The 122,911-nt window shown below is 41.6% G+C and overlaps 1 protein-coding gene, 1 long non-coding RNA gene and 1 pseudogene across 3 annotated transcripts in view; all 3 read right to left on the reverse strand.

Annotated features, from left to right (window-relative positions):
* The window catches only part of LOC310877478, a 1,227-nt gene extending 909 nt beyond the window's left edge, over nucleotides 1-318 (reverse strand). Inside the window, exon 1 of the long non-coding RNA XR_014570818.1 lies at nucleotides 255-318. This is a non-coding gene — a long non-coding RNA (uncharacterized lncRNA). The remainder of the gene's footprint in view (nucleotides 1-254) is intronic.
* An 18,808-nt stretch (nucleotides 319-19,126) lies between these two features.
* LOC310878474 (ras-related protein O-RAL-like) lies at nucleotides 19,127-33,581 on the reverse strand (the record flags this gene model as incomplete). The annotated part of the gene is made up of 7 exons (XM_083792802.1): nucleotides 33,475-33,581; nucleotides 29,697-29,845; nucleotides 28,346-28,463; nucleotides 24,188-24,328; nucleotides 23,912-23,943; nucleotides 21,883-22,009; nucleotides 19,127-19,231 (listed from the first exon to the last, which is right to left on the reverse strand). The coding sequence occupies exons 2-7, from the start codon at nucleotides 29,843-29,845 to the stop codon at nucleotides 19,127-19,129; spliced, it is 672 nt and encodes a 223-aa protein (XP_083648928.1). The 5' UTR covers nucleotides 33,475-33,581.
* A 21,596-nt stretch (nucleotides 33,582-55,177) lies between these two features.
* LOC310878475 (calpain-1 catalytic subunit-like) lies at nucleotides 55,178-108,444 on the reverse strand (annotated as a pseudogene). Its single transcript, XR_014571100.1, has 22 exons — nucleotides 108,316-108,444; nucleotides 106,902-107,151; nucleotides 106,692-106,761; nucleotides 105,722-105,840; nucleotides 91,265-91,398; nucleotides 89,751-89,925; nucleotides 89,053-89,127; nucleotides 88,220-88,305; nucleotides 83,576-83,650; nucleotides 81,636-81,798; nucleotides 80,468-80,633; nucleotides 78,618-78,666; nucleotides 76,887-77,095; nucleotides 74,391-74,445; nucleotides 69,342-69,413; nucleotides 67,529-67,586; nucleotides 66,931-66,992; nucleotides 66,249-66,317; nucleotides 65,618-65,696; nucleotides 64,183-64,299; nucleotides 60,518-60,570; nucleotides 55,178-55,253 (listed from the first exon to the last, which is right to left on the reverse strand). The product of XR_014571100.1 is annotated as a calpain-1 catalytic subunit-like (transcript).
* Nucleotides 108,445-122,911: the final 14,467 nt, after the last annotated feature.

Genomic DNA, 122,911 nt, shown 5'->3' on the forward strand with positions numbered 1-122,911 from the left:
TCATGAAATATTGACTTAATATCCTCCACTATAGACAGGAAAGGGGGAAAGAGATGGGGAGTGACACGCGGCAAAGGCCGTCGGGAGTCGAACCCGCAGCACGCCATCCGGCTGGCTTGGCAGCCTAGGTGCCCAGACAGTTGAGCTAACCATCCGGGCCACACTTAAATATTTAATTGCAATTTATTTAAGCGACAATAATCGTCCAGTAAAAAGAAACCTCATAATCATGAAAGGCCTAGAGTGGTTCTTACTGTGCGGTTCCTCACCGGGCAGGCCCAGGTCTGAAGTCCTCCGGCATCTACACAGATCTCCGTCCTAAGAAAGAAAGAAATAAAGACCAAATTAGCTTTTGTTGAGCTGCATATTCAGAACCACTTAAACGCTCTATAGATTTGATAAAACAGACCTTTAAAGAGAGCATTTGGTATATGCTCCGATTTCACTCTACACAAATTGATTTGCCAAAAATAGCAGATCTACAAGCTCACAACACGTTGCAACGCAGTGTGAGCTTGTAGATCTGCTAATTTGGCTGAACGTTCCCCCCAGAATAGAGATGCTGGGGTTGAAGTGGTTAACAAAAGTGTCATTAAGACTTTGATTAGCTTGGAGAGCTGACAGACATTCAACCACAGTGCCACTAGGAGGCATCATACTGCCATGCTATACTTCATACCATAACAGTACAACAGATATCCATCCCAACAAGAAATATTCCTACTCACAGCAGAAGTCCTCCGGGAGGGAAGCTTTGAAACGGATCTCTGTCCTTCCACGACGTCTACCACGACCCATCCACCCTAAGGAAGAAAGAACGAAAGATTAATTAAAGTGACCAAGAGCCAGATATACGTACATTGCGTCCTTTCACATCATACACAAAATGTATAGAGAACATTTAAAACAGAAGCCGACCATAACACTCACAGTAATAGAAAAGTCTAAGTGGTTTCTTACTTTGAGCCGCCTTCAGAGCCCCCCATGCAGATTCGTCCATGGACAGTGAGAGCCGCAGATATCCACCTGTAGGGGCTCCGGTTGAGCCTCTCAGCATCTGGAAGGAAGACATGGTGGTTATAGTCTATGAATGGCTGAAGAGCTTTGCACATCACTCACTTGTTGCTGCTGCCAATAGGAATTTGTGATGTCTGTGTGGCGACAATTGCGTTTTTTTTTATAATACATACAATTTATATAGCACTTTTCAAGGTACCCAAAGTTGCTTCACAAAACAGAAGTAAAAACTAATTTATTTGAAAATAAACTAGATTAAAAACTAGACATTTTTGGCATGTTTGTGAAGCTTTTCGGTTCCACACCAGTAACTGCTGTTCAACAGCTACATCCACGACCTCCCTGCAACAACATCAATGTAGTATGGCTATGCAGACGACCAGAGTACTGTTCCCCAGTCTGGAGCCGTAGCTCTCATGTCAAGAAGCTGGATGCTGCCCTCAACACAGGATGGGCCACCCCAAACAAACTGCCTGCTCTCGCTGGGATCACTCCAACAGAGGTCAGACGAGAAGCAGCCACGCTGGCCCTCACCGGGAAGGCACAGCTGAGTGAATCCCAGCCATCTCCTCCACAAGGTCATCAGAGACACCACAGCACACGTGCCTCAAGTCACGGTGCCCTTTGCCACAACACACACACACACACACACACACCAAGTCACGGCACCCTTTGCCACAGCACACGTGCCTCAAGTCACGGTGCCCCTTTGCCAACACAGGCCCAAGAACTGCTCCACACAACACCAGCTGACACCTCCAAGGCATCCTGGGTGAAGGCAAGACAGAGGGACCAGTGGAATACATTGAGGACCCCAAATATGTTCTTTGCCAGCACCTCCCCTGCAAGGAGTGGACAACCCTCAAAGCAGAAGTGGGACATCTCGGACAGTGCCCACTGTGAATGCGAGGATCCACTACAGACTGTGGAACACGTAATGACCATTTGCCCCAAATACCGGCCACCGAATGGTGATCGTGGCTTAGGTGACCTAGACAATGACACACTGTACTGGCTTGTTCTATGGACATACGGCAGAAGATGTTTATGAAACGTATTTTTTGTAATTTCTTCATTTCTTCGGCACGTTTGTCAAACCTTTGTGGCATTTAATTTATGGAACTTGTGGATGTTTTTTTATTTATTGGTGAAGTTTTAGTGGCACTTTGAAATGTATTGACACATTTGATATATTTTTTTGTTAGGGATGTCCGATATTATCGGCCGATAAAGGCATTAAAAATTAATAACCCTAACCCTTAATTTTACTTTATTTTATTTTTTTACATTAAAAACATCTACAAGCTCACAATACAATAAGACACATGTGAGCTTGTAGATCTGCTATTTTCAAATGATTTTTATACATTTGAAAACTTGAGATGAGAGATTAGATCATTTTAGATGAGACATTTTGCATGAGTAATTATTAATAATTACTTTTGGTATTTTAAGTACATTTTTATACCAAAACCTTTGTACTCGAGTACATGTTGAATTTACTTGTAACGGAGTATTTCTATATTGCAGTATTTATAGCCTACTTTTATTTAAGTAAAACATTTGAGTTATGTTTCCACCACTGGAAAAAGCCTATATATATATATATATATATACATATATATATATATATATATCTGTTGATATCGGCAATTAGGAGTTTGACACGGACTGTCGGACATCCCTTGATTTGTGTGATTTTGTGCAGCTTTTAGTGAGTTTGTGGCATTTTGTTTACTTTAGTTTTTTTGTTTTGTGAAGGACCAAAGAGTACACCCAGTATGTATCACAAGGCTATTTCCACCAGTCAGGTGTACTTATATCTACATCTCATAAGCGGCCATGTACTAAACACTACAGATATCACAATTTGACTTTGGCAGCAGCAAGAAACGACTGATATGCAAAGCTCTTCAGCCATGCTTCTCTCTATACAAACACTCATAATGTCCACATGGACATCTTAGCAGCCAGGATGGGGTGGTCGGCCTGGAGGCCACTCAGAACCCTGGTGACCTTCACATGGACATCTTAGCAGCCAGGATGGGGTGGTCGGCCTGGAGGCCACTCAGACATGGGGACACAGGAGACCAGGGCATCTATGGTCATCTCCATCCACATCTAGAAAGAAAGACATCAGAAGCTGACCATATCACTCACAGTAATAGAAACATAAGACAAATATTCCTTAAGACATCTAAAACTAAAATGTAAAAATAAACCTTCTGTAACATAACACCTTCAATATATTATTTCTTTCATAAATAGAGAATATTTTACTCCATAGGAACTGTTCCCGTTGCAGGTTGATGATGTCCATGTGTGGTCCAGCGCCATGGAATGCATAAAAAAGTATTTAAAATATTGCTTTGATGCTTATATTAATCTTAGGAAGTATTAAGCTGTTTTTTATTAGCAGACGTATGCATTCCATAGGGATAGACCATATGGACATGACATAATCAACTTGCAACAGGAGCAGTGAAAGTGAAAGATTATTTATTTATGAAAGAAATAAAATAGTTTCCATTTTAAGATTTGTTATAGAGGGTTAAGTATAATGTCTTAAGGCATAGGCCTATTTGTCTTTAACCAGGGATCCTTTAAAGAATATTTAAAAGTGCAATATCAAAATGTAACCCTATGCACAATAGTCTGTAGAGTCAATAGCTTATCCGCTTCTAGAAAGCAATTTAAAATACAAATTACAAGTAATGTCGAGTACTTTTGGAAGTCACTGAACAGCCATGCCTACCACCTGTTTCGAATTGTCACAATGCAGGAGGCAGCAGCACTACCCATTAATTAAAAACAAGCGCTTCCAGTAGCTCAACGTCACTTACAACACGTCTGCGGTGTATTTTTATGAAACAAATTTGCTTTGCAGATTGAGAGTAGGCTATAATTCAAGCTTGCCCTACAGCTGCAACGTTGGGGAGTTTAGTATTGTTTAATACAAGCAGATTGTAAATTCAATGTGGATCAATGGGCTGTCAATGGACGGCATGCATTACAACTCTAGATTCATCCCATTGCACTGGTGATGCCAATTAGTCATTTGACTCAGCTGTGTGGCGTCAGTGTGTCAACACAACTGAAAGGTTACTTTTTCCAACACATTTGGTTTAAATACCTTACATTTCACAGCAACCTTCTACATACAAACCAAACGAAATGATTAAATTCACACAACTCAAGAGGCTCACTCCTAAATGTTCCACAGTTCCTACCTTTCTCTCAAAACAAAAAAACAACTTAAAACAGTTCCTCTGTCAAACCACAACGCAATAAATCCACCATTTATGAAAGCCCTTCTAAAATGATAAATCCTTTACCAGTAGCAGGTACGGTTAGCACAGGGTTTAAATGGCTACAGCCAGGGGGTCCGCCGCTGGTCCGTCAGGGATGGTTTTGGGTTTTGGCTGTTATGTTTTGTAATGTTAACCTGCCGACGTGAGTGGAAAAGGATTCATTCAACATGGTCGGTCCTCCTCCTGGCCGTGATAAGACGCCGACACAAATGCTTTCAATCATTCAATCAAAATGACGCGGGGCAGGTCACGTGCGGAGAACGACGCGATGTGATTGGCTGACGAGATGAGAGATGAGATTCAATTTATTGTCAATGTACAGTACAAGTACAGCACAGCGAAAAGTATTTTCGCATCTCACCAATAGTGCAAACATGTCAGCAAGGAGGATACATTAATTACAGTAGTAATGAACTGAGCAGTAGTCATTTAAATAAGTAATAAATAAGATAAGAGAGGAAGAAGAAAAACATGATCTGTCCATATTGCACGTAGCCCTTATTGCACGTGGCCCAGTGCTAAACTAAGGTCCAGAGACCATATTCCACAAGTCCAGTGGCCATATCGCATGAGTCGCACATAGTGTTACAGACTAGGATGAGTCTGGGTTGGAGGGGGGGCTGGCACTGGGGGAGGGAAAGGAGTGGATGAGGAGTTTAGGTAGATGACAGTGGAGGGGAAGAAGCTGTTCCTAAGTCTGCTGGACTTGGAACCAAGGCTCCTAAAACAGGATGGATGAATGGAGTGACATACTATTCAAGTAGGGGCGGGGCCGTGGGCTGGGTTGTACCTGTGTGTACGTGTGTGCGTGACTGCGTGTGCGGCCTAGACTACTATTTAAATAGTTTTGAGGGGAAATAAATGTTATTTGTCCCAAAGTGACTGCTAGAGATTGCTATTGTTTTCATAAAGCATTATATTCATTATCACCCTTGCAAAGTTCTGAGTTCTGTTCTTATTCAACGGCCTTTGTCCCTCAAAGGAAAATAGGGTCTCTGACGCCCTCAAGTGGACAAAATCAGTAACAGCTCTATAACCATTTCCCCTGATGCCTTTTGTAGAGTTGATGAGGAAAGTTATATTTGAAAATAGGGTTAAAATAACTATAGGCCTACAATATAACAGACCACATAATGTACCGTGAAAAAACTTAAATGGATAATAATTAACCCATGAATTATAGTTACATTATTTCATTCCTGAAGGTTAATTCATAGATTGAACCCATTGTAATTTAGGCTGCTTGTTGACACCAACAGAGAAAGAAGCATGTTATTCTTTTCTAATGAACACCAGACTCTAGCTATCAAAAAAAGAGAATACAGAAGAAACATTTAATTCTTTAAAACTATGGATGGAGCTGAAAATATTCACCATTTCAGCAACGCCAAGGAGCACTTTCTTGTTTACAGGTGGAGAGGAACTTTGATAAGTCTGTCAGGGACACCTATGGGTGTAGTGGTGAAATATTACACGTCACCACCAACCAGTTCATTCATTGAGCTGACTGACTACAAGTTAAAAAAAGCATTACACTAATCTACTGACAATTAGTGGACAATAAAACACTGGATAAAACAAAGATACACAATAAAACATCAGCACTCGACTGTAGTAATAAACACAGATCAAATAATTTAAGGGCACTATGAGTGTCGCAGGATTCCCACACATTTTTACCAATGCATTTCCAAAACATTTACAGGAATATGTAACAATAATTCAGTGCAATGATTGATTGATTGCTTTATTTTGTCATTCTTCCCAACTGTAGCAGCAGAAAAAAACGAAATCACGTTTCTCCTAGTTAAAAAGACACTAGGAGAAACGTAATTTCGTTTTTGATAGTCTCTTAGTCCTATGTGCAACAATGACAGAGGGCAGTTTAGCAACAATAACCCTATCTAACCCTAACCCTAAACCAAAGACAGGCAGTGTAGCAACAATAAAGCACAGAATATAAAACGGTATAATTCTATTCCAAATGTTGTGCCTAATCTTTGCTACACCACCACCTATCCTAGGACATAGGATCATAGATTCTACATTTGTATAATAATAATATAACATAATATTTGTTAACCATAAACATGTTTGGTTCACAAGCTGTAACAATGATACATTTCAGTTATAATGTGTGGTGTGTGGTGTGTTTCAATCTGGACGTCTTCCTGAGCTGTAGCAGACTTTAAGTCCACCAAAGTGCTAATGTTTAAGGTTAGCACTGAACGAGTACGACAATTATGGCCTAAAGTTTGGCTGAATGAGTGTGACGAGGCTCACTGCATCGTCACACTCATATGTGGTGAAATATGTGCTGCATGCTCCTATATAAAATGATTCAAATCATGCTCTGTGCTCAGGAAAATAAATAAAATAACCATGGTGGACTTAGACCCGTTTTGGACATTCAGCTGTCGCCGTTTTTCTGCTAGCCTGGAGAAAACCTGACTATCAATTCATGCTGGGCTGAGCTCTCATCTCTGGTTTGTTTGGCTCCACTCACTGCAATCATGTTCCACTCCATTACACCTTGAACAGGAGAGAGCAGAATATTAGTTAAGAACAGATAGAACATAGTAGATACTGAAATCACATATCATATTGGTCTGAAATAATGTTTTTTTCCTAATGGAAATAACTGGGTCGTATTATAACGCACCAAACAAGAAACAATAGAGATACAGCTGATAAGGAGAAAGTGGAGCTGGATTGGTCACACACTAAGAAAAAACAACACAGCAATAACTAAACAGGCACTAACGTGGAACCCACAAGGAAAACGGAGCAGAGGGAGACCCAAAAACACCTGGAGAAGGAGCACGGAGCTAGATGTAAAGCAGAAGGGACTGACGTGGAAACAGCTGGAGAGGATGGCGCAAGACAGACGAGGGTGGAAACGACTCATCAATGGCCTATGTTCCGAAAGGAATTCAAAGGCCTAAGTATTATAATCAGGGACTAGACTATTTGACATTCAATGTTCTTTTTCCACAAATGAGTCTTGAAAAATGGGGGTCGTCTTAATCAGATGTACCTTCGACGCCAGCCTCTGTAGTTTAATAACACTGTACCTTTGACAGGCAACCTCTGTAGTTTAATAACACTGTACCTTCGACAGGCAGCCTCTGTAGTTTAACCCATTTTGTGCGGGAACCCCTTTTGGTGTTAGCATTACGTTATGCTTTAGCTATTGAAAAATAGCAGATCTACAAGCTCATAGCGCGCCACCGAGTGGCGCGCTACGAGCTTGTAGGTCTGCTATTTTAGAAAAATCAAAGAACGACTGACATAGAAACATAGCTTTTTCAGAAAACTGTCATTTTCAAACAGACATTTTTAGAATCTGATCTCAGGTCAGAATGGGTTAATAACACTGTACCTTCGACAGGCAGCCTCTGTAGTTTAATAACAATGTACCTTCGACAGGCAGCCTCTGTAGTTTAATAACAATGTACCTTCGACAGGCAGCCTCTGTAGTTTATTAACACTGTACCTTCGACAGGCAGCCCCTGTAGTTTAATAACACTGTACCTTCGACAGGCAGCCTCTGTAGTTTAATAACACTGTACCTTCGACAGGCAGCCTCTGTAGTTTAATAACACTGTACCTTCGACAGGCAGCCTCTGTAGTTTAATAACACTGTACCTTCGACAGGCAGCCTCTGTAGTTTAATAACACTGTACCTTCCACAGGCAGCCTCTGTAGACACTTTTAAAGCACAGCTCAAGACTCACTTCTACACTACACTGCTTTTAGTTGAACTTTTAAATTATTTGTTGTTATTCATGTCCTCAGTGTATTGCATTACTGCCATCATTTTCATGTCATGAAATATATAGGTGCTATACAAATAAAGTTTTATTACTAATATTATAGTAGTAGTAGTAATTAATAACTTTATTAATCCAACGTTTCGGCAAACATGATGCCTTCTTCATACCCTGAAGAAGGCATCCTGCTTGCAGAAACGTTGGATTAATCCAAAGTTTATAGCATCGTGACTACGAGCTGTGCGGCCTCTTTCCTTTCTTAATCAAAGATTACAGGATAATACCACTACACTGCAGCTGTTTGGTCTGTGAGTATCGTTCATTATGCCTCCTCTTAGTAAAAGGCTCATAGGATGCATAATGAACTATACTCACAGACCAAACAGCGGCAGTGTAGTGGCATTATCATATAATCTGCCATGACAACTCAGAGTTAAATGAATGTACCTTCTATGCGCCACACCTCTGGTTTCAGAACATCGATGGCCTCCAGCAGCTGCTTCTCTGCACCACACCTCTGGTTTCAGAACATCGATGGCCTCCAGCAGCATCTGAAGAAGCACGGTGCACATACCGTTGTTAAACCCATGGAGACCTGAGAGCACATTAGACCAAAATAATGTCCTGAAAATCAATCCTGACACTTTTCTGAAGAAAGAAAACGACCCCCATCTGAAAATATTGTCCACCAGAGGCAAATATTTGAGTTAAAAATGTTTGCTGTGAAAGAATATATATTCAAAGATTTGTAACCATAGTTTCATGTTCGGGTCAATGACTTATTCCCCCTCATACAAATACTTAGGTTTTGTTTTTCATGAATCTATGAGTTTCTCTGAGGGAAGGAATGTATTGGCTGACTCAACAGGTAGAGCATTAGGTGCCATATTAAGTAAAATTAAATTTGCCCTGATTTAGGTTTTGATACATTTACCAAGCTTTATGACACCATGGTTTCTTCCATTTAGTTTTATGCAGCAGGTGTGAGGGGCTTTGAGGAGGCTACCGAATGTAAAATCATTCAGAGTAGAGCTTTGAGGTGTTTTCTCGGGGTGCATAAGTATACCACTAAGTATTATTAATTAATAATAAGTATTAAGTATACCACTAAGTTGGCCATTGAAGGTGACACAGGTTGGGAAAGCTGCCTGACCATGCAGAGATGTGAAATGATCAGATTATGGAATCGCCTTATCCAACTGCCAGGAAAGGAGCATTACGAAAATTATATTTAATTGGAATAAAATATGTAATCATCCGTGGATAAGAGAGGTCTCCTCAATTTTCTCACTTTCTGATTTAAACATATACGTTTTAAATAACCTTCATTGTAACATTAATACAGTCAAATATAAACTGTCTAAGTTACATCAGCAGAAATGGAGGGTGGACATTGTGAAAAAAGCTAAATTAAGAAGTTATATTCAATTCAAAGAGGACTACATGACTGAACCTTAGGGCCGATTCATACTCTTATTTTAGAGCCGAATAAAAGTCGGTTCGGCGCTGTAGAGCCTACAATGTGACGTCATTTGAGGTTCGGGGGGGGGGACAGAGGTCCCTCTGTGCCCAGTTAAGATGTGGTGCTTTACCTCTGGCAGTTGAGGTTGGCAGATATACTGGCATTCCTGAGGAGCAGCGACTGTGTGCTCTTTGTGACCTGGGAGTTGTAGAGGATGAGTTTCATGTTGTATTCTATTGTCCACTATACCATGATTTAAGAAACTCTTTATTTGAAAGAATTCAGGATAAGTACCCAGATTTGTCTGAATGTTTTATGTTAAATTGGTTGTTCAGTAATGAAGTTTTTGTTTTAAGAAAATTCGTAGAGAAGGCATGGTCAGTTACGTTGGAGAACGATGTATCCATGAGTAACTGTCTATTTGTGTATATGTATCATTATGTATGTACAAATTTGTGAGTGTCTTGTAAGCCGAAATGACCAAAAGCACACTCAAAACCCACCTTTTCAAACAGGCTTTCCCTACATAACCCCCCCCCCCCACACACACACACACACACACACACACATAGTTTTTAACCTTTTAAACCTTTTAAATAGTTTTCTAATAAATAAGTCTGTACTTATTTCTGTAAAGCGACTTTGGGTACCCAGAAAAGCGCTATATAAATCGTATATATTATTATTATTATTATTAAGCCCGTGCGGGCTGGGCATCTTATGATGTAGGACACTTTAATAAAAACTCTATCTTCTATATATATCTATATGCAGTCTCTCTGCATTCCATGTATGTGACTGGCCAGGGGGAGGTAGTTTAGAGACCAGGATTACTGCATGTTTTTGGGGAGAACATGTCAGGGTATCTACCCTAGGGGACACGGGGAGAACATGTGAGGGTACCTACTACCTACCCTAGGGGACACGGGGAGAACATGTGAGGGTACCTACCCTAGGGGACACGGGGAGAACATGTGAGGGTACCTACCCTAGGGGACACGGGGAGAACATGTGAGGGTACCTACCCTAGGGGACACGGGGAGAACATGTGAGGATACCTACCCTAGGGGACACGGGGAGAACATGTGAGGGTACCTACCCTAGGGGACACGGGGAGAACATGTGAGGGTACCTACCCAGTAAACACTCCCCCTGCTAGACATTTTCATATTTACGGAATGTGCCATTTTTAAAGTTTTCAAAATGTATAAACAATAAACATCTCCTGTGTGTGTGTGTGTGTGTGTGTGTGTGTGTGTGTGTGTGTGTGTGCGTGTGTGTGTGTGTGTTGCGTGCGTGCGTGCATCTTACCTGTAGTGAGCAGGGCACTCTGATCCATCAGGTTCCTGACTTCCTGGGGCTCTTCAGGGGCCATGATGAAGACTGTATGTTCTCCCCGTGGCCCTTTCTGAAACCAGTCGCTTGACTTGAAGTGCTCTCGGGAGGTTCCCTCGTCAGGAAGTGCCCCTCCAGCTGAATCAAGTTCCCTTGATTAGGGTCCTGGGTATAAAAAACAGTTTGGAAATACACTCGCCCTCCTTGTGCAGAAACAGGAAACAGACACCATTCGTTGCCATGGTTACCATCATGCAATTGTGTTACCTGTTATTTTGTTTGTACAGTTATATTGCATTGCATCGTGTACGTTTGTGTGACATGTGGATTTCATTAATATGGAAAAAGGAAATACAGCGTGACTGTCAAAAATGACATGTCATATACATCCATGGTGTTTATAAATCATTGTTAAAAGTTGTTTTGTTTGTATGGTTTCATTTATAGCTTTTCACGGTGGGGTAAATAAAGAGCCCTTGTGAACATCAGTTAGAGCGTTGTCTATTCTGCATCAGATGAAGATTGTTTAGGAGGAGTTTATTTATCATTTATTTGTGGTGGTACTTACATTTGTAGGTGGCGGTTTCCATGCGGACAGAGAGCAGGGCTGCACAAGGCAATCGAGTCTAGATCGGCACAGACTCGCTCTTGAGGGCTTTATAAGCCACTTCCACTCAAGGCTGCTTGGTTTCGGACGACACTTAATATGGCGCAGCCTCGCGTGAACGCGCATATCGAGGGCAAGTGTGTAGGGCGATTGGCGAGGAGCTGGTTTCATCCAGGTCTATCAGCTTCACGTCCACCTGCATGCTAACAGACACACACAGACCAAACAGATCAGCTGTTATAGTAGTAGACCACAGCTGACTTTTAGCCTCTTTTTGGGAGAAATGACAGCTAATCAAGTCACTTTGTGTTGGCTTACGGCTCTGCTGGCAGGTAAATGAATCCCCTGGCAGCTAAATAAAACACTAAGGGTTGCCCACCTTCCCCTGGCAGCTAAATAAAACACTAAGGGTCGCCCACCTGCCTCTTGCAGCTAAATAAAACACTAAGGGTTGCCCACCTGCCCCTGGCAGCTAAATAAAACACTAAGGGTCGCCCACCTGCCCCTGGCAGCTAAATAAAACACTAAGGGTTGCCCACCTGCCCCTGGCAGCTAAATAAAACACTAAGGGTTGCCCACCTGCCCCTGGCAGCTAAATAAAACACTAAGGGTTGCCCACCTGCCCCTGGCAGGTAAATAAAACACTAAGGGTTGCCCACCTGCCCCTGGCAGCTAAATAAAACACTAAGGGTTGCCCACCTGTCCCCTGGCAGCTAAATAAAACACTAAGGGTTGCCCCCCTGTCCCTGGCAGCTAAATAAAACACTAAGGGTTGCCCACCTGCCCCTGGCACGTAAATACATAAGTGTAGTGTAGTGTAGTGTAGTGTAGTGTAGTGTAGTGTAGTGTAGTGTAGTGTAGTGTAGTGTACAGTACAGTACAGTGTACGTACCAGACAGTGAGTATAAGTACTCTCAGAGTAGTGGTACATCAGAGACAGAACCAGACAGAGGATCAGTCCAGTCAGAGCCAACAGAACCGTCCCTACGGCCAGGTGGGGAAACGGGACCCTGATGAGAGGACGGTCCCTCTCCAGCCCGATGTACCCCGCGTGTACCATCCTGGAGTACACACATATACACATGTATTTATACACATACAGTATATGTGTACAGTATAAATACTTCACTAAGATACCCATGTACCTGTCCAAATACTTCACTAAGATACCCATGTACCTGTCTAAATACTTCACTAAAATACCCATGTACCTGTCTAGATACTTCACTAAGATACCCATGTACCTGTCTAGATACTTCACTAAGATACCCATGTACCTGTCTAAATACTTCACTAAGATACCCATGTACCTGTCTAAATACTTCACTAAGATACCCATGTACCTGTCTAAATACTTCACTAAAATACCCATGTACCTGTCTAAATACTTCACTAAGATACCCATGTACCTGTCCAAATACTTCACTAAGATACCCATGTACCTGTCTAAATACTTCACTAAGATACCCATGTACCTGTCTAAATACTTCACTAAGATACCCATGTACCTGTCTAAATACTTCACTAAGATACCCATGTACCTGTCTAAATACTTCACTAAGATATACCCATGTACCTGTCTACATACTTCACTAAGATACCCATGTACCTGTCTAAATACTTCACTAAGATACCCATGTACCTGTCTAAATACTTCACTAAGATCAATAATATGTCAGTTTGTCACATTCAATAGATCCTGACATCCTGTGATCTTTTCAGATGAAACAACAATTTAATTGAACATGGTGGACCCTCTTGTAAACAAGTGTAATACTTAATGGTGTCGTCCAGTCATATAGTAACGGTCTTTGTATTGAGTTGTGCTTGAAATGTACTGTAATTCTGCAAACTGTTAACAAATACTTGTTAATAAGTGCTCTTACCTTCAACCTTCACAACTGCAGCTCCATGTGAGCCAATCACATGGACTTTAATATGACTTCATGTCATTAATACTCATCACTTTATTAATATGTATATCCTCTGTTGACTCCAGCTGTAAGATGAGCTACTGTAGCTATAATCAGCTAAACAGAACTGATGATGTCACTTATTATGAATACTAATGCTCTATTCAGACTGTCGGCTTCACACGTGGACTGTTTACATCAATTAAGGATCAATTCTACGTCATTGATTAATTACTCCATCTATAAAAGTAAATAAAACACATTAACGGTTCATCCGGCTGCCTCGAGCTGTTTAGGCTGAGCTGCCGACGTCATCAACCCTGAAGACCAACATCGCCGACCCAGAGTAATCTAGTGAGAGAGATGACGTCAGTAGCGTTGACCCCCCCCCCCCCCCCCCCCCCCCATTGTAATAAAGGAATGCGGAAGTGCTCATTCTATCTCAATGGGATAGTTCCAACGTGTGGAACTACAGCCCATAGAGATCAAAGCGTGTCGCCACTCTCTAACTATTCCACTCATGGCAAACGAGACAATCAGAAGCAGGCTTGAAGCGGCGTTGCCAAAAGTCTGCTTGTGTTTTTCTCTAAATTATATGTTTAAATGTTTTATTCTCTTTTTATTTACTGACAATCATCATGTTATCAAATTTGTATACATAAAACACATCAATCAAGTTTATATAAATATTAAAACACATCAGGTAACCAAGTTTATATAAATGAAATAACAACTAGTTTAATTCACAAAATAGTAGTTAAATGAGATAAACAACTATAGTTTAATTCACATAAAGAGCTAGTTTAATTCACATCCATTCATTATTAATAGTTATAAATGAAATAACGACTAGTTTAATTCACATCCATTCATTATTAGTAGGTTAATAACTAGTTTAATTCACATCCATTCATTATTAATAGTTATACATTAAATAACGACTAGTGTAATTCACATCCATTCATTATTAATAGTTATAAATTAAATAACGACTAGTTTAATTTACATCCATTCATTAGTAGTAGTTAAATAACTAGTTTAATTCACATCCATTCATTATTAGTAGTTAAATAACTAGTTTAATTCACATCCATTCATTTAAAGTTTCTTTCCATTTGAGCACCGTCGTATGACAGAAAATAGCAGATCTACAAGCCCACAACACGTCGTGGTTGCAACGCGCTGTGAGCTGGTAGATCTTGCTAATTTCATTACATTTGTGCTTCGTCGCAGGACGGTGTCGAGCGCCGAAAATAGCAGATCTACAAGACCACAACACGTCGTGGATGCAACGCGCTGTGGGTTTGTAGAACTGTTGAGCTGAGCTGAGCTTTGAGCTGCACTGTGATGCAGAATGCAGTGAAAAGTGGGTATTAACGCCATCTGGTGGTGGAATTATACTGACCGAGCTACAATTATACTTCTCCGTCCAACAGTGTTTCACCACCCTCCATTTGGTAGCGCAGATACAGCAGAATGTAGTCTCTGATGCCACCTGGTGGTGACAATCGACAACTGCAGGACTCCGTCGAATGAGCAAATTTTGAATTTCCTGTTGGAGAGCTAGCAAATTTAAGACATCCGGTTGCCTTCAGAATAAAATAATTAATAATAATTCGACAGTGCTGTGACGGGCCTAGCTAGCCAGCTAGCCGCTAGCCGCTAGCTGAGCAGCTAGCTAGTAGCTGTGTGTCTTCACTTCCGGTTTTACAAAATAAAAGCTACTGCGACGTGTCAAGTTAATTCTTCAAGTGTTTCCGCTTTCCTTTCAAAATACAACCGACCCACCGGAAACAGCCGCTCGGCTGTTAATAAAACTAAATAATAATAATAATAAAATGTATTTATTTATTTGTTTGTAGCACCTTTCATGAAATGAAATGAAATGCAGCTCAAAGTTGGAGAAAAAAGAAAAGAAAAGCAGGAATAAAACATTAAAATAATAGCAGTAAATAATACAGTGAGGACATTAATTACAATAAGTTAGCTTTAGCTATCGATAGCTTTATGCTATCTTCATGGGTATTAATACGTGTTTAAGTGTTTTATTGTTGTTCTAAAAAATAGAAGATTATTTAACACAAACTGTCGATTCAAATAAAGAAAGTTTTACAACAAATAAAGTGTCTTTTTTACGTCATGAAGACACACAGCTACTAGCTAGCTGCTCAGCTAGCGGCTAGCGGCTAGCTGGCTAGCTAGGCCCGTCACAGCACTGTCGAATTATTATTAATTATTTTATTCTGAAGGCAACCGGATGTCTTAAATTTGCTAGCTCTCCAACAGGAAATTCAAAATTTGCTCATTCGACGGAGTCCTGCAGTTGTCGGCTGTCACCACCAGGTGGCATCAGAGACTACATTCTGCTGTATCTATTCTGTGCTACCAAATGGAGGGAGTCGAAAACAGCCGATGTGTATTTCATCCGTACGACGGTGACGCGCGTCGAAAACAGCCGATGTTTAGGGTTCGTACTTCGGCTGTTTTCGACGACTGCGCAGCCGCAGTGCCGAGTCACAGAAGACTAGCTAGCCAGCTAGCCGCTAGCTCAGCAGCTAGCTAGTAGCTGTGTCTCTTCATGACGTAAAAAAGACACTTTATTTGTTGTAAAACTTTCTTTATTTGAATCGACAGTTTATGTTAAATAATCTTCTATTTTTTTAGAACAACAATAAAACACTTAAACACGTATTAATATCCATGAAGATAGATAAATTGACTAAACACAGACTTGACGGACTGACTGTAAAACACTGTTGTACGGAAGAAGTATAATGCTACCTCTGTCAGTAAAATTCCACCACCAGATGGCGTTAATACCCACTTTTCCATGCATTCTGCAACACACGCAGCTCAAAGCACTGGTTCCATATTTACGGCTCTAGCAGTGATTCTCAACCCGTTTCATTTCAAGGACCCCCGGTTTTACATGCGTTAGTCTACGGACCCCCATTTAATGGCATTTATATCTCTGAGACCCCCATTTACATTGTAATATCAATGTTCATTTAACTCTGAGAGTGTACAAATGGAACCAAATGGACCTGTCTGATTGATTGTTTGTTTATTAATTCATTGACTGATTGATGTTTGTAGAATTTACAGTACATTTTAAGCACAAACTCAATACAAAGACTGTCAACTGTGAGTGGACGACCCAATTAAGCATTACACTTGACATATTGCAGAATTACAGTAGCCTACATTTCAAGCACAACTCAAAACAAAACTGTTAACTGTGGACGACACCATAAAGCAGTGGTTCCCAAACCTTTTCATGTCAAGGACCCCCAAATAAACACCAGTAGAATTCATAGTTTTATAATTATTATCGTTATAAACTTCATAGTTAGGCAGCCTAACTATGAAGTTAGCATGCGCACTGTGCGTTAATAAAACTAAACAATAATAATAAAATGTATTTATTTATTTGTAGCACCTTTCATGAAATGAAATAAAATGCAGCTCAAAGTTGGAGAAAAAAAGAAAAGAAAAGCAGGAATAAAACATTAAAATAATAGCAGTAAATAATACAGTGAGGACATTAATAATAATAAGTTAGCCGGAAGCTATATAATTAGTATCGTTATAAACACCAGCAGCTAGAATGCATAGTTGTGTATTCTGCATGTGTCCGTGGTCACCACAAGGCGGCAAATATTTTGCGTGTATGTTCTAAATGTTAGTCATTGTTGTGGCGAAGCAACGTGTGTGTGTGTGTGTGTGTGTGTGTGTGTGTGCGTGCGTGCGTCCAAATGGACCCATATTGTATTGATCAAAGTTTGCTCGTTATCTCTTATAGAGGGTATGCACATGCATAAAGTGAATGGCAAATAGAGTGGAAAATTGAGTGACAAAGTTAATTTAAGGTTGTTTAAAGTCATTTAATGCAGTCAAATAGGACTTTTCTGTTTGGATGTATGGGCTGTCAAGGCCAGAAAGTAGTTTTTTGCCACTCAGTGGGGCAGTGGGCATTCCTGCATAACTTAAAGTTATGATGATGTCACGTGACGTGCATACCCTCTATTATCTTATTGGTCCTTGAGCTTTATCACATTCTACACATTTTATCTAGATTTACATACATAGCATCCATCTAGATGTAGATCTGTTATCTCTCTTATTAGTCCGGAAGCATTATATCACATATCTAGATGTCTCACCATACATTATCTGTTATCTCTCTTATTAGTTTCTATCTATATATAATATTAAACACATGCAAAATAACTGACTAACTAAAAATAACAAATGAACGAAAACAAATAACTATAAACCAACTAATTTAAAATATTATTCATTATTTATTTATATATTTAATATTATTTCACTATTTATTGAACTGTATACGGCAACATAGAAAGGTGAAATAGTTTGACTCAACACAGTGATTAGCATAATATGCATTGTATATCATAATATATGGTATACATTATATAATTATAATATATGTGACCAGATTTGACTGAGAGCCTGCTGCCATCGCGCAAACTCCAGCTTTTCACCAATGGAGAAAAGCTTATTTAAAAAAAACAAAGAGTTAATAGCACAGGCAGACTCGTCACATAGTAGAGCATGTCTGAAATAAGTGTCAGAGCTGAAATAGACATGTAAATATGAAATAAATGCTTAAACATGTAGCTAGGTGTAATGCTAGAGACCACAGAAGACATGTAAATATGAAATAAATGCTTAAACATGTAGCTAGGTGTAATGTTAGAGTCCACAGAAGTGAACCTTTCAAGCTTGTTTTCTCAACTTGCTGCCAGACATTACTCTATAAGCCATATCTCCAAAACTGGTAGGCCAAACTGAACAACCAATATGTCAATTTGAAGCTGGGAGTCCCTGCTTTCACATGACATGACAAAACGAAAAAAGAAAAAAAGTCCAATGGCAGTCCCTCAGTCAAATTTAGTCACATCTTAGGAATCACATGTGACATGTTTCCATTTCCTTATTATAAACCACCTGTTTATACAACATAGGGCTGGGCAATTAAAGAACCAAAATGATACAGATATTTAGAAGCAATAACCAACTTAATCTAGTAGGTTAATCAAATAACCGAGAAGCTGTTTTCTTTTTTTCTCTCCACAACAAATTGAGTCGTTGTACAAGGGTGGCTATTTTAGATTTTAGATTAAATCAAAGACTTTGTTCAGCTGTGTTGCAACCATAATATTTACAGTATAGAGCAGCGTCGCAGACCCGCCTCCCTCAAGAGAACCGGAAAATAAATAAAGTATTTATTTAAAGACATTTACGCCGCCGACAAAGCCAACTCTTGTCGTGACAAATCATGACAACAAACACAATTTTTCGGGCTGAACAAATAATTAGAAAGAAGTTGAAAACAGCAGGTTACAACACTTTTTTTGTTGTTTTTCAAGAGTTGGCTTCGTACGACGCTGATAAAAGGTCTTTAAATAAATACGTTTTGAAATGTCTATGAGGGAAAAATGCATTGGGAACTATTTCCTGGGCCTGGCGTCGTCATGAAAGGGGGGCGGGACTGCGACGCTCTATAGGCCCTGTAAAACAAAGAGTATAAAATAATCCTTCGTCTAATGTTTGAAATAAATTGTGATATATATTGATTTGACCGTATCGCCTGGCCCTGCGACACGCTTCCCTTTTTGCTTTGGCACATTGTATTAAGCTTCTCTGAGTGCGTCGGGGGTTCTTCTTCCTGCCACAAGAGGGGGTTAGAGGACACAGCACCTCTTCGGCTTCTTGCCACTAGAGCCGTTCTTCTCTTTGCTCTCCAACAGTTTCTTTTTACGAACGTCACGCATGAGATCAAAGAACACCTGGGAGAGAGGGAGAGAGAGAGAGAGAGAGAGAGAGAGAGAGAGAGAGACAGAGACAGAGACAGAGACAGAGACAGAGACAGAGAGAGAGACACACACACAGAGAGAGAGACAGAGACAGAGAGAGAGAGACTGAGCGATCATAGTCTGGCAATAGAGAAGGGCAGACACAGACAGACAGGCTGCCCAGAGAGGAGAGGCTGTGCTGTCACTGTGATGACGGAGCTATAGAGACAGAGTTACACTTCTTAACACAATGTAAAAACTACACACTGTGATGACGGAGCTATAGAGACAGAGTTACACTTCTTAACACAATGTAAAAACTACACACTGTGATGACGGAGCTATAGAGACAGAGTTACACTTCTTAACACAATGTAAAAACTACACACTGTGATGACGGAGCTATAGAGACAGAGTTACACTTCTTAACACAATGTAAAAACTACACACTGTGATGACGGAGCTATAGAGACAGAGTTACACTTCTTAACACAATGTAAAAACTACACACTGTGATGACGGAGCTATAGAGACAGAGTTACACTTCTTAACACAATGTAAAAACTACACAAATATTAGAGAGGAGTTCTTCCCAAAATTTGAAAGAAATTTCCCAGAATTCCGAAGTATGACAGAAAGGGAAAGATTTACCAGTCCTTCTGGGGGAACAGAAAGAATGTGCCGTTTGGCTGCAAAATATGTCAATTCCTGTCACAAGAAAAGGGACAACCAGTAGGACACACATACATGTTTTATTTTCTGCACCACCTGCTTTATTTTATATTATTTCTATTTATTTTTTCATATCATTGATATTATGTTATGTTGTTGTTTGTCATATCTGATTGTGCTTTGGCAACACTTGTAAAACGTCATGCCAATAAAGCCTGTTGAATTGAATTGAGAGAGAGAGAGAAAGGAGGGAGAGAGATACTTTTAGTAACCCTTTATGTCACCATTACAGCCCATTTGAAGCAGACGCTTCATCAGATCGTCATGTATTTCACACAACAGTCTTTTTTTTAAATCGTCTGTCATTATATCGTTGTGGCTTTAATTTCACACTAAACGATTGGTCGCCGACTAGGCATCAAACACACGAGTTCACCAAGACGCCATCTGGACCCCATACATATAGACTACAAAGGAGAACGGCCATAGCCGTCATCACAAACGTGATGAGGTCAGCACATTTTGGTCAAGTGGATATGGCCTAATTTAGCCCAAGGAGTGTATTTGTGTAAAACTAATGCTTGGAATGGATTTAGAATCATGAAAACCCCCTAGTTCCATATGTCACATGCTACTTAAAGAATTTGTACTTTTTTGCCTTATATAGGATGTTACATATTATGCTAATAACTCAAATTCCCACGGGAGTTGAATTTCAATCTTTTAGTAGACTCCTTTAGAAACACATTAGCATGTGCATCCCATACATTCCCTGGGGCTGGAGCACACATGGACTGGACATAATGTCATATGACATCCTCAACTTGCGACAGGAGCCGTTTCTATTGAGTGAAAGATAAACAGTGTACACTACCCAACTTTATTTTATGAAAGAAATACAAATATTTATGTCCAAATACATTCTTAAAAAATAGCCAATTTAACCCATTTTGGGCGAGAACCCCTTTTGGTGTTAGCATCATGTTATGCTTTAGCTATTGAAAAATAGCAGATCTACAAGCTCATCTACGAGACCTACGAGCTTGTAGGTCTGCTATTTTTGAAAAATCGAAGAAACACTGACATAGAAACATAGCTTTTTCAAAAAACTGTCAGGACGTAGAAAACATTTTTTTAATCAGGTCAAAATGGGTCAATGTTTAGGTGCCCACTCTTCCTGCACCCTTTTGCAATGTGAAATGCCACTGAATCTGTAGGCCTAATCCTTTTCCATTTTGATTCTGTCTCGTCATATTATGGGCCATGTGAAAAGTAATGATGCCACATCTCTTTTCAACTTGTGACAGCTGATGCTTGTACTGTGAAGACAAAAGTTTCTGAACGTCTCATCCTCCATTTTTACGCGTGCTGAAAATAGCCGATCTACCAGCTCACAGCGCGTTGCGGAGGCGAAACGTTGTGAGCTTGCAGATCAGCTATTTTTTAGCACGCTGATGCAACAGGTCGTACAGCGAAACGTAAGACAGGCTTCCCTTTTGTTTTTAGCCGAGGCGACGTACACAGTCAACACAGTCAGACACACATGGCTATTGGCTCCTCGATGCAAAATACGACTTCACGATAATAAGGGACAGTAGGTCCCTTATTATGATGATGATGTTCTGCAGCAGCACCCGCTCGCCGCTTAGCTCTGGTCCATAGCCCTAATCCAAAAATCGCGATTTCGATTCAAATTCGATTAATCGTGCAGCCCTAGTGGGAACCCCTTTTGGTGTTTTAACTCATCTTTATGTTATACTTTAGCTATTGAAAAATAGCAGATCTACAAGCTCATAGCGCGCCTCCGAGTGGCGCTCTACGAGCTTGTAGGTCTGCTATTTTTTGAAAAATCGTGAAAATGCGGCACAAATCTTTGAATATATATTCTTTCAGAAGACTTATTTTTAGATTTTTTGACGTCAGGCCTAAATGGGTTAAAGGTCGCTGTACCTAGATTTAGAGTTTAGGGTTACCTTGCCCACGTTGGCGCGCGTCTTGGCCGACGTCTCCACGTACTGGACGCCCCATTCGGCGGCTCTGCTCGTCAGGAGCAGGAGAGGAATTCCCTCCTCCTCCCCCTTCACACGCAGGATCTGCTCCCTGAGACGCGCGCACACACACACACACACACACAGGGGAGATAAAAAAGTGTCCATTAAGGTCGCTAGTAGAGAAGTAGCAAATGTGCTTTTCAAGCACCTGCCAAAAACTATGTTGGCAATAAATAAATAATGAATTTAAATCAGCCATTTATCTTCCCAGCAAACAGTAGCCCAGTATCTAAGAAAGAAAGAAAGAAAGAAAGAAAGAAAGAAAGCGAGCGGGGACGATAATCTATTTTGGTATCAAGTTAGGCATGGAGAGGGTCGCTGGTCGGGGCATAACAGTCACAGAGACTCGTAAACTGTCTGTAAAAGACATACGTTGTAACAAAGGGCATCTCTTTTGTGTACCACAAGTAGATACAATACAAACTATTACAATGTAGGAGAGGAGAAGTGATGAGACGAGAGCAGAGAAGAGAAGAGGGGAAGGGCAGGGAGCTGAGAGGAGAGCAGAGAACACATGAAACACAAGCAACCCACCCCCTCCTCCCTCAGGCAGTCAGTCCAACCCTGGGAGACGCGCACACGCACGCACGCACACGCACACGCACACGCACACAAGAGGAATTATACCACAGGTAGTTTCGAGGAAGCAATCTGATTGGTTGAAACAGCATTCTAGCCGTGGTTCAAACCAGCACCATTCCACACCTAATCAAAACAAGCAATACATGGAATCTCCTGGCGATGCGATTCACCCCTCTTCCTGATACGATGCGATTTGATGGCGATTCAATTCTGGACATTGCGATACGATACGATATCGTATTGCTATTGAAAAATAGCAGATCTACAAGCTACGAGCTTGTAGGTCTGCTATTTTTGAAAAATCAAAGAACGACTGACATAGAAACATAGCTTTTTCAGAAAACTGTCAGGATGTAGACGACATTTATAGAATCTGATCTCAGGTCAAAATGGGTTAATGCAAGTGGATGGAGGAGAAACCCGGTGCCGTCTCTATTCATATATACTCGACACAGACAAAACATGCCCGCTAACAGGCTGTGATGTTTGGTGATTCGCTAACAGGCTGTAGGCCAATTCATTCGCTGTGAAGACCTTCATCAGTTACGCCTATGAAGAACAAACTCATTGTACCCATTTAGTACAATGAGACGTAGGAAAAACAAAAGTTAGCTCTGAAAGAATATATATTCAAACATTAGTGCCGCATTTTTAAGAATTTTCAAAAATAGCAGACCTACAAGCTCGTAGCGTGCCACTCGGTGGCGCGCACCTTGGCTGGCATTGATTGCTTTACAAACACATGCCGTGCGGGAGTGTAAGCACCGCCCGGCTCATATGACTGTGAATGTGTGGCTCCAGGCAGCCCCGTAAAGACATCAAGCGCTATTCTCCCGTCACATAGCCTACTTGCCGAGCACAACAAGGAAGTGATGTGGCTCGCTCTGGTGGCGCAAAGCGTAGCTACTTTTGTGAATTCAATAGTTTTATTAGGTTAATAATAACCATCCCTGCATCCTGGGACTCATTTCTAAAAGACCATCCCTGCATCCTGGGACTCATTTCTAAAAGACCAACCCTGCATCCTGGGACCCATTTCTAAAAGACCATCCCTGCATCCTGGGAGTCATTTCTAAAAGACCATCCCTGCATCCTGGGACTCATTTCTAAAAGACCATCCCTGCATCCTGGGACTCATTTCTAAAAGACCATCCCTGCATCCTGGGACTCGGTGCGCAAATACAGATAATTCTGGGGGTCCTTGACATGAAAATGTTTGAGAACGACTGTCACAGAAACACAGGATTTTCAGAAAACCGTCAGGATTTAGAAGACATTTAGTAGAAATCCTCAGGTCTAAAGTGTGTTGTTGATCCATGATGGAACTCACCTCACCATGATCACCTCACCTCACCATGATGTAACTCACCTCATCGTACATGAACTGCAGGGTGAGTGCAGACTTCCCCACACCTCACCTCACCATGATGTAACTCACCTCATGGTACATGAACTGCAGGGTGAGTGCAGACTTCCCCACACCTCACCTCACCATGATGTAACTCACCTCAACGTACATGAACTGCAGGGTGAGTGCAGACTTCCACACACCTCACCTCACCATGATGTAACTCACCTCATCGTACATGAACTGCAGGGTGAGTGCAGACTTCCCCACACCTCACCTCACCATGATGTAACTCACCTCATCGTACATGAACTGCAGGGTGAGTGCAGACTTCCCCACACCTCCGCTGCCCACCATGATCACCTTGTGGAGAACCAGAGAGCTCTGGTTCTTGTTCTTCCCGGAGGCCATGTTGTTTCTGCTGCTCTGAGAAAATACCTTTAAAAAGTAACACATCAACAGAACAGTAAGTTCTGACACAGTTTCACAGTTTCCATGAATTAACAGAAAAATAACAAGAATCTGCAAAAGGTGCGTTTGATTTTAGCCTACCTTACTATAAGGGCTTTAAGCAACTAGTGGACTATTCAACTAGTGGACTAGTATATCCACTGTAAATCCACTACCTTGTTGGTACTAAATAAGAAAAAAATGCAAATATATTTTTTGTAGGCCTCAAGATCAGGTAGATTATAGTTATAGTCACCAATCTACACAGTTTTTAAATGTACAAATATATATATTTTTACATAATAGGTAGTTAAACAACTAGTCAACTAGCAAACTAAACAACTTGTCAACTAGTAAAAATTACTAGAAGTGAATGCCCTACCTTACAGCCCCCCCCCCCCCCTTCTGCTCTGTGAAAGACAAAGCAAAGAGAGAAATAGCCTGACTCTCATACATGATCCTCCAAAAATATATAATACAAATACAAATACAAAAAGGAAAAAACTGCCTTGTTGACTTTCTTTTTTTTGCTAGAGTTTTACTTTAAAAAGTAACAAATCAACAGAACAGTATATTCTATTAGTGGACAGGCGGTTCTGAGCAGGAGACAGTTTCCATGAATTAACAGAAAAATAACAAGAATCTGCACAAGGTGCGTTTGATTTTAGCCTACCTTACAGCCCTCCCTCGGTATCTCCTCTGTGTACTGTCAGCCCCTCGGCCTCGGCCCAGCAGGTCTCTCCTCTCCTCTCCTCTCCTCTCCTCTCCTCTCCTCTCCTCTCCTCTCCTCTCCTCTCCTCGGACGACAAGAGCCTTTGGAATCTAGGAGGAGGAAGACGCACAAACACACGCCACGGAAATGAGGATTAGTGTGGCTGACATTTTGATGGATGTAATAATAATATAATATCCAACTTTAGTGTAATGGCAACTGTAACCTCATCCAGCCACGGATTGTGATACCTGATCTAACTAGAGAACAGATGACAGTGAAGTGTCAATTTAAGCCCATTTTAATAATCAGGGCTGCACATAAGCCAGTGCGCCAGTGCGCATGCGTCGTCAAAATTAAAAATGCGCTGTCAATCAAGCGCCGGGAAGCGCTTCTGCGTACCAACAGCTGGGGCCGACCAGAATGATTATTATGGCCAGAATACTAGTAAATTCTGTGGCGAGAGCATTTCCCACCGACTGCCACTCAAAGTGGTATGACGCTTGTTGCTAGCGCCGTAGCCCTGTTTCAAACTGTTTCAAACTGTTTTCAGTCAGCCCACGTGATGTATTGTACCACCCATATTAATTTTGGGGCGTGTCATTGGACCTTTAACATTAACATTGTGGGAGAGAGCAAGGCAGTGAGAGAGAGAGAGAGAGAGAGAGAGAGAGAGAGAGAGAGGGCCAAGAGTGGCGGGGGGTTGACTGACGCCTGACGTTCAGTTGGAGCGTGGAGGCCCCCCTGAGGGTGTAGCACAGCGTTACTTAATTAGCAGGTCGTTAACTCACCTGTAGCACAGCGTTAATTAGCAGGTCGTTAACTCACCTGTAGCACAGCGTTAATTAGCAGCAGGTCGTTAACTCACCTGTAGCACAGCGTTAATTAGCAGGTCGTTAACTCACCTGTAGCACAGCGTTAATTAGCAGCAGGTCGTTAACTCACCTGTAGCACAGCGTTAATTAGCAGCAGGTCGTTAACTCACCTGTAGCACAGCGTTAATTAGCAGCAGGTCGTTAACTCACCTGTAGCACAGCGTTAATTAGCAGCAGGTCGTTAACTCACCTGTAGCACAGCGTTAATTAGCAGCAGGTCGTTAACTCACCTGTAGCACAGCGCTAATTAGCAGCAGGTCGTCGGTAGGCTTCCACCTGCCCAGGTCTTTAGTGACCTGTAACGGCTGTTTGCTCTTCTTCATTCTCTTGCTGATTGGGGGCGGAGTCACCACCATGGCTAGGGGCGGGGTCAGACCCGTGCTAGATTTGGTCACCTGACAGGAAGAGCATGATGAAGGTGGATATTAATTAACCCATTTTGGGCAGGAACCCCTTTTGATATTAGCATTATGTTATGCTTTAGCTATTGAAAAATAGCAGATCTACAAGCTCAAGCTTGTAGGTCTGCTATTTTTGAAAAATCGAAGAACGACTGACATAGAAACATAGCTTTTTCAGAAAACTGTCAGGATGTAGAAGACATTTTTAGAATCTGATCTCAGGCCTAAAGGGTTAAAAGGCATAGAACTCAACTTTGCCCTGCGTGTACAAAAACAAAACAAAAGCATAAATAGTTTTAGATTCACTGAGTTCTGTGATTAGTTTGACCTACTCCAAGGTAGGCGGGGCATGCCAAGACGTATAAGTTGACCCGAGGCTTCTTATTGGTCTGTGGTGCAGGTTAGGGTTAGACATCGTATCAATGCGCACCGCACAGCTACTGCTGTTGTCCTGAGACGTCCCCTTATCATTCACTAAACTCACCACACACACACACAGCTACTGCTGTTGTCCTGAGACGTCCCCTTATCGTTCACTAAACTCACCCCACACACACAGCTACTGCTGTTGTCCTGAGACGTCCCCTTATCGTTCACTAAACTCACCACACACACACAGCTACTGCTGTTGTCCTGAGACGTCCCCTTATCGTTCACTAAACTCACCACACACACACAGCTACTGCTGTTGTCCTGAGACGTCCCCTTATCATTCACTAAACTCACCCCACACACACACAGCTACTGCTGTTGTCCTGCAACGTCCCCTTATCATTCACTAAACTCACCCCACACACACACAGCTACTGCTGTTGTCCTGAGACGTCCCCTTATCGTTCACTAAACTCACCCCACACACACAGCTACTGCTGTTGTCCTGAGACGTCCCCTTATCGTTCACTAAACTCACCCCACACAGCTACTGCTGTTGTCCTGAGACGTCCCCTTATCATTCACTAAACTCACCCCACACACACACACAGCTACTGCTGTTGTCCTGTGACGTCCCCTTATCGTTCACTAAACTCCCCCCACACACACAGCTACTGCTGTTGTCCTGAGACGTCCCCTTATCGTTCACTAAACTCACCACACACACACACAGCTACTGCTGTTGTCCTGAGACGTCCCCTTATCATTCACTAAACTCACCCCACACACACACAGCTACTGCTGTTGTCCTGCAACGTCCCCTTATCATTCACTAAACTCACCCCACACACACACAGCTACTGCTGTTGTCCTGCAACGTCCCCTTATCGTTCACTAAACTCACCCCACACACACAGCTACTGCTGTTGTCCTGTGACGTCCCCTTATCATTCACTAAACTCACCCCACACACACAGCTACTGCTGTTGTCCTGTGACGTCCCCTTATCGTTCACTAAACTCACCCCACACACACACAGCTACTGCTGTTGTCCTGCAACGTCCCCTTATCGTTCACTAAACTCCCCCCACACACACAGCTACTGCTGTTGTCCTGTGACGTCCCCTTATCGTTCACTAAACTCCCCCCACACACACAGCTACTGCTGTTGTCCTGTGACGTCCCCTTATCATTCACTAAACTCACCCCACACACGCAGCTACTGCTGTTGTCCTGAGACGTCCCCTTATCGTTCACTAAACTCACCCCACACACACACAGCTACTGCTGTTGTCCTGCGACGTCCCCTTATCATTCACTAAACTCACCCCACACACACACAGCTACTGCTGTTGTCCTGCGACGTCCCCTTATCATTCACTAAACTCACCCCACACACACAGCTACTGCTGTTGTCCTGAGACGTCCCCTTATCGTTCACTAAACTCACCCCACACACACAGCTACTGCTGTTGTCCTGAGACGTCCCCTTATCGTTCACTAAACTCACCCCACACACACAGCTACTGCTGTTGTCCTGAGACGTCCCCTTATCATTCACTAAACTCACCCCACACACACACACACACAGCTACTGCTGTTGTCCTTGGCTCTAACCTCCCCTGAGCAGCCGATTGGCTCGTACCTTTTGTTTGGACGAGAGGTCACCGCCCCCAGAGCAACGGATTGGCTGATCGATGACGGGCGGTCCTTTCACTCTGCTGGAGGACTTGACCAGGCTGCTCTCCACTAGGCTGATTGACCTGGGGAACAATGACAGCTGTCAATCATCACTACTGTACAACTAGGTTGATTGACCTGGGGAAAAATGACAGCTGTCAATCACCACTACTGTACAACTAGGCTGATTGACCTGGGGAACAATGACAGCTGTCAATCACCACTACTGTACAACTAGGTTGATTGACCTGGGGAACAATGACAGCTGTCAATCATCACTACTGTACAACTAGGTTGATTGACCTGGGGAACAATGACAGCTGTCAATCACCACTACTGTACAACTAGGTTGATGGACCTGGGGAACAATGACAGCTGTCAATCACCACTACTGTACAACTAGGTTGATTGACCTGGGGAACAATGACAGCTGTCAATCACCACTACTGTACAACTAGGTTGATGGACCTGGGGAACAATGACAGCTGTCAATCATCACTACTGTACAACTAGGTTGATGGACCTGGGGAACAATGACAGCTGTCAATCACCACTACTGTACAACTAGGTTCCATAACACCTCAACAGTGCCACAGGCTGATCACCTCCATGCCACGCCCCCATTGATGAAATGATTTGTTCAAAAGTAGCCCAGACCACATATTAACTGCATACATTAACCCATTTAGGCCTGACCTCGAAATTTAAAGAAATTATTCTAAATCCTCCAGTTTTCTGAAATAAATATTTTCACGATTTTTCAAAAATACCAGACCTACAAGGTCGGTGGCGCGCTATGAGCTTGTAGATCTGCTATTTTTCATAGCTAAAGCATAACATAATGTTTAAAACACCAAAAGACCAAAGACCAAAAATCATCATAGATTAAAATAAAAAAATGTTTTAAATACTAATTGAGAATATAAGAAAGTTTCATTTTTTTTTAATTATATTATTATGGAAGAAAATTAACTTTTACACAATATTCTAATTCATTGAGATGGACCTGTAGGTACGAGATGATAAGTGTTGTTATTGTTTATTGTCATAGGAAATAATCGCAGAGATCTAAATTTATCTGGATGGTCCTCCCGTCAAACACTAGGATGTGGAGCATAACTTTAACCGTCTATAGAGGGTATGCACTGCAGGCGACATCATCATCCTACCCAGAAGTAATGCGGGAACTGAGTGGCAAAAAACGACTTTCTTGTATATACATATATTCTTTCACTGTGAACGTTTTTAACTCAAATCTTTGCTTCTGGGGGGTCCCTGGAACAACAGGTCTCAGTGAGTTAATAATGAACTCCAACCTGGAGGAACTCCTGCGTTTGGGAACGACAACTCCTCCTCCTCCTCCGCAGAACGCCTGTCCCGACGTCCTCTTCACCTCCTTTATCACCAGCGAATCCTCATCCTCCGAGCGGCTCTGAGCCCCGCCCACCGATGCACCTGCCTGCATCTAGACAATGTGATAGGCAGAGAGAAATGTCAGTCATATCGGCCCCGCCCACCTGCCTGCATCTAGACAATGTGATAGGCAGAGAGAAATGTCAGTCATATCGGCCCCGTGTCCCCTAGGGTAGGTACCCTCACAAAAAACATGCAGTAATCATGGTCACTAAACTGCCTCCCCCTGGCCAGCCGGGGCGCCTGATGGAGGGGAAAGGAACTGGTTGGAATAACGTGTTCCTTCCACGCGCTACGTCCAACCAGGGAAACTTCCCCCTGTCAGGTGTAAAGGAGCAACTTGGACACTCGGCATGAAGGAAGCATGAGTTCAAGTCCGTTGCTCTCCCCTTGTCCCCCATATATGGGGACTAGGTTGGTCTCCCCTTGTCCCCCATATATGGGGACTAGGTTGGTCTCCCCTTGTCCCCCATATATGGGGACTAGGTTGGTGGAGGGTGTGTAGAGCCCAGGATCACATTAGATGATTTGCACAGGGGTGAAAAATGGGTTACAAAATCGTGGGATAAAAATTATATAAAAAAGAAAAGCCATATATATAATATAATATTGGTATCGGAATGGTCTCAAAATTATACAGATTATTGAATCGGTTTTCACCAGCCAAAAATAAATACATTTCATTTGTGTACTCCTCTCATTCAGTTGTGAAAACAGACAAGAGAATAGGCTATTTATTGATTGATTGATTGAATACTTTATCAACAGGCTTTGAACCAATAAGCCCCTATAGGGCCTATAGGCTTCTTTCCATGGTGGTCCTCTGTATAATATCAGAATGGGTCAGAATCGGTATGGGCAAGTATGACCCTGCAGTCTGCAGATGATCGGAGATCGGATATCGGTCATAATTTCATAATCGTGACCCCTAATAGAAAAAGCACTGACGAAGGTCTGAGGACCGAAACGTTTGCTTTTTAATTGCACCATGAGCACAGAGCACCATGAGCACAGAGCATGATAAAATAAAAGAAAATATATTTTTCTAAGTCTCAGTCTAAGGAGTTTTACTTCCTTTTCTATACGGCGAGCGAGTCTTTTCCTGTCAAAGTTTCCCTTATGTTTTTGAGACCACCGCTACCGTAGTTAAGTTTGAAGGGAAAAAAAAAAAAAAGGACGAAGAAAGGCGCAACAGTTTTCTCAGTGCTTCCCTAATAGAAATAGAAATGCCATGAAATGGGGGTCCGTAGACTAATTCATGTCAAACTGGGGGTCCTTGAAATTAAACGGGTTGAGAATCACTGCTAGAGCCGTAAAAATATTCTCTTATGGGGGTCCCTGGCATATCTTTTCAAATGGGGGTCCTTGACATGACAAGTTTGGGGACGACTTTTTTGCAGAAGCTAACCCCACCACCCCACCCCCACACACACACACACACACACACACACACACACACACACACACACACACACACACACACACACACACACACACACACACACACACACACACACACACACACACACACACACACACACACACACACACACACACACACACACACACACACACACACACACACACACACACACACACACACACACACACACACACACACACACACCACAGCACAGGTAAAAGTAGAAAATAATAATAATTGGTACAAAGTTAGATGTGTGTGATGTCACAGTTCTCTGTGTTGAATTGACAGTCACGTCATTATCATGTAAACCAGTGGTCCTTCAGGGGGTTCCAGGTGGTCCCCAGCTAAATGATGGAGAGTTGGTAACCAAATGGACCTCGAGTTAAATTATTGTTAAAGGTATATTCAGTGATTTCACTTAATTCAAATATCACTTATTTTTTTGTTTTGTTGTGATAATCCTCCCTACTATAGAGTGTGCTGGCCATATAAGGAGTTCCTCCCTGTCCCCAGTTAACCCCTGGGGGTCAAAAAACCTTAGGTTTCGTTTTTGACTCTCTATCCTGATTGGACGAAAGGCTGGGTCCCACAGCCAAAAACGAAACCTAAGGTTTTTTGAGTGAAATCACTGAATATACCTTTAAACATCTGCATTACTTACTTTACAAGAAGTCAATTAGAGAATGTAGAAGAATTGTTATTTTTATTTTGATCTCTCCTAATGGTACCAACACCATGTTATCTCTCCTAATGGTACCAACATCATGTTATCTCTCCTAATGGTACCAACACCATGTTATCTCTCCTAATGGTACCAACACCATGTTATCTCTCCTAATGGTACCAACACCATGTTATCTCTCCTAATGGTACCAACACCATGTTATCTCTCCTAGTGGTACCAACACCATGTTATCTCTCCTAGTGGTACCAACACCATGTTATCTCTCCTAGTGGTACCAACACCATGTTATCTCTCCTAGTGGTACCAACACCATGTTATCTCTCCTAATGGTACCAACACCATGTTATCTCTCCTAATGGTACCAACACCATGTTATCTCTCCTAATGGTACCAACACCATGTTATCTCTCCTAATGGTACCAACATCATGTTATCTCTCCTAATGGTACCAACACCATGTTATCTCTCCTAATGGTACCAACATCATGTTATCTCTCCTAATGGTACCAACACCATGTTATCTCTCCTAAATGGTACCAACATCATGTTATCTCTCCTAATGGTACCAACACCATGTTATCTCTCCTAATGGTACCTACTACCAACACCATGTTATCTCTCCTAATGGTACCAACATCATGTTATCTCTCCTAATGGTACCAACATCATGTTATCTCTCCTAATGATACCAACATCATGTTATCTCTCCTAATGGTACCTACTACCAACACCATGTTATCTCTCCTAATGGTACCAACATCATGTTATCTCTCCTAATGGTACCAACACCATGTTATCTCTCCTAATGGTACCAACATCATGTTATCTCTCCTAATGGTACCAACACCATGTTATCTCTCCTAATGGTACCAACATCATGTTATCTCTCCTAATGGTACCAACACCATGTTATCTCTCCTAATGGTACCTACTACCAACACCATGTTATCTCTCCTAATGGTACCAACACCATGTTATCTCCTAATGGTACCAACACCATGTTATCTCTCCTAATGGTACCAACATCAATATAATTGTGGACAAAATCTAATCCAACGATAACAAAATATTCTTTAGTTTTGGGTCTGAGAGGCTAAATGTCATCAGATGGTGGTCCGTGGCTCAAATGCCAAAGAGTAAATAAATGGACCAGTGATATAAACAAAATCCGTTTAAACTAAAAGCCTTTGCTTACGTCATAATGTTTATGTTTATTTATTTGATATGGACATAACAATCACATTGCTCATTGCACAACTTGTAGATGCATCGTTTACAGTGCATACGATGCATCTACAAGTAATAACAACAACACGGCCTTAATGCTAATGTTAGGCCATCTAGCGACACATTCTGGCATCAACAACACTTGAAACAACATGAACAATAAGACGTTAATGGTAGAATAATAATAGAATGTTTACCATACATACTGTAATATGAATTATAGTGTTGTTGAAACTCCACTACAGAGGTGTGTTTGCTGCTAGCTGGTTATCCTGTTAGCTGGTTAGCATGATGCTAACATCATTCCAGTGGGAGAATGTTTTAGTTTTAGGTAAAAACTCACCTTTTAGTTCGTCTCCTGTTTATTCCGTTCTGTTATATCCTGTTTATATCCTTCGCTATGAAATGGTATGAATTAAATAGCGCTGCTAATCATATAATATATACAAACAGGCGTCGTTAGTTCGTTTGCTTAGCAACATACATACTGTGTGTACAAACAGCTAGCAACAAATATCTGTCTGAGAGTGGAGCCTGCCTGGCAAATGACATGGGGGGTCCTTTTTGTGGGCTTGGCCGAAAGTGGGCGTTACCAAAAGGTGGGCGTGGCCATGGCCGCCAGAAGTCTGTCAGATTTTGACAGCTTCAAATTAGTGTTAAACATAATATAACCCAATTGACTCCAGTCCTCTCTGTTTAATATATCTATAATGAAACTATATAAACTATGCATATACCATGAAGTGCTATGACTACTAGCTCTGGTCCATAGCTCTAATGCGTTTCATTTAGAGCTATGTTACTCTAAACTTCCCCGCTCGCATGAATGCAGACCAGCCTCTACTCTTTGGCGTAAATAAAAAGAACGTTTTTGCTACACATAAAAACAAAGGCGAGTTGTGTCATTAGAAAGCCTACTTTGGTAATTGGTTCTAGTTCTAGTGAACAGAAATAATAAATAAATAGACTTGGTAACCTAACTGTAGGGAGTGCAAACACATTAAAGAACCTGGGGGTTATCATCTATGAAAAGGCAACACAATGAGCAGAAAATAAAAATGAACCATGTAAATACAACAAATTGAGCAGAGCACTGCAGGGAGTTGAACCCCATTCCGGTAAACCAGAAGTACCACAACCAGTGCCTTGGTTTTTGTTTTGTTTTACGAGGTCCATTCGTTGAAATGTAAATTTTGCATTGCAACGGTAAAGTAATTTCACAATTGACATTGTAGGCAATAATTAATAACGGTATGGCACCAGGCCAAAGCCATGGGGATAGAGTATGTTTTGCACTCTGAGTGAGTGTGTGTGTGTGTGTCCGTCAGTTTGTTAACAGCTAATCTCCAGCACCATTAACCCGGTCGATGCCAAATTTTGCACACACACTCCCTGGATGCCAACGATGAACCTCTGTCCCAAATTTTCCAGAACGGCCTGTATAGCACCACACATTTTTGTATGCCCTCCGAGACTATGGACTATAGCCTTTCGCTTTTCCGCGATTTAACCTTTTTTCAAATCGTGAACAATGATGAAGAATCGCGCACTATAGCATGCCACTTAATGACCTTGGGGTCATCAAGGTCATTGATATTGATCAATAACCTTGAGCAGTATAAATGACCTTCAATAAGACTAGTAAATGACCTTGACCAGTATAAATGACCTTGACAAGTACAAATGACCTTGACCAGTATAAATGACCGTGACCAGTATATGACTGACCAGTATAAATTACCTTCATGAGACTAGTAAATGACCTTGACCAGTATAAATGACCTTCATAAGACTAGTAAATGATCTTCACCAGTATGAATTACCTTGACCAGTATGCGGTCCGTGACCATGGACTATAGCCTTTCGCTTTTCCTTGATTTTCACCTTTTTTTAAAATCCTCAACAATGATGAAGAATCGCACACAATAGCGCGCCGCTCAATGACCTGAGACCATGGACCAATGAACCATGTAAATATAACACATTGAGCAGGGCACTGCAGGGAGTTGAACCCCGTTCCGGTAAACCAGAAGTCCGACACCAGTGCTTTAGTTTTTGTGTTGTTGTTCATTTACAGGTCCAGGTGTGCATACGCATGTGCGCCTGTGCGTGTGTAGGTGCATTTGTGCATGTCTGTGCACGCTTCAATGACCACTGTTGGACCCCATGGGGATCAAGGACCTCAGGGAGCCACCCATAATTCACAACGGTCACAGCGAACTCTGTTGCATCACAACTGGTGGCCAACAGTCGTAACCAACACCGCCACCGACCCACAGGAGAATACCATCGCACAGTGGTATCAGACCAACCACAATCAGCCAGCCCTCAAACCAAACCCTTCGACCTAGAAGAACTCGAAACTGCAATGGGAAAGTTGAAACCCGGAAAAGCAGCAGGGATTGATGACATACTGGCAGAAATTATACAGCACCTGGAACCTAACGCAAAGACCTGGCTCGTAGGGATGCTGAATACATGCATGGCACAGAAAACCATCCCTTCTGTCTGGAGAACGGCCAAAGTGGTTGCAATCCCTAAACCTGGCAAAGACCCATCATCCCCAAAGAGCTACCGACCCATTTCCCTCCTCTGCATCACCTACAAGAGAGGCTGCTACTCCAACGCCTCATGCCACTCATAGACACCAAGCTGACTAAAGACCAAGCTGGTTTCCGTCCCGGCCGCTCCTGTGCTGGACAGAGCTCAACCTCACCCAACACATTGAGGATGGGTTTGAGGGAAAACAAATAACTGGAGCAGCAACTGGAGGGCGAAGCAAGCACGCAGGCAGATTGTGCCTGCCTGCGTGCGTGCCTGCCTGCGTGCGTGCCTGCCTTCCTCATGTGGAAGCTGCGTAGTTGAGTTTGTGTGTGTCTTTCTTTTTCTGTCTTTCTTTCTTAGGACGAAGATCAAGGTAGACGCCGTTGGAAGGCTCAACACAAGCCGATGCCCCTAGAGATCCATCCCAAAGCTTCCCTCAGGGAGCCCAGCAAGCCAGCTAGCCAGCAAGCCCGCCCAGTCAGCCAACGCAGCCAGCCAGCTCCGCCAGTCAGCCAGTGTAGAAAGTCAGGCTGCCAAGCCAGCGCACATCAGCCCTTGCAGTCAACCATTGCAGCCATACCAGCCTTGCTCAGTCAGCTCAGCCAGGCCTCTCTCGAGGCCTGGCTGGCCCGGTCTGCCCCGCCCTGCCTTGCAGCAACAGAACCAGCCTTGCTGGCAAGCCAGCCAGCTCAGAATACGAGCTCAGCAAGCCAGCGCAGCTGGCAAGCACGCAGTTAGTCTAAACCAGTTTCAGACCGGCAGGCCAAGGCAGACAGACAGGAAGACCGAGGCGCCTAGGCAGGCAGACAGGCCAGGAAGGCAACGAAGTGCAGGCAGGGGGACTATCCGGCCTAAGGCTGCGCTGCAAGGGTTGGAGCCTGGCTTGCTCCTGCTGGTCTGGGCTGAGTGGCTGTGGCTGCACAGTAAGGCTGCAGTAACCTAGTCTGGGCTTGTTGCTGCACTGGCTTGCTCAGCTCGCATTCTGAGCGGGCTGGCTTGCCAGAAAGGCTGGTTCTGTTGCTGCAAGGCAGGGCAGGGCAGACCGGGCAAGGCAGACAGAGAGCCAGGCTCTCTGTCAACTGACAACTGTTGGCCACCAGTTGTGACCAAGACCGCCACCGACCCACAGGAGAATACCATCGCACAGTGGTATCAGACTAACCACAATCAGCCAGCCCTCAAACCAAACCCTTCGACCTAGAATAACTTGAAACTGCAATGGGAAAGTTGAAACCCGGAAAAGCAGCAGGGATTGATGACCTACTGGCAGAAATGTTACAGCACCTGGGACCCAACGCAAAGACCTGGCTTGTGGGGATGCTGAACACATGCATAGCACAGAAAACCATCCCTTCTGTCTGGGAAAAGGCCAAAGTGGTTGCAATCCTTAAACCTGGCAAAGACCCATTATCCACAAAGAGCTACCGACCCATTTCCCTCTGCATCACCTACAAGGCTATATGAGAAGCTGCTACTCCAACGCCTCGTTGCCACTCAGATACCAAGCTGACTAAAGACCAAGCTGGTTTCCGTCCCAGCCGCTCCTGTGCTGGACAGAGCTCAACCTCACCCAACACATTGAGGATGGGTTTGAGGGGAAACAAATAACTGGAGCAGCATTCAGAGATCTCTCTGCTGCCTACGACACTGTCCAACACCGCACAATGGTCAGGAAAAGCCTGCTCAACAACAGGCGCTTCTATGTTCAGTTAAATGACCAGAGGAGTAAATGGAAAGCCGAAAAGAACGGCCTCCCACAAGGTAGCGCGCTCGCCCCCCTCCTTTTCAATATCTAAACAAACGACCAGCCACTACCCAATGCCTAATGCCAGCGTTTCATCTACGCCGACGACCTCTGCATTACGACCCAACAAGCAGACTTCCAGAAGATTGAGTCTGTCCTTGAAAGTGCCCTCCAAGAAATGTCAAGCTACTACAATACAACCACCTGAAACCCAACCCATAGAGAACACCTCACACACACATAATTTCCTTTCGTGGCTGTTTACATTCGAGGGTCGCTGGTACTCTCGAACGGAACAGTTTAACGTCATGCCCAGGACGAAAAGATATAGAGAACACCAACATGACAAATAACAGCAGGAAGGCATGGGCCACAATCCACCGTCTTGGCAAAAACCACACCACCCATAATTCACAACGGTCACAGCAAACTCTGTTGCATCACAACTGGTGTAGGTATTGGATGGAGCCCGCACACCACAGGTATAAGAAAGACGTTCTTTATTGAAATACTGACAACGTTTCGATCTATTTGATCTTCATCAGGTCATGTGTACACAAAACATACACTTTTATACTAAGGGAGTGCCCCCATTAAACAATCAAAATACCACATTTTGGTGCCCCTCCCATCACTGCAGGTGTGACACGTCAACCCTGAGTGAGTAGGTGGGGACTCAGACATATTGATGTAAATATAGTCTGTTCAGAAATTTTAGTGCCTCTCATAGAGCTTGTAGGTGATGCAGGAGGGAAATGGGTCGGTAGCTCTTCGGGGATAATGGGTCTTTGCCAGGTTTAGGGATTGCAACCACTTCGGCCTTTTTCCAAACAGAAGGGATGGTTTTCTGTGCTATGCATGTGTTCAGCATCCCCACAAGCCAGGTCCTTGCGTTAGGTCCCAGGTGCTGTATCATTTCTGCCAGTATGCCATCAATCCCTGCTGCTTTTCCGGGTTTCAACTTTCCCATTGCAGTTTCACGTTCTTTTAAGTCGAAGGGTTTGGTTTGAGGGCTGGCTGATTGTGGTTGGTCTGATACCACTGTGCGATGGTATTCTATGTGAGTCGGTGGCGGTGTTGGTTACAACTGTTGGCCACCAGTTGTGACCAAGACCGCCACCAACCCACAGGAGAATACCATCGCACAGTGGTATCAGTCCAACCACAATCAGCCAGCCTTCAAACCAAACCCTTCGACCTAGAAGAACGTGAAACTGCAATGGGAAAGTTGAAACCCGGAAAAGCAGCAGGGATTGATGACCTACTAGCAGAAATGATACAGCACCTGGGACCTAACGGAAAGACCTGGCTTGTGGGGATGCTGAACACATGCATAGCACAGAAAACCATCCCTTCTGTCTGGGAAAAGGCCAAAGTGGTTGCAATCCCTAAACCTGGCAAAGACCCATTATCCCCAAAGAGCTACCGACCCATTTCCCTCCTCTGCATCACCTACAAGCCTATCCCGTCACACCAAATTGGTCGACACAGCCCTAAATGACACCTGTGGCATCATCATAGGATGCATCAAGACAACACCTGACCCTGTCCCAACACCTGTTTACATTCGAGGGTCGCCGGTCCTCTCGAACGGAACAGTTTAACGTCATGCCCAGGACGAAAAGATATAGAGAACACCAACATGACAAATAACAGCAGGAAGGCATGGGCCACAATCCACCGTCTTGGCAAAGACCACACCACCCATAATTCACAACGGTCACAGCAAACTCTATTGCATCACAACTGGTGTAGTTATTGGATGGAGCCTGCACACCACCAAAAAAAAGAAAAACAACATACTATAGTATGCCCTCCGTGACCATGGACTTTAGCCTTTCGCTTTTCTGCAATTTAACCTTTTTTCAAATCCTCAACAATGATGAAGAATCGCGCACTATAGCGTGCCACTTAATGACCTTGACCAATATCAATGACCTTGAGCAGTATAAATTACCTTCAATAAGACTAGTAAATGACCTTGACCAGTATAAATGACCTTGACAAGTACAAATGACCTTGACCAATATAAATGACCTTCACCAGTAGAAATGACCGTGACCAGTATATGACTGTGACCAGTATAAATTACCTTCATGAGACTAGTAATTGACCTTGACCAGTATAAATGACCTTTAGAAGACTAGTAAATGATCTTCACCAGTATAAATGACCTTTAGAAGACTAGTAAATGATCTTCACCAGTATAAATGACCTTGACCAGTATGCGGTCCGTGACCATGGACTATAGCCTTTTGCTTTTCCTTGATTTTCACCTTTAAAAAATCCTCAACAATGATGAAGAATCGCACATACTATAGCGCGCCGCTCAATGACCTGAGACCATGGACCAATGAATGAAATACAACACATTGAGCAGGGCACTGCAGGGAGTTGAACCCCGTTCCGGTAAACCAGAAGTCCGACACCAGTGCCTTAGTTTTTGTGTTGTTGTTCATTTAAAGGTCCAGGTGTGCATACGCATGTGCCCCTGTGTGTGTAGGTGCATGTGTGCATGTGTGTGCACGCTTCAATGACCACTGTTGGACCCAATGGCGATCAAGGACCTCAGGGAGCCACCCATAATTCACAACGGTCACAGCGAACTCTGTTGCATCACAACTGGTGGCCAACAGTCGTAACCAACACCGCCACGACCCACAGGAGAATACCATCGCACAGTGGTATCAGACCAACCACAATCAGCCAGCCCTCAAACCAAACCCTTCGACCTAGAAGAACTCAAAACTGCAATGGGAAAGTTGAAACCCGGAAAAGCAGCAGGGATTGATGACATACTGGCAGAAATTATACAGCACCTGGAACCTAACGCAAAGACCTGGCTCGTGGGGATGCTGAACACATGCATGGCACAGAAAACCATCCCTTCTGTCTGGAGAAAAGCCAAAGTGGTTGCAATCCCCAAACCTGGCAAAGACCCATCATCCTCAAAGAGCTACCGACCCATTTCCCTCCTCTGCATCACCTACAAGAGAGGCTGCTACTCCAACGCCTCATACCACTCATAGACACCAAGCTGACTAAAGACCAAGCTGGTTTCCGTCCCGTCCTGTGCTGGACAGAGCTCAACCTCACCCAACACATTGAGGATGGGTTTGAGGGAAAACAAATAACTGGAGCAGCAACTGGAGGGCGAAGCAAGCACGCAGGCAGCTTGTGCCTGCCTGCGTGCCTGCCTGCCTTCCTCATGTGGAAGCTGCATAGTTGAGTTTGTGTGTGTGTTTCTTTTTCTGTCTTTCTTTCTTAGGACGAAGATCAAGGTAGACGCCGTTGGAAGGCTCAACACAAGCCGATGCCCCTAGAGATCCATCCCAAAGCTTCCCTCAGGGAGTCCAGCAAGCCAGCTAGCCAGCAAGCCCGCCCAGTCAGCCAACGCAGCCAGCCAGCTCCGCCAGTCAGCCAGTGTAGAAAGTCAGGCTGCCAAGCCAGCGCACATCAGCCCTTGCAGTCAACCATTGTAGCCATACCAGCCTTGCTCAGTCAGCTCAGCCAGGCCTCTCTCGAGGCCTGGCTCTCTGTCTGCCTGGCCCGGTCTGCCCCGCCCTGCCTTGCAGCAACAGAACCAGCCTTGCTGGCAAGCCAGCCAGCTCAGAATACGAGCTCAGCAAGCCAGCGCAGCTGGCAAGCACGCAGTTAGTCTAAACCAGTTTCAGACTGGCAGGCCAAGGCAGACAGACAGGAAGACCGAGGCGCCTAGGCAGGCAGACAGGCCAGGAAGGCAACAAAGTGCAGGCAGGGGGACTGTCCGGCCTAAGGCTGCGCTGCAAGGGTTGGAGCCTGGCCAGCTCCTGCTGGTCTAGACTGAGTGGCTGTGGCTGCACAGTAAGGCTGCGGTAACCTAGTCTGGGCTTGCTGCTGCACTGGCTTGCTCAGCTCGCATTCTGAGCTGGCTGGCTTTCCAGAAAGGCTGGTTCTGTTGCTGCAAGGCAGGGCAGGGCAGACCGGGCCAGGCAGACAGAGAGCCAGGCCTCAAGAGAGGCCTGGCTGAGCTGACTGAGCAAGGCTGGTATGGCTGCAATGGCTGACTGCAAGGGCTGATATGCTCTGGCTTGGCAGCCTGACTTTCTACACTGGCTGACTGGCGGAGCTGACTGGCTGCGTTGGCTGACTGGGCAGGCTTGCTGGCTAGCTGGCTTGCTGTGCTCCCTGAGGGAAGCTTTGGGATGGATCTCTAGGGGCATCGGCTAGTGTTGAGCCTTCCTATGGCGTCTACCTTGATCTCCATCCTAAGAAAGAAAGACAGAAAAAGAAAGACACACAAACCCAACTATGCAGCTTCCACCTGAGGAACCGAGACGCGAGAAAAGAACTGAGCGTCACTTGGGATGGTCACAAACTCTCCAACCATACCCACCCCATGTATCTTGGAGTTACACTGGACAGGACACTCTTCTTCAAAATAACAACTGGAGAACACAAAAGCCACGGTCAACACCCACAATAACATCCTGTGAAAACTAGTGAACTCCCAAGTGGGGCGCAGACCCACAAACAATCCGTGCAACTGCCATGGCCCTGTCTTTCTCTACAGCAGAGTATGCCTGCTCAAGCTGGAGCCGATCACGTCACACCAAATTGGTCGACACAGCCCTAAATGACACCTGTCGCATCATCACGGGATGGGTCAAGACAACACCTGTCCCGTCCGTGCCTTTATGCGCTAGCCGGCACCTCCCCCCGCACATCAGACGACTGTGTAACGCTCAAGATGAATGGAAAACACAGGAGATAGACAGTGAAGTCTGGAATGAAATGATAGAGAACACCTCACACACACAGTTTCCTTTCGTGGCCGTTTACATTTGAGGGTCGCCGGTCCTCTCGAACGGAACAGTTTAACGTCATGCCCAGGACGAAAAGATATAGAGAACACCATAATGACAAATAACAGCAGGAAGGCATGGGCCACAATCCACCGTCTTGGCAAAGACCACACCACCCATAATTCACAACGGTCACAGCAAACTCTGTTGCATCACAACTGGTGTAGGTATTGGATGGAGCCCGCACACCACAGGTATAAGAAAGACGTGATGCAGAGGACGGAAATGGGTCGGTAGCTCTTCGGGGATAATGGGTCTTTGCCAGGTTTAGGGATTGCAACTACTCCAGCCTTTTTCCAAACAGAAGGGATGTTTTTCTGTGCTATGCATGTGTTCAGCATCCCCACAAGCCAGGTCCTTGCGATAGGTCCCAGGTGCTGTATCATTTCTGCCAGTATGCCATCAATCCCTGCTGCTTTTCCGGGTTTCAACTTTCCCATTGCAGTTTCACGTTCTTCTAAGTCGAAGGGTTTGGTTTGAGGGCTGGCTGATTGTGGTTGGTCTGATACCACTGTGCGATGGTATTCTATGTGGGTCGGTGGCGGTGTTGGTTACAACTGTTGGCCACCAGTTGTGACCAAGACCGCCACCGACCCACAGGAGAATACCATCGCACAGTGGTATCAGACCAACCACAATCAGCCAGCCCTCAAACCAAACCCTTCGACCTAGAAGAACTTGAAACTGCAATGGGAAAGTTGAAACCCGGAAAAGCAGCAGGGATTGATGACCTACTGGCAGAAATGTTACAGCACCTGGGACCCAACGCAAAGACCTGGCTTGTGGGGATGCTGAACACATGCATAGCACAGAAAACCATCCCTTCTGTCTGGGAAAAGGCCAAAGTGGTTGCAATCCCTAAACCTGGCAAAGACCCATTATCCACAAAGAGCTACCGACCCATTTCCCTCTGCATCACCTACAAGGCTATATGAGAAGCTGCTACTCCAACGCCTTGTTGCCACTCATAGATACCAAGCTGACTAAAGACCAAGCTGGTTTCCGTCCCAGCCGCTCCTGTGCTGGACAGAGCTCAACCTCACCCAACACATTGAGGATGGGTTTGAGGGGAAACAAATAACTGGAGCAGCATTCAGAGATCTCTCTGCTGCCTACGACACTGTCCAACACCGCACAATGGTCAGGAAAAGCCTCCTCAACAACAGGCGCTTCTATGTCCAGTTAAATGACCAGAGGAGTAAATAGAAAGCCCAAAAGAACGGCCTCCAACAAGGTAGCGTGCTCGCCCCCCTCCTTTTCAATATCTACACAAACGACCAGCCACTACCCAATGCCTAGCCTGACCCAGAGCGAGACATTTCTCGTCTAGAGGGGCGGGTCGCGCCTCAGAAATGCGCGCACCCTGATTGGATCTCATCGATCTGTCCGTCACCCCCGGCCCCTCCTCTCCCCCCTAGTGCAGCGCTACGTCACATCATTTAGAGCGACGCCCACCCGGAAGGGTTGACTCCCACTTTTAGACTTGTTCAGCCCACGGCTTTTTCCAGGCTTTCATCTTTCGCGCAGACGAAATGAAAGCCTGGCTATCGAGGCTACCCAATGCCTAATGCCAGCGTTTCATCTACGCCGACAACCTCTGCATTACGACCCAACAAGCAGACTTCCAGAAGATTGAGTCTGTCCTTGAAAGTGCCCTCCAAGAAATGTCAAGCTACTACAATACAACCACCTGAAACCCAACCTATAGAGAACACCTCACACACACATAATTTCCTTTCGTGGCCGTTTACATTCGAGGGTCGCTGGTCCTCTCGAACGGAACAGTTTAACGTCATGCCCAGGACGAAAAGATATAGAGAACACCAACATGTCAAATAACAGCAGGAAGGCATGGGCCACAATCCACCGTCTTGGCAAAAACCACACCACCCATAATTCACAACGGTCACAGCAAACTCGGTTGCATCACAACTGGTGTAGGTATTGGATGGAGCCCGCACACCACAGGTATAAGAAAGACGTTCTTTGTTGAAATACTGACAGCGTTTCGATCCATTTGATCTTCATCAGGTCATGTGTACACAAAACATACACTTTTATACTAAGGGAGTGCCCCCATTAAACAATCAAAATACCACATTTTGGTGCCCCTCCCATCACTGCAGGTGTGACACGTCAACCCTGAGTGAGTAGGTGGGGACCCAGACATATTGATGTAAATATAGTCTGTTCAGAAATTGTAGTGCCTCTCATAGAGCTTGTAGGTGATGCAGAGGAGGGAAATGGGTCGGTAGCTCTTCGGGGATAATGGGTCTTTGCCAGGTTTAGGGATTGCAACTACTCCAGCCTTTTTCCAAACAGAAGGGATGGTTTTCTGTGCTATGCATGTGTTCAGCATCCCCACAAGCCAGGTCCTTGCGATAGGTCCCAGGTGCTGTATCATTTCTGCCAGTATGCCATCAATCCCTGCTGCTTTTCCGGGTTTCAACTTTCCCATTGCAGTTTCACGTTCTTCTAAGTCGAAGGGTTTGGTTTGAGGGCTGGCTGATTGTGGTTGGTCTGATACCACTGTGCGATGGTATTCTATGTGGGTCGGTGGCGGTGTTGGTTACAACTGTTGGCCACCAGTTGTGACCAAGACCGCCACCGACCCACAGGAGAATACCATCGCACAGTGGTATCAGACCAACCACAATCAGCCAGCCCTCAAACCAAACCCTTCGACCTAGAAGAACTTGAAACTGCAATGGGAAAGTTGAAACCCGGAAAAGCAGCAGGGATTGATGACCTACTGGCAGAAATGTTAAAGCACCTGGGACCCAACGCAAAGACCTGGCTTGTGGGGATGCTGAACACATGCATAGCACAGAAAACCATCCCTTCTGTCTGGGAAAAGGCCAAAGTGGTTGCAATCCCTAAACCTGGCAAAGACCCATTATCCACAAAGAGCTACCGACCCATTTCCCTCTGCATCACCTACAAGGCTATATGAGAAACTGCTACTCCAACGCCTTGTTGCCACTCATAGATACCAAGCTGACTAAAGACCAAGCTGGTTTCCGTCCCAGCCGCTCCTGTGCTGGACAGAGCTCAACCTCACCCAACACATTGAGGATGGGTTTGAGGGGAAACAAATAACTGGAGCAGCATTCAGAGATCTCTCTGCTGCCTACGACACTGTCCAACACCGCACAATGGTCAGGAAAAGCCTCCTCAACAACAGGCGCTTCTATGTCCAGTTAAATGACCAGAGGAGTAAATGGAAAGCCCAAAAGAACGGCCTCCAACAAGGTAGCGTGCTCGCCCCCCTCCTTTTCAATATCTACACAAACGACCAGCCACTACCCAATGCCTAATGCCAGCGTTTCATCTACGCCGACAACCTCTGCATTACGACCCAACAAGCAGACTTCCAGAAGATTGAGTCTGTCCTTGAAAGTGCCCTCCAAGAAATGTCAAGCTACTACAATACAACCACCTGAAACCCAACCTATAGAGAACACCTCACACACACATAATTTCCTTTCGTGGCCGTTTACATTCGAGGGTCGCTGGTCCTCTCGAACGGAACAGTTTAACGTCATGCCCAGGACAAAAAGATATAGAGAACACCAACATGTCAAATAACAGCAGGAAGGCATGGGCCACAATCCACCGTCTTGGCAAAAACCACACCACCCATAATTCACAACGGTCACAGCAAACTCTGTTGCATCACAACTGGTGTAGGTATTGGATGGAGCCCGCACACCACAGGTATAAGAAAGACGTTCTTTGTTGAAATACTGACAGCGTTTCAATCCATTTGATCTTCATCAGGTCATGTGTACACAAAACATACACTTTTATACTAAGGGAGTGCCCCCATTAAACAATCAAAATACCACATTTTGGTGCCCCTCCCATCACTGCAGGTGTGACACGTCAACCCTGAGTGAGTAGGTGGGGACCCAGACATATTGATGTAAATATAGTCTGTTCAGAAATTGTAGTGCCTCTCATAGAGCTTGTAGGTGATGCAGAGGAGGGAAATGGGTCGGTAGCTCTTCGGGGATAATGGGTCTTTGCCAGGTTTAGGGATTGCAACTACTCCAGCCTTTTTCCAAACAGAAGGGATGGTTTTCTGTGCTATGCATGTGTTCAGCATCCCCACAAGCCAGGTCCTTGCGATAGGTCCCAGGTGCTGTATCATTTCTGCCAGTATGCCATCAATCCCTGCTGCTTTTCCGGGTTTCAACTTTCCCATTGCAGTTTCACGTTCTTCTAAGTCGAAGGGTTTGGTTTGAGGGCTGGCTGATTGTGGTTGGTCTGATACCACTGTGCGATGGTATTCTATGTGGGTCGGTGGCGGTGTTGGTTACAACTGTTGGCCACCAGTTGTGACCAAGACCGCCACCGACCCACAGGAGAATACCATCGCACAGTGATATCAGACCAACCACAATCAGCCAGCCCTCAAACCAAACCCTTCGACCTAGAAGAACTTGAAACTGCAATGGGAAAGTTGAAACCCGGAAAAGCAGCAGGGATTGATGACCTACTGGCAGAAATGTTACAGCACCTGGGACCCAACGCAAAGACCTGGCTTGTGGGGATGCTGAACACATGCATAGCACAGAAAACCATCCCTTCTGTCTGGGAAAAGGCCAACGTGGTTGCAATCCCTAAACCTGGCATAGACCCATTATCCACAAAGAGCTACCGACCCATTTCCCTCTGCATCACCTACAAGGCTATATGAGAAGCTGCTACTCCAACGCCTTGTTGCCACTCATAGATACCAAGCTGACTAAAGACCAAGCTGGTTTCCGTCCCAGCCGCTCCTGTGCTGGACAGAGCTCAACCTCACCCAACACATTGAGGATGGGTTTGAGGGGAAACAAATAACTGGAGCAGCATTCAGAGATCTCTCTGCTGCCTACGACACTGTCCAACACCGCACAATGGTCAGGAAAAGCCTCCTCAACAACAGGCGCTTCTATGTTCAGTTAAATGACCAGAGGAGTAAATGGAAAGCCGAAAAGAACGGCCTCCCACAAGGTAGCGCGCTCGCCCCCCTCCTTTTCAATATCTAAACAAACGACCAGCCACTTGAAACCCAACCCATCAAAAACCCAACTATGCAGCTTCCACCTGAGGAACCGAGACGCAAAAAAAGAACTGAGCATCACAAACTCTCAAACCATACCCACCCCATGTAACTTGGAGTTACACTGGACAGTTTAACGTCATGCCCAGGACGAAAAGTTATAGAGAACACCAACATGACAAACCCTACACTTAAACCCTCTATATTTAATAAAAAACAATTCTGGACAGGAATCCTGTATTGCAGGGGTGCCCAAAAGGTACATCGTGATCTACCAGTAATCACAAAGGCTGTGCAGGTAGACCATATGGCATGCCCCTGTATATAATCTATCACTTGAATTAAGGTGACTTGACACCAGCTCAAATGTTGCACACAAACATCAGTAGCAAAAGTACAAAGTTATTGTGACAGTAATAATTGCTATAGTGTGTGTTCAGTAACAGGAATATTCCTGTCTCTCCAGCTCTTTAATAAATAGAAAAGGGTTTAATCAGGAGTTGTAGTAGCCACAGGATAATCAAAGCGGTGGATATTGCTCTTGTCTTCATGTCTTTATGTATGTAAATTGTCTTGTTGTTTGTGTTATGTCAAATGCGTGTATACGTGTTCTGCATATACTTGGCTGCTGTGTTGCAAGATAATGGGAGTTACTGATACTATGGGACTGAATGGGAGTGAAAGGGAGGTACTGTTACTATGGGACTGATACTATGGGAGTGCATGGGAGTGGATGGGAGTGAATGGGAGGTACTGTGACTATGGGACTGTGTTTAACAAAAAACTGGAGAGACCGGGAGACCTCTGTTACTGAACAAACACTATAGCAATGATTTTGTCACAATATAGAGCTATTTAACACTGTTACTGAACACACTATAGCAATGATTACTGTCACACTATAGAGCTATTTAACACTGTTACTGAACACACACTATAGCAATGATTACTGTCACACTATAGAGCTATTTAACACTGTTACTGAACACACACTATAGCAATGATTACTGTCACACTATAGACCTATTTAACACTGTTACTGAACACACACTATAGCAATGATTACTGTCACACTATAGAGCTATTTAACACCGTTACTGAACACACACTATAGCAATGATTACTGTCACACTATAGAGATATTTAACACTGTTACTGAACACACACTCTATAGCAATGATTACTGTCACAATACAGAGCAATTTAATTTAGGTAACCAAATTGACCCCAATAGTAGATCTTTACACTCTCAATAGTTCAATTGTTGTTAAGCATCTGCTTAATTTCCAAAAAACTACACAATTAGAGAATGTAGAAGATTGCTACTTTTGATCCTTGGATTATATAATGCTGATTGTAGCATAGCGATAGTGGTTAGTGACTGAGCTTTGTTAACATGAGTGCCCGGGATCGTTTCCCACCAATTTCAAAGAATGTTTGTTGCTTCGTGCCAATTTTCACAGAATGTTTGTCCTTTTACCTACCAGACAATACTCTTCTCACCTCTAGTCGATTATTTATTCAGCGTTTGAGCCACGGACCAACATTTGAGGCCATCTAGTCTCTCAGACCCATTTGAGCCACTGACCACCATTGTGAGAGTCTATTAATGTGAAATGGTGGTCCGTGGCTCAATCATGTTATCACTTTTGAAGTTACTTGTTGTGTTTAGATATGTAAATACTACTCTTTAAAGCCGTGTTTCGGTAGTCGAGTGGGTACTGTCGACGGTTAGTAAACATTGAGGCCGGGCATAGTTGTTTATAAACCTTCGACACTAACCATTCGGCTACTGAAACACTGTTTTACAGTTTCGTACAAACATCATTTATAAACATAACAAGTAACTTCAAGTGATAGACGTTTGAACACACAAACAACAACAGCGTTAAGTATTAAATAACATTTAATCACTTACTTGCTCCGAAGACGGATCCGCGATGGTGACGTGGCAACTTCCAAACAAACACTGACCAAACCTACCTCCACGCGTCTCTTCCGTATTTGAGGGCGGCGGCACTTCCTTCCGGTGTGAGGCCACGCCCGCGAGATTTAACCGCGAATCTATTGTAGTCCTCTTACGTTACATCCGGGTCCCTTGGTCCCATCCGCTTCTAATGCAAAATAGCTACATATTATGAACGCGTGAATCTTTTTTTTTTTTTTTTACAATAACGTTATTTGTCAGAAAGGAAGCCATTGAGGGTTAAAATGGGTCTTAATGCTTCCAACTCATATAACTGTCACCAACAACACTTTTAATGATATTACATGAAGCAGACAGCCCTGTGATGAAACCTTTAGCATTACACTGTGGTTAATACGTTTTTATTCACAATGGAATGTTATTGTACTCTTAATATATCATGGTGTAGCACAGCACAGTAGATTCATATTTCAATCGATCTGGGATGTTAAAATTGTGCAAAACTCTGTTCAATGAATGGCCTCTTCTGCTACATTAAACATTACTAAACATTAAAAGTTACTTATACCTGTTATTGAGACTCCTATAGAGCATGTTGACATGGATAGCTTGGTAGTAGTATCTCTGTTAGTTAATGCAGTTTGATTGATTAAATTAATAGCCTATTTTATTAGACAAAAATGTAGAACAGTAGTGTCATAGAGTGGAAAATGCCATTTGGTTTAATGTCACAGAATGCAGTGCCACGTAGAGCAGCTTGATAAATGGTTAACTTTATAGTGTGTTCAAAAATGGCAGATCTGCAAGTTCAGTGTCTTGAATGAGATGTGCTGTGAGTTTGCATATCTGCTATTGTCCAGCATAGGACCGTTGCACAGTGAAGTATAAACAAGGCTTTAGGATTTATAAGTCGTTTTTAGAATATAATAGAATATTCACTCCAGTGAATAGCATTTATCCATTTAGATAACTTTTTGATGTTATTTAATTACTTATTTTTACACAGAAACATAATGTGTGTCTTTACAATAACTGTAATGTAATAATAATACTAATAATGTAATGTAATAATTATTAATTAAATAACCTTATTTTATTCTGAAGGCAACCGGATGTCTTAAATTAGCTAGCTCTCAGACAGGAAGTTCTAAATTAGCTCAAAAGACGGAGCCCACAATATTATTGTCAGCGGTCAACATCCGGGTGTGCAGCGTTTAAAAGAGGACCGGACGGAAACACTTTAAACAGATCAGTTCCTACTCCAATGTCTGCTTCTGTCTGTCTGAGGAGGTTTACGGTACAACAGCGACGCCCTGTGGGTGCATGTGCTCATTACACCACCATGCAAAGGCCGGGACTTTAACGCGTTAATCGAGATTAATTAACTACAGAAAAATTAATCGCACCTTTTTGTTTTCCCCATAATAAAGTTGTTTGTATTTGTTTTCTCATGCCCAGCCATGTAAAGCACATTTGAGTATTCATATACACACTGAAGACACTTTATATAGGCAATTGCTGCCTATATATATCACCTGCCTATATATATCACTGTTGGGATAAAACGCATTTTTCTATGGAGTTGTGTGCACTGGAAATAATAAAAAAGTCCCCCCATTCTGTGTTGCCTAGAACTGGAGGTCTGAAAAAACCAGTAACATTATGAAGTACATTTTTGTGATGTCACTGAGATGTACTTCATAATGTTACAGGCAACACAGAATGGGGGGGACTTTCTTATTATATCCACACAACAACTCTAAGGTATATTAATGACAGTAAAATGTTGAAAATTAGTGGAATCCCGTAGTCACTATTCACTGGGATACACAAAACATTTGAAAAAAAAAAGGTTTCTCACTGTTCTCAGGTTAAATATTGATATGCGATTAAAATGCGATTAATCGAGATTAATTAACTACAAATTTACAATTTAGGCATTTAGCAGACGCTCTTAATCCAGAGCGACTTACATTTAGGCAAGAACAAAAGCATGGGAATACATCACATAAAAGCATTTATCATGAAACATGCGTAAGCTAAGAAGGTAACAGTGGAATATCTATATGATGAAACTATACATACACTATACATAATAAACTATACATATTCACTACTATGCTATACATATGTACTATGGCGTGCTATGACTATATACGATACAATTATAGTGCTGTCTACATAACATGCTATAAGTCTAAGTCAAATGCTATCTAAGCCAACAGAAATTCTATCTAAGGGGTTAGGGTAAGTGCTATGGGCCATGATGGAGTCTGAAAAGGTGGGTTTTCAGGCTACGGCGGAAGATTGGGAGTGATGCTGCAGTTCTGACTGCAATGGGAAGTGCATTCCACAGTTACAAAGCCTCTGATTAATTAGATTAATTTTTTTAATCGAGTCCCAGCTCTAACATTACATGACATTATGTAATTTATGTTAGTTAGACTCGGAGGCTCAAACTGTTTCATGTCAAGGACCCCCACATTGACTCTAATCAGCTCTACGGACCCCCACATTGACTCTAATCGGCCTTGAGGGGGTTCCAGGTGGTCCGGGGACCACCAGGGGTCCTTGAGGGGGTTCCAGGTGGTCCGGGGACCACCATGGGTCCTTGAGGGGGTTCCAGGTGGTCCGGGGACCCCCAGTGGTCCTTGAGGGGGTTCCAGGTGGTCCGGGGACCACCAGGGGTCCTTGAGGGGGTTCCAGGTGGTCCGGGGACCACCATGGGTCCTTGAGGGGGTTCCAGGTGGTCCGGGGACCACCAGGGGTCCTTGAGGGGGTTCCAGGTGGTCCGGGGACCACCAGGGGTCCTTGAGGGGGTTCCAGGTGGTCCGGGGACCACCATGGGTCCTTGAGGGGGTTCCAGGTGGTCCGGGGACCACCAGGGGTCCTTGAGGGGGTTCCAGGTGGTCCGGGGACCACCAGCGGTCCTTGAGGGGGTTCCAGGTGGTCCCCATGCAGCTAAATGATGGAGAGTTGCTAACCAAAGTCAGTGGCCATAAGGGGGTTTTAATGAAACCGAATGGAGCCCTAAGGGTCAATGTGGTCTCAATAGTTAGACTCTTGTTAAAAATCTGCATTACTTAATTTACCAGAAGTTACACACTTAGAGAATGTAGAAGAATTGATTTAATCACAGATCTGTTAAAGGGGCTCCACCATGAATTTAAAATCAAATGTATTATTAATGTTTCCCTTGAATACCTCATTATACTGAAGCCTAAACAACCTCAACAAATTCATTAAATTAAGTAACAACTCTTTGATCAACAAATACATTTCAACACTTCAGCTTCAACTTATTCTTTTTTTGCTATAGAGTATATTTGCTATATAGAGTATATTTGTACGTCTATAATTGTTATGGATGAATTGGACATGGTGGGCCCTCTTGTAAACAAGTGTAATGCTTTATGGTGTCGTCCACAGTTATGTACTGTAAGTCTGCAATCTGTTAATAAACTCTTCAATCAATCAACTTGATTTCCCCCAAAATTAAAGTTTGAAGGTTTCGTAGCTTCTATAGGCCGAATTATCAGCAAACCATTTCTTATACAAATAAGAGTCAAATCCAAAGCAATGTTTTTAAAGGCACTATTTATTTATGTATTTGTTTGTTTAAGATTATACAGAGTAAATATAGGCCTATACAATAAGTAAAAAAGGGGGGGGGGGGGGGGTTCTGTCCACCAAAAATAAAACACAAATTCAGTAACTGATAAAATGAATGTAAAACTATTATTGAAGTTATACTTCAGAATAATACGCTGTATTACAAGGCTATGAAATATAATAGTTATACACTTACTATAGGATACTAGGGTTAGGGTAGATAGCTATACTATAACATATATAGTTATATACTTATACTATAGGCTACTATCTATACTAACATAGTTATATACTATATAGGCTACTATCTATACTAACATAGTTATATACTATACTATATACTATCGTTGCTGTGCGGAGGAAACCTCATAAATCCAAAATGTTCCTTTTTCAGGAAATGAAAAACTTACATTTTTAAGGAAATGAATAAAACCTTAGGCAATGAAATACTGCCTCATCAAAGTTGGTGTTGTGACTCTAGATATTGTCAATGACTAGATATTGTCAATTTATTGTCAATGGTGGAGTTAGCTGCTTTAGCACACAATTTGAGAGGGGGGGAGGGTGGAGTTAGCTGCTTTAGCAGACAGTTTGAGAGTCCAATAGTCAGTTAAGAGGTTTTGTCCAAAGCACTTTTTACTACTTTCCATTGGTTCAATATTTTCGAAACAACACACAGACGTAAAGGGTGTTCAACAGCACTGATTGATGGGGGGGGGGGGGGGGGGGGGGGATTGAGTTGAGGTTTCCTCCAGACAAGAATACATCCATACATGTAACATCCTAACATGTTAAAATAACAGTTACATACATGTAACATCCTAACATGTTAAAATAACAGTTAAATACATGTAACTAGAGTTCTCAAACTCTGCCAAAACCCGACCAGGCCCGACCCGACCCGATATTTTAGAGCCGGGCCGGGCCTAAAATGTATGCTAATCAGTAGGGCCGGGCCGGGCCTCCATGAAAAAAGAATATATATATATTGAATTTGTTTAGAAAAATAAAAATAATAGTTCTGTTCTGTCTGTTTGTGTATTTATCTATTATGAAGATGGTGCTGACTGGCGTTTCACTTTTACTCTGTGTAGAGTTCTCAAATTCTGCACAAACCCGACCAGGCCCGACCCGACCCGACATTTTAGGGCCGTGTCGGGCCTAAAATCTATGCTAATTAGTCGGGCCGGGCCGGGCCTAGGGCCCGATCAGTTAGGGCCGGGCCTTAATTTTCGGGTCCGATGAGAACTCTACATGTAACATCCTAACATGTTAAAATAACAGTTGAATATTGTGATAGTAGCTAATCATTGTTTTTAACCAGTGGTCCCTGGTGGTCCCCTTTAACCTTTAACCTTTAACCAGTGGTCCCTGGTGGTCCCCTTTAACCTTTAACCTTTAACCAGTGGTCCCTGGTGGTCCCCTTTAACCTTTAACCTTTAACCAGTGGTCCCTGGTGGTCCCCTTTAACCTTTAACCTTTAACCAGTGGTCCCTGGTGGTCCCCTTTAACCTTTAACCTTTAACCAGTGGTCCCTGGTGGTCCCCTTTCCGGCTCTGAGGCACAATTGAAGGCACAATTTTCCCGAGATTCCTTGCAAAGCAGAAGCATGTCAAGCTTCCACGTGTAGGTGTTACACATCAGATTGTGTCCTGTTTTATATTGTAGGTGTTACACATCAGATTGTGTCCTGTTTTATATTGTAGGTGTTACACATCAGATTGTGTCCTGTTTTATATTGTAGGTGTTACACATCAGATTGTGTCCTGTTTTATATTGTAGTTGTTACACATCACATTGTGTCCTGTTTTATATTGTAGGTGTTACACATCAGATTGTGTCCTGTTTTATATTGTAGGTGTTACACATCAGATTGTGTCCTGTTTTATATTGTAGGTGTTACACATCAGATTGTGTCCTGTTTCATATTGTAGGTGTTACACATCATATTGTGTCCTGTTTCATATTGTAGGTGTTACACATCATATTGTGTCCTGTTTCATATTGTAGGTGTTACACATCAGATTGTGTCCTGTTTTATATTGTAGGTGTTACACATCAGATTGTGTCCTGTTTCATATTGTAGGTGTTACACATCAGATTGTGTCCTGTTTCATATTGTAGGTGTTACACATCATATTGTGTCCTGTTTCATATTGTAGGTGTTACACATCATATTGTGTCCTGTTTCATATTGTAGGTGTTACACATCAGATTGTGTCCTGTTTTATATTGTAGGTGTTACACATCAGATTGTGTCCTGTTTCATATTGTAGGTGTTACACATCATATTGTGTCCTGTTTCATATTGTAGGTGTTACACCATGTCAGGGTCTGCCGTGCTGCAGCATGTCCACTAGGGGGCCGGGTGGTTTTATGTGTACATTGAAATGTACATCCACTGGAAAACATAAAGAAAACACTACATTAGGTATATTAAAGAGGGTTAAACCGACTTCACTTTGGTTAGGGTTAAACCGACTTCACTTTGGTTAGGGTTAAACCCACTTCACTTTGGTTAGGGTTAAACCCACTTCACTTTGGTTAGGGTTAAACCCACTTCACTTTGGTTAGGGTTAAACCCACTTCACTTTGGTTAGGGTTAAACCCACTTCACTTTGGTTAGGGTTAAACCCACTTCACTTTGGTTAGGGTTAAACCCACTTCACTTTGGTTAGGGTTAAACCCACTTCACTTTGGTTAGGGTTCAACCCACTTCACTTTGGTTAGGGTCAAACCGACTTCACTTTGGTTAGGGTTAAACCCACTTCACTTTGGTTAGGGTTAAACCCACTTCACTTTGGTTAGGGTTAAACCCACTTCACTTTGGTTAGGGTTAAACCCACTTCACTTTGGTTAGGGTTAAACCCACTTCACTTTGGTTAGGGTCAAACCGACTTCACTTTGGTTAGGGTCAAACCCACTTCACTTTGGTTAGGGTTCAACCCACTTCACTTTGGTTAGGGTTAAACCCACTTCACTTTGGTTAGGGTTAAACCCACTTCACTTTGGTTAGGGTTAAACCCACTTCACTTTGGTTAGGGTTAAACCCACTTCACTTTGGTTAGGGTTAAACCCACTTCACTTTGGTTAGGGTTAAACCCACTTCACTTTGGTTAGGGTTAAACCCACTTCACTTTGGTTAGGGTTAAACCCACTTCACTTTGGTTAGGGTTAAACCCACTTCACTTTGGTTAGGGTTAAACCCACTTCACTTTGGTTAGGGTTAAACCCACTTCACTTTGGTTAGGGTTAAACCCACTTCACTTTGGTTAGGGTTAAACCCACTTCACTTTGGTTAGGGTTAAACCCACTTCACTTTGGTTAGGGTTAAACCCACTTCACTTTGGTTAGGGTTAAACCCACTTCACTTTGGTTAGGGTTAAACCCACTTCACTTTGGTTAGGGTTAAACCCACTTCACTTTGGTTAGGGTTAAACCCACTTCACTTTGGTTAGGGTTAAATCCACTTCACTTTGTAAAGACGCCGACTTCAGGTGAAGCGTGTGTGTGTGTGTGTGTGTGTGTGTGTGTGTTTTTCTTGTGTGTGTGATACAGCTGCGCCCTCTGGGCGGGCAGGCGGGCGGGCGGACAGACAGACAGACAGACAGACAGACAGACAGACAGACAGACAGACAGACAGACAGACAGACAGACAGACAGACAGACAGACAGACAGACAGACAGACAGACAGACAGACAGACAGACAGACAGACAGACAGACAGACAGACAGACAGACAGACAGACAGACAGACAGACAGACAGACAGACAGACAGACAGACAGACAGACAGACAGACAGACAGACAGACAAGACAGTTCTACCTGGTTTACATATCGCTCATTGCGTTCGCAATCACTGCCGGGGTATAGACCGATTCCGTACCGGTTTCATGGTCGCAGCCTACGTATTTCCTGTAGGCGGACTCGACGTAGCTGCGGGGGTAAAACCCTCACCAGGCGCACCTCTTCCACTACAGTGAACGGCAGAGTGACTGATGTTAGTTTGCCTCAAACTTTACTCCTTTACCTGCTTTTTTACTAACACTAACATTACAAAGATGCCCAGAACATCGAGATGAACCTGTGTAGTTTATGGCTGCTCCAACAGTAGTGGCAACATAACAAATAAAATAAAACGGAATGTCTTAATATCCACCGCGATGGCTGAGACCAGAGCCATTGAGTAATGGTTGAGACAAAGCAGTGAAGAATCCTGCAAGATACATAATTTCAGTCTTACCCAATACCCAATCTTTCTGTTTTATGAACACAAGGCTGCTGTATTTTATACCTCATACTAAGCATTTAAAGTATGAGGTATAAAGTACAGCAGCCTTGTGTTAATAAAACAGAAATATTTGGTATTGGGTAAGACTGGCGTTATGTATCTTTCACTGCTTTGTCTCAACCATTACTCAATGGCTCTGGTCTCCGCCATCGCGGTGGATATTAGACATTCCGTTTTTATTTTATTTGTTATGTTGCCACTACTGTTGGAGCAGCCATAAACTACAAAGGTTCATCTCGATGTTCTGGCCATCTTTGTAATGTTAGTGTTAGTAAAAAATCAGGTAAAGGAGTAAAGTTTGAGGCAAACTAACATCAGTCACTCTGCCGTTCACTGTAGTGGAAGAGGTGCGCCTGGTGAGGGTTTTGCTCCCGCAGCTATGTCGAGTCCGCCTACAGGAAACACGTAGGCTGCGACCATGAAACCGGTACGGAATCGGTCTATAACTGGCTTTTAATGGTGACCCATGCCCTGCAGCTCTCCCTCAGGGATGTTACCTGTGTTACTGATAACACATTAAGGCCCTGCAGCTCTCCCTCAGGGATGTTACCTGTGTTACTGATAACACATTAAGGCCCTGCAGCTCTCCCTCAGGGATGTTACCTGTGTTACTGATCACATTAAGGCCCTGTAGCTCTCCCTCAGGGATGTTACCTGTGTTACTGATCACATTAAGGCCCTGCAGCTCTCCCTCAGGGATGTTACCTGTGTTTCTGATCACATTAAGGCCCTGCAGCTCTCCCTCAGGGATGTTACCTGTGTTACTGATCACATTAAGGCCCTGCAGCTCTCCCTCAGGGATGTTACCTGTGTTACTGATCACATTAAGGCCCTGCAGCTCTCCCTCAGGGATGTTACCTGTGTTACTGATCACATTAAGGCCCTGCAGCTCTCCCTCAGGGATGTTACCTGTGTTACTGATCACATTAAGGCCCTGCAGCTCTCCCTCAGGGATGTTACCTGTGTTACTGATCACACAAGGCCCTGCAGCTCTCCCTCAGGGATGTTACCTGTGTTACTGATCACACAAAGCCCTGCAGCTCTCCCTCAGGGATGTTACCTGTGTTACTGATCACACAAAGCCCTGCAGCTCTCCCTCAGGGATGTTACCTGTGTTACTGATCACACAAAGCCCTGCAGCTCTCCCTCAGGGATGTTACCTGTGTTACTGATCACACAAAGCCCTGCAGCTCTCCCTCAGGGATGTTACCTGTGTTACTGATCACACAAAGCCCTGCAGCTCTCCCTCAGGGATGTTACCTGTGTTACTGATCACACAAAGCCCTGCAGCTCTCCCTCAGGGATGTTACCTGTGTTACTGATCACACAAAGCCCTGCAGCTCTCCCTCAGGGATGTTACCTGTGTTACTGATCACACAAAGCCCTGCAGCTCTCCCTCAGGGATGTTACCTGTGTTACTGATCACACAAGGCCCTGCAGCTCTCCCTCAGGGATGTTACCTGTGTTTCTGATCACACAAGGCCCTGTAGCTCTCCCTCAGGGATGTTACCTGTGATACTGATCACACAAGGCCCTGCAGCTCTCCCTCAGGGATGTTACCTGTGTTTCTGATCACACAAGGCCCTGTAGCTCTCCCTCAGGGATGTTACCTGTGTTACTGATCACATTAAGGCCCTGCAGCTCTCCCTCAGGGATGTTACCTGTGTTACTGATCACACAAGGCCCTGCAGCTCTCCCTCAGGGATGTTACCTGTGTTACTGATCACATTAAGGCCCTGTAGCTCTCCCTCAGGGATGTTACCTGTGTTACTGATCACACAAAGCCCTGCAGCTCTCCCTCAGGGATGTTACCTGTGATACTGATCACATTAAGGCCCTGCAGCTCTCCCTCAGGGATGTTACCTGTGTTACTGATCACATTAAGGCCCTGCAGCTCTCCCTCAGGGATGTTACCTGTGTTACTGATCACACAAAGCCCTGCAGCTCTCCCTCAGGGATGTTACCTGTGTTACTGATCACACAAAGCCCTGCAGCTCTCCCTCAGGGATGTTACCTGTGTTACTGATCACACAAAGCCCTGCAGCTCTCCCTCAGGGATGTTACCTGTGTTACTGATCACACAAAGCCCTGCAGCTCTCCCTCAGGGATGTTACCTGTGTTACTGATCACACAAAGCCCTGCAGCTCTCCCTCAGGGATGTTACCTGTGTTACTGATCACACAAAGCCCTGCAGCTCTCCCTCAGGGATGTTACCTGTGTTACTGATCACACAAAGCCCTGCAGCTCTCCCTCAGGGATGTTACCTGTGTTACTGATCACACAAAGCCCTGCAGCTCTCCCTCAGGGATGTTACCTGTGTTACTGATCACACAAGGCCCTGCAGCTCTCCCTCAGGGATGTTACCTGTGTTTCTGATCACACAAGGCCCTGTAGCTCTCCCTCAGGGATGTTACCTGTGATACTGATCACACAAGGCCCTGCAGCTCTCCCTCAGGGATGTTACCTGTGTTTCTGATCACACAAGGCCCTGTAGCTCTCCCTCAGGGATGTTACCTGTGTTACTGATCACACAAGGCCCTGTAGCTCTCCCTCAGGGATGTTACCTGTGTTACTGATCACACAAGGCCCTGCAGCTCTCCCTCAGGGATGTTACCTGTGTTACTGATCACATTAAGGCCCTGTAGCTCTCCCTCAGGGATGTTACCTGTGTTACTGATCACATTAAGGCCCTGTAGTTCTCCCTCAGGGATGTTACCTGTGTTACTGATCACATTAAGGCCCTGCAGCTCTCCCTCAGGGATGTTACCTGTGTTACTGATCACATTAAGGCCCTGCAGCTCTCCCTCAGGGATGTTACCTGTGTTACTGATCACATTAAGGCCCTGCAGCTCTCCCTCAGGGATGTTACCTGTGTTACTGATCACATTAAGGCCCTGCAGCTCTCCCTCAGGGATGTTACCTGTGTTACTGATCACATCTAACTCACTAGCCTGTCCCTGCAGCCTCCTTTAAATAGGAGTGGGTCCTACCACTGGGCACAGACTCAATTAGCACATTTCTTCTCAAATACTACAAATACTACACTAATATAAATACTTCCATCAACAACACCTTGAATAAACAGTAACCTAAACATTCTCAATAATGTGTTACAATTAAACAAGTATAAATAAGCATGAACTCAATGACAAATACTCAAAGCAGAGGAGGAACACCCCTCTCCTGCATTGCACTCCTCATCAAGGGAAATGCCACCAGCAGTGCAGGAGAGACAACTAACCAATCAGTGATTACAATCTCAATAAAGGTTAAAACATTAGTCCTGGCATGTTATAGGAAACAGTTTCACGTGTGTTTGTATATAGGGCACGGGTTGCCCAGTGACAATAATAATAATAATAATAATATTCACCTCCGACTCCTTCAGAGCCATGTTCTTCCCATCAGAAAGCTGTTTGAAGATTTCTGTTGAGGAAAGAGAGTGCATTAGCCCTACGGGTCCATTTGGTTTAAAGCGTGGACCGTGATCCGTGGCTCAGATGGGTCTGAGAGGCTAAATGTCACCAAATGGTGGTCCGTGGCTCAGATGGGTCTGAGAGGCTAAATGTCATCAGATGGTGGTCCGTGGCTCAGATGGGTCTGAGAGGCTAAATGTCATCAGATGGTGGTCCGTGGCTCAGATGGGTCTGAGAGGCTAAATGTCACCAAATGGTGGTCCGTGGCTCAGATGGGTCTGAGAGGCTAAATGTCATCAGATGGTGGTCCGTGGCTCAGATGGCTCTGAGAGGCTAAATGTCATCAGATGGTGGTCCGTGGCTCAGATGGCTCTGAGAGGCTAAATGTCATCAGATGGTGGTCCGTGGCTCAGATGGGTCTGAGAGGCTAAATGTCACCAAATGGTGGTCCGTGGCTCAGATGGGTCTGAGAGGCTAAATGTCATCAGATGGTGGTCCGTGGCTCAGATGTGGAATAAATAAATGTTACGGCCAGCCATAATTAGGGTATTTTGTATTTGGTATTATCTGTTGTTTCCTTTGTTCTGAGGTGGAGAGTTGATGAGAGGAGGAGGAGATCTGTGTCATCATGAGACTGATTACGGGAGAGTGCTTGCTGCTGTGGGGAACTAGTCCTCTCCATGGATTGGCCGGCTCTGACGAGCCCTATGACACCAGCAGTGGATTGGGTGGTGGCCACACCCGAACTATAAAGCTACTGTCAGCTTCAGGGCAGCAGGGAATGGGTCCCCCTGTCCTCTCACACCACATCACCACAACCTGTGACCATCCTGTCCTCTCACCACATCACCACAACCTGTGAGCATCCTGTCCTCTCACCACCTCCCCACTACCTGTGAGCATCCTGTCCTCTCACCACCTCCCCACAACCTGTGAGCATCCTGTCCTCTCACCACCTCCCCACAACCTGTGAGCATCCTGTCCTCTCACCACATCACCACAACCTGTGAGCATCCTGTCCTCTCACCACATCACCACAACCTGTGACCATCCTGTCCTCTCACCACATCACCACAACCTGTGACCATCCTGTCCTCTCACCACATCACCACAACCTGTGAGCATCCTGTCCTCTCACCACATCACCACAACCTGTGACCATCCTGTCCTCTCACCACATCACCACAACCTGTGACCATCCTGTCCTCTCACCACATCACCACAACCTGTGACCATCCTGTCCTCTCACCACATCACCACAACCTGTGACCATCCTGTCCTCTCACCACATCACCACAACCTGTGACCATCCTGTCCTCTCACCACATCACCACAACCTGTGACCATCCTGTCCTCTCACCACATCACCACAACCTGTGAGCATCCTGTCCTCTCACCACATCACCACAACCTGTGACCATCCTGTCCTCTCACCACAACCTGTGACCATCCTGTCCTCTCACCACATCACCACATCCTGTGACCATCCTGTCCTCTCACCACATCACCACAACCTGTGACCATCCTGTCCTCTCACCACATCACCACAACCTGTGACCATCCTGTCCTCTCACCACATCACCACAACCTGTGACCATCCTGTCCTCTCACCACATCACCACAACCTGTGAGCATCCTGTCCTCTCACCACATCACCACAACCTGTGACCATCCTGTCCTCTCACCACATCACCACAACCTGTGACCATCCTGTCCTCTCACCACATCACCACAACCTGTGACCATCCTGTCCTCTCACCACATCACCACAACCTGTGACCATCCTGTCCTCTCACCACATCACCACAACCTGTGACCATCCTGTCCTCTCACCACATCACCACAACCTGTGACCATCCTGTCCTCTCACCACATCACCACAACCTGTGAGCATCCTGTCAAGCTCTTTGTTCGGGATAGGTTTTGAGTTCTGTTTTGATTTGGGTTTGCTATGTTAGTGTTGTGTTTTGTTAGTTCAGGTTAATTTGGGGTTATTGTATATTGTTATAAATATCCATGATTTTGGGCTGTAAATAAATTCACATTCCGTTTTATTGCAATTGTCTTTCTGAATTTATGTTGCTTCCCCTAACCCTAGACTCTTCTCCCTTCTGGCTCCAAAACTGTGGAATGCACTTCCCATTGCAGTCAGAACTGCAGCATCACTCCCAATCTTCCGCCGTAGCCTGAAAACCCACCTTTTCAGACTCCATCATGGCCCATAGCACTTACCCTAACCCCTTAGATAGCATTTCTGTTGGCTTAGATAGCATTTGACACAGACTTATAGCATGTTATGTAGACAGCACTATAATTGTATTGTATATAGTCATAGCACGCCATAGTACATATGTATAGCATAGTAGTGAATATGTATAGTTTATTATGTATAGTGTATGTATAGTTTCATCATATAGATATTCCACTGTTACCTTCTTAGCTTACGCATGTTTCATGATAGATGCTTTTATGTGATGTATTCCCATGCTTTTGTTCTTGCTTAAATGTAAGTCGCTCTGGATTAAGAGCGTCTGCTAAATGCCTAAATTGTAAAATTGTAAATTGTAGACTAGGGGGTGTAACAATAAATAAATAATGGGCCTTGATGTGAAAAAGGTTTTAAATAGTGAAAAAAGCACCTCCTTTGATCTGCTCAGTGCTGAACACATACCCTGAGCCGCCAGCAGGGGTCACTAGAACCCTACAGGCTTTAGATGAGTGGCTCTGTAAACAACTGATTAGGTTAAGGTTGACTTAATAATATCAACAACAACAATAATAATAATATTACCAACTTACTGGCCATGCATTCCAGTCATAGGGTTAGTTATAGTAACTACAGGTTAGTTAGGTCTAGTTAATAGTTGGTTATAGTAACGACAGGTTAGTTAGGTCTAGTTAATAGTTGGTTATAGTAACGACAGGTTAGTTAGGTCTAGTTAATAGTTGGTTATAGTAATGACAGGTTAGTTAGGTCTAGTTAATAGTTAGTTATAGTAAATACAGGTTAGTTAGGTTAGTTAATAGTTAACTTACTGGCCATGCATTCCAGTCATAGGGTTAGTTATAGTAACGACAGGTTAGTTAGGTCTAGTTAATAGTTGGTTATAGTAACGACAGGTTAGTTAGGTCTAGTTAATAGTTGGTTATAGTAACGACAGGTTAGTTAGGTCTAGTTAATAGTTGGTTATAGTAATGACAGGTTAGTTAGGTCTAGTTAATAGTTGGTTATAGTAATGACAGGTTAGTTAGGTCTAGTTAATAGTTGGTTATAGTAATGACAGGTTAGTTAGGTCTAGTTAATAGTTAGTTATAGTAAATACAGGTTAGTTAGGTTAGTTAATAGTTAACTTACTGGCCATGCATTCCAGTCATAGGGTTAGTTATAGTAACTACAGGTTAGTTAGGTCTAGTTAATAGTTGGTTATAGTAACGACAGGTTAGTTAATAGTTAGTTATAGTAACTACAGGTTAGTTAGGTCTAGTTAATAGTTGGTTATAGTAACGACAGGTTAGTTAGGTTAGTTAATAGTTAGTTATAGTAACTACAGGTTAGTTAGGTCTAGTTAATAGTTAGTTATAGTAAATACAGGTTAGTTAGGTTAGTTAATAGTTAACTTACTGGCCATGCATTCCAGTCGTAGGATGAGGCTGATGAAACAGTCCAGAGTCATGTGACCAGAGGAGGCGCCGTAACGCAGAGCCATGAGGTTGAGCATGTCGTCACCGACTCTCATCCCTGTGTGCACACACACACACACACACACACACACACACACACACACACACACACACACACACACACACACACACACACACACACACACACACACACACACACACACACACACACACACACACACACACACACACACACACACACACACACACACACACACACGTTGAGCATCTATGACCAAGGAATTAAAAGGTTTAAACTAAAGGTTGGATTAACCCTAAATGTCTGAAATATATTTATAGACATATTAATATATCTTCTTATGATTCTTATGTCAGTGGTGCTCAAGAAGCCCCAACATATATATGTAATTGGCCGCCGATATGCTGTTCCAGGGACCTCACCAGAAGCAAAGATTTGAGTGAAAAACGTTTGCTCTGAATTTTAATCTTGGAATATATATTCAAAGATTTGCACCACATTTTCACGATTAAAAACAAATAGCAGACCTACAAAACAGACCTACTTGTAGATCTGCTATTTTTCAATAGCTAAAGTATAACATAATGCTTAAGACACCAAAAGGGGTTCCCGTCCAGAATGGGTTAAGGTCATTACACATTGACGAATTAGCAATGAGATTTATTTGTGCGAATAATAATAAAAATAAAATAAAAACTCATAAAGTCAATGCAAGCTTCCACATCAGTGTGTGACTGTTTTCGCTCATTCTTTTTTTTCGCTCTGGTGTCGAATTTTGCAGACATTCGCTGGCGAATCAGAATGCAGACTGCGATAGACGATGCATTACCCGAACATGGATTCTATTAGATGAACTCACTTCCTTGTTTTCCGCAGCTGGGCAGACGCAGCCAGCCCTGCAGATGGGCAGACGCAGCCCTGCAGCTGGGCAGACGCAGCCAGCGCTGCAGCTGGGCAGACGCAACCCTGCAGCTGGGCAGACGCAGCCAGCCCTGCAGCTGGGCAGACGCAGCCCTGCAGCTGGGCAGACGCAGCCCTGCAGCTGGGCAGACGCAGCCCTGCAGCTGGGCAGACGCAGCCAGCCCTGCAGCTGGGCAGACGCAGCCCTGCAGCTGGGCAGACGCAGCCAGCCCTGCAGCTGGGCAGACGCAGCCCTGCAGCTGGGCAGACGCAGCCAGCCCTGCAGCTGGGCAGACGCAGCCCTGCAGCTGCAGCTGGGCAGACGCAGCCAGCGAAGTGCCAACTGGCTTCACCACAGAAACCAAAGACCATACTAGTGTGACCATAGTCTCTCTCTCTCTCTCTCTCTCTCTCTCTGTAATGTAATGTAAAGTGAATGTCTCTCTCTCTCTCTCTCTCTCTGTAATGTAACGTAAAGTGAATGTCTCTCGCCCACCTGCAGCCATGACAGCGTTCCTCAGCTCACTGAGGTCCAGAGTTCCTGTTCGATCGTCGTCTGTCTTGAAGAAGATGTCCTGATGAAGGACATTGTAAACACACACCATTTACAGCTAGACATGGTAAACACACACCATTTACAGCTAGACATGGTAAACACACACCATTTACAGCTAGACATGGTAAACACACACCATTTACAGCTAGACATTGTAAACACACACCATTTACAGCTAGACATTGTAAACACACACCATTTACAGCTAGACATGGTAAACACACACCATTTACAGCTAGACATGGTAAACACACACCATTTACAGCTAGACATTGCTCTCAAAAATGGTTTAGAAACCATTTGAGAGAAATAGACGATGCAGGTCCATGGACACATTGAGAGCTTGTAGATCTACATCCACACGTTGAGAGCGTGTAGATCGGCTATTTGAACTATTCAAAACATTGGAAAAACATTCAAAGATTTATGGTCCACTGGTGAAAATAGGACCCTTAGTGTTTTGTTCATCGGTCATAATCGTGCACCCCTAATCATCATTACTATTGTTATTGTTATTGTTGTTATTATTATTACCTGCCTTGTTATTACTAGTATTATTATTATTACTTACCTTGTACAACGTCACTTTCTTCCACAGACGAACAAACTCTTCACTGTTCAACTTTCCGGTGATCGATGACTGCAGAGCAACACGGTTAAGGACCTTAAAATATTAATATTATTATTATATTTTTTTATATATTGTATTGTATACTGCAGGGCGGGTCCTTGGGGTCCAAGACAAATTTCTCCCTTGGGAGACAAAATAAAGAAACCTTGAACCTTGAACCTTGTCCCACACAGGCTTTAAGGGTTATCGTTAAAGGTAATAAGGTAATAAGGTAATAAGGATATGTCCATCAGAGCCACCATACTGTAAGGTAATAAGGTAGGTAGGTAATAAGGTAATAAGGTCATAAGGTAATAAGGTAATAAGGTGGTAAGGTAATAAGGTCATAAGGTCATAAGGTAATAAGGTGGTAAGGTAATAAGGTAATAAGGTGGTAAGGTAATAAGGTAATAAGGTCATAAGGTAATAAGGTGGTAAGATAATAAGGTAATAAGGTAGGTAGGTAATAAGGTAATAAGGATACGTCCATCAGTGCCACCATACTGTAAGGTCATAAGGTAATAAGGTGGTAAGGTAATAAGGTAATAAGGTCATAAGGTAATAAGGTGGTAAGGTAATAAGGTAATAAGGTCATAAGGTAATAAGGTCATAAGGTAATAAGGTAATAAGGTCATAAGGATACGTCCATCAGAGCCACCATACTGCGACACGCGTCCAGGCTGAATCCATCACCGTTCATTTCCCCTGAATGACACGACAGGACACAGCCAATGAGAACACAGCTTTCACACAGGACACAGCCAATGAGAACACAGCTTTCATACAGGAGTCAGGACACAGCCAATGAGAACACAGCTTTCACACAGGACACAGCCAATCACAACAAAGCTTTCCGTCATTCTCAAAGTCCTGTTTCAGCATCAGGCTAAATGACAGCAATGCCAAGTTTGTGTGTGTGTGTGTGTGTGTGCGCTCATGCATGTGTGTGCACGTGGGCGTGCATGTGTGTGTGTGTGCGCGCACGTGTGTGAGTGCATGTGTGCGTGCACACATGCGTGTGTGTTTGTGTGTGTGCGCGTGCATGTGTGTGTGTGTGTGTGTTTGTGTGCGCGTGCGTGTATGTTTCAAGTCCATTCATGTCCTGACAGTTTATAAAGTTCCAACTTACAACGTTGATAAAGTTCACCTTGTTCAGAGCTACAGTAATAATAATACTAGGTTACATAACCACAGTAATACTGCAGTAATACTAGGTTTAATAATAAATTGATAAAGTTCACCTTGAAGGATTTGTTGGTTTAGAAGCTGCTGCAGTTTCTCTGCATCCACCTCTTCATACTGGAAATACATAAACAGATACATATATAAACAGATACACATAAACAGATACATATATAAACATATACATATAAATATAAATATATACAACCAGATGCTGATAGGTATTTCGGTAGATCTGTTATTTTGTGGATGGAAGTTTTCATGTTCCCCGTGAAATATTCTTCATATTCCATTATGAATTGCCCCTGTGTCTTTCATGGAACTTATGTCACCCTGTTCCACTGAGCTTTCATCTCACTTCATGCCCGATGTTCCACTAAGTTACATTTCACTTCTCCCCTAGCCAGCGTGAGATAAAGAATTGTTTTGCATTGTCTGCCTCCCTCTGAGGAAAAACATGTTATTTTGTCCTTGGTCTATATATGCCCAGAGCAGACAGCCAGGCTCCAACTAACTAGCCTTAGCTGGTTGTCAGGGTCCAATTATGAACTACAATTCACCTTTAAACTACATATCCAATGCATGTATGCTTCCTGGTTTGTTAGGAAGTGACAGTGAATTATCCCATGGTTGTCTGACACATTCAAGGGGCCAGCTAGGCACTCCAATGTTGAAGCGCTGGGCCCTAGTGGTAAGAGGAAGGACTGCAGGCGGACCCGTGGATTCTTGACGAGGAAACCCCGTGCAACCGAGCGCTCAATGTTAAAGCCCAGCTGCACTTCAGCATTTGGACACCAAAATTTGGTGTCCAAATGCTTCCACTGACATGAATAGCGGAGGGGGCGGAGCTTCACGCCAGTTTAGTCTCTATCCTTTTAATACTCTATGGACACATTGGACTGTGTAACGTACTCTATCTGATTACAAGGATATATATATATATATATATATATATATATATATACCGGCTCCATTTTGAGAGGCGGTAGAGAGACCTTTTTCCCTGTGTCCATTTTGGACATGGGAGAATCATTCATGTAATTGACTGTATGTGGATCCATTTCTGTGCTCTCTGAACCAAGACGCTAAAACATCAATAAGCTCTGACTGCAGACTCATTTATTAATCTTTGGGTATTTAAAGGTATTTTTCTAAAAGTATTTCTTGCTTTTCAGGAAATTAATAAAACCTTATATTTTTTTAAACGCTGTAATACTGCCTCATCAAAGTTGGTGTTGTGACTATATATATTGTCAATTACTGTACTTGCATGAGAAGGAGAGAGGTGGTGGAGTTAGCTGCTTTAGCAGACAGTTTGAGGGTCCAATGGAGTTAAGAGGTTTTGTCCAATGCGTTTTTTTTACTACTTTCCATTGGTTCAATATTTTCGAAACAACACACAGCCGTAAAGGATGTTCAATAGCACTGATTTATGAAACAACACACAGACGTAAAGGGTGTTCAATAGCACTGATTTATGGAACAACACACAGACGTAAAGGGTGTTCAATAGCACTGATTAATGAAACAACACACAGACGTAAAGGGTGTTCAATAGCACTGATTTATGGAACAACACACAGACGTAAAGGGTGTTCAATAGCACTGATTTATGAAACAACACACAGACGTAAAGGGTGTTCAATAGCACTGATTTATGGAACAATACACAGACGTAAAGGGTGTTCAATAGCACTGATTTATGATTTAAACTCTAAAACCTCAAAAATGGAGTTATGAGGTTTCCTCCTGACAGCAACGCTTGTAGATCTGAGCTGAGCTTACAGTAACTAGTAGTAGTGGTAGTGGTAAAAAGTAAAACCTGGTCACTTTATTGACGGAACAGTAGGTAGTAGTGGTAAAAAGTAAAACCTGGTCACTGTATTGACGGAACAGGACTTTCTTGTTCTCTTTGTCGGCGTGGCCGTTCTGCTTGTCTCTGGGCTGGGAATGAAACGTGGAATGGATTTTAATAAAGGTGGAATGGGTTTTATATATATAAATATATAAACAGTGTTTCTGTATGTTATATAAATATATAAACAGTGTTTCTGTATGTTATATAAATATATAAACAATGTTTCTGTATGTTATATAAATATATAAACAGTGTTTCTGTATGTTATATAAATATATAAACAGTGTTTCTGTATGTTATATAAATATATAAACAGTGTTTCTGTATGTTATATAAATATATAAACAGTGTTTCTGTATGTTATATAAATATATAAACAGTGTTTCTGTATGTTATATAAATATATAAACAGTGTTTATGTATGTTATATAAATATATAAACAGTGTTTCTGTATGTTATATAAATATATAAACAGTGTTTCTGTATGTTATATAAACATATAAACAGTGTTTATGTATGTTATATAAATATATAAACAGTGTTTCTGTATGTTATATAAATATATAAACAGTGTTTCTGTATGTTATATAAACATATAAACAGTGTTTATGTATGTTATATAAATATATAAACAGTGTTTCTGTATGTTATATAAATATATAAACAGTGTTTCTGTATGTTATATAAATATATAAACAGTGTTTCTGTATGTTATATAAATATATAAACAGTGTTTCTGTATGTTATATAAATATATAAACAGTGTTTCTGTATGTTATATAAATATATAAACAGTGTTTCTGTATGTTATATAAATATATAAACAGTATTTCTGTATGTTATATAAATATATAAACAGTGTTTCTGTATGTTATATAAATATATAAACAGTGTTTCTGTATGTTATATAAATATATAAACAGTGTTTCTGTATGTTATATAAATATATAAACAGTGTTTCTGTATGTTATATAAATATATAAACAGTGTTTCTGTATGTTATATAAATATATAAACAATGTTTCTGTATGTTATATAAATATATAAACAGTGTTTCTGTATGTTATATAAATATATAAACAGTGTTTCTGTATGTTATATAAATATATAAACAGTGTTTCTGTATGTTATATAAATATATAAACAGTGTTTCTGTATGTTATATAAATATATAAACAGTGTTTCTGTATGTTATATAAATATATAAACAGTGTTTCTGTATGTTATATAAATATATAAACAGTGTTTCTGTATGTTATATAAATATATAAACAGTGTTTCTGTATGTTATATAAATATATAAACAGTGTTTCTGTATGTTATATAAATATATAAACAGTGTTTCTGTATGTTATATAAATATATAAACAGTGTTTCTGTATGTTATATAAATATATAAACAGTGTTTCTGTATGTTATATAAATATATAAACAGTGTTTCTGTATGTTATATAAATATATAAACAGTGTTTCTGTATGTTATATAAATATATAAACAGTGTTTCTGTATGTTATATAAATATATAAACAGTGTTTCTGTATGTTATATAAATATATAAACAGTGTTTCTGTATGTTATATAAATATATAAACAGTGTTTCTGTATGTTATATAAATATATAAACAGTGTTTCTGTATGTTATATAAATATATAAACAGTGTTTCTGTATGTTATATAAATATATAAACAGTGTTTCTGTATGTTATATAAATATATAAACAGTGTTTCTGTATGTTATATAAATATATAAACAGTGTTTATGTATGTTATATAAATATATAAACAGTGTTTCTGTATGTTATATAAATATATAAACAGTGTTTCTGTATGTTATATAAACATATAAACAGTGTTTATGTATGTTATATAAATATATAAACAGTGTTTCTGTATGTTATATAAATATATAAACAGTGTTTCTGTATGTTATATAAACATATAAACAGTGTTTATGTATGTTATATAAATATATAAACAGTGTTTCTGTATGTTATATAAATATATAAACAGTGTTTCTGTATGTTATATAAATATATAAACAGTGTTTCTGTATGTTATATAAATATATAAACAGTGTTTCTGTATGTTATATAAATATATAAACAATGTTTCTGTATGTTATATAAATATATAAACAGTGTTTCTGTATGTTATATAAATATATAAACAGTGTTTCTGTATGTTATATAAATATATAAACAGTGTTTCTGTATGTTATATAAATATATAAACAGTGTTTCTGTATGTTATATAAATATATAAACAGTGTTTCTGTATGTTATATAAATATATAAACAGTGTTTCTGTATGTTATATAAATATATAAACAATGTTTCTGTATGTTATATAAATATATAAACAGTGTTTCTGTATGTTATATAAATATATAAACAGTGTTTCTGTATGTTATATAAATATATAAACAGTGTTTCTGTATGTTATATAAATATATAAACAGTGTTTCTGTATGTTATATAAATATATAAACAGTATTTATGTATGTTATATAAATATATAAACAGTGTTTCTGTATGTTATATAAATATATAAACAGTGTTTCTGTATGTTATATAAATATATAAACAGTGTTTCTGTATGTTATATAAATATATAAACAGTGTTTCTGTATGTTATATAAATATATAAACAGTGTTTCTGTATGTTATATAAATATATAAACAGTGTTTCTGTATGTTATATAAATATATAAACAGTGTTTCTGTATGTTATATAAATATATAAACAGTGTTTCTGTATGTTATATAAATATATAAACAGTGTTTCTGTATGTTATATAAATATATAAACAGTGTTTCTGTATGTTATATAAATATATAAACAGTGTTTCTGTATGTTATATAAATATATAAACAGTGTTTCTGTATGTTATATAAATATATAAACAGTGTTTCTGTATGTTATATAAATATATAAACAGTGTTTCTGTATGTTATATAAATATATAAACAGTGTTTCTGTATGTTATATAAATATATAAACAGTGTTTCTGTATGTTATATAAACATATAAACAGTGTTTCTGTATGTTATATAAATATATAAACAGTGTTTCTGTATGTTATATAAATATATAAACAGTGTTTCTGTATGTTATATAAATATATAAACAGTGTTTCTGTATGTTATATAAATATATAAACAGTGTTTCTGTATGTTATATAAATATATAAACAGTGTTTCTGTATGTTATATAAATATATAAACAGTGTTTCTGTATGTTATATAAATATATAAACAGTATTTCTGTATGTTATATAAATATATAAACAGTGTTTCTGTATGTTATATAAATATATAAACAGTGTTTCTGTATGTTATATAAATATATAAACAGTGTTTCTGTATGTTATATAAATATATAAACAGTGTTTCTGTATGTTATATAAATATATAAACAGTGTTTCTGTATGTTATATAAATATATAAACAGTGTTTCTGTATGTTATATAAATATATACACAGTGTTTCTGTATGTTATATAAATATATAAACAGTGTTTCTGTATGTTATATAAATATATAAACAGTGTTTCTGTATGTTATATAAATATATAAACAGTGTTTCTGTATGTTATATAAATATATAAACAGTGTTTATGTATGTTATATAAATATATAAACAGTGTTTCTGTATGTTATATAAATATATAAACAGTGTTTCTGTATGTTATATAAATATATAAACAGTGTTTCTGTATGTTATATAAATATATAAACAGTATTTATGTATGTTATATAAATATATAAACAGTGTTTCTGTATGTTATATAAATATATAAACAGTGTTTCTGTATGTTATATAAATATATAAACAGTGTTTCTGTATGTTATATAAATATATAAACAGTGTTTCTGTATGTTATATAAATATATAAACAGTGTTTCTGTATGTTATATAAATATATAAACAGTGTTTCTGTATGTTATATAAATATATAAACAGTGTTTCTGTATGTTATATAAATATATAAACAGTGTTTCTGTATGTTATATAAATATATAAACAGTGTTTCTGTATGTTATATAAATATATAAACAGTGTTTCTGTATGTTATATAAATATATAAACAGTGTTTCTGTATGTTATATAAATATATAAACAGTGTTTCTGTATGTTATATAAATATATACACAGTGTTTCTGTATGTTATATAAACATATAAACAGTGTTTCTGTATGTTATATAAATATATAAACAGTGTTTCTGTATGTTATATAAACATATAAACAGTGTTTCTGTATGTTATATAAATATATAAACAGTGTTTCTGTATGTTATATAAATATATAAACAGTATTTATGTATGTTATATAAATATATAAACGGTGTTTCTGTATGTTATATAAATATATAAACAGTGTTTCTGTATGTTATATAAATATATAAACAGTGTTTCTGTATGTTATATAAATATATAAACAGTGTTTCTGTATGTTATATAAATATATAAACAGTGTTTCTGTATGTTATATAAATATATAAACAGTGTTTCTGTATGTTATATAAATATATAAACAGTGTTTCTGTATGTTATATAAATATATAAACAGTGTTTCTGTATGTTATATAAATATATAAACAGTGTTTCTGTATGTTATATAAACATATAAACAGTGTTTATGTATGTTATATAAATATATAAACAGTGTTTCTGTATGTTATATAAATATATAAACAGTGTTTCTGTATGTTATATAAATATATAAACAGTGTTTCTGTATGTTATATAAATATATAAACAGTGTTTCTGTATGTTATATAAATATATAAACAGTGTTTCTGTATGTTATATAAATATATAAACAGTGTTTCTGTATGTTATATAAATATATAAACAGTGTTTCTGTATGTTATATAAATATATAAACAGTGTTTCTGTATGTTATATAAATATATAAACAGTGTTTCTGTATGTTATATAAATATATAAACAGTGTTTCTGTATGTTATATAAATATATAAACAGTGTTTCTGTATGTTATATAAATATATAAACAGTGTTTCTGTATGTTATATAAATATAAACTCCGTTTAGACTCACCTTTTCAATGTGGATGCCATGGTCATGGTTATGGTCATGATCACCGGAGTTCTCGCTGACAAAAACAAATGAAGATGAACATGTTAAACATTCTTTTAACATGTTTAACAGCATGTTTTAACATGTTTTTAACATGTTTAACAGCATGTTTAACATTTAATATTAACATGTTCTTAACATGTTTAACAGCATTTTTAACAGCATGTTTAACATTTAACATGAACATGTTTTTAACATTTAACATTAACATGTTTTTAACATGTTTAACATTTAACAATAACATGTGTTCTCCCGACGAAAAACATGGAAAGATTTATACTGTAATTTATTGAAAATATTTACTTTTTCTTGATGTATATGTGTGCACGTGTCTATGTGTGCACGTGTCTATGTGTGCACGTGTCTATGTGTGCACGTGTATATGTGTGCACGTGTCTATGTGTGCACGTGTCTATGTGTGCACGTGTATATGTGTGCACGTGTCTATGTGTGCACGTGTCTATGTGTGCACGTGTATATGTGTGCACGTGTCATGTGTGCACGTGTGTATGTGTGCACGTGTCTATGTGTGCACGTGTCTATGTGTGCACGTGTATATGTGTGCACGTGTCATGTGTGCACGTGTCTATGTGTGCACGTGTCTATGTGTGCACGTGTCTATGTGTGCACGTGTCTATGTGTGCACGTGTATATGTGTGCACGTGTCATGTGTGCACGTGTATATGTGTGCACGTGTCATGTGTGCACGTGTGTATGTGTGCACGTGTCTATGTGTGCACGTGCACGTGTCTATGTGTGCACGTGTCTATGTGTGCACGTGCACGTGTCTATGTGTGCACGTGCACCATGCAGGGTTAGAACCTAACCTGACCCTAAAAACTCAACGAAACAAGGTAAGAAACAACTACCGCCCTATTTCTATTCTAAGCTCAATCTCGAAAGTGATGGAAAAATAGGTTGAAAAGTATCTTGCCACAAATAAATTAATGTACGAGTTCCAATCTGGCTTCAGAACATCCCACTCCACTGACACATGCCTCCTCTATTTGAGCGACCACATCAAACACGAGGTGGACGCTGGAAAATACTGCGGCATGGTCATGCTGGACCTCCAAAAGGCTTTTGACATCTTGAACCATCCATACTGGTTAACAAGCTAAAAGCAATTGGTTTTGATAGTACATCAGTGAGCTGAATGCAATCCTACCTGGAGGGGAGAGAACAGATGGTGGAGGTGAATGGAACACTGCCCCCCCCCCCCCCCTCCAAGTGAGCTGTGGTGTTCCACAAGGAAGCATACTAGGGCCTTTACTGTTCCTAATATATGTAAACGACATGACATCAGCTTGTGACTGCAACTTGTTCCTGTTCGCAGATGACTCGGCACTGCTAGTCTCGGACAGGAACAAACTGCAGGTTGAAAAGGCCCTCAGCTCCGAACTGAATCCATTCTCTTTGGATCTAATAGTAGGCTAATCTCAGCAAGGTAAATTACTTCTTGGTTAGAGTTGGTGACAATGTTATCACACGTAAAGATGAAATTAACCACCTAGGTTCCATCCTGGAGGCTAATCTGGCCACCAACGTAATAAAAAAGTCAACCAAAGAATCTTACAGGATCTCCTCACTGGTCAACAAAAACACCTTGAAGACCTTAACAGGAGCCCTCGTACAAGGTTTCTTTGACTATGCATCCACTTCTTGGTACCACAGCACCTCAAAGGCCCTTAAAACTAGGCTCCAGACTTCCCAAAACAAACTGGTCAGGCTCCTACTTGGCCTCACCCCCCAAACCCACCTCACCCCTGCCCACTTTGACAGGCTGGAATGGCTTATGGTCAACGACAGAGTACAGCATCTTGCAATGGGTCTGGTCCACAAGATTCGATACACCACCAAGATACATGTACCTGTCTAGATACTTCCTTAATGTAAACGAAGTCCACACCCACAACACCAGAGGGAGTGCAACGAACCATGTACAACCCAGATTCGGCACAAACAAGGGACTAAATTATTTTCGCTCCTATATGCCACCAAAATGTGGAACGCCCTACCAACAGTCATTAAGACATGCAAATCCCTTGACTCCTTCAAAACCGCTCTCAAAGGGCACCTATGGACGGCTGCAATAAGAAACTGGCCCCCGTCAAATCTGAATCCCCCCACCCCTTTTTCCCCTCACTGTATATGTTTCTTTTCCCTTTTTGCTTCCTTCTTTGACTATATAGAAGTGTCTATTTGTACGTCTCTAAATGTTTTGATGAATTGAACAAGGTGGACCCTCTTGTAAACGAGTGTAATGCTTAATTATTCTCCGTGTGCTGCTACCTTGTGGTGGTGGAGAGGCTCAGAAAGCTTTACCGGAGGGGGTTCATACCCTCAGCAGGTTTAACCATGCCGGGCAGGTTTCTAGAGGAGAGGCCTGGCCCTCACCGAAAATCCAGACTATGAATAGGCCTTGAGTCAAGTCAAGTAAATAAAGATAGGACTTACTGGACATGTGTCTCTGCTTTGGACAGGATGGACAGGATGAAGGAAGCGGTCTCGTTGGGTCTGAAGGTAGAAGGAACTATCAGGTACTCTCCGGGCTTCAACAGGAAGAACTCCATCACCTCGCGGGCGTTCATGTAGTTCTTGCTCTGAGCCACGGGGGCGTGGCTGTTGAAGAAAGAGGCGGGGAACTTCCCACGCATCTTTAGATACTGTAAGATATAGTACATTATTATTATAAACGTAATGTATTATTAATAATTATTGCTACATTATTATTATTAATATTCATGTAGTTCATCGCACCGACTGTGGCTTATTTACCAACAGCCGGTTAAAACTGGTGGTTTTAACCGGTTAAAACATGGGCTGAGGTAAATGAAAAACTTCTTATAGTATAGAGTCGGTCAGTGTGGGCACACGACCGCTTATGTGGAACTATAGTGGCCCTCTGGAGTGAGTGTGGAACTATAGTGGCCCTCTGGAGTGAGTGTGGAACTATAGCGGCCCTCTGGAGTGAGTGTGGAACTATAGTGGCCCTCTGGAGTGAGTGTGGAACTATAGTGGCCCTCTGGAGTGAGTGTGGAACTATAGTGGCCCTCTGGAGTGAGTGTGGAACTATAGTGGCCGTCTGGAGTGAGTGTGGAACTATAGTGGCCGTCTGGAGTGAGTGTGGAACTATAGTGGCCCTCTGGAGTGAGTGTGGAACTATAGTGGCCCTCTGGAGTGAGTGTGGAACTATAGTGGCCTCTCTGGAGTGAGTGTGGAACTATAGTGGCCATCTGGAGTGAGTGTGGAACTATAGTGGCCCTCTGGAGTGAGTGTGGAACTATAGCGGCCCTCTGGAGTGAGTGTGGAACTATAGTGGCCCTCTGGAGTGAGTGTGGAACTATAGTGGCCCTCTGGAGTGAGTGTGGAACTATAGTGGCCCTCTGGAGTGAGAGTGGAACTATAGTGGCCCTCTGGAGTGAGTGTGGAACTATAGTGGCCGTCTGGAGTGAGTGTGGAACTATAGTGGCCCTCTGGAGTGAGTGTGGAACTATAGTGGCCCTCTGGAGTGAGTGTGGAACTATAGTGGCCCTCTGGAGTGAGTGTGGAACTATAGTGGCCCTCTGGAGTCAGTGTGTAACTATAGTGGCCCTCTGGAGTGAGTGTGGAACTATAGTGGCCCTCTGGAGTGAGTATGGAACTATAGTGGCCCTCTGGAGTGAGTGTGGAACTATAGTGGCCGTCTGGAGTGAGTGTGGAACTATAGTGGCCCTCTGGAGTGAGTGTGGAACTATAGTGGCCCTCTGGAGTGAGTGTGGAACTATAGTGGCCTCTCTGGAGTGAGTGTGGAACTATAGTGGCCATCTGGAGTGAGTGTGGAACTATAGTGGCCCTCTGGAGTGAGTGTGGAACTATAGTGGCCCTCTGGAGTGAGTGTGGAACTATAGTGGCCCTCTGGAGTCAGTGTGTAACTATAGTGGCCCTCTGGAGTGAGTGTGGAACTATAGTGGCCCTCTGGAGTGAGTATGGAACTATAGTGGCCCTCTGGAGTGAGTGTGGAACTATAGTGGCCCTCTGGAGTGAGTGTGGAACTATAGTGGCCCTCTGGAGTGAGTGTGGAACTATAGTGGCCCTCTGGAGTGAGTGTGGAACTATAGTGGCCCTCTGGGTTGAGTGTGGAACTATATAGCTAATACAGTATCAAAGTTGCATGGTGTACAGTAACATAATAAAATAGTTCCTTACCTCTCCAGTCACCTTGGGGTTGAATGAGAACAGGAACAGATGTTGGGAGAGAGAGAGAGAGAGAGAGAGAGAGAACAATGAGTTACATTTTGTAAATTAACGTAGCTGAGCAGGGAGAAGAAAATGTAGCAGCGCCTGAATGCCAAATTAAAATATAATAATAATAACATATAATAATAAATATATCCACACTTTGTTGTATTCTCATTGTATAATAAAATGTTGGTTCATTCTATTGTAGGATTATCTGACTGAAATAGATGTGAACTCAAATACGTCTGTTTAATTAACAGCATGAAAATACAACACACCTGTATGCAACGAGACGCAGCGCCATCTAATAGAAGAGTTAGGACATTGAGGGGGCAGAAACCCAGAGCCATCTAATAGAAGAGTTAGGACATTGAGGGGGCAGAAACCCAGAGCCATCTAATAGAAGAGTTAGGACATTGAGGGGGCAGAAACCCAGAGCCATCTAATAGAAGAGTTAGGACATTGAGGGGGCAGAAACCCAGAGCCATCTAATAGAAGAGTTAGGACATTGAGGGGGCAGAAACCCAGAGCCATCTAATAGAAGAGTTAGGACATTGAGGGGGCAGAAACCCAGAGCCATCTAATAGAAGAGTTAGGACATTGAGGGGGCAGAAACCCAGAGCCATCTAATAGAAGAGTTAGGACATTGAGGGGGCAGAAACCCAGAGCCATCTAATAGAAGAGTTAGGACATTGAGGGGGCAGAAACCGAGCCATGTTCATGCAGCCTGAACTGAGACAAGCTGGAGTCGGAAATACATTGTTTCCAACGAGGGCGGCGCAAATAAGAGCTGTTTTAAGCATGTGAGCAACATATAAACTGTTTTTAAAGTATTGTACAGTAACAAGTTAACTAAAGTCTCTGTAATGTTTATGTTGTAAACACGATATACAATAAAGGGATTTAAGATGCATTTCTGCATTTCAAGTCTATGTAGGAGAGCCTCCATTGGACTGAAGCCAATAGAAGTCTATGTAGGAGAGCCTCCATTGGACTGAAGCCAATAGAAGTCTATGTAGGAGAGCCTCCATTGGACTGAAGCCAATAGAAGTCTATGTAGGAGAGTCTCCATTGGACTGAAGCCAATAGAAGTCTATGTAGGAGAGCCTCCATTGGACTGAAGCCAATAGAAGTCTATGTAGTAGAGCCTCCATTGGACTGAAGCCAATAGAAGTCTATGTAGGAGAGCCTCCATTGGAATGAAGCCTATAGAAGTCTATGTAGAGAGTCTCCATTGGACTGAAGCCAATAGAAGTCTATGTAGGAGAGCCTCCATTGGACTGAAGCCAATAGAAGTCTATGTAGGAGAGCCTCCGTTGGACTGAAGCCAATAGAAGTCTATGTAGGAGAGCCTCCATTGGACTGAAGCCAATAGAAGTCTATGTAGGAGAGCCTCCATTGGACTGAAGCCAATAGAAGTCTATGTAGGAGAGTCTCCATTGGACTGAAGCCAATAGAAGTCTATGTAGGAGAGCCTCCATTGGACTGAAGCCAATATAAGTCTATGTAGGAGAGCCTCCATTGGACTGAAGCCAATAGAAGTCTATGTAGGAGAGCCTCCATTGGACTGAAGCCAATAGAAGTCTAGTAGGAGAGCCTCCATTGGACTGAAGCCAATAGAAGTCTATGTAGGAGAGCCTCCGTTGGACTGAAGCCAATAGAAGTCTATGTAGGAGAGCCTCCGTTGGACTGAAGCCAATAGAAGTCTATGTAGGAGAGCCTCCATTGGAATGAAGCCCCATGAAGTGAACGCAGTTTGCGTAACTCTGTCTATCTAAGGCTCTGACCTCAGAAGGTTGTGATGTCACTGAACTGACCTCAAGATGGAGAACCCGATGTGGAGGTTCTGGACCAGCCGGCGGTTCCTCTTGTCGGGTTTCTGCATCAGAGACACCAGCATGTTGTTCCTGCTCTGCTTCTCCTCACACTGCTTCTCTAGACCCTCCATCTTGATCCGGAACTGAGGGTTGGTCCAGAACGACTCTGAAAGGGAGAGAGAGAGGAGAGAGAGAGAGAGAGAGAGAGAGAGAGAGAGAGAGAGAGAGAGAGAGAGAGAGAGAGAGGAGAGAGAGAGAGAGAGAGAGAGAGAGGATGAGAGAGAGAGAGAGAGAGAGAGAGAGAGAGAGAGAGATGAGAGAGAGAGAGAGAGAGAGAGAGAGAGGGGGAGAGAGAGAGAGAGGGGGAGAGAGAGAGAGAGAGAGAGAGAGAGAGAGAGAGAGAGAGAGAGAGAGAGAGAGAGAGAGAGAGAGAGACAGAGAGTATAATACAAGTAAGACGCGCAAACGCGGGAAGCGAACGCAGCTCGTGTGTGTGTGGTTGTGTGTGTGTGTGTGTGTGTGCTACAGCTGCGCCCTGTGTGTGTGTGTGTGTGTGTGTGCTACAGCTGCGCCCTCTGGTGGCGGGCGGGTGGTGTAACAGCGGGACACACACACACACACACACACACACACACACACACAGACATTCAGCCCTTGCTGTCATAGTAAGTGGTCACTGCGTTCGCAATTATCAAGTCGACCATGTACCTATGACGTTAGTTTTGTGAATTAATTTACTTTTAACCCATTCTGACGTGAGATCAGATTCTAAAAAGTCTTCTACATCCTGACAGTTTTCCATTCTGACCTGAGATCAGATTCTAAAAATGTCTTCTACATCGTGACAGTTTTCCATTCTGACCTGAGATCAGATTCTAAAAATGTCTTCATCCTGACAGTTTCCTGAAGAAGCTATGTTTCTATGTCAGTCGTTTTGACTCCCCCCCCCCCCCCCCCCCCCCAGTGCCCCCCCACAAAATGACGGGAAACAACTTTATAACAACTTTAGAAAAAATATTTCACCAAAACCAGAGCAGAACTCCCACCAGGCAATCAATTATACAGTTGCAACCACTATATGAATGGCATGTACAGCTTAAGTTAAAATAATCTGAACTATCCCTTTAAATGTGTACCTCTATAGTGGTTACCCCCCCCCCCCCCCTACCTCTGTGGTTCATGCACCCCCCCGCGGTGGTCCCAGCCACCCAGCGACCATCGTAGAAGGACGGTTTCCAGGTGGCAGGAACTGGTCTCGTCCAGGAAGTCTGGACACAGACAGCAGATGTCCAGGTCCTGAGTAGAACCTGCAGAAGTCCTCCATGGTCATCCTGTTAACAGATTCAGAGATTCAGAGATTCATAGATTAACAGATTCATAGATTAACAGATTCATAGAGATCCGTGGCTCAAATGGTGGTCCGTGGCTCAAATGTGTCTGAGAGGCTAAATGTCATCAGATGGTGGTCCGTGGCTCAGATGGGTCTGAGAGGCTAAATGTCATCAGATGGTGGTCTGTGGCTCAGATGGGTCTGAGAGGCTAAATGTCATCAGATGGTGGTCCGTGGCTCAGATGGGTCTGAGAGGCTAAATGTCATCAGATGGTGGTCTGTGGCTCAGATGGGGTCTGAGAGGCTAAATGTCATCAGATGGTGGTCGTGGCTCAGATGGGTCTGAGAGGCTAAATGTCATCAGATGGTGGTCCGTGGCTCAGATGGGTCTGAGAGGCTAAATGTCATCAGATGGTGGTCCGGTGGCTCAGATGGGTCTGAGAGGCTAAATGTCATCAGATGGTCCGTGGCTCAGATGGGTCTGAGAGGCTAAATGTCATCAGATGGTGGTCCGTGGCTCAGATGGGTCTGAGAGGCTAAATGTCATCAGATGGTGGTCCGTGGCTCAGATGGGTCTGAGAGGCTAAATGTCATCAGATGGTGGTCCGTGGCTCAGATGGGTCTGAGAGGCTAAATGTCATCAGATGGTGGTCCGTGGCTCAGATGGGTCTGAGAGGCTAAATGTCATCAGATGGTGGTCCGTGGCTCAGATGGGTCTGAGAGGCTAAATGTCATCAGATGGTGGTCCGTGGCTCAGATGGGTCTGAGAGGCTAAATGTCATCAGATGGTGGAATAATGATGGGCCTTGATATGAAAAGGGCTGTGCTAAAAGGGCAGAACTCCCACCACGGGACTCGGGCAATCAATTAGTACAGTTGCAACCACTCTATTAATGGCATGTATTTCATACAGCTTAAGTTAAAAAAAATCTGAACTATCCCTTTAAATGTGTACTTCTGTAGTTCATGCACCCCCCTCTGTAGTTCATGCACCCCCCCCCCCCTCTGTAGTTCACTGTGCTAAAAGGATAACACAAAATATTTCCAAAATGTCGTCTGTATTCAATTCACCCAGACATATACAGACATACCATACTATAATTAATACTATATTATGCAAGAGACCATCAATACTTAAGCAGCAGTCAAAAACTATATTTACAGAAAAACAGCAGCCAGGGACTCCTGGTTGTAAAGTGTAGACAGGTGGTGTTTTATGGAGGGTAGAGAGATGGCATTCCACACTTTACTACACCCTCTCTCTACTTAAAACTCACCAGAGATGTTTACAGCACAGCTCCATACCCATTTCTTCACACTTGCTTTTAGTTGATTCATGTGTTGTAATTCATGTCCTCAATGTTTAGCCTGATTCACAACCTTTTTTTTATATCATTTTAATGATACTTCATGTTTTTGCTTAATCAGACCAGTTGTGTGTCCAGTGGAAAACTCGTATGAATCTGATCTCAGGTCAGAATGGGTTAATCAGACCAGTGTGTGTCCAGTGGAAACATCGTATGAATCTGATCTCAGGTCAGAATGGGTTAATTGTCTTTTTTTTCCTTTATTGCTCTGTAAAGCACATTGAGCTGCATTCATGTCATGAAAGGTGCTAAATAAGGTAGGTTTGGTGATCGGCCGTGTGTGCGTGCGTGCGTGCGTGCATGCGTGCGTGCATGCGTGCGTGCGTGTGTCCGTGTATTTCTAGTTATTATTATTATTATAGTTATTATTATTATTATTATTATACAAGGTGTATGAATGGTTGTACTCACCAGAACTCTCCATCATCTCGCACTGACTGACACATCTCCCTGTCCTGAGGGCTGACCGACTGCCACAGTGGAGACCTGGAGAATAATTATATGTTAATACAATACAATACAATACAATACAATACAATACAATACAATACAATACAATACAATACAATACAATACAATACAATACAATATGACCATCCTAGACTAGCAGTCTACTAGCATACAAAGGAATTTATGGACAAAGGAATGCTTGTACCTATTGCATTTGCACGCATGGACCTCTAAGGATCTCAGATTTGTACTTTACAGTTAGGTTTCCAAACCAACTGGTGATCCCATACCTTAGAATTGACTCTATATTAGCTCTATAGATTGATTGATTGATTGATTGAAATATTTATTAACAGTTTGTAGAATTACAGTACATTTCAAGCACAAACTCAGTACAAAGACTGTTAACTGTGAGTGGACGACCCAATTAAGCATTAAACTTGTTTACAAGAGGGTCCACCTTGTTCAATTCATCAAAACATTTAGAGACGTACAGGCGCTGGTGTATTTTTGCACACATACCATCCTAGGATACCATCCTATAGGAAGCCCCCTTACCATCCTATATATGTGGCTGTCTGGATAACCTTGTAAAATATAATTGGCCCAAGAGACGAGCCCCCCCCCCCCCCCCCCCCCCGGGCCCCTGGGGGCCTCTGACAGTGTTATTCCATCTGTGTGTACTTTATGAGAAGCTCAAGGGACCAGAGCCAGTTTGAAGTTAAGCTTATGTTCATACAAAGACAGACATGGTGGCGTTTTATATTCTCTCTCTCTCTCTCTCTGAGCCAAAAATTGATGAAAATAGCAGATCTTCAAGCTCACAACATGTCACATCGCGACACATTGTGAGCTTGTAGATCTGCTATTGTCACTAGGGCGCTAGCCCCTCCTATAATCAGCTATTAAGGAGTTTTGCACACAGAGCGGGTTTTTTCATGCGTTTTGCAGTTCCGAATTCCGCACAAAAAAACACATCCCACAAAACCTCCTTGCAAAAAAAAAAAAAGTGAATTATTTAAATTATAGCTGCTATGTTTTCCAATCTGAACCGTCAGGATCCAATCTGAACCATCCAGTTGATCATTTTCAAACATCTATCTGTATCTGGATACAGACAGACAGACAGACAGACAGACAGACAGACAGACAGACAGACAGACAGACAGACAGACAGATAGCAAAATGGTAAATGGTAAATGGTGCATTTATATAGCGCCTTTATCCAAGGCGCTTTACATAGATTGTGCATTACATTCACCCATTCATACACCGATTGCGGCGGAAGCCATGCAAGGCACCAACCAGCACATCGGGAGCAATTTGGGGTTCAGTGTCTTTGCCCAAGGACACTTCGACATGTAGACAGGAGGAGGAGGAGCCGGGGTTACGAACCGCCGACCCATGGATCATTGGACGACCTGCTCTACCTCTTGAGCCACAGTCGCCCCCAAAGCTCTGATCAGTGATCACACACACGCACACGCACACACACACACACACACACACACACACACACACACACACACACACACACACACACACACACACACACACACACACACACACACACACACACACACACACACACACACACACACACACACACACACACGTGTCAAACCGGTTTGTGATCAGCAGCAGATGAACTGCCCGGAGCAGACATGGCTCTGTGCCAAACAGTTTTTGGGTGTGAGTAAGGTAAGGTAAGGAAAGGAAAGGTACTATGTTTACCCAGGGTAACTGGACTAAGGAAAGGAAAGGTACTATGTTTACCCAGGGTAACTGGACTAAGGAAAGGAAAGGTACTATGTTTACCCAGGGTAACTGGACTAAGGAAAGGAAAGGTACTATGTTTACCCAGGGTAACTGGACTAAGGAAAGGAAAGGTACTATGTTTACCCAGGGTAACTGGACTAAGGAAAGCAAAGGTACTATGTTTACCCAGGGTAACTGGACTAAGGAAAGGAAAGGTACTATGTTTACCCTGCAGGGTAACTGGACTAAGGAAAGGAAAGGTACTATGTTTACCCAGGGTAACTGGACTAAGGAAAGGAAAGGTACTATGTTTACCCAGGGTAACTGGACTAAGGAAAGGAAAGGTACCATGTTTACCCTGCAGGGTAACTGGACTAAGGAAAGGAAAGGTACCATGTTTACCCTGCAGGGTAACTGGACTAAGGAAAGGAAAGGTACCATGTTTACCCTGCAGGGTAACTGGACTTAGGAAAGGAAAGGTACCATGTTTACCCTGCAGGGTAACTGGACTAAGGAAAGGAAAGGTACCATGTTTACCCTGCAGGGTAACTGGACTAAGCTCAAGAACTTGTTTACAGCCAGGCCCTGCTCATAGAACATTTCATTGTAGAGGTTCAATGCCTTGCTCAAGGGCACTTCGACATGTAGACAGGAGGAGGAGGAGCCGGGATTCGAACCGCCGACCCATGGATCATTGGACGACCTGCTCTACCTCTTGAGCCACAGTCGCCCCCAAAGCTCTGATCAGTGATCACGCACACGCACACGCACACGCACACGCACACGCACACACACACACACACACACACACACACACACACACACACACACACACACACACACACACACACACACACACACACACACACACACACACACACACACGTGTCAAACCGGTTTGTGATCAGCAGCAGATGAACTGCCCGGAGCAGACATGGCTCTGTGCCAAACAGTTTTTGGGTGTGAGTAAGGTAAGGTAAGGAAAGGAAAGGTACTATGTTTACCCAGGGTAACTGGACTAAGGAAAGGAAAGGTACTATGTTTACCCAGGGTAACTGGACTAAGGAAAGGAAAGGTACTATGTTTACCCAGGGTAACTGGACTAAGGAAAGGAAAGGTACTATGTTTACCCAGGGTAACTGGACTAAGGAAAGGAAAGGTACTATGTTTACCCAGGGTAACTGGACTAAGGAAAGGAAAGGTAGCCTCAGGGCTCTCTGTTAGAGCCTCCCTCCCCTCTGGAGAGCCTCTCCTCTAAAGCAGGGGTTCTCAACCTGGGGGTCGCCAAATTATTGTGGAGGGTTCCCAGATTATTTTTACAAAAAAATAAAATGAACTGAAATGGCTGGAAAAATGGAAATTAAGAGATTACAATACATTACAGTACATGCATACATTTCCTTAATGATTATATCTGTTTTCAGTATCTAGTTATGACTAGACCTGTACGGGCCTGTCGACCACCGGCCTACTGGAGAACGATGCAACTTGGGAACCTAAAAGTACCCGTTATAACTGTCTGTCTGTCTGTCTGTCTGTCTGTCTGTCTGTCTGTCTGTCTGTCTGTCTGTCTGTGTCCCACATGGAGATCTCTGTATCTGTCTGTCTGTGTCCCACATGGAGATCTCTGTATCTGTCTGTCTGTGTCCCACATGGAGATCTCTGTATCTGTCTGTCTGTGTCCCACATGGAGATCTCTGTATCTGTCTGTCTGTGTCCCACATGGAGATCTCTGTATCTGTCTGTCTGTGTCCCACATGGAGATCTCTGTATCTGTCTGTCTGTGTCTCACATGGAGATCTCTGTATCTGTCTGTCTGTGTCCCACATGGAGATCTCTGTATCTGTCTGTCTGTGTCCCACATGGAGATCTCTGTATCTGTCTGTCTGTGTCTCACATGGAGATCTCTGTATCTGCCTGTCTGTGTCCCACATGGAGATCTCTGTATCTGTCTGTCTGTGTCCCACATGGAGATCTCTGTATCTGTCTGTCTGTGTCCCACATGGAGATCTCTGTATCTGTCTGTCTGTGTCCCACATGGAGATCTCTGTATCTGTCTGTCTGTGTCCCACATGGAGATCTCTGTATCTGTCTGTCTGTCTGTGTCCCAAATGATCATTTAGCTGGGTCCCCCCTGGAACTCCCTCAAGTACCCCTGCGGGTCCCCGGACCCCACTTTTGGAACCACTGGCCTAGACACCAGTGTCTAGGGCCTAGACACCAGTGTCTAGGGCCTAGACACTGAACTTGAACAATGGGATTAGAACACTAATCCCCCAAAAAGAGAACAAATCCTTTTCTAAAACATGAGACGTTAGACGGAGGTCAAAGTCATCACGTTTCACTCAGTGATTTGTCTCACATCACACAATAACACATTGTTCATCACACTGTGAAACGTGAGGATAATTCTGTCCTCCTGTTGGCTGAATAACTCTCTACTATATATGTAAAATAAAGATTATGTCCTCCTGTTGGCTGAATAACTATTTCTACTCTTAAAATAAAGAAATCAAGAAGTGAATGTTTTATACAGACAACGAAACCTCCTCAGAGTTGATGTAATTTAAAGGTTAAAGGTTAAAGTTCAGAGGTCATTTTAGAGGTCAATCGCTCCACTCCCCCTGACCCCAGGGGTTAAAGGTCATAGGTCCTTACCCATCGCTCCAGTCCCCCTTCCACTCCCCCTGACCCCAGGGGTTAAAGGTCATAGGTCCTTACCCATCGCTCCAGTCCCCCTTCCACTCCCCCTGACCCCAGGGGTTAAAGGTCATAGGTCCTTACCCATCGCTCCAGTCCCCCTTCCACTCCCCCTGACCCCAGGGGTTAAAGGTCATAGGTCCTTACCCATCGCTCCAGTCCCCCTTCCACTCCCCCTGACCCCAGGGGTTCCACAGACGCACCAACTGGACGGCTGTTCCTCTGCTCATCATCTGAAATATACATTACATTTATAATACATTTATATTACATTACATTTATATTACATTACATTACGTTGTAATGTAGTTTTTGACAGAGCCGTTGCTAGGCAACACAGGGGACATGTTTCGCGCACAGCCGTTCACTTTCTTGTTTACGGCCCTGCAAAACTGTCTATTATTCTGGATTAAAGCATCTCGTTTGGAATATAAACACTTCTAGAGTGAGATCAGTTGTGACAGTGGAATATAAACACTTCTACAGAGACTTTAGATGTGACAGTGGAATATAAACACTTCTACAGAGACTTTAGATGTGACAGTGGAATATAAACACTTCTATACTTTAGATGTGACAGTGGAATATAAACGCTTCTACAGAGACTTTAGATGTGACAGTGGAATATAAACACTTCTACAGAGACTTTAGATGTGACAGTGGAATATAAACACTTCTACAGAGACTTTAGATGTGACAGTGGAATATAAACACTTCTACAGAGACTTTAGATGTGACAGCGAGAGGAAGTAATGGAAGATTATACCTCCCGGTTTTGGGGGGAAATGGAAGGTGGGGCTTTTCAGAGAAAAATCTGTCTCATCTGCTGGGCACTCTAGCGCTTTTAAGTTCTGGCACACAAAAAGTGTTAAAAGACATAAACAAAAGACGAGATTTCCCGTATTGGCACAGCCAGGGTTAAGCTTCTAGATACAAGAAATGTAGACTTTGGCATAGAATGTGTTAAGGTCAAAGGTTACCTGTTTGATGCCAGTGACAGTGTAGGCGTGGCCGTCCACCAATCCGTTGGTTGACACTGTGTTGTCAGAGGTCTCCTGTACCAATAAAGTTATTTATTATTGAACACTGTGTTGTCAGAGGTCTCCTGTACCAATAAAGTTATTTATTATTGAACACTGTGTTGTCAGAGGTCTCCTGTACCAATAAAGTTATTTATCAATAAACATTGTCTCCTGTACGGATACAAGACAAGATATTGATCATTAAAACATAGATTATGTATCATCAACACATAAACATCCCAAACCGATCAGGGATCTCACACACAGCTATAGAGTCCCTAGACTTACGCCCTGTGGAGTCCCTATAGAACAGCTATAGAGTCCCTAGACTTACACCCTGTGGAGATCCTATAGAAAAGCTATAAAGTCCCTAGACTTACACCCTGTGGAGTCCCTATAGAACAGCTATAGAGTCCCTAGACTTACGCCCTGTGGAGTCCCTATAGAACAGCTATAGAGTCCCTAGACTTACGCCCTGTGGAGTCCCTATAGAACAGCTATAGAGTCCCTAGACTTACGCCCTGTGGAGTCCCTATAGAACAGCTATAGAGTCCCTAGACTTACGCCCTGTGGAGTCCCTATAGAACAGCTATAGAGTCCCTAGACTTACGCCCTGTGGAGTCCCTATAGAACAGCTATAGAGTCCCTAGACTTACGCCCTGTGGAGTCCCACAGCCCATCAGGGCTTTAGACTTGGCAGCTCTCTGCATCAGTTGGAATAGGTTAGGAGGAGCTTCGTTGAGCTGGAAACAGATGTGAACGCCTCCGGTGAAATCCACCAGGGCCTCGGCGGGGGTCCCTGCCGTCATGTCTGCATAGGAGCCACACACCCTGAAAACATAGAATAACACCCTTAAATAATACAAAGAATAACACCCTGAATACATAGAATAACACCCTTAAATAATACAAAGAATAACACCCTGAAAACATAGAATAACACCCTTAAATAATACATAGAATAACACCCTGAAAACATAGAATAACACCCTTAAATAATACATAGAATAACACCCTTAAATAATACATAGAATAACACCCTGAAAACATAGAATAACACCCTTAAATAATACATAGAATAACACCCTGAAAACATAGAATAACACCCTTAAATAATACAAAGAATAACACCCTGAAAACATAGAATAACACCCTTAAATAATACATAGAATAACACCCTGAAAACATAGAATAACACCCTTAAATAATACATAGAATAACACCCTGAAAACATAGAATAACACCCTTAAATAATACATAGAATAACACCCTGAAAACATAGAATAACACCCTTAAATAATACATAGAATAACACCCTGAAAACATAGAATAACACCCTTAAATAATACAAAGAATAACACCCTGAAAACATAGAGTAACACCCTTAAATAATACAAAGAATAACACCCTGAAAACATAGAATAACACCCTTAAATAATACATAGAATAACACCCTGAAAACATAGAATAACACCCTTAAATAATACAAAGAATAACACCCTGAAAACATAGAATAACACCCTTAAATAATACATAGAATAACACCCTGAAAACATAGAATAACACCCTTAAATAATACATAGAATAACACCCTGAATACATAGAATAACACCCTGAATGCATAGCAGAGTGATTAACACAGGGGTCCCTGCAGTCATGTCTACATAGGAGCCACACACCCTGAATACGACAATGATTACAACACCCTGCAGTCAAATGGCTGAAGTTGTCCTTAGAGTAAACTCACTTTGCGTAGGTCTTCTCCAACACAGTAAACTAGTAAACTCACTTTGCGTAGGTCTTCTCCAGCACAGTAAACTAGTAAACTCACTTTGCGTAGGTCTTCTCCAGCACAGTACAATTTACAATTTAGGCCTTTAGCAGACGCTCTTAATCCAGAGCGACTTACATTAAGCAAGAACAAAAAGCATGGGAATACATCACAAAAAAGCATTTATCATAAAACATGCGTAAGCTAAGAAAGTAACAGTGGAATATCTATATTATGAGACTATACATATAAACTATATATATATATATATATACTACTATGCTATACATATGTACTATGGCGTGCTATGACTATATACAATGCAATTATAGTGCTGTCTACATAACATGCTATAAGTCTGTATCAGATGCTATCTAATCAGTAAACTAGTAAACTCACTTTGCGTACGCCTTCTCCATCAGAGCGGGCCAGAACTCGTTGGGCGTAACGGAGTGGACGAAGATCAGTCTGCCGTCGATGGTTGGTAGTTTGTCATCAATGATCACGTCCACCCACTTCCCAAACCTCCAGAACTGTAAACATGGTAGTTTGTCATCAATGATCACGTCCACCCACTTCCCAAACCTCCAGAACTGTAAACATGGTAGTTTGTCATCAATGATCACGTCCACCCACTTCCCAAACCTCCAGAACTGTAAACATGGTAGTTTGTCATCAATGATCACGTCCACCCACTTCCCAAACCTCCAGAACTGTAAACATGGTAGTTTGTCATCAATGATCACGTCCACCCACTTCCCAAACCTCCAGAACTGTAAACATGGTAGTTTGTCATCAATGATCACGTCCACCCACTTCCCAAACCTCCAGAACTGTAAACATGGTAGTTTGTCATCAATGATCACGTCCACCCACTTCCCAAACCTCCAGAACTGTAAACATGGTAGTTTGTCATCAATGATCACGTCCACCCACTTCCCAAACCTCCAGAACTGTAAACATGGTAGTTTGTCATCAATGATCACGTCCACCCACTTCCCAAACCTCCAGAACTGTAAACATGGTAGTTTGTCATCAATGATCACGTCCACCCACTTCCCAAACCTCCAGAACTGTAAACATGGTAGTTTGTCATCAATGATTGATAACGTCCACTAAATGAAACATGGTAGTTTATCTGTCCACAATTTGCAACACTATAGGTTTTATTTTATTTTATGTTGAATCTAGAGTAGCAGCCTTTTGACAGCCTGTACTTCCAAACAGAACAGTCCTATAATGTGGTTGTATTAAATAACAGAACAGTCCTATAATGTGATTGTATTAAATAACAGAACAGTCCTATAATGTGATTGTATTACATAACAGAACAGTCCTATAATGTGATTGTATTAAATAACAGAACAGTCCTATAATGTGATTGTATTAAATAACAGAACAGTCCTGTAATGTGATTGTATTAAATAACAGAACAGTCCTATAATGTGATTGTATTACATAACAGAACAGTCCTATAATGTGATTGTATTACATAACAGAACAGTCCTATAATGTGGTTGTATTAAATAACAGAACAGTCCTATAATGTGGTTGTATTACATAACAGAACAGTCCTATAATGTGATTGTATTAAATAACAGAACAGTCCTATAATGTGATTGTATTAAATAACAGAACAGTCCTATAATGTGATTGTATTAAATAACAGAACAGTCCTATAATGTGATTGTATTAAATAACAGAACAGTCCTATAATGTGATTGTATTACATAACAGAACAGTCCTATAATGTGGTTGTATTACATAACAGAACAGTCCTATAATGTGATTGTATTAAATAACAGAACAGTCCTATAATGTGGTTGTATTAAATAACAGAACAGTCCTATAATGTGATTGTATTAAATAACAGAACAGTCCTATAATGTGATTGTATTAAATAACAGAACAGTCCTATAATGTGATTGTATTAAATAACAGAACAGTCCTATAATGTGATTGTATTAAATAACAGAACAGTCCTATAATGTGATTGTATTAAATAAAAGAACAGTCCTATAATGTGGTTGTATTACATAACAGAACAGTCCTATAATGTGGTTGTATTAAATAACAGAACAGTCCTATAATGTGATTGTATTAAATAACAGAACAGTCCTATAATGTGATTGTATTAAATAACAGAACAGTCCTATAATGTGATTGTATTACATAACAGAACAGTCCTATAATGTGATTGTATTAAATAACAGAACAGTCCTATAATGTGATTGTATTAAATAACAGAACAGTCCTATAATGTGGTTGTATTACATAACAGAACAGTCCTATAATGTGGTTGTATTACATAACAGAACAGTCCTATAATGTGGTTGTATTACATAACAGAACAGTCCTATAATGTGATTGTATTACATAACAGAACAGTCCTATAATGTGATTGTATTAAATAACAGAACAGTCCTATAATGTGATTGTATTAAATAACAGAACAGTACTATAATGTGATTGTATTAAATAACAGAACAGTCCTATAATGTGATTGTATTAAATAACAGAACAGTCCTATAATGTGATTGTATTAAATAACAGAACAGTCCTATAATGTGGTTGTATTAAATAACAGAACAGTCCTATAATGTGATTGTATTAAATAACAGAACAGTCCTATAATGTGATTGTATTAAATAACAGAACAGTCCTATAATGTGATTGTATTAAATAACAGAACAGTCCTATAATGTGATTGTATTAAATAACAGAACAGTCCTATAATGTGATTGTATTACATAACAGAACAGTCCTATAATGTGATTGTATTAAATAACAGAACAGTCCTATAATGTGATTGTATTAAATAACAGAACAGTCCTATAATGTGGTTGTATTACATAACAGAACAGTCCTATAATGTGGTTGTATTACATAACAGAACAGTCCTATAATGTGGTTGTATTACATAACAGAACAGTCCTATAATGTGATTGTATTACATAACAGAACAGTCCTATAATGTGATTGTATTAAATAACAGAACAGTACTATAATGTGATTGTATTAAATAACAGAACAGTCCTATAATGTGATTGTATTAAATAACAGAACAGTCCTATAATGTGGTTGTATTAAATAACAGAACAGTCCTATAATGTGATTGTATTAAATAACAGAACAGTCCTATAATGTGATTGTATTAAATAACAGAACAGTCCTATAATGTGATTGTATTAAATAACAGAACAGTCCTATAATGTGATTGTATTAAATAACAGAACAGTCCTATAATGTGGTTGTATTACATAACAGAACAGTACTATAATGTGATTGTATTAAATAACAGAACAGTCCTATAATGTGGTTGTATTAAATAACAGAACAGTCCTATAATGTGATTGTATTAAATAACAGAACAGTCCTATAATGTGATTGTATTAAATAACAGAACAGTCCTATAATGTGGTTGTATTAAATAACAGAACAGTCCTATAATGTGGTTGTATTACATAACAGAACAGTCCTATAATGTGATTGTATTAAATAACAGAACAGTCCTATAATGTGATTGTATTAAATAACAGAACAGTCCTATAATGTGGTTGTATTACATAACAGAACAGTACTATAATGTGATTGTATTAAATAACAGAACAGTCCTATAATGTGATTGTATTAAATAACAGAACAGTCCTATAATGTGATTGTATTAAATAACAGAACAGTCCTATAATGTGGTTGTATTAAATAACAGAACAGTCCTATAATGTGATTGTATTAAATAACAGAACAGTCCTATAATGTGATTGTATTAAATAACAGAACAGTCCTATAATGTGATTGTATTAAATAACAGAACAGTCCTATAATGTGGTTGTATTACATAACAGAACAGTACTATAATGTGATTGTATTACATAACAGAACAGTCCTATAATGTGATTGTATTAAATAACAGAACAGTCCTATAATGTGATTGTATTAAATAACAGAACAGTCCTATAATGTGGTTGTATTAAATAACAGAACAGTACTATAATGTGATTGTATTAAATAACAGAACAGTCCTATAATGTGATTGTATTAAATAACAGAACAGTCCTATAATGTGATTGTATTAAATAACAGAACAGTCCTATAATGTGATTGTATTAAATAACAGAACAGTCCTATAATGTGGTTGTATTAAATAACAGAACAGTCCTATAATGTGGTTGTATTAAATAACAGAACAGTCCTATAATGTGATTGTATTACATAACAGAACAGTCCTATAATGTGATTGTATTAAATAACAGAACAGTCCTATAATGTGATTGTATTACATAACAGAACAGTCCTATAATGTGATTGTATTAAATAACAGAACAGTCCTATAATGTGATTGTATTAAATAACAGAACAGTCCTATAATGTGGTTGTATTACATAACAGAACAGTCCTATAATGTGGTTGTATTACATAACAGAACAGTCCTATAATGTGGTTGTATTAAATAACAGAACAGTCCTATAATGTGGTTGTATTACATAACAGAACAGTCCTATAATGTGATTGTATTAAATAACAGAACAGTCCTATAATGTGATTGTATTAAATAACAGAACAGTCCTATAATGTGATTGTATTAAATAACAGAACAGTCCTATAATGTGATTGTATTAAATAACAGAACAGTCCTATAATGTGATTGTATTAAATAACAGAACAGTCCTATAATGTGGTTGTATTACATAACAGAACAGTCCTATAATGTGGTTGTATTAAATAACAGAACAGTCCTATAATGTGGTTGTATTAAATAACAGAACAGTCCTATAATGTGATTGTATTAAATAACAGAACAGTCCTATAATGTGGTTGTATTAAATAACAGAACAGTCCTATAATGTGATTGTATTAAATAACAGAACAGTCCTATAATGTGGTTGTATTAAATAACAGAACAGTCCTATAATGTGGTTGTATTAAATAACAGAACAGTCCTATAATGTGGTTGTATTACATAACAGAACAGTCCTATAATGTGATTGTATTAAATAACAGAACAGTCCTATAATGTGGTTGTATTACATAACAGAACAGTCCTATAATGTGGTTGTATTAAATAACAGAACAGTCCTATAATGTGGTTGTATTAAATAACAGAACAGTCCTATAATGTGGTTGTATTAAATAACAGAACAGTCCTATAATGTGATTGTATTAAATAACAGAACAGTCCTATAATGTGATTGTATTAAATAACAGAACAGTCCTATAATGTGATTGTATTAAATAACAGAACAGTCCTATAATGTGATTGTATTACATAACAGAACAGTCCTATAATGTGGTTGTATTACATAACAGAACAGTCCTATAATGTGGTTGTATTACATAACAGAACAGTCCTATAATGTGGTTGTATTACATAACAGAACAGTACTATAATGTGATTGTATTAAATAACAGAACAGTCCTATAATGTGGTTGTATTAAATAACAGAACAGTCCTATAATGTGATTGTATTAAATAACAGAACAGTCCTATAATGTGATTGTATTAAATAACAGAACAGTCCTATAATGTGATTGTATTACATAACAGAACAGTCCTATAATGTGGTTGTATTACATAACAGAACAGTCCTATAATGTGGTTGTATTACATAACAGAACAGTCCTATAATGTGGTTGTATTAAATAACAGAACAGTCCTATAATGTGATTGTATTAAATAACAGAACAGTCCTATAATGTGGTTGTATTACATAACAGAACAGTCCTATAATGTGATTGTATTAAATAACAGAACAGTCCTATAATGTGGTTGTATTACATAACAGAACAGTCCTATAATGTGATTGTATTAAATAACAGAACAGTCCTATAATGTGGTTGTATTACATAACAGAACAGTCCTATAATGTGATTGTATTAAATAACAGAACAGTCCTATAATGTGATTGTATTAAATAACAGAACAGTCCTATAATGTGGTTGTATTACATAACAGAACAGTCCTATAATGTGATTGTATTAAATAACAGAACAGTCCTATAATGTGGTTGTATTAAATAACAGAACAGTCCTATAATGTGATTGTATTAAATAACAGAACAGTCCTATAATGTGGTTGTATTACATAACAGAACAGTCCTATAATGTGATTGTATTAAATAACAGAACAGTCCTATAATGTGATTGTATTAAATAACAGAACAGTCCTATAATGTGATTGTATTACATAACAGAACAGTCCTATAATGTGATTGTATTAAATAACAGAACAGTCCTATAATGTGGTTGTATTACATAACAGAACAGTCCTATAATGTGATTGTATTACATAACAGAACAGTCCTATAATGTGATTGTATTAAATAACAGAACAGTCCTATAATGTGGTTGTATTACATAACAGAACAGTCCTATAATGTGGTTGTATTACATAACAGAACAGTCCTATAATGTGGTTGTATTACATAACAGAACAGTCCTATAATGTGGTTGTATTAAATAACAGAACAGTCCTATAATGTGATTGTATTAAATAACAGAACAGTCCTATAATGTGGTTGTATTACATAACAGAACAGTCCTATAATGTGATTGTATTAAATAACAGAACAGTCCTATAATGTGGTTGTATTACATAACAGAACAGTCCTATAATGTGATTGTATTAAATAACAGAACAGTCCTATAATGTGGTTGTATTAAATAACAGAACAGTCCTATAATGTGATTGTATTAAATAACAGAACAGTCCTATAATGTGATTGTATTAAATAACAGAACAGTCCTATAATGTGGTTGTATTACATAACAGAACAGTCCTATAATGTGATTGTATTAAATAACAGAACAGTCCTATAATGTGGTTGTATTACATAACAGAACAGTCCTATAATGTGATTGTATTAAATAACAGAACAGTCCTATAATGTGATTGTATTACATAACAGAACAGTCCTATAATGTGATTGTATTAAATAACAGAACAGTCCTATAATGTGGTTGTATTACATAACAGAACAGTCCTATAATGTGATTGTATTACATAACAGAACAGTCCTATAATGTGATTGTATTAAATAACAGAACAGTCCTATAATGTGGTTGTATTACATAACAGAACAGTCCTATAATGTGGTTGTATTACATAACAGAACAGTCCTATAATGTGGTTGTATTACATAACAGAACAGTCCTATAATGTGGTTGTATTAAATAACAGAACAGTCCTATAATGTGATTGTATTAAATAACAGAACAGTCCTATAATGTGGTTGTATTACATAACAGAACAGTCCTATAATGTGATTGTATTAAATAACAGAACAGTCCTATAATGTGGTTGTATTACATAACAGAACAGTCCTATAATGTGATTGTATTAAATAACAGAACAGTCCTATAATGTGGTTGTATTAAATAACAGAACAGTCCTATAATGTGATTGTATTAAATAACAGAACAGTCCTATAATGTGATTGTATTAAATAACAGAACAGTCCTATAATGTGATTGTATTAAATAACAGAACAGTCCTATAATGTGATTGTATTAAATAACAGAACAGTCCTATAATGTGGTTGTATTACATAACAGAACAGTCCTATAATGTGATTGTATTAAATAACAGAACAGTCCTATAATGTGATTGTATTAAATAACAGAACAGTCCTATAATGTGATTGTATTACATAACAGAACAGTCCTATAATGTGATTGTATTAAATAACAGAACAGTCCTATAATGTGATTGTATTAAATAACAGAACAGTCCTATAATGTGGTTGTATTACATAACAGAACAGTCCTATAATGTGGTTGTATTACATAACAGAACAGTCCTATAATGTGGTTGTATTAAATAACAGAACAGTCCTATAATGTGGTTGTATTACATAACAGAACAGTCCTATAATGTGATTGTATTAAATAACAGAACAGTCCTATAATGTGATTGTATTAAATAACAGAACAGTCCTATAATGTGGTTGTATTACATAACAGAACAGTCCTATAATGTGGTTGTATTAAATAACAGAACAGTCCTATAATGTGATTGTATTAAATAACAGAACAGTCCTATAATGTGGTTGTATTAAATAACAGAACAGTCCTATAATGTGATTGTATTAAATAACAGAACAGTCCTATAATGTGATTGTATTAAATAACAGAACAGTCCTATAATGTGGTTGTATTAAATAACAGAACAGTCCTATAATGTGGTTGTATTAAATAACAGAACAGTCCTATAATGTGATTGTATTACATAACAGAACAGTCCTATAATGTGGTTGTATTAAATAACAGAACAGTCCTATAATGTGGTTGTATTAAATAACAGAACAGTCCTATAATGTGGTTGTATTACATAACAGAACAGTCCTATAATGTGGTTGTATTAAATAACAGAACAGTCCTATAATGTGATTGTATTAAATAACAGAACAGTCCTATAATGTGGTTGTATTAAATAACAGAACAGTCCTATAATGTGGTTGTATTAAATAACAGAACAGTCCTATAATGTGGTTGTATTACATAACAGAACAGTCCTATAATGTGATTGTATTAAATAACAGAACAGTCCTATAATGTGGTTGTATTACATAACAGAACAGTCCTATAATGTGGTTGTATTAAATAACAGAACAGTCCTATAATGTGGTTGTATTAAATAACAGAACAGTCCTATAATGTGATTGTATTAAATAACAGAACAGTCCTATAATGTGGTTGTATTAAATAACAGAACAGTCCTATAATGTGATTGTATTAAATAACAGAACAGTCCTATAATGTGGTTGTATTAAATAACAGAACAGTCCTATAATGTGGTTGTATTAAATAACAGAACAGTCCTATAATGTGATTGTATTAAATAACAGAACAGTCCTATAATGTGATTGTATTACATAACAGAACAGTCCTATAATGTGGTTGTATTACATAACAGAACAGTCCTATAATGTGGTTGTATTACATAACAGAACAGTACTATAATGTGATTGTATTAAATAACAGAACAGTCCTATAATGTGGTTGTATTAAATAACAGAACAGTCCTATAATGTGATTGTATTAAATAACAGAACAGTCCTATAATGTGATTGTATTAAATAACAGAACAGTCCTATAATGTGATTGTATTACATAACAGAACAGTCCTATAATGTGGTTGTATTACATAACAGAACAGTCCTATAATGTGGTTGTATTACATAACAGAACAGTCCTATAATGTGGTTGTATTAAATAACAGAACAGTCCTATAATGTGATTGTATTAAATAACAGAACAGTCCTATAATGTGGTTGTATTACATAACAGAACAGTCCTATAATGTGATTGTATTAAATAACAGAACAGTCCTATAATGTGGTTGTATTACATAACAGAACAGTCCTATAATGTGATTGTATTAAATAACAGAACAGTCCTATAATGTGGTTGTATTAAATAACAGAACAGTCCTATAATGTGATTGTATTAAATAACAGAACAGTCCTATAATGTGGTTGTATTACATAACAGAACAGTCCTATAATGTGATTGTATTAAATAACAGAACAGTCCTATAATGTGATTGTATTAAATAACAGAACAGTCCTATAATGTGGTTGTATTAAATAACAGAACAGTCCTATAATGTGGTTGTATTAAATAACAGAACAGTCCTATAATGTGGTTGTATTAAATAACAGAACAGTCCTATAATGTGATTGTATTAAATAACAGAACAGTCCTATAATGTGGTTGTATTACATAACAGAACAGTCCTATAATGTGATTGTATTAAATAACAGAACAGTCCTATAATGTGGTTGTATTAAATAACAGAACAGTCCTATAATGTGATTGTATTAAATAACAGAACAGTCCTATAATGTGGTTGTATTAAATAACAGAACAGTCCTATAATGTGATTGTATTAAATAACAGAACAGTCCTATAATGTGGTTGTATTAAATAACAGAACAGTCCTATAATGTGATTGTATTAAATAACAGAACAGTCCTATAATGTGGTTGTATTAAATAACAGAACAGTCCTATAATGTGATTGTATTAAATAACAGAACAGTCCTATAATGTGATTGTATTAAATAACAGAACAGTCCTATAATGTGGTTGTATTACATAACAGAACAGTCCTATAATGTGATTGTATTAAATAACAGAACAGTCCTATAATGTGGTTGTATTACATAACAGAACAGTCCTATAATGTGGTTGTATTAAATAACAGAACAGTCCTATAATGTGGTTGTATTAAATAACAGAACAGTCCTATAATGTGATTGTATTAAATAACAGAACAGTCCTATAATGTGGTTGTATTAAATAACAGAACAGTCCTATAATGTGATTGTATTAAATAACAGAACAGTCCTATAATGTGATTGTATTAAATAACAGAACAGTCCTATAAGCTGTAGAGAAAGCTTGACGTATCCTCTTTCATTCTGCATTGACACTCTGTGAGGTCTTAGTAGCCAAAAACATCACATTTGACCTGAATTCAGCTTGTGTGTACAGTAGGTACAGTAGGTGACCTTAATCACTATAAACACGCCCGTTTCTACGAATACTGGACTACTCACCCCGGTGCGTGCCCGTTTTTCCTCCCGGAACTTTCCCCAGTGAGGGGGATAACTTTGTAATATGCTATTGGCTGTTTGTATTCTTTTTGGAAAAATATAAAAAGATACTCCTGTGGAAAGGCTATATTATTTGACTTATATTGAACCTATAAACAATTTAGTATTATTTAGTATATGTAAGGTTTTGCCCCCTCAAATGGTACCTCGTCAGATAATCCCCACATATCCTACAACAACTTCTGTGAACAGACTTCACTGTAGTAGCTTTTCATAAATTATATTTGTACTTAGGCTGTTCTGCTGTCATGAAAGTTTATAGTTAGAGAAATTCAAAGTCCAGCCGTCTGCTGTCTAGCCTCTCCCACCCCTCACTGGGGAACATTCTGGGAGGAAAACAGAAACGGGGCGAGTAGTCTTGTTACCGTTTCTACTACTGTGGACTCTTACAATAGAGCGTCGCAGTCCCTCCCCCTTTCAGAACAACGAGTGGCCCAGGAAATGGTTCTCCATTCATTTTCTCCATAGGCTTTTCCTAAAGAATTTATTCTAAAGACGGTTACGCCGCGGACAAAGCCAACTCGGATTGTGACAAATCATGACAATGAACACAATGTTTTGGGCCGATCAAATAATTTATAAGAAGAAAAACAACAAAAATAGTGTTGTAACCTGCCGTTTTTTCTACTTTCTAATTATTTGTTTGGCCCAAAACATTGTGTTTATTGTCATGATGTGTCACGACAAGAGTTGTCTTTGTCCGCGGCGTAAACGTCTTTAAATAAATACTTTCTGAAAAGTCTATGAGGAAAATGAACGGCGATTTCTTTTCCGGGTCTTTCGAGGGGGCGGGACTGCGACGCTCTAGTCTACAGTATAAACAGAGTGTTACCCTGAAGTGGAACAGTCTACAGTATAAACAGAGTGTTACCCTGAAGTGGAACAGTCTACAGTATAAACAGGGTGTTACCCTGAAGTGGAACAGTCTACAGTATAAACAGAGTGTTACCCTGAAGTGGAACAGTCTACAGTATAAACAGAGTGTTACCCTGAAGTGGAACAGTCTACAGTATAAACAGAGTGTTACCCTGAAGTGGAACAGTCTACAGTATAAACAGGGTGTTACCCTGAAGTGGAACAGTCTACAGTATAAACAGAGTGTTACCCTGAAGTGGAACAGTCTACAGTATAAACAGAGTGTTACCCTGAAGTGGAACAGTCTACAGTATAAACAGAGTGTTACCCTGAAGTGGAACAGTCTACAGTATAAACAGAGTGTTACCCTGAAGTGGAACAGTCTACAGTATAAACAGAGTGTTACCCTGAAGTGGAACAGTCTACAGTATAAACAGAGTGTTACCCTGAAGTGGAACAGTCTACAGTATAAACAGAGTGTTACCCTGAAGTGGAACAGTCTACAGTATAAACAGAGTGTTACCCTGAAGTGGAACAGTCTACAGTATAAACAGAGTGTTACCCTGAAGTGGAACAGTCTACAGTATAAACAGAGTGTTACCCTGAAGAGGAACAGTCTACAGTATAAACAGGGTGTTACCCTGAAGTGGAACAGTCTACAGTATAAACAGGGTGTTACCCTGAAGTGGAACAGTCTACAGTATAAACAGAGTGTTACCCTGAAGTGGAACAGTCTACAGTATAAACAGAGTGTTACCCTGAAGTGGAACAGTCTACAGTATAAACAGGGTGTTACCCTGAAGTGGAACAGTCTACAGTATGAACAGGGGGGGGTGTTACCCTGAAGTGGAACAGTCTACAGTATAAACAGAGTGTTACCCTGAAGTGGAACAGTCTACAGTATAAACAGAGTGTTACCCTGAAGTGGAACAGTCTACAGTATAAACAGAGTGTTACCCTGAAGTGGAACAGTCTACAGTATGAACAGGGGGGGGTGTTACCCTGAAGTGGAACAGTCTACAGTATAAACAGGGGGGGGTGTTACCCTGAAGTGGAACAGTCTACAGTATAAACAGAGTGTTACCCTGAAGTGGAACAGTCTACAGTATAAACAGAGTGTTACCCTGAAGTGGAACAGTCTACAGTATAAACAGAGTGTTACCCTGAAGTGGAACAGTCTACAGTATAAACAGGGTGTTACCCTGAAGTGGAACAGTCTACAGTATAAACAGAGTGTTACCCTGAAGTGGAACAGTCTACAGTATAAACAGGGTGTTACCCTGAAGGGGAACAGTCTACAGTAAACAGAGTGTTACCCTGAAGTGGAACAGTCTACAGTATAAACAGGGTGTTACCCTGAAGTGGAACAGTCTACAGTATAAACAGAGTGTTACCCTGAAGTGGAACAGTCTACAGTATAAACAGGGTGTTACCCTGAAGTGGAACAGTCTACAGTATAAACAGAGGGGGGTGTTACCCTGAAGTGGAACAGTCTACAGTATAAACAGAGTGTTACCCTGAAGTGGAACAGTCTACAGTATAAACAGAGAGTTACCCTGAAGTGGAACAGTCTACAGTATAAACAGAGTGTTACCCTGAAGTGGAACAGTCTACAGTATAAACAGAGTGTTACCCTGAAGTGGAACAGTCTACAGTATAAACAGGGTGTTACCCTGAAGTGGAACAGTCTACAGTATAAACAGGGTGTTACCCTGAAGTGGAACAGTCTACAGTATAAACAGAGTGTTACCCTGAAGTGGAACAGTCTACAGTATAAACAGAGTGTTACCCTGAAGTGGAACAGTCTACAGTATAAACAGAGTGTTACCCTGAAGTGGAACAGTCTACAGTATAAACAGAGTGTTACCCTGAAGTGGAACAGTCTACAGTATAAACAGGGTGTTACCCTGAAGTGGAACAGTCTACAGTATAAACAGGGTGTTACCCTGAAGTGGAACAGTCTACAGTATAAACAGAGTGTTACCCTGAAGTGGAACAGTCTACAGTATGAACAGAGTGTTACCCTGAAGTGGAACAGTCTACAGTATAAACAGGGGGGTGTTACCCTGAAGTGGAACAGTCTACAGTATAAACAGGGGGGGGTGTTACCCTGAAGTGGAACAGTCTACAGTATAAACAGAGTGTTACCCTGAAGTGGCACAGTCTACAGTATAACAGGGTGTTACCCTGAAGTGGAACAGTCTACAGTATGAACAGAGTGTTACCCTGAAGTGGAACAGTCTACAGTATAAACAGAGTGTTACCCTGAAGTGGAACAGTCTACAGTATAAACAGAGTGTTACCCTGAAGTGGAACAGTCTACAGTATAAACGGGGGGGGGGTGTGTTACCCTGAAGTGGAACAGTCTACAGTATAAACAGAGGGGGGTGTTACCCTGAAGTGGAACAGTCTACAGTATAAACAGAGTGTTACCCTGAAGTGGAACAGTCTACAGTATAAACAGGGTGTTACCCTGAAGTGGAACAGTCTACAGTATAAACAGGGGGGGGTGTTACCCTGAAGTGGAACAGTCTACAGTATAAACAGAGTGTTACCCTGAAGTGGAACAGTCTACAGTATAAACAGAGTGTTACCCTGAAGTGGAACAGTCTACAGTATAAACAGGGGGGGGTGTTACCCTGAAGTGGAACAGTCTACAGTATAAACAGAGGGGGGTGTTACCCTGAAGTGGAACAGTCTACAGTATAAACAGAGTGTTACCCTGAAGTGGAACAGTCTACAGTATAAACAGGGGGGGGTGTTACCCTGAAGTGGAACAGTCTACAGTATAAACAGGGGGGGGTGTTACCCTGAAGTGGAACAGTCCACAGTATAAACAGAGTGTTACCCTGAAGTGGAACAGTCTACAGTATAAACAGAGTGTTACCCTGAAGTGGAACAGTCTACAGTATAAACAGAGTGTTACCCTGAAGTGGAACAGTCTACAGTATGAACAGAGTGTTACCCTGAAGTGGAACAGTCTACAGTATAAACAGGGTGTTACCCTGAAGTGGAACAGTCTACAGTATAAACAGAGTGTTACCCTGAAGTGGAACAGTCTACAGTATAAACAGAGGGGGGTGTTACCCTGAAGTGGAACAGTCTACAGTATAAACAGAGTGTTACCCTGAAGTGGAACAGTCTACAGTATAAACAGGGTGTTACCCTGAAGTGGAACAGTCTACAGTATGAACAGGGTGTTACCCTGAAGTGGAACAGTCTACAGTATAAACGGGGGGGGGGGGGTGTTACCCTGAAGTGGAACAGTCTACAGTATAAACAGAGGGGGGTGTTACCCTGAAGTGGAACAGTCTACAGTATAAACAGAGGGGGGTGTTACCCTGAAGTGGAACAGTCTACAGTATAAACAGAGGGGGGAGACTTACCCTGAAGTGGAACAGTCCACAGTAGTCCTGGTCAAAGCTCTGCTCCAGAGGAACCACCTGCTCCAGGATGTGGTTCTGGAACGTCAGAGCTCCGATGGACGCCAGAAACCAGCAGTTCCCTGATTGGATAATAATACATAAATATAATAAACCAGCAGTTCCCTGATTGGATAATAATACATAATTATAATAAACCAGCAGTTCTCTGATTTCCTATGGTCTCCATATAAACAGGCAAAACGGTGAATCCGCAAAACCTATGACATCATGGCTCACGTTGGCTCACAGCGCATATGTTTATTACATTGATGCAGAGCCATATCATTATGATATAATGGAGTTCCTGAACAAGCCTCCCTCCTCGCCTACAAAGTGCTGCTCATCAGCGATGGTGAATGTAAAACCATGATGTAAATAAAAAGCCTTGTGATAGACGGCAGCCTCGGCAGCAGCGTTTATGTATTATAAAATATATACCATCCCGTGGCGCGCCCAGAGCAGTGTTGCGCTGCTTGCGTGAAGGGCTTCTTCTTCTTGTACGTGGGTGACCTGTCTATTTGGCAGCCCGTTATCGTCACCTAGCGACAGTATAGCATAATAGCACATCATATCATAACGTGTGCGTTCTCGTGTAAAGGGTAAGAAAAAATGAGAACGCAACGGGACTTTGACGTGTTATATGGAGATCGTCGCCGTCTAAAAGAGGCCTTACAATGTAGTCACAATATGACTGAAAGTACACTTACAATGCAGTCACAATATGACTGAAAGTACACTTACAATGCAGTCACAATATGACTGCCCCTCCGATACGCCCAAAGGGCCCTTAAAGTGCCCTACCTATGGCCTGCTCAACACCTGTGGCCCTCATCAAGAAGATAAGGGCCAGCAGTCAGCTTTATTTCCCTCCCTCTTGACATAGCGATATGTGTTCTCAGTTCTCAATGGGTTAACAGTTCAGTTCACTTACCTACTATGCCTTGGCCAAAGTCAAACCTGGACACTCCCTCTACGATGAACTCTGGGTTTGGAACAATGCTCTGAAACAGAGCAAGACAGGATGTCAAAACCACGTTTTATATTCCATAGATCTTACCCTGGGTCTCATATCAACATTATATTCCATAGATCTTACCCTGGGTCTCAGACTCATATCATCATTATATTCCATAGATCTTACCCTGGGTCTCATCCACACCACCCTGGCCAGGTCTGTAGGGCTGAGCAGGTCCTGGCCGATGGAGTTGCGGTCGGGGGTGAACATGTCGTCGATGTAGCGGACCCCGCGGGCCAGACAGTACTGGGTGAGCTGCCGGTAGTCCTGCTGGAGAAACATCTCCGGGTTGGACAGGCTGCCTCGGCCCTCCTGCTTGTTACGCTCCTCCATGATGCTCATGCACACTCCTGGAGTATTCATCTCTGCTGCTGGCCTGGAAGACATGGAGGACATGGTGAGAACACAGAGGACATGGTGAGAACACAGAGGACATGGTGAGAACATGAACATGGAGGACATGGAGAGAACATGGAGAACTGAATAGTCTACACTGGGGTTAAGGTTAGAGAGTAGTCTACACTGGGGTTAGGGTTAGAGAGTAGTCTACACTGGGGTTAGGGTTAGGGAGTAGTCTACACTGGGGTTAAGGTTAGAGAGTAGTCTACACTGGGGTTAGGGAGTAGTCTACACTGGGGTTAAGGTTAGAGAGTAGTCTACACTGGGGTTAGGGAGTAGTCTACACTGGGGTTAAGGTTAGAGAGTAGTCTACACTGGGGTTAGGGTTAGGGAGTAGTCTACACTGGGGTTAAGGTTAGAGAGTAGTCTACACTGGGGTTAGGGTTAGAGAGTAGTCTACACTGGGGTTAGGGTTAGAGAGTAGTCTATACTGGGGTTAGGGTTAGGGAGTAGTCTACACTGGGGTTAGGGTTAGAGAGTAGTCTACACTGGGGTTAGGGTTAGGGAGTAGTCTACACTGGGGTTAGGGTTAGAGAGTAGTCTACACTGGGGTTAGGGTTAGAGAATAGTCTACACTGGGGTTAGGGTTAGGGAGTAGTCTACACTGGGGTTAGGGTTAGAGAGTAGTCTACACTGGGGTTAGGGTTAGAGAGTAGTCTACACTGGGGTTAGGGTTAGGGAGTAGTCTACACTGGGGTTAGGGTTAGAGAGTAGTCTACACTGGGGTTAGGGTTAGAGAATAGTCTACACTGGGGTTAGGGTTAGAGAGTAGTCTACACTGGGGTTAGGGTTAGAGAGTAGTCTATACTGGGGTTAGGGTTAGAGAATAGTCTACACTGGGGTTAAGGTTAGAGAGTAGTCTATACTGGGGTTAGGGTTAGAGAATAGTCTACACTGGGGTTAGGGTTAGAGAGTAGTCTACACTGGCCTCAGGGCTGCACTTTGACAGTGTAAAACTATCCCACACGTCATGTGGAGTTGTAAAAAGTTATGCAACTCACGCATGCTTTCTACGAGGTTTCTATGAGCAGCACACCACACACTGTAAACGGACTGTAAACTAAACTGTACACATTTATACCACAAAGCATCAACATAAACTTCACACTGACTGACTGTACATTTATTTTAGAAGACTCACCTTTAGTAGACACTCGTAGAGAGGCTGTGAGAGAGAGAGAGGGTGAATCTCACCTGAGAACACCTGAGAGAGAGAGACAGAGAGACACAGAGAGAAAGAGAGAGAGAGAGAGAGAGAGAGAGAGAGTGAGTGAGAGTAAATCTCTCTGGAGCACCTGAGAGAGAGAGAGAGAGAGAGAGAGAGAGAGAGAGAGAGAGAGAGACACAGAGAGTGAATCTCCCTGGAGAACCTGAGGCAATTACTGTTTACCGGACTCCACCTCCTTAAGAGAGAGAGAGAGAGAGAGAGAGAGAGAGAGAGAGAGAGAGTGTGTGTGTGTGTGTGTGTGTGTGTGTGTGTGAGAGTGTGTATGTGTATTGTGTATACATGCGTGTGTGTGCGTGTGTATGTATGTGTATACATGCATGCGTGCGTGTGTATGTATGTGTATGCATGCGTGCGTGTGTATACATGTGTGCGTGTGTGTGTATGTGTATACATGCGTGAGTGCGTGTGTATGTGTAAACATGTGTGCGTGTGTATGTGTAAACATGTGTGCGTGCGTGGGCTGTCAGCAATCAAAGTTAATCATTAGTAATTTTGTGTCAGAAGAACATCCCATTTAACGAACATGTCCTATTATATAGATATAATCTAGATATAATTATCACACTTATCACTTATCATTATCATAACTGTTGACGTTACTCTGCATGTCAGGACGCTGTTTTATACCACGTTATGTGAGCTGTGTGTGTGTGTGTGTGTGTGTTCAGTGTCTGCAATAATTGGCAGTCGCCATATATGGAGAAGGCGATGCTTTCTGTACCCGTGATCTGTATCCTGAAGCACTTGTTGTAGAGTTTTCTCAAGTTTGCGCATCCACTATTGTTTGTGTTCAAGAAATGCCTTGTAGAATTTGAATGCAAATAAAGATGTTAAATGTGTGCGTGGCCCACATCAGTGGGTGCTGTGTCACCCTATAGGGTGCTGTGTGTGTCACCTTAGGGTGCTGTGTGTGTCACCTTAGGGTGCTGTGTGTGTCACCTTAGGGTGCTGTGTGTGTCACCTTAGGGTGCTGTGTGTGTCACCCTATAGGGTGCTGTGTGTGTCACCTTAGGGTGCTGTGTGTGTCACCTTAGGGTGCTGTGTGTGTCACCTTAGGGTGCTGTGTGTGTCACCTTAGGGTGCTGTGTGTGTCACCTTAGGGTGCTGTGTGTGTCACCTTAGGGTGCTGTGTGTGTCACCTTAGGGTGCTGTGTATGTCACCTTAGGGTGCTGTGTGTGTCACCTTAGGGTGCTGTGTGTGTCACCTTAGGGTGATGTGTGTGTCACCTTAGGGTGCTGTGTGTGTCACCTTAGGGTGCTGTGTCAACTCGTATGATAGTTTTTGGTGAATCCTCCCCCAGAATAGGGATGCTGGGGTTCAAGTGGTTAAATATGGATGAAAGAGTAATTTACAGGCATGACTTTTGGGGTTTTTAAGGCCAGGGTTAGGGCCCTAAGAGGGGTAGGGCCCTAAGAGGGGTAGGGCCTTAAGAGGGGTAGGGCCCTAAGAGGGGTAGGGCCCTAAGAGGGGTAGGGCCCTAACCCTTTTAGGCCAGTCAATCTAAGATTTGACCCAGAAGCAGCACATTTGGGTACATTTGGGCAAGTAGCCGTTTTGAGCCCAACAAGTGTTTTTTGTGCAAAACTAACTGGGGTGAGGACCTTTTTTTTTTGATTGACAGTCCTATTTGGTGTGGAGCTGGGTAAGGGTTACCCTAAGGCAAGGTAAGGTAAGGTAAGTCTGTGTGTTCCAGAGCTCAATTATTGTGTTCCCATCAGCACGCACACACACACACACACACACACACACACACACACACACACACACACACACACACACACACACACACACACACACACACACACACACACACACACACACACACACACACACACACACACACACACACACACACACACACACACCGGTCGAGCAGGCTCCTCTGCCACCCTGGCATAATCTCTTTGTAAAGAATGGGTCATTGAGCTGAAATATGAACTGAGGTGAATGTTTGTGATGTTTTTTTGGAACACTCTTTTAGAGCAAGTCTCATCGCGCCACTCTTAAAAAAACAAAGCAAACATAGCACTAAAAACACATGCACGCACACCTGCACGGCCGTCCTTATGCACACCTAAGGAGGGACAGACGTCTTGCATGTCTTAATGACTGTTGGTAGGGCGTTCCACATTCTGGTGGCATAGGAGCGAAATTAATTTAGTCCCTTGTTTGTGCCGAATCTGGGTTGCACATGGTTTGTTGAACTCCCTCTGGTGTTGTGGGTGTGGACTTTGTTGACATTAAGGAAGTATCTAGACAGGTACATGGGTATCTTAGTGAAGTATTTAGACAGGTACATGGGTATCTTAGTGAAGTATTTAGACAGGTACATGGGTATCTTAGTGAAGTATTTAGACAGGTACATGGGTATCTTAGTGAAGTATTTAGACAGGTACATGGGTATCTTAGTGAAGTATTTAGACAGGTACATGGGTATCTTAGTGAAGTATCTAGACAGGTACATGGGTATCTTAGTGAAGTATCTAGACAGGTACATGGGTATCTTAGTGAAGTATCTAGACAGGTGCATGGGTATCTTAGTGAAGTATTTAGACAGGTACATGGGTATCTTAGTGAAGTATTTAGACAGGTACATGGGTATCTTAGTGAAGTATTTAGACAGGTACATGGGTATCTTAGTGAAGTATTTAGACAGGTACATGGGTATCTTAGTGAAGTATTTAGACAGGTACATGGGTATCTTAGTGAAGTATTTAGACAGGTACATGGGTATCTTAGTGAAGTATTTAGACAGGTACATGGGTATCTTAGTGAAGTATTTAGACAGGTACATACATGGGTATCTTAGTGAAGTATTTAGACAGGTACATGGGTATCTTGGTGGTGTATCCAATCTTGTGGACCAGACCCATTGCAAGATGCTGTACTCTGTCGTCGACCCTAAGCCATTCCAGCCTGTCAAAGTGGGCAGGGGTGAGGTGGGTTCGGGGAGTGAGGCCAAGTAGTAGCCTGACTATCACAGACTGTAGTCATGTGATCAGATTGAGTCACCATGCTGTAGTCATGTGACTCTATACAATAACATCCATGTGTCAATCATCACCGCTGTGTCACTGTACAGCTCTGTGACAGACAGAGCTGAAAACAGCAGAGCTACAAGCTCAACAAGGCGTGACGTCGTGACACGTTGCGAGCTTGTAGATCTGCCGATTTCGGGAAAACCTTGTGACTGTTGTTATGACATGTGGGACGTGGCTGCTGTTTGTTCAACAACTGCATTGTTGCTATTCTTGTTAAAGCCTTTAACAATTAACAGCATGTTAAATCATCATGAACTAGAAATCAGTGCCTCTCTGTGAACAGGTCTCACCAGGATAGGAGCGTTTTTTGGAAAGTTTCGTGCAGTTTTCATGATCTGCGGCATCTTGTACAAAACGGGCCATCTTAGCCAATCAGGATGGAATTATGATAAATCAAACAGACCCGTCTTGATCACATGACTATAGGGAGCATGTGTACCTGTTAGCGTGATATGTGGATAAAATCCTGAAGGAGAAATATCAAAGCCTGGTGGTGCTATAAAGAGCATAATGTGAAAGATGCAGGTCAAAGGTTTTTCCTTGGCCTCTAGGGAGTGTGCATACAAAGTTTTACACAGATCGGTGCAGTTATAGGTTAAAAAAAACACACGAATCTGCCAGTTTTCAAGGGGCCTAGTGGGAATGTGCATGAAAAGAAATCAGTCAGCCAGCCAGCCAGCCAGCCAGCCAGCCAGCCAGTCAGTCAGTCAGTCAGTCAGCCAGTCAGTCAGTCAGTCAGCCAGCCAGTCAGTCAGTCAGTCAGCCAGCCAGCCAGCCAGCCAGTCAGCCAGCCAGTCAGTCAGTCAGTCAGCCAGTCAGCCAGCCAGCCAGCCAGTTTACCAACCAGCCAGCCAGCCAGCCAGCCAGCCAGCCAGCCAGTCAGCCAGACAGCCAGCCAGCCAGTTTACCAACCAGCCAGCCAGCCAGTCAGCCAGCCAGTCAGCCAGCCAGTCAGTCAGCCAGCCAGCCAGCCAGTCAGCCAGTTTACCAACCAGCCAGCCAGCCAGTCAGCCAACCAGTCAGCCAGCCAGCCAGCCAGCCAGCCAGCCAGCCAGTCAGTCAGTCAGTCAGCCAGTCAGTCAGTCAGTCAGTCAGTCAGTCAGTCAGTCAGTCAGTCAGTCAGCCAGTTTACCAACCAGCCAGCCAGCCAGCCAGCCAGCCAGCCAGCCAGTCAGTCAGTCAGTCAGTCAGCCAGCCAGCCAGTCAGTCAGTCAGTCAGCCAGTCAGTCAGTCAGTCAGCCAGTCAGCCAGCCAGTCAGTCAGCCAGCCAGCCAGTCAGTCAGTCAGCCAGCCAGCCAGTCAGTCAGCCAAGCCCAACACACACCGGCTCCGTCCGACGCGGCGCAACGTGTTTCCGCGCGGCGCCGCATGGAAAATAGAACTGGTTCTATCGGCGCGCGGCGGCGGACGCCGGTGTGCGATAGGTTCATTGAAAATAATGGAGGCGGCTGTTTTGACGCGCGGCGGTCGCAGACGGTGTGTGATGGGCTTCAGTCAGTCAGTCAGTCAGTCAGTCAGTCAGTCAGCCAGCCAGTCAGCCAGTCAGCCAGTCAGTTAGTCAGCCAGCCAGCCAGCCAGCCAGCCAGCCAGCCAGTCAGCCAGCCAGCCAGCCAGCCAGTGAAGTTGAGTTGAAAATACAACGAGTCCCTGCTTGTACATTGATTTCTACATTGATTACAGTATTCATACTTTTACTGTAAGTGAGAGTTGCTGCGTGGAGGCACCCTGAGGTGCCCCATGCAGCGCCCGCTCTGCGTGGAGGCACCCTGAGGTGCCCCATGCAGCGCCCGCTCTGAGAAGCCCTGCCGTACAGTGTCGTACAACGCCCCAGGCCGAGGTTACGTAATCTACATAATCCCATCCGTTCTGCTTTGTGACATGAAATGATGAGGAATGAGACTCAAATGGCAAACCTGCTCCATCTTGTTCTCCTTCTCCTCAAAAGACACCCAATGAACCCCACACACACACACACACACACACACACACAGTCACACACACACACACACACACACACACACACACACACACACACACACACACACACACACACACACACACACACACACACACACACACACACACACACACACACACACACACACACACACACACCCAATTAACCTGGCCCGTGAGAAACTGAGAATCCTACGTCCTCAACATTCCCCTAAAGGGAGAAACACCTCCAAACAGCCCCTTAATAGTACACTACACTGTGAGCCCTGCAGGCATATTGAGTACACCAAAGTTTTATGTTACAAATGTTGAAGGAAACATTATATTTTTGAAACAAAGCATTGCTGCCTCATCAAAGTTGGTATTGTGACATTGTATATTATCAGATACTTGCACGTGTCATTATTAGCACCACTTTACCCGAATACAGCTCCAGCAGTGGAGTTAGGTGGTTTTCTCTGGCATTGACCGTTCTTATCAATGACAGAGAAAACCTCCTAACTCCGCTGACAATGGATCTCCAAGCTCCACGTTTGATTATCGTACACACACACACACACACACACACACACACACACACACACACACACACACACACACACACACACACACACACACACACACACACACACACACACACACACACACACACACACACACACACACACACACACACACACACACACACACACACACACACACACACAACCTGATGCATGCATTCTGGCTCTGTCATTACAGGTGAAAATATAATAATATAATATATGCATTCTGGCTCTGTCATTACAGGTGAAAATATTCAGAGAATGTCAACAAAATGTTCAAAGATCTTTTTAATTAATAGTTAGTGTGTGTGTGTGTGTGTGTGTGTGTGTGTGTGTGGGGGGGGGGGGTTGTGGTGTTTAATAGGGTGTGTGTGTGTGTGTGGGGGGGGGGGCTGGGGGAGGAGGGGTTTGTGGTGTTTAATACCAAGAAAGAAAAGAAAGAAAGAAAGAAAGAAAGAAAGAAAGAAAGAAAGAAAGAAAGAAAGATGTGAGTACTAGCGCCGGTGACTATAAAAAATCAACTTGAAGTTTTCTCTCCATTTCATTATTTTGCTCCAGGCTCTCGTTGTGTCATCTCACTGTACGTTACTGTACAACATAATCAATGAGATGATTGACAGAAGAGGAACGAGTTATAATAAGGTCAGCGTTATGAATGGAAAACCTGCTTTTGTTCATGTGAAGAAAATAAAAGAAAGAACCTGCTTGTTCATGTGAGGAAAAGGAAAGTAAAGGTCTTAAACTGTACAGCCCCCCCCCCCCCCCCCCCCGGGCAAGGCAGTGGAACGTTTACTGTATATACTGTATACTGTACCCCCCTAATCCCCCCCCCCCCCCCCACCCCCCGGGCCATGTCCAATCATCGCCATCTGCCCCTAACATGCAAATCTATACATTCCTGTTCCATGTCTAACCCATTCTGACCTGAGATCAGATTCTAGAAATGTCAGTCGTTCTTCGATTTTTCAAAAATAGCAGACCTACAAGCTCGTAGCGCGCCACTCGGTGGCGCGCTATGAGCTTGTAGATCTGCTATTTTTCAATAGCTAAAGCATAACATGATGCCGACACCAAAATGGGTTCCCGTTCAGAATGGGTTAATAACAGTGCAGATACCAAAGGGCAAGGTGGAGCCTGCGGAACCGCTGCGGCTGCATGGGAGTCTGGTGCAACGCACATGCAGGGCCTGACCTGGTGAGACGTAGGAGGGGCCCGCGGACAGGAGTCAAACCCACAGAGCCTATCGTCCTTCCACACGCCAGAATGGTATACCTCCCAGTCCCGGCAGAGTATAGTTCAGGAGGAACGGATTGTGTGGCCCTGGTTTTTCCCTGATGGGAGTGATCCGAGGGTAGCTATACTGGGACGTAAGTCGGGACTTGATCACTCCCGGCTGGGTCACCTGAGTGAGGGGTATGATTCACCCAGGAGTCAGCCCAGCTCCTAATCCAGACAACAGTCTTGTCAAAACTCGACTAATGTAACTCCCTCCTTACTGGCCTACCAGCATGCGCACTTAAGCCTCTCCAGCTGATCCAAAATGCCGCAGCTCGCTTGGTCTTCAACCAGCCAAAATTCTCACATGTCTCCCTCCACTGGCTCCCGGTCGCTGCCCGCACAGAATACAAAACTCTGATGCTGGCATTCAAAGCAACCGAAGGTATGGCTCCCCCATATCTTGCAAGTATGATTGAACCCTACAAACCCTCCCGCGCACTCAAATCAGCAAACGCAGGGAAGCTGGAAGTACCCTCACTAAAAACGCCGGGACAACGCTCCACACGTCCCAAACTCTTCTCCCTTCTGGCTCCAAAACTGTGGAATGCACTTCCCATTGCAGTCAGAACTGCAGCATCACTCCCAATCTTCCGCCGTAGTCTGAAAACCCACCTTTTCAGACTCCATCATGGCCCATAGCACTTACCCTACCCCCTTAGATAGCATTTATGTAGACTTAGATAGCATTTGATACAGACTTATAGCATGTTATGTAGACAGCACTATAATTGCATTGTATATAGTCATAGCACGCCTAGTACGCCTAGTACATAGTACATATGTATAGCATAGTAGTATATAAATATATGTATAGTTTATATGTATAGTTTCATTATATAGATATTCCACTGTTACTTTCTTAGCTTACGCATGTTTCATGATAAATGCTTTTATGTGATGTATTCCCATGCTTTTTGTTCTTGCTTATTGTAAATCGCTCTGGATTAAGAGCGTCTGCTAAATGCCTAAATTGTAAATTGTAAATTGTAAATGTTGGGAGACCCGAAACCCCGATGACCTTGGGATACATCACTGGGGATACGTCCCAGGTGCATCCATGTATGTATGTAATATGTATTTAGTTTTTCAAATAGATATATAACATATAGATAGGACTTAGATAGATAAATAACATAGCCGCAATTTGCAACACTAGATTTATTTTCATAATAGGATGAATCTAGAGTTGCAAAACCCTTCATTGACATCCCATTGATCCAAATTGCATCTGCGAATTGTATTAAATGACGTTAAACTCCCCAACATTGCAGCTTGAATTATCCTCTTTCAATCTGCAAAGCGTTTGTTTCATAGACATGTTATGAGCTACTTTTCTGTGCAGGTGATTATTTTTCAGTGTTGGGGTTTGGAAGCGCTCGTCGAAGTCACTGAACCGCCCTGCGTACCACCTCTTCTGAATGAAGTCACTGAACCGCCCTGCGTACCACCTCGCACACACGCGCGCGCGCACGCACGCACGCACGCACGCACGCACACACGCACACACGCACACACACACACACACACACACACACACACACACACACACACACACACACACACACACACACACACACACACACACACACACACACACACACACACACACACACACACACACACATCTATAATGTGATGTATCACCATGTGTTGTTCTATTTCTATAATGTGATGTATCACCATGTGTTGTTCTATTTCTATAATGTGATGTATCACCATGTGTTGTTCTATTTCTATAATGTGATGTATCACCATGTGTTGTTCTATTTCTTTAATGTGATGTATCACCATGTGTTGTTCTATTTCTATAATGTGATGTATCACCATGTGTTGTTCTATTTATATAATGTGATGTATCACCATGTGTTGTTCTATTTATATAATGTGATGTATCACCATGTGTTGTTATATTTCTATAATGTGATGTATCACCATGTGTTGTTATATTTCTATAATGTGATGTATCACCATGTGTTGTTCTATTTATATAATGTGATGTATCACCATGTGTTGTTCTATTTCTATAATGTGATGTATCACCATGTGTTGTTATATTGTATTTCTATGTATGTGATGTATCACAATGTGTTGTTGTTGGTTACTGTAAATCACTCTGGATTAAGAGCGTCTGATAAATGCCGAAATTCTAAATTGATGACCATGGTTTAACTACAAAAAACACATTTTCTTGTACACTTTACATTTCAGGTCCTCATCATGAAAAAAAAATCGCAATTTTTTTCTACTCAGGTGCTATTTACACGAGGATGGTGTTCATAAAAAACGGCCAAATAAAGTACCGTTTAGCGCTGTCATTTAGACGAGAACGGTGTTCTCAGGAGGTGAAAACGCATCGAAGTGAAACCGCCTTCCAGAGTGGAAATCATTCAGAACACCGTTTCCTATGGTCTCCATATAAACAGGCAAAACGGTGAATCCGCAAAACTTATGACATCATGGCTCATGTTGGCTCACAGCGCATATGTTTATTACATTGATGCAGAGCCATATCATTATGATATAATGGAGTTCCTGAACAAGCCTCCCTCCTCGCCTACAAAGTGCTGCTCATCAGCGATGTTGAATGTAAAACCATGATGTAAATAAAAAGCCTTGTGATAGACGGCAGCCGCGGCAGCAGCGTTTATGTAGCCTAATGTATTATAAAATATATACCATCCCGTGGCGCGCCCAGAGCCGTGTTGCGCAGGCTTGCGTGAAGGTTTCTTCTTCTTGTACGTGGGTGACCTGTCTATTTGGCAGCCCGTTATCGCCACCTAGCGACAGTATAGCATAATAGCACATCATATCATAACGTGTGCGTTCTCGTGTAAAGGGTAAGAAAAAATGAGAACGCAACGGGACTTTGACGTGTTATATGGAGATGGTCGCCGTCTAAAAGAGGCCTCAGTCTGTGTCTCATAGGAGGGCTGTGGGCAGTTCAGAAACCGTCTTTCAGTGACATCATCGATGGGGAATACAAGCTAATAGAAACTGCAGGCTTACTAGTCCTGAAAAGTTGCAATACGAAAATGGAAGCTAGCATTTGCACGATAATGAAAATCTAAACATTAATGTAAAAAAATATTGTTTAAATCGTGCCATTTTATCATGATTATTAGTGAGGACCTATTATATGAAGATAGGTTGAAAAGTGGTGAAGTGGTCCTTTAAATATTCAAGCTTAGTTTTCCTTGTTATCACCCAGCATATTATGTTTCAATTTCCATTCAATACACAATTTATATTATTATAAAACAGGCTATATTTATATAAAATCACTCTTAATCCAGAGTGATTTACAGTAAGCAAGAACAACAACACATGGTAATACATCAAATACACATGCTATACAATGCAATACAATACTTATACCAGGACAGGAAAAACTAAACCCTACTGTAATATTATGTGTCTATAAATAGTAAATACATATGGACAGTTGACAGTGTGGTATATATTAATAGTATATATTAGTAGTAGTTTGTCTATAAATACATATGGACACAACTGCAGTGAGCTGTGATTCAAACATGACACAACGCTGCCCTCCTGTGGACACATGCAGCCACTGCAGTGCAAGCTCTAAACAACACACGGTTCACCTCCCATAATAATAATAAAGTAAATGCTCACATATACAATAAACAACAACACAACAAAAGCCTTGGGAAAAGGGCTACAAGACACGTTATACACCAATACAACTAATAATACAACCACATTGCATACAAACCATTGTATACTGTAGTGTACAGTAGTCTAGTGTATAGTGTACAGTAGCCTAGTGTATACTGTGCTGTACAGTAGTCTAGTGTTAGTGTACATACTGTCATGTGGAAACACCACCACATCACACCAACAACACAAATACATCCATGTTGAGCATCTCCACGGCGAGAGGAAATAAGGGAAGAAGAAAAAGACTATATGCTCCAACCATTAGCCAACAACAAGTTGAGCATATTTAGGCCTATATAGTACTGATGGTATGTCTTTATTTAGGCCTATATAGTACTGATGGTATGTCTTTATATAGTACTGATGGTATGTCTTTATATAGTACTGATGGTATGTCTTTATATAGGCCTATATGGTACTGATGGTATGTCTTTATATAGGCCTATAGTACTGATGGTATGTCTTTATATAGGCCTATAGTACTGATGGTATGTCTTTATATAGGCCTATAGTACTGATGGTATGTCTTTATATAGGCCTATAGTACTGATAGTATGTCTTTATATAGGCCTATATGGTACTGATGGTATGTCTTTATATAGGCCTATATGGTACTGATGGTATGTCTTTATATAGGCCTATATGGTACTGATGGTATGTCTTTATATAGTACTGATGGTATGTCTTTATATAGTACTGATGGTATGTCTTTATATAGGCCTATATAGTACTGATGGTATGTCTTTATATAGGCCTATATAGTACTGATGGTATGTCTTTATATAGGCCTATATAGTACTGATGGTATGTCTTTATATAGGCCTATATAGTACTGATGGTATGTCTTTATATAGTACTGATGGTATGTCTTTATATAGGCCTATATGGTACTGATGGTATGTCTTTATATAGGCCTATATAGTACTGATGGTATGTCTTTATATAGGCCTATATAGTACTGATGGTATGTCTTTATATAGGCCTATATAGTACTGATGGTATGTCTTTATATAGGCCTATATAGTACTGATGGTATGTCTTTATTTAGGCCTATAATGGTACTGATGGTATGTCTTTATATAGGCCTATAGTACTGATGGTATGTCTTTATATAGGCCTATATAGTACTGATGGTATGTCTTTATATAGGCCTATATGGTACTGATGGTATGTCTTTATATAGGCCTATATGGTACTGATGGTATGTCTTTATATAGGCCTATATAGTACTGATGGTATGTCTTTATATAGTACTGATGGTATGTCTTTATATAGGCCTATATAGTACTGATGGTATGTCTTTATATAGGCCTATAGTACTGATGGTATGTCTTTATATAGGCCTATATAGTACTGATGGTATGTCTTTATATAGGCCTATATAGTACTGATGGTATGTCTTTATATAGGCCTATATAGTACTGATGGTATGTCTTTATATAGGCCTATATAGTACTGATGGTATGTCTTTATATAGGCCTATATAGTACTGATGGTATGTCTTTATATAGGCCTATAGTACTGATGGTATGTCTTTATATAGGCCTATATAGTACTGATGGTATGTCTTTATATAGGCCTATATAGTACTGATGGTATGTCTTTATATAGGCCTATATAGTACTGATGGTATGTCTTTATATAGGCCTATATAGTACTGATGGTATGTCTTTATATAGTACTGATGGTATGTCTTTATATAGGCCTATATAGTACTGATGGTATGTCTTTATATAGGCCTATATGGTACTGATGGTATGTCTTTATATAGGCCTATATAGTACTGATGGTATGTCTTTATATAGGCCTATATAGTACTGATGGTATGTCTTTATATAGGCCTATATAGTACTGATGGTATGTCTTTATATAGGCCTATAGTACTGATGGTATGTCTTTATATAGGCCTATATAGTACTGATGGTATGTCTTTATATAGGCCTATATGGTACTGATGGTATGTCTTTATATAGGCCTATATAGTACTGATGGTATGTCTTTATATAGGCCTATATAGTACTGATGGTATGTCTTTATATAGGCCTATATAGTACTGATGGTATGTCTTTATATAGGCCTATATGGTACTGATGGTATGTCTTTATATAGGCCTATATGGTACTGATGGTATGTCTTTATATAGGCCTATATAGTACTGATGGTATGTCTTTATATAGGCCTATATAGTACTGATGGTATGTCTTTATATAGGCCTATGTCTGTGTTGTGAATTATGGGAGGAAAAGGAACAAAGCTAGTATGCACCACCACCAACAACAACAAATAATAGTAGAGCATTTAATAATAATAATAATAATATCTCAAACTTATATAGCGCTTTTTTGAGTACCCAAAGACGCTTTACATGGGGGGGTCTTTACAGAGACTAGTCTACACAAATAAAAACAACTTTAACCCTGTAAGACCCAGCGTTGCTTTTCGGTAACCGCTTTTCGGTTAATTACTTCATTATTATTATTCTTTTCTGTTCTTTTTTCACCTAAACGTCATCAGTGATGTTCATTGCAATGCCATTGGTCATGATATTTGCATATAAATACCCCCCACAGAGGCTGAAGTTCACACAAATTAAAAGTTTCTGGACTATGTGCAATTTTTTACAATTTTTAACCTATGACATTTGACCTTTAACCCTAATAAAAGTAAGTAAAAAAGTAATTGTAATATATGTTTTTTTTTGTTATCATTAGAATGTATAGAACATGTTTCATTAATTATTGTGAAAGATATCCCCCAAATGTAAATTATTAATTTATTATATTATTATATAAATGTGCATACAACTTTCATCAAACCTTTTTTTTCTTTTCTTTTTTAACATAATTTCCTCTGCAAAGTCCTAGTAGTAGGCTACAAAGTAGTAGTAGTAAGGTTGAAATCTCTTTTTTTGCAAGTATAAATATATCCGGGTCTTACAGGGTTAATAGGAAAAATAAATAATCACTAGAAGCTAAAAAACATTAAAAGACAACATTAAGATTTAGGCCTATAGTATGAGTCTGTTATGTTACAATCTCTCTCCACGGTATCATTCACCAACAACAACAAAGTTGAGCATTGAGTTATTATTTAGACGCATTACACACACCAACAAAACAAATACAGTAGGCCTAAAGCATTACGTTATTATTTACAGTTATGTCGGGAGGAACCTCGCCACCATGCATTATCCAGACCATGGACAGTTCCAATAACTTCCTCAGTCAGACAATAACAACACATTATGATAATGCGTTTTGCTACTGCTCAACTAAAATATAACAGACCTCATTAGGGCTATCTACTGTATATATGGATCAGAGCTAACTTTGATTTATTTCACTCACCATTATTAGAGCTGAAGGCGTGGAACTTCCTTAGTGTCCTATAGCTTCCATGCATTCACTTCTGCATTTTAATTATTGGTTCATTAGCCTAATCTCTGCTACCTGCCCCGGGTCCACTGCTCTGTCACCGGCTGTATGAAGCCCGGCTCCACTGCTCTGTCACCGGCTGTATGAAGCCCGGCCCCACCGCTCTGTCACCGGCTGTAGGGAGCCCGGCTCCACCGCTCTGTCACCGGCTGTAGGGAGCCCGTCTCCACTGCTCTGTCACCGGCTGTATGGAGCCCGGCTCCACTGCTCTGTCACCGGCTGTATGGAGCCCGGCTCTACCGCTCTGTCACCGGCTGTATGGAGCCCGGCTCCACCGCTCTGTCACCGGCTGTAGGGAGCCCGTCTCCACTGCTCTGTCACCGGCTGTAGGGAGCACGGCTCCACCGCTCTGCTACCGTTTGCAGAATTACAGTACATTTCACCATCATCGTCTTGTTTGTCATCAATGTTTGCAGCGTTTTGGTTTGAAGTTTGAACTGACCAGGAAATATCCATGATGTCCATGATTTTAACGGTTTGGTTTTCCTTCTGAAAAGATTTAAATTGACCCGCACCTCCGTGACAACGACATGGCAATCACACAGCTGATGTTTTGATGACGTAAAGATTTAA

This window comes from Protomyctophum parallelum (assembly GCF_964188405.1).
Source record: "Protomyctophum parallelum genome assembly, chromosome: 20".
NCBI classification, from domain to species: Eukaryota; Metazoa; Chordata; class Actinopteri; order Myctophiformes; family Myctophidae; genus Protomyctophum; species Protomyctophum parallelum.